General features: G+C 28.0%; 1 protein-coding gene and 1 long non-coding RNA gene across 2 annotated transcripts; both read left to right on the forward strand.

Moving 5' to 3' along the window:
• The first annotated feature begins 18,738 nt into the window (after nucleotides 1–18,738).
• On the forward strand, nucleotides 18,739–66,110 carry LOC105849414 (uncharacterized). The gene is made up of 11 exons (XR_010641786.1): nucleotides 18,739–18,869; nucleotides 31,292–31,328; nucleotides 34,903–35,218; nucleotides 35,363–35,532; nucleotides 43,793–43,912; nucleotides 55,902–56,042; nucleotides 56,227–56,293; nucleotides 57,596–57,752; nucleotides 60,558–60,783; nucleotides 65,762–65,837; nucleotides 65,917–66,110. It is a non-coding gene; the product is annotated as an uncharacterized LOC105849414 (long non-coding RNA).
• A 15,495-nt stretch (nucleotides 66,111–81,605) lies between these two features.
• On the forward strand, nucleotides 81,606–82,025 carry LOC136086862 (protein FAM200C-like). The gene has a single exon (XM_065809356.1). It carries the CDS (start codon nucleotides 81,606–81,608, stop codon nucleotides 82,023–82,025), a length of 420 nt encoding a protein of 139 aa, XP_065665428.1.
• The last annotated feature ends 62,154 nt before the right edge of the window (nucleotides 82,026–144,179 follow it).

Raw genomic sequence — 144,179 nt, forward strand, 5'->3', positions numbered from 1 at the left:
TATAAATGCGATGGGACTAGTCGAAGTTTTGCATTTAAGCATGAATAGTACATTTTGGTAGATATTCATTAGGTAAACATTTAGTGCATTCAAGGTTTTTAGTAAGGGTTCAGCATGGCTGAGATTATCTTTATTGTAAACTAATCTTGATGCGTGTTTTTGACTTATATAAATAGCATTTTGGATATGTATGTACTTGCCCATGTAATATTAGCGTTCGTAAAATAACTTTGGATGTAAGAAAAATAAAACAATTTACATAAACAACATAGGTTTCATAGATTATAAAACGCTAAGAGATCGTCTATAAATTACGCTACGCTAAATTTATTTTTAAAATAGAAGAAGGAGATCTTCAATTCTTTTAGGTGGCAATTTTCATTAAACTTGATTTTGATTTCTATTGAACGACTCTGCGAGAGAAAATTTTTTTGTTTTATTCATTAGTGAAAGTTAGAGTTGCGTAATTTATGGACGATGCCTTATTTAAAAGCTTAGATTAAGGGTCAACCAAAAGGTATATAAAGCCAAAAAATAATGGAGTATAATACTATTTTGATGGTTATCTAAATTCTGTCTTTGTTGCGCACTCGGTTTAGAATGTTTAACGGGGCGTGTTAAAATAGCTGTATAACTCTAAATTTCTTTATTGTATCAATATTAAATAACTTTAGCTTTTGATTGTTTTTAAAACTATTTAATTTAATAAAATGGTTTAATTTAAGTACAAAATTAGAATTTTTTTAATTATGTTCATTATATACGACATACTTTTAAAACCCCCTTACTGTTTTAAAAAGGTTGAGGTTGCCGCGTTGCACGTTCAAATCAACAGCTTGCTTTATTTTTTAATTTTTGTTTTTTAAAATGCAAAACAAAACAACTTTACAGTTCCATAGATTTTATATTCTATATATAAACATGTTGTATACTCATTTTTTTGGCACAAACTCAACTTAGTTGTAAAAAAACTTGAAATGTAAAACTAAAATAGCATAAGTATCTCAATCATCGCACATACGCAACAAAATTTTTTAAAATGTTTTTAGAATTTTTAGCTTTTTTAAAAACCTTTTTGTTTGTTAAAGTGTATAATATCATTAGATATGTTTGTATATAAATTTCATAAAACTTCACAAGCATTTTGTATTTCAAAAATCTTAAAAAATTAAAAAAAAAAGGTCGCCCGTGGTTGGTCTCGAACCACAGCTTTTTTGTTGAGAAGCTTAGCGCGTTTACCACTTGACCATGCTGGCAAGTTAACGATCGAAATTTTAAAACTATATAAAAATTTTTTCAAGCAAAAATTAATGCTGTAGATCAAAAATTAAGGAGAGGTTGACGCAATGCGATTTTCAAGTGAAAGTAAAACTGTTAAACTTGATATATATTTTAGTATGTTTTAACATTACATAATTTGAGGTTTACGGTTTACGTCCGTTAGATATTAACATACACTTTCGTTCACGTTTTCTTATAAAATAAAGGTGCTGCAACTCTTTCTCACCATTACCCCGGTTGCTATGGCTACCAAGAGTTCTGTGCCAAACAGGCTCGAAAGGGCACTACTATTACTATTAAGTTCAGTATTATTATATAGATAATTTTTATCATTGTTATTGTTATAATTGTTGTTACTATTATTGTCATTAGTGATATTGATTAACGTATTATTATTTTTAATTGTATACTTAAGCTGCACCGTTCTTTTTTGTTTTCGTTTGTCAATGTCAATCTGACCTAGCATTGTGGACGGATTTTTAAGAAGCACAACGCTACTGGATTTCTATAATAGAAAATCCTGATCAAAATGTTGAAGACAAAAATTAAAAAAAAACCCAAAAAGTTACAAACTCCAAAATAAGGTGCTGCCCTTTTTTTTTTTTTTTTTTTATGCATTATCCTTTAAAATTAAAGCTGACTTAAATTTTAAGCATGTTTCAATTCTTCTGCTTTTTTCTAAGAAACATTTTATTTTGTTACAACTGCCAATACCATCACATGTCAATATTGAATGCAAGTATTAAGACAGACAATATTGTGGATCTTTTTAGCCTTAGAGTGTTTTCATCATGTTTGCTGCACTATCGTACACAGTATATTACCTCATATCTCTGCAACGCTTCTGAAAAAATAAAACTATGACAATTTTCACCAAATGAAAATTGACATAGTTTTATTTTATGTTAGCTTTTAAAAAACATTTATTAAAAGAAACATAAAGTAGTAAACATTTTTTTATCCAGAGAAAATGTTTCATACATTTCATCAACAATTTATGAAGGAATTGTCTTCTTAATTGCAAAAAAGTTCTGAATTCCACTGGTAGCAAAATTGCCAGTGCTAAATAATTTTCACCGATTGTTGACTCATCAACTGACACTGCACATTGTGACCAACTTGCAATAATCATTCGATATGTAAGCGAGGAAGCTCTTGTTAAAGAAAGATTTATTGGATTTCAATCTTCACGTGCACAGAGCGGAAAGGCGATGGCAGATGCTGTCAAGAAAAAATTAGATGAGCTTGGCTTAAGCATTAACGATGCTTGTGGTCAGTCAAACGACAATGCATCTAACATGTGAGGAAAATACAAAGTATATATTTCTGACATTTTAGATGCATTGTCGTTTTTTGCTTGCAAGCATTACAGAAAAATGAGAACCCATAAATTAAATTAATTCCTGGTGCAGGACATTTTCTACATTAACTTGGCGTAAATGCTATTGACAGCTGTGAGACTGCATCCAATATCTCTGGGTTTCTCCAATGCCTGTATAATTTCTGTGCTTCTTCAACTCACAGATGGAAGATAGTTTGTTTTGGTCTTGTAAGTGGTGCTAGAAAGGACAGGAAAGTTGCCATTAAAAGCCTGAGTGGGACAAGGTGGTCAGCCAGAGCCATTTCTACTTAGGTTTTATATTCAAATTACAATTATATTCTTGTGACATTAGAATCAATTATTCTGGATAAAGATGAAAAACGTCAGATACAAAACGAAGCCACTTTACTTTAAAAAAAAAATGAAAACTTTGGATGTTGCTTTAATGACGGAGCTTTGGAACAGAATAATGTTACGATTTGATGCTACTAGTATGAAACTTCAGGATAAAACTGCAGAATTGGCTCTTGGTATTCGATAACTTAAATCTCTTTTGGAATATGTGACATCAGTTTTTGAAAATTTTCTCGACATGCAAGAAAGTGCTAGAAAGTTCTCAAGCATCATTCCTAATCAGTACAAGCAAGAAAGTATAGAAAGAAGACGCGCAAATTAGGGTTTAGTAAAAATAGCGAGAATGAAGTGGTAATTAGTGGCAGTGACGAATTTAAACTAATTTTTTTTTGCCAATCATAGACAAGTTGAAAAAGTGCTTGAAAGAAAGACTTTTTGCTTACAAGTCTGCAGAGAAAAAGTTTGGTTTTCTAACTAGTTTACAGACCATGACCGTTTCTGTCATTGTTGCTGCTGCCAAATCCTTATGTACTCTTTATCCTTTAGACTTAGATACACAATTCCCTGACAAAATTATCCAGTTTTTGGAATTCATGGCAAATTAGATGAATATATCAGCACTTGAATATTTACGAACAATTCGTAAGAATAAGTTAGAATCGTTATAATGCTCTTTGTTTAATAACAATTGAGAGAACATCTTTAAAAAATTATCAAAATGTCGTAATTGATTTTGCAAATGTAAAAGCAAGAAAAGTTTCTCTGAAAACAAAAAAGTAATCTTATGTTTTTTGCATTCATTTTTAAATAAATTTTTTTTAGAAATGGGGCCCCTAATATTTTTTGGCTCCCGGCCTTGATAACATTTAACAACGAAAATATTAATCTAGATTACCAACTTTAGTTTAAGAAGAAAATTTAGTTTCAGTAAAAAGTTTTCCAATTTGACTTAATTAATATCATGGTCAGAAGATAGCTTTCAATACTAAATTTCTTAATTAGTTCAACGTCTAATCCTTTAACCTTTCCGTTCATTTTTAGATTTAAAAAAAACGAGCTGTGATCTTTTGTAATGGCATAACCAGATTTCGATTTGTTTACAATAAGTCCCATTTATATTTTTAACATTTGCTTAATCTCTTCCAAACGTTGTTTGACACGATATTTATCAACGTCGTTTCTAGTTTGTTCATTTTTTATTTCTATATGGTAGCTAATTCGTTGCAAGCGTTCAAAGGTTCGGATCCAAGCATGCAAGGTTCACTAGCCAAAGTTTCACTTTTTTTATCAACAATATCTTTTAGATTACCATTCTTTATTTTGAGAATAACACTATATATATAACACTTTTGTGTAGAACGCATGTTAGTTAAAGGATTGCATAATTTTTCGTCTGTCAACGTTAATAACAGGTGATATTTCAAAATTAATTTAGGTTCATCAACTGAACACAGTGTTAAAAAAGTTCAAACGTTTTTTTCAAAAATTTGCTAGTTTCTATTGCAATCAACACCTGTGTTTCCTTAGAAAATATGAATTTAATTGATTGGCAATTGAGTGTTTTTAATGACCATAGATAATGCAAAATATTATTATAAGTCACCACTTAATCTCAAATGAGCAATTGCAAATACAAACAGAAACTCATCATTATCATTGGAGTTTTTAAATCTTTGTTTAAAGGTCCTGTGGCAAAAACCGTCAAATCCCTATTTGCTTTTTATTGTATGTGACAAATTAGTATTTAAAAAAATGACTTTGTGTTTCAAATAAACGTTCAATTGATTTAATAAATATGAATTAAAATTTAATTTTAGCATTTTTGACACAGAAATAAAGTCTTATTGGGTGTAACATAACCTTTTAGATTTACATAAGTAATGGTAAGACAGAAATACTTCATATCCTCCTTTTCATGACTACGTTCTTGTTTGTTTATAGAAAAAAATAGTACACTTGAACTCTATACCCAGGAAAAAAAGTTCTATAGAATTTCTATAAACTTTTGAAACATATGGTCTATAGAAATTCTATAGAATTCTATAAAATTTCTATAGAATGTATATTAATTTCTATAGAAATTGCCATAAAACTTTATTTTCTATAAAATAAAAAGTAGAAACAAAAGTTCTATTGGAATTTCTATAGAAATTAACAGAGGTTCTGTAGAAATTTTATAGAATTCTATAGAATTTCTATAGACCATATGTTCCAAAAGTTTATAGAAATTCTATAAAACTTTTTTTCCTGGGAATAAAGAGCTAATACCTTATCACTACTCAACTCTCTGCCACCACAAATTGCATTTATATTTTTTTCGTTCTTGTGTTTTTCTATACTTTGTCTAATAGAATTAAAGGCGTTCCTTTAACTTGAAAAAACATATGCGGTTTTGACAGCTGTGGTTAATTCCTGCCCTTCACAATTGCATTATGTCTACAATTCTATGTATTTTGATTTTTAATTAAAACCTCTGAAAAATTTTTTTGGACCAACCTTGAAGCTGACAACCTTTATGTGTTGTGATATATGCAAACTTATCTGAATTATAAATTATTGCCTTCTAACTAATTTTTATTTTTATATAAAAAGTTGTCTTTCTATTAATTGTAGTTTACTTCTCTTTGAATTAAGGAGATATGCTGGCGATTTTTAATTGTACTTTTTTGTGAATTACTTGTAAAATTATCTTAACTAAGCTTTTTAAGAATATAGTAAAACAGTAGATTAATTAGTTCTTTTTTCTCATGCTTTTGTCATTCTTTGAGATAATTCCAATTTTGCAAAAGTGTTCCTGTGGTCTGATGAAAAAATAAAAAAAATAAAAGTTTAACGGGAATATCCGGTAGCAAAATTACGGGGGTAGCAAGACTTTTATATCTGAACAACTAATGGTTATGGTGCGGATAAAAAAATATTTGCGAACCCAAAGACCTTTTCCTCTAAAGTAAAACCAATCACAGTAACAAAAAGGTTCTAAGCATAAAATTTTTACCAATAATACTACAAGCACTGTAAATTTATATTTACAATTTTTTTATAAACGAAATTTAATGCAAACATCACTTTAATTGCTTATGACTTATTACTCTGGAATATTTATTACTACTGATTGCTCTGGAATAATTAACACCACAAGTTGTTACCAGGACTTGTTGAATTGAAAATGTCATCATTTAGTCGATTTCTTATAATGACTTTGGTCCATCTAGCATGTATAAAGCGGTTCAGTGTGAAACGAGGAGATTTTCTATGAAGCAGTAAATGTATGCAGATATATGCCTAATTTACAAAAATAATTATTAATCAAATACCTATAACTATAGATCTCTGTAGCAGCACTTTCTTTTTTCTCAAAAATTTATAACGCGTAATTTATTATAGTAGGGTAGACTATAATTAGGTGCAGATTATATATTAGCTAATTTTTTTATTATCAAATAGTTTGTTAAATTTTCTGATAATAATTTATTAAGTTGATAATATGTTTTGAAAGTAAAAATCAAACTTCAGGAAATTTTGTTTTTTTTTATGGATTTTAAATAGTGTTGTGACCAAAACTAAAAATTGTAACTAACTTAACTAAAAAAACCGTAACTAAAATTACCCAACTAACTTTTTAGTCTAACTAAAATTAGTCGACTAACTTTTTAGTCTTACTGAATTTAGTCGACTAACTTTTTAGTCTAACTGAATTTAGTCGACTAACTTTTTAGCGTAACTAAAATTAGTCGACTAACTTTTTAGGGTAAATAAATTAGGGTCATTTCGGATAAACCGAGCCATCGGATAAAGCGAGCCGGTCGCCTAAATATTGCAATTTTACGAAATCAAGTTATGCTTTCGATTTGTAACAATTTATTTAATATTAGTTATTCATTTTAAAGTCTAATGAATATTTTAAAAACAGTTGCTAAGCAATTATTTTCGCGGTGGTATAATTATAATCATTCGAGTAGTAACAAAACGTTTTTTCGCTTTAAGACCTTATATTTTGTTTAGCTTCAATTAAGAAAAGTGAGTATTTCATATTTGACACTATTTATAGTACATATGATTGTAATATTAGTAATATGAGAAACTATTTCAAAAAATACAGTGTTGATATGTATTTGAGCGATGATAAAGTTTTTTAATCGAATTTTCAACCTGGCTCGGTTTTGCATAACTGTTAGATAAACCGAGCAAAGGGCATTCAGGTAAACCGAGCCATTGGCTCACTTTTCCAAAAATTGCAATAATAAATAAATGTAAAAAATATTATAAATTTTTTTGTTTTTTGACCCACATGAATTGTTAATTTATTGGAATTTTTTATGATATTTTTACAGAATGGTACGTTATCAACCGATCACGGCCCGAAGAAGTCAAAAATCTCAAGGAAAACAAAAATTGTCCGAGCAGGTACCGGCAATTCGAGGACAACATCGAAGTCCAAAAAAACTGCCGAGGCCTCAAAGTCATGCAGGCACAAAACTAAATTTATGGCAAAAAGGAAATATGGCTGGTGCTATGGAAGAATACAGAAAACAAGAAGAAAACCCTTCAACTGAACGGTTGTCAATACGGCTGATAGCGAGAGCGTGGAATGTGCCATATGAAACTTTGAGGAGGAGATTGTCAGGAAAAGTGAGCAAAGTGGAAAGTGCTTCTTATGAATTGACATCAGAAGAAAATGTAGCATTTATTCAAGAAAGAACCAAACCAATAACAAAAAAAGCAGCTAAAGAAAAAGAGACCAGCAAAGAAAAGAAACAGAAGAAAACTGTTAAACAGAAGGTTATAAAGAAAAAGAAAGAATCCAAAAAAGAAAAGAAACAAAAAGAAGAGGACATTTGCAAATATTGTGGGTTCGCATATGGTGAAGCAACTGATCCTCTCATTGATGATGAATGGATTGAGTGTGACGCGTGCCGTGATTGGTTACATGAGAGCTGTATCGAAATAACCGTGCGTGGACAACTATGTGCTGATTGTGTTCAAACAACAATTAAGTAAATTAACTCTAGTTAAGACTTGATATTTTCCATTTTGTACTGCATCATTTATCTGCAGCTTTAGCAGTATTATTTTATTAGACTAGTCGCTGACATTTTTATATTGCTTTTGTTCTTTAAATATTTTGCATTGTATGCATTTGAGGTTAATGTTTGCAAACTTTTAATACCAGTTTACTATATCGTAGGTAATAAAGTTAATATTAATATAGTAAATATTATTTGTAATAATACTTCCAATTTTGTAAATTTTTGTCTGAAATAAAAGCTAAATGGCTCACTTTAGAATAATCATATAAGCTATTGGCTCGCTTTACCAATAATGGTAGCTCACTTTATAAATTTGTTAATATAAAGCGAGCCTTTCCTATGTATCATATATAGTTTACTTGGCTCACTTTATATTAGTGTGGCTCACTTTACATTATATCATAGTTTAGGTATCTGTTATAGAGTTTTCTAGTACAAGAAGTATTAAGATATCTCACATAGTTATTAATACACACTGATTTTAGTTTTATTGGCTCGCTTTATCCGAAATGACCCTAGCCGACTAACTTTTTAGCGTAACTAAATTTAGTCGACTAACTTTTTAGTCTAACTAAATTTAGTCGACTAACTTTTTAGCGTAACTAAAATTAGTCGAATAAAACAATCTTCAGTACTAAAAACTGAATAACCTATGAAGCTATGAAATTTTCACACACGATGGCACATTATTGTGGCGGTTGAATGTCCCAAATATGGTTCATAGGGGCACGTCAAATCAAATTCGTAACGTATTAAATCAACTTTGATTATTAGAATTTTGTCCCAGCTTTGAGACTACTACCAATGCGGTTGTTGCAACTGTTTATAAACACCCAATGGGCACGGAATCTAAAAAAGGCACCCTTTGAACGTTTAATTAACATTCTGCAGTTTAATTTAACGTCTAATTCGGGGTTGGGAAAGCCAACTTGTTGGGGGTATTTTTGTTCTCACGCTCCAATAACCGCAATTTTTTTGAGAAACATTTTCATTTGACTTAACAACATTCTTGAGTTATGAGTTCGCACGATGCTTAAAAGTGTCATATCTGAAACATCAAAAAAATCCTGCCCACGCCGCTGGTAAAGCAATATACGATTAATAAAATTTTCGCAAGAATCACAAGCGAAAAGAAACTTGCTAATCGATTCATTTCAAAAGAAGATTTTTGAAACCTACCGAAAGGACTCAGTTAAAAAATAATATCAGTTTTTTACTTCATAAAAATTTGCATGCGCGATAATTGACACTTATGAGTAATGAGCATTTAATTACTTAGTTCACTGAACGGATTTTTTTAAATGGAACATTTCAATCTTGTTTTTATGACGAATTTCAAGTTTTCTTCCGTAAGTGACCGTTCTTCAAGTGGATTTATCGAAAATTTTTCTTTCGAAATAAATTTTTTGATCATTATTTGAAAAAACAAACTAGTAAAAATTTAATATGTTGCTATACTGAAGATAAAGTTTCATTACAAACAGTTTGATATATACAGATATTTTATTTTCACATTTCTTGCAGTTAGGCGAATAAACTTCCTTTATAGATTTCGAAACGTAGTTATTAAAAGCGCTCATTTCTCAAGTGCTACTTCCGAAAGTGAAACTTTTGGAAGTTTTGGAAGAGCATTATTTGAAATAGCAACTTGCGAAAGTCTGATTTTCAGAAGTATTATTTGCGAAAGTTACTTTGACAAATTTTAATGCTTCTATATATTCGTTACGAATAAAAATAAATACTAATTGTATATACCCTTTTGAAAGATTTTTTTACAGAAATCTTTGAAACCTTTCGGTTAACAACCCTATTTCAAAGGCTTAAAATAGCAACATAGGAAAAATTATCCCAGATAAGTAACATTCCTAAAATTGGATTTTATTATACATTGCCTATAAATTTTCATTTTCATATTAGTGATATATAGTATTGGAGCCAGCGAGAAGGGAAGGTGGTGTTGGGGGTATGACACTCACTATCTGTTACCATGGAACTATAAGAGATGGACGTGCAACCTATTGTTTTACATCAAAGAGGCCGCAGAAATCAGCGAGCCATGCGAGTTTCCGACAAACTCTAAATTTTCACCCGTCAACAAAAAAATCTATTAAAATGGCTGCCCTTAGTTTTTAAACAGAAACTCTGATCACGTGGTATTAGTTTAAATTTTATAGCATTTGTTTAATAAGACTGTTCAGGATAAGTAACTACTTCACGTGTTGACAAATTACTTAACAAATTGCACTAAGGAAAAGGAAATCAGTTGTCGGCACGAACAGATTTTCATCATTTTTCCAAGATAAACATTTGTAAATTTGGGAACTTTTTTCGTGTAAACAAAGTTCCATCAATAATAAAATAGATCTGTAAAAATAATTTTAAAATGACTAAAAAAAGTAAAGCTAAAAGTAAAAATGCTTAAATAAAATTTTGAGTCAAGGTCTGGTTACATGCAACTCCTTGGTCCTTCATTCACCAGCCTTAGTTTTGTGTATTTTTTGAGTTTTATTTCCGATATGTCGCCATTTTTTGCCTTGACTACTCTATAAGCTCCATAATATATATTCCACTGAGCATTGTTTTTTAGTAGGTGTATTTTCTAATGGGCTTTTTTATAACTCGTTTGATAATGCAAAACCTTTTATAAAGTTATTCAAGTTTATAATCATCTTGCAAAATGTAGTCAGATATTTCATGTTTTCGTATTTCATATTTCATATACTATTTCATTTGTCATAAAAGGCACATAATAACCCATTTGTTTTTGTCAAAAAGAATTAGTTTATATATAGCTGGTAAATCATGCTATGTTAATATTAAATACTTAGTTATTCTTGCGGTTTGCCATAAATTGGCTTTGCTAAATTCTTTAAAACTGTGACAAATTATTTTTTTCTTTATTGTATTTATATTCATTTTATGTATGAGTTATTTATCCTTAACTGTATATATTTCTGTTGTTAAACATAAAAATAAAAAATTCTATAATATTCATAAACAATAAGTCTACAGCAATATAGTAGATGGTGTAGTTCCCTGGACATGAAACCAATATTCTCTAAGTAGCTACAAAACTAGTTGATATTTTGTATTATTTGTTATATCTCTAGTTATACATGTACTAAAGTAGTTAAGTAAATGATCTCAATTTCTATATTATTATCAGTGTTATTTCTTAAAATATAAGGAATATCTAGCTATATAAAATTAAACTTAAAATCTGATTCTTTTGTAGCCATTCTTGACGATTTTTTTATTATTCAAATAAACATATGTAACTTATATCATTGTATAGAGCTTGACTTGACTTAAAAAATGAGGGGTCATTCGGCCTTTGAAGTTAAGCGGATCTAAAGTTATTGAATTTTCTGTAGTGCAATAATTGATGATTTTTTGACGAAGGTATAGGGCTTGAGTATGGAAAATTTGCATTGTTATGGCACCGAAAATTTGCATTATGTCACGCAAAATCAAAACAAAAAACGTCATAAAATATGCGAAGGAAGATAGTTATATATATATACATAATTTCAATATACAAATCCTTAGAACCTATTTTTCAAGAAAACATAAATAAATACTTGTTATAAAAAGAGGAAAGAGTAAACTTGCAATTTCCACCTGGACACTTTTAAAAAACAATTTTTTTTTCTATAAAAATAAACCTTGAAGTTTTGAAACGCTAAGAACTAAAAATTAATGTATAAAAAGTGTGCACATTCCTTTTGATTCGTCATCCCTTTTTTAATGTATACGGAAAGTTTTATAAAAATTGGATGTGTTTTGGTACTAAGGAATCCTAACCTCTAAAAGCTTTGTTTTAAAAAAATGTTCCCGCTTCGAGCTTTTTTCTTAAAAGTGGTCTTAAGATATGGATAAAATTTAAATGAAGCCATATAAACCATAGTACTTTCTATATATGACTGAAAAGAGGTTGAGTAACACTAATTGATGCTAAAAACCTTAAGGTGTTTGCTTAAGCATACAAAAAGATATAAGAGAGTAAAGTTCATAAAAGTTACGTGTTTTTTTTCAAACGTCAAATGTTTTTCGTTGAGCCGTAGAATCGCTATCTATTGCTGTTATCTTGAATAACTAAAAGGAAGTTGATGTAACTGGTTAGACGAGACCAAAAGTTTTCGAAGAATCCGACAGACTTTATAATTTAATTTCTATTGTTTAAAACAAAAGATTTTTAACAATGCGCAATGAGCATGGTTTGCATGTCTTAGTCTCTAAATATTTAATTTCATATAAGCGATAAGAAGTACCAATTTATTAACGCTAACTTCCATTTTTCTCAACAAGCTTGACATTTAATGCGAAAGCTTATATATGCAACGTTATCATTACATTCATAATTAAAACTTTATTATTTTCTCATTTTTTCAACTTACGGACAAATAAGCACGGAATTGCGCTTAAATTGGTTGGCGTATTTAGGTTATGTTTGTTACAATTTAAGTACATTTAAGCTTCGGCAATTTATTTATTCTAAAATGCATACCAAATGTTAAACGTATTAATAGAGTTTTTAAAATGCAAAACATTTAATAGCATTTACCGAGAGGCTCATCGTCCGCATTTAAAAATGCAACCTCCGCAATTAAATTGTGTAAAACTGTAAAATAAGATAAACATTCTGTTAAATGGCAGCGGTCGCTTTATCAAACCAGAAAATTTCTTATCACTTTTTAATTACTTAAAAAATGCAGAATATCTATCATTTTAAAGTACATTTTCACTTTTTGTTAAAAAAAAGTTAAGTTACGATATATTTTTCCCAAAATAATGTTTTTTTTTTGGTATCAAAAATTTTAATTTTTAGTCGTATATAAACTCATTTAATTATATTAAATATGGCTGTATACTAGGCAGCAGCAATTTTTGGCTTTAAATTGCTTCAAGCTGGAGCAGATAGTTTGTTAGAAAATAAGAGTTTTAGCGTGAAAAGTAAGATCTAAAGTTAACTAGAAGCAATCTTATTTAAAAAGTAAGTTTAAAATATCAACTTAAATGAACCGCATTTAAGACGCCATTTTTTGTAGAATTATAAAGAAAAGGTAAGGTTAATGAAATCATTCATTATGAAATATAAACTTGGGTGGGTCATAAGTAATACATGAAAATGTAAAATACATTTACAAATGTAAAAAAACTTAAATTTAAATAATATAGAATCGGGAAGACTTGCTACGTTCATATTTTGCACTTAGTTTTATAGTCTAATTAAGCAATTGGTTTTTCTTAAAAAAAAATTGAAAATCGGATAATGATACTTTGCAAAAAATTGCGATAATTGTAGCCTGGAAACATAAAAGCCCTCAAGTTTCTGGGGTCCCCCCCTGTCCCAAACATGAGAGCAACAACTTTATAAAATCATTTTTTAAACATGTTGCAACCTTGTTTGATTGTTTTTAAAACAAAACAGTTCAAGTTCTAAATTTAAGAGTTTTTATTTAAGAACAATAAAATAAATTCAAAAATAATTATTACAACAAGATTTTTCCGTATTACATTGATTAAATTGCACCAATTTTAAGCCAAATTAAAAAATTCCAAATTTTCTTACAAAAACATCAACATTTGAAAACATTCAGCCGTCATCCTGTTTCGCTTAGCATACAAATTGTTTAATGCATCAAAAAAGGCGCTCACTTGGTGCACTGGTAGCAGGTGCACATAAAATCATCGTTGAAATGCAATACAATATTGGAAAAACATATTGATTTTGATGCCAAAACTCTAAAACATTTTGTTCGTGCACTGACAATCTTATATATTCACTGATTTCTTTTTTTAAATCTAAGGTTACATTTTTGTCACTACCACTTCCGGAATCATCTTCTTCATCCTCAAATGACAACTTAAATTTTTTTGATTCCTTTGTCACCTTTTTAATTGGAATTATTTCACCAACTCTTTTTGAGAGATAAAAATCTGACAAAAATTCTTTCACAATTTTTAAATATTTCTTTTTTTCGTACTTTTCAAAGAATTGAAAACTTTTATAATTTGGATCCAAAAAAGTGGCACACAATAAAAAGGAATTATTCTCTAATTCATATGAATCTTTGTAAGTTTGTGAAGATTCTAACAAATGTGATTTCAATATTACAATTAAAGGAGGAGTTTCACTTTTATTCTTACTCAGCTGCTTCTCAAGGTACTTTATACTTGGAATAATTAAAGAACACGTTGCATACCTATCGCCAGATAGTAAAACACTTACTTGATTAAAGCTTAATAAAGCATTTACCGTTTCTTCTAAGTTAACCATTTCATCTTCATCGAGTAAATATTTTCTCATATCTTTGTATTGTTGTTTCGAATTAAAGATATCTTTTACGTAGGAGTGAAGCTTCGAGTTTTCACATCTTGAATCAAATGAAGTATGTGATTTTTCTCGACACCTTGTCGTGTTTGACTTTCCTCTAATAAATCATAAAGTTGAGAAGAACGATTGAAAGATGTAACAATTTTCCTGCACTTAGTTAATGTTCCTGCAATGAAAAAGAATTTAGACGAACTATCTTTTTCACCTTCTTCAACTAAATCTATGACATTTTTAACAATTAATTGCAAAACATGTCCCATGCATCTTATTGGTTGAATGTTTAAACAAACTTTTAAAGAATTTTGTTTAAACATTCTTTAAAAGTTTGTTTAAACATTCGCCAGTAACGTATGCAACTGTCAAACTTTTTGACAGTTGCTTACGCCAGTAACGTATGCAACTGTCAAAAAGTTTGACAGTTCCATACGTTACTGGCGTTGTCTGATACTATACTCATTATTTTATCATCTACTTTAAACTTTTTTGCGATTTTTAGCAAAGCCTCTTTTAAATTATCTGCATCATGGCGGCGATTAAGGTATGCAAAGCCCAAACAAAAACTGATGGAATTTGTTTTGTCAGAAATGAAATGTGCAGTTGCAGATATATAACTATAGTTTTTACAGGACGTCCATCCGTCAGTAATAATAGATAAAACTTTAATTGATAATAATTTTGGTTTCAAAAGTTCAACTTTTTCTCGATATAAATCAGTTAAAAGAGATCTTAACTTTTTTCGGCAAGGCACTTTATACTTTGGATTTAAACACAAAACAAATTCTTTAAATGCACTACTTTCTACCAACATAAATGGTAGACAACAGGCAATAATGAAAATTAAAAGAGCTCTATCAATCTTATCGCTAACTTCTTTTGACAAGCCACTCATAGTTCGTTTTTTTTTCGGCGTTATTATTTTGTGATCATGTTCAAGATGGTAATCTAATATACTCTTTGATGTTTCACAAGAGTACTTTTTAGGTCTGTTACTATTACATTGATTGCATATCCATTTTGATGTTTCCTCCTCGATTGAGTAATATTCGTATGTAGTTTTAGCTGCTTCTTCAATGGACTGAGCATCAACTTCAATTTCTGTTTGACCGGATGAAAAACTTGAACTTGTTTCGCTATTGTTATGATCTGCAGGGTTTTGTTCATCTATAGTCTTTCTTTTATCCAATCTTTTCTTCGTCAGATTCATCAAATCAGATATTGGAGCAGCATATTTAATTGGAGAAAACGTATTATTTTTCGATATAGTTTAAAAATGGAATTTCTTAAAGTAAATTTAAATATATATTTGAGAATAACGGTTTATCTAATATATAGCGGGAAACCATTTTATTGAGGTGTCAGTTAAGACATTCCTTAAATTAAGTTGTGTTGAGAAATTATATGAACATAATATGAATTAAGAGAAATAAATCAACTTAAAGACATTCATTAAAATTTATTGTTTTTTAGAAATTTAAAATACGTAATATAATTTGAGACAATTAGGTAATAAAAATGTTTTGTTTGTACCTAGTATTGCCCCACATTTTCTTTCATTGAATTAAATAAAAATTGGTTAGTGAGTAGAACAAATCCGCCAAAAACAGCTGATATTTTATACCAAATACATAATTAGTTATTAGCATTTTAATAATAATTAAAAAAAAAATAAAAATTGAGAGTTGAACAAGATATATATTCAATTACACAATATAGAAATAATAAAAAACATTAATTGCGTAACAAATTGTTACGCAATTAATGTTTTTTATTATTTCTATATTGTGTAATTGATACTAACAACTACAATCATATTGTCGTCACTGTAAAAACTGCGTTTTATGAGTGTAGAACAAAATAAATTAGGCATTATTACCTCAAAAAATGATTGCTGGTATTATATAAAAGAAATCCGAAAAAGCTTCTGCATACAACAAATTTCAAAAATATGGCACCATTTTTTTTTCTAATAGTTTATGGTTCATTTTAATTAGAAATTGAAAAAATCCAGATTTAAACCGCTTTTCATTGAAAGTTAAAACAAGTACTTAGTAATAAGGGGGGGGGGGGGGAGTAATTGGATACAGTTTTTTTACTATTACAAAACTCCAAGTGTATATCTCGCAAACTTAAGAAAAAAAAATTTTCTCCAAAAACTTGAAAAACTCTGAAAATCAACTTTGAAAAAGATGCCATGGAGATCTAAATTGTAACTTACAGCAATTTGTTATTAAAAAAATGGCGCTCAAACCACTTCACAACTAACTCATAACAAGATTTAAAAAAAGTATTTTTTGGGTAAAAGTAGCAATATATTTTTCGCAAATTAAAAACTTAGTCGACTAAATTTAGTTAGACTAAAAAGTTAGTCGACTAATTTTAGTTATGCTAAAAAGTTAGTCACTAAATTTAGTTAGATTAAAAAGTAGTCGACTAAATTTAGTTCGACTAAAAAGTTAGTCGACTAAATTTAGTTAGACTAAAAAGTTAGTCGACTAAATTTTGTTAGACTAAAAAGTTAGTCGACTAAATTTAGTTACGCTAAAAAGTTAGTCGACTAAATTTAGTTAGACTAAAAAGTTAGTCGACTAAATTTAGTTAGACGAAAAAGTTAGTCGACTAAACTTAGTTAGACTAAAAAGTTAGTCGACTAAATTTAGTTAGACTAAAAAGTTAGTCGACTAAATTTAGTTAGACTAAAAAGTTAGTCGACTAAATTTTGTTAGACTAAAAAGTTAGTCGACTATATTTAGTTACGCTAAAAAGTTAGTCGACTAAATTTAGTTAGACTAAAAAGTTAGTCGACTAAATTTAGTTAGACTAAAAAATTAGTCGACTAAACTTAGTTAGACTAAAAAGTTAGTCAACTAATTTATTTACGCTAAAATGTTCGTCGACTAATATTAGTTACGCTAAAAAGTTAGTCGACTGAATTTAGTTAGACTAAAAAGTTAGTCGACTAATTTATTGACGCTAAAAAGTTAGTCGACTAAATTTAGTTACGCTAAAAAGTTAGTCGACTAAATTTAGTTAGACGAAAAAGTTAGTCGACTAAACTTAGTTAGACTAAAAAGTTAGTCGACTAAATTTAGTTAGACTAAAAAGTTAGTCGACTAAATTTAGTTAGACTAAAAAGTTAGTCGACTAAATTTTGTTAGACTAAAAAGTTAGTCGACTATATTTAGTTACGCTAAAAAGTTAGTCGACTAAATTTAGTTAGACTAAAAAGTTAGTCGACTAATTTATTGACGCTAAAAAGTTAGTCGACTAAATTTAGTTACGCTAAAAAGTTAGTCGACTAAATTTAGTTAGACGAAAAAGTTAGTCGACTAAACTTAGTTAGACTAAAAAGTTAGTCGACTAAATTTAGTTAGACTAAAAAGTTAGTCGACTAAATTTAGTTAGACTAAAAAGTTAGTCGACTAAATTTTGTTAGACTAAAAAGTTAGTCGACTATATTTAGTTACGCTAAAAAGTTAGTCGACTAAATTTAGTTAGACTAAAAAGTTAGTCGACTAAATTTAGTTAGACTAAAAAATTAGTCGACTAAACTTAGTTAGACTAAAAAGTTAGTCAACTAATTTATTTACGCTAAAATGTTCGTCGACTAATATTAGTTACGCTAAAAAGTTAGTCGACTGAATTTAGTTAGACTAAAAAGTTAGTCGACTAATTTATTGACGCTAAAAAGTTAGTCGACTAAATTTAGTTAGACTAAAAAGTTAGTCAACTAAATTTAGTTACGCTAAAAAGTTAGTCGACTAAGTTTAGTTAGACTAAAAAGTTAGTCAACTAAATTTAGTTACGCTAAAAAGTTAGTCGACTAAATTTAGTTAGACTAAAAAGTTAGTCGACTAAATTTTGTTAGACTAAAAAGTTAGTCGACTAAATTTAGTTACGCTAAAAAGTTAGTCGACTAAATTTAGTTAGACTAAAAAGTTAATCGACTAAATTTTGTTAGACTACAAAGTTAGTCGATTAAATTTAGTTAGACGAAAAAGTTAGTCGACTAAATTTAGTTAGACTAAAAAGTTAGTCGACTAAATTTAGTTAGACTAAAACTAACCTTAACTCCCACCCCTAATTTTAAAGGATTTCATTTTAATAAATATCTGAAGTTCAAACATTTGAAAAAACTTCAAACATCAATTTCAAAAAATTCATTTTGATTTTACTGGTAACTTACACGAAAAATAATAACAAAATAAATTTTGAGATAATACATTGCAATGAAATGTTAAATTTAAATACATAATAAAAAGGATCGCGCAAAATCTTATAAATGAAGCTGAAATATTCAATTAGAATAGACAAAAAAATAAAAATAATTTATCATGTATTCATTGCTTAGCACAAGTTACTACGTTATTAAAAATTGAACTTTACCAAACCTTTTATAATTAAAATGTTTTGTGTACAATATATCAACTATAAATTTTAAATATGAAAACATTTGACTACTTTGTGTGGATTATGTTGAAAATTTAGTTGAATTGAAGAATTATTTGATTTAGACTTTAAAATGAAGATTTTAATGGCATTTATTTCATTGGTAAATATTAATATATATATTTTTTATATATGTAAATTTTTTTTCCCATTAATTTAAGACAAATTTTTTTACTTTTTGATTACATTTGTTCGGTGTTTGATAAGTAAAAAATAAGATATATATAAAATAAAGAAGAATATATATATGTATATATATATATATATATATATATATATATATATATATATATATATAACGTAAACATAAATATTTATATATATATATACATATATATATATATTCTTCTTTATTCTCTCTCTCTCTCTCTCTCTCTCTCTCTCTCTCTCTCTCTCTATATATATATATATATATATATATATATATATATATATATATATATATATATATATATATATATATATATATATATATATATATATATTAGTAGTAGAAAATCACTTAACAAAAATTTTTTCCATTTAACACTGTGTTTCATCAACAAAGATTCATCAGAAATGGATGATCAAATTAATAAAACTTCAATTTATACCAAAAATTAAATTACAGGGAGCTGCAAATGTCTTAACTACTGTAAATTTTCACACATTTGTGGAATTTGCTGACACTATTATAAAAAGAATTCTTTAGAAATGATTACTTATGCTTTTTTTTTTAAATGTTTTTTTTAAAAAGGGTAGTTAATGTAAATATTATTTGAACTCATTTATTTTTATAGTCATTTGGAAATTAATTCCGATCTTTTGTTTAATAAGCATTCTTGATTTGCATGTGTAATTATTTCAAAATTTTCTTGTAGGCATAGTATGCATTTTTTGGAAATATTGTTATATGCAGGCGCTGTTTTAAGGATAGACCAATTCAGTATAAAATCATCAATATTTTTTTCTTTTAATTCCCATATATATTTTGACAGCATGGTGTCTTTTGAATACTTTTTATTCTTGAAAGATTGCTTATGATTGGCAAAACGTTTTTTCCATTCACCCTCTGTTATGCCAATATATTGTTTATCAGGTACATTCTTAGAGGAAACAACACATTTATAAACCACATTTTTTGATAAACAACTTCCACTCATTGGACGATTGATTTTTTGTTTACAATTACAATTTTCTGTAGTTTTTTCATTTAGGATTTCTTTTTTGTTTAACAAAGCCTTATTGTGACCTTTTATAATTCTTTCCATATTTTTTGTGCATTTGTAGCTAACTTTAATTGTATTTCGATTAAAAATTTTATGTAATTTATTAGGTCGCGGGAAATGCTTATCGACCAATTTTAAAAACACTTTTCCTATGTTAGTAGAAACATTTTTGCTATATGGGGGGTTGAACCAAATTACATTTCTAGTTCTATTTCGTTTTTTTGTATTCTTTTTTTCAGGGTCAAATTTTAGTTCAAAATTTTCGAAACCACTTTTTTTAAGGGCATCTTCAAATATTGTGTCATCAGGAATAGCTGTGTGGCTTTTTGCAAATTTAATAGTCTTATCTAAAATATCTGCGGTTATTGAGGGGTAAAAATCATTAATGTCAAATTGAATAAATGTGCAGTCATTTTTATTTTCGATTATGGAGAATTATATGTCCAATCTCATTTTTTGATGAAACCAATAACCTACAAGGAAGTTTGTTTTGAAAATTTGGTTTATGGTCTTTTAGTGTTACGAAGGCTTGGGCAGGGGCAGTTGATTCGATTCTATTATCAAGGTTTATTTTTTTAGCAATACTTTGCGCTTCTAAATTATTTGCCTTTTCCAAATTTTTAGAGGCGTTTTCATAAGAACTAGTAATATTGTCGCGTAAAATTTTTTCATAGTTTTCTGTTGTGAGTTGGTAAATATTATTTGTTTTATCAGCAAAAACCAAAAGATTAGGGTTTGATTTAATTTTTTTAACATCTAACTTTAATTCTGTTTGAAATTCGCTGTTTATAGGGCGAAACTTGATTGTTTTAATTAAATGTAATAGGTCATTTTCAAAATTTTGCAAATCAGGTATAAAAGGTGGGGTATTTTTTGTTTTAAATCCATAAATATCATTATTATTAAATGTATCATCTGTTTTTGTATTTGGATTTAAGAAAAAATGGGCTTTCCAACGAATTCTTTTAATAAAATGCTCAACTTTTTCAATCAAAGAAATACTCTTCTTTATTCTCTCTCTCTCTCTCTCTCTCTCTCTCTCTCTCTCTCTCTCTCTCTCTCTCTCTCTCTCTCTCTCTCTATATATATATATATATATATATATATATATATATATATATATATATATATATATATATATACACACGTATACATAAGTATTTATATATATATATATATGTATATATATTTATATATATAAATATATATACATGGATATATATGGAATGTATATATATGGATATATATATAAATATATATATATATATATATATATATATATCCATATATATACATTCTTTTTTATTCTATATATATATATATATATATATATATATATATATATATATATATATATATATATATATATATATATATATATATATATTAATATTAGTATTAGTAACTTAAGTTACACACAAAAACGTTTCATTATCATTTTTTTTGTAAAGCATCTCATCTGTTGCAGGCAACAACGTTAAACGCCAAAGAATGAGAAAGCTTTAGTAACTTCGGGACTGCATTTTCATTTTGCAGTTTTGTTAGATTATTAAGTTTAATTTTTGTTCAATGTATTTTTCCAAGCTATTTTTAAAAGAGTTTGTGCTTTGCTGCATGACAACATCATCTGGTAGTGTATTCCAAATCGAAGCAACTCTATTGTTAAAGAAATGATACCGTTGAACACAATTGTTTATGATTTCTCTGCGGTATTGTAAACGTTGGTCAGCTCGTGGAGACACCTTCATAGGTTCTTTGTGCCAGACTACTTTTTTTTTAAAATTTTTTAGTTTGTATTTTTAAATAAGTTCTCCTAGTTGACGTCTCTTTTCAAGTGATAATCATTTAATTGCTGAGCAGCGAATAGAGTAATTAAGGTTATGAAGATTGTGTGGTATCTTTGAAGCACGTTTTTGAATTTTCTCTAAAATTTTAATATCTTTTTTTGAATAAGGCGACATAAATGTGGTTGCACAAAATCTTTATAAAGTTTACTCCATATAGTAACATTTCTAAATATAAATGTATTTTTTAGAATTTTAAGCATTCGATTAGCTTTATATGATGCTTTTGTGACTTGATCATGAAATTTAAGATCAGATGACAAAACTATACCTAAATCCTGTTCAGTTGTTGTTACTTCAAGCTTAATTCTCTGGTGTGTGCTAAGGTCATTTATACAATAATCAAATTTTAGTAAATTAGAACTCCCTAAAATATGCATTACTTTACAATTACTTTCGTTGAGTTGCATTTGCCATATTCTTGTCCATTCTGTAATCCAATTAATATCACTCTGCAGTCGTCCACAGTCTTTTTTGCTTTCAATTGTGGCAAGTATCTTTGTGTCATCAGCGTACATTTAACAAACATTGTTTATCTTATCAGGCAGATCATTAACGTATATAATAAACAAAGTAGGTCCTAACACAGAACCCTAAGGAACACCGCTAGTGACAGGAACCCAATAAGATATTGTTTCTCCTAAAACAACACGTTATCGACGATTTGAAAGGAAAGAGTTTATCCCAGAAGAAAGTTTACCCACAATTCCGTATTTTTCCAGTTTAAATAATAAAGGTTTATGTGATACTTTATCGAAAGCTTTAGCATAATCAAGGAATACAACTTATGTCGATTTTTTACTTGATTTTGGAAAGGTTATAAAATCCATAGTTTCCAAAAGATTTGTGACACTTGATTTGTTTGTGACAAATCCGTGTTGACAGGTAGGTATAAGACTATTATGAGATAAATGTTCTGTGATTTTATCTCTAATTATTTTCTCAAGAATTTTACAAGTAACAGAAGTGAGGGAAACTGGTCGATAATTTGCTGGATCTGTTTTGCAGCCTTTCTTATATAATGGAGTAACATTGGCTTCTAACCAGGACTCGGATAATTCAGAATGATCAATTGAATGTTGAAATATAAGCGATAATGGTTTGACTAATGATTTTGCACACTTTTGTAGAACTGATATGGAACTTTCCACTTTGTATTTCTATTTTTGTACCATAGTTGTTTTTTTGTTTTACTCAACTTAATAATGTCAATTGTGATCCAAGGTTGATGCTTTTTTTGTGTGTGTTTTGATATAGGAGATATGAATTTAGCACATAGTTTATGATATATATCTGTCCATTTTTTGTAGGAATCATTGATACTTAAATTTTTAAACATAGCAATCCAATCATAACTATTAAAAGCTTCATTTAGTTTTGCATAGTTACCTTTTTTATAACATAATTTTGAGAAAATAAATGGGGTTGAGTAATTTGATTTTTCAATGATGAGATTCCATTTGAGCAGTAAGTGACCTTGTGTTCCACATCCAAGAGGCGGATCAAAGGCTATTTTATTTATTTTATCTAGAGAGTCCGTTATAACAAGATCCAATGTGTTAATGCATTTATCTTTCTTAAGTACAAATGTTGATGAGTGTTTGCATTGATACAAAAATGAGCTATTGGATGTGTTGATAAAACTTGCTTCAATTGGTTTGCATGGTCCTTTGAAGTTTGTTGAATAGTCATCATTCCAAACAATGATAGGATAATTAAAATTGCCTGTGAGTAATAGTCCCGAAAAACGATTACCATCAATAGATTTTTTAGCTAAAGTTATACAATTGTTAATTTCTTTAGCAGTTTTCTCCATCATTTTTGGTGGGCGGTATATACAACCAATCAGCAACTTGTTACTTTTACTGATTCGGAGTGAGAGCCATAGTTATTCAGAACGTTTAAAAGTAAAACAAGAATGAATTTGAGAAAAGCTTAATTCAATTACGTTTAGGCAAGTTCTTGAATAAATAGCAACTCCTCCTTCATGACCATTTCTGTCATGTCTGAAAAGATCATAATTTTTTATACTCGGAGATGATATTTCATTAAACCATTTTTCGATAATAAATATAATGTCTATAGATATTGAGAGAGTAATATCAAATAGTTCAAGTAATTTTCTTTGTTTAAAGATGTAGAATTGGTATAAAGATATTTAAGCTTGAGCGAGTGATTATCATTTAGGAAGTTATTATTATTATTGATAGAATTTATAAAAGGTTGCTTTTTATTGTTTACTGAAGAATTTTTGGTAAAAGTTTTGTAGTTGTTGAGATTTTCGAGCATTAGCTGCTGTTTTGGTATCAATGAATGGATGTTTTTTTTTTCCGTTAAATAAACGGGTCTGTGAGTCATCAACGCAGCGGACCTGGTCACCGCGGATGGCAAATCTAAAGGGCTGATCAAGAATATCATTTTTGCGTAGATCTTCATTAGCCTCCTGTCTTTCTTTGAATAACTTAACAAACTCAGCTTGTTCAGCTATAGTTCTTTCAGGTCGAATGTGGATGTTTTTATATATACCTTTACAAAGGTATTTAGCAGCTGCAATTACATGGTTGCGTGCATCGTTATTTTCAAATTCATCTATAACTGTTGGTTGCGGCTGTGTTTTTACGTTTATTTTTCGGTTTGAACTAAATACTTTGACATTGGCATTGAGACTTAGTGAATGCAAAATATCTTAAACTGTCTTAGTTTCTTTTTCTTTTTTTTTCAATTAGATTAATTTTGTTTGATGAGATGCCAATAAATATAGCTTTTTTGGACTTATTTTCGCCAAGTTTAGAGTTTTCTGATACTGCTTTTATAATTGCAAGATTTTGGGGGAATCAGGTTTAGTAAATGATGAGGCAACATCCAGATATGAAGGTTGTGTAGATTGAGTGGTACATTTTGCTGTTAAACCTTTTAGTTTATCATTTAGTTTGCTTATAACATTATCCTTCTTTGCATTTTCATTACGAAGACATTCAACTTCAGATTTAAGTTCAACCACACATTGTTTTAATTCGAACAACCATTTATACAAAAGTTTGATGGAAACATTTTCCATGTTCCTAGCTGGATCAACTGATGGACCATTAACCATTTTTAGATCCACCAGGATGCTTTATTTATATAATTTATATATCTTATTACTTATTATATCTTGATTTTTACTTATTAGATCGTTATCAGATGTAAAGTAATGTTATCATAAAACTGTTAAAGGATAAATTGTGATAAAACCGTTAAAAAAATTATTTAATGAATTTCTTAATAAAAGACCTTTCAGACGCAATTTTATTACCAAAAAATAAGTCATTGTGTAGCAAAACTTTTTCAAATCTTTTGACTGTACTTTCAAATCTTTTGACTGTAAATAAGGTTAGGTGTCACTCATATAGTTAAAAACTAGTCAATGGAGTGCCACCTAAAAAACAAACAAAAAAAAACAAATAAAGCACAGAAAGAATTATAAATAAAAAAAAAAATTTAGAAGAAAAAAAACAAAAAAAAAAAAAGAGAAAGAAAGGAAAATAAAGCACTAATAAATAAAGATGATATTAATAATTGCAATAATGACATAATAAAAATAATAATATTAATATTATTGTGAATAATTAAAACAAATAGTAACTATATAACTTTACTAAAAAATGTAACTAATGATAAAAACAATGGTAAAAATAATTTTAGTAAAGTTTATAACTACGTCAGAAATTAATAAAATAAACATAACAATTGCAAAAATTAGGACAATAACCATAAAAACTATTACTAAAATTGAATCACTATCACTATCATTATAAATAATATTAATAAGATTTAAAAAACAAAGATAAATTAATGAAAATAGTAATATTAGTAGAGTTAAAAAAGGCAGTATAAAATAAAAGTAATAATAGTTTTGAAAATACAGTAATATAAAAAAAGCAATAATAATAAAAGATAAAACTAATACTCATTAAATATATTCTCAAATATAAAAAGATTTCAAAATTTTTGTTAAACTTAGAAATAATAAAAAAATTAAGTCACAAATGCGTATCACCAGATCAAAAAATACAAGTAAATTGAAAATAATTATTGATGAGGCTAATTCTATTTGTTACCGCAAGTATCAAGTATTATACATTTAATGATTCTATCAAATGTACCACAATTTAATTATGCCATATTATAATCCAGGCCCGCAGGAACAAAAATTATATTGGGGGAAGGGAGACAGTACTTCCCCAAAATAGTTTTAAGGACCTTTTTTATTTTTAGTCATTTTTTTAGTCACTTTTTTCAAAACTATTTTTTTTGAAAAATTATTGGGAGGGAGGGGGACAAATGCCCCTGCTGCCCCCCCCCCCCGGTTGCTACGGGCCTCTAATCTAAAAAGTTGTTGTTTGTAACAATAATTATATATGTGTGGATACCAAATATACACCGCCCAAAATTGCTAAAAGCTTTACAAAGTATTGGATTAGAACATAGTGAGTCTAATTCTATTTTCTCCACTGTATACCTAAGCATTGATTAAAGAAAAATTGCCTTAACTCGAATTAACATCTTCTGTTTTTTCAAACGTTCGTTAAGTCGAACCATTTTCCTTGGTCCCTTGGAGGTTATACATGTATGTATATAAATATATATATATATATATATATATATATATTACCATTTTTAACATTTTTTTGTTACAAGAATATTTTCAACTAGTATTGGTCCACCTCTGAGCTCTTCTAATCTTAACCATATTCACTCAACTCTGACTTGGAACAATAATATCAGCACATATACTCATAAAACTAAAACGCTAACCAAAAGATCGAATTATAGAGGAGATAATTACATAAAAATCACTCAATCTTGATTTAATCAACTGGTCAAATTTTTACAAAGATCTTAAAATTGAGCAAATGGACTTAAGTTTTGCCATACTTACTTAAATCTGATTAAATTATGCATTCCTATGTTCAAAAAACAAACAAAGATCGAACGTAAATGGTTTACCAACGAGTTGAGAAATTTAACTAAACTTAAAAACAAGCTCTGGTTTGAAACGTTCAGCTCTGATAAATCCAATGCTATTATCAAATTTAAACGAATCTCGAACTAAGTTAAAAAGATAATCTAATTATCAGTAAGAAACTGCGAAAAAGATCTCCTATCCAAATGCAAGTCTAATCTTAAACTTTTGTACTCATACTTAAATTCTCAAAATAAAACAAAATCTAAAATCGAATCAATAAAACTCAAACCTAGCGAAGTTACTTTCAACAGAAAACTACAAAACAGCTAAACAAACACTTTTATTCAGTTTTCGATGAAAGTTGTTCAATATCATTCATCCACTCCCAATTTTTAAATCAAAAACATATAACATCAGCTTATTCAAGCAATCTTCTCTCTTGATTTCAATAATTGATGCGCAGCTACAAAATCTCGACTCACACAGGACTCCTGGTGGCAACAACATCCACCCTCAACCACTACACGAGTATCATTCCAGTTTCTCTGAAGCTCTTCTTCCGATCTTTATTTATACCATTCAAAATGTTACTTTTCACATCTCTTGAAAATCAGCCAACGTCACTCCGATTATCAAAAAAAAGAGATAAGCAAATAGCATCAAATTATCAACCAATCTCCCTCACATCTATACCTTGCAAGGTTATGGAGCACATAATTAAAGCAGTAATGATGAAACACCTTATCGATAACAATTTTCTCAATTTTGCACAGCACGACTTTGTTCCCAAAATCATGCTTAACGAATGTAATAGAATAAATAGACATTATCTATCGAGCGCTAAATGAAGTTAATTTAGCAGATGTTATATTCTTAGATTTTGACAAAGCCTTTGATCTTGTCCATAACGAGTCTCTTCTACTTAAACTCAGTGTGTATCGTTTTAAAGATCACTCGCTTGCTTGGCTAAAATCTTTCTTGACAGGTCGAAGACAGAGAGTAGTCATTGGTTCAAACTTCTCAGAATGGAAAGAGGTAAAAAGTAGTATCCCTCTGTTTTGGGTCCGATGCTTTTTATTATATTTATCAATGATCTTCTCGATTCATTGACACTTTATGTCACAACTCTTTGCAGACAATCGTAAACTAATAGGAATTATCAAAAGTTTGAACGATCGAATGACGCTACAAAAAGATTTGAGTAAAACTGTTGATTGGTAGAAAAAATGGAAAATAAAGATGAATTATGCGAAAAGCAAATCGATGGTAATCAGGAAATCATCAGCGATACCGATACAGCGATAAAAGTTCTTATATATGATTATACAATACTTAACGACAATGGCTCTCTTTATTTGCTTGAAAAAACTGTTTCTGAACGAGATCTTGGTGTGCAAATTACAAATACCCTGAATAGGAAATATCACTCAAAACTTGTTTCAACCAGAGCAAATTTTGTGCTTGGGTCTCTAAGACGGTCATTTAAAACATGGAATATAGAAACAATTTTAATACTTTAATGTTCCTTTGTCCGTCTAAATCTAGAGTGTGCATCCTCATTTTTGGAATCCTTACCACCAATTAAAAATCAAACCAATTAAAAAGGTCTAAAGACGAGCTACGAAGCTTGTTCCTAAACTAAAGGACTTTCTTCTAATGTTGGCTAAACAACATTAGAAGAAAGGCGTAAAAGAGGTGATGCAATTCAATATTTTAAAATGATAAATAGTTTCAACATTATCTCAAAATATTACCCAAACACAATAACAAGCTCAATCGGTATAGAAGTACTAGATGGTGGAGTAAGGAGTTACCCTCATCAAATTTATTTTCAAATAGAATTGTGCCTATCTGGAATCAATTACCGATAAAAGTCGGCAACGCCTTGTCAGTTAACTGCTTCAAGAACCTTTACGACAAGCACTAAAAAGTGCAACGGCTACTGTTACCATGCGAACTGGTTTACTAGGACCTACTTCTAGTACATTCTAAACTTTATTATTATTATGTATAATATATATATATATATATATATATATATATATATATATATATATATATATATATATATATATATATATATGTATATATATAAATATATGTATATATATATATAAATATAATATATATACTATATATAAATAATATATATATTTATATTTATATATATAATTGTTATATAGTTTAAATAAATTATATATACATTTTTATATATAATAATTGTATTATATATATATATATATATATATATATATATATATATATATATATATATATATATATATATATATATATATATATATATATATATATAAATATAACATATATATATATACATGCTATATATAAATAATAACCATAAGCGAGACTAGGTTTTTTCAAACCGAGACGAGACTGAGACGAGAAGTTAGTACTTCTCGTGAGACCGAGAACGAGACAAAACGAGAAATTAAACAATTTTTGAAAACAAATTTATTAAATCCAAGTAAAAAAAAAAAATGTAAACATGGTTTTGACAAATAGACACAAATGACATTTGTCAAATGTAAACAACTTTTTCAAATATTAATTCAGAATTTTTTTGCCAAACTTTTCCAACAAGACAATGTTTTCTCTGATTAAGATAATTTCTTCTACTTTTTCTGGGTGTAAGTTGTGTCTGGATGATCGGACGACATTTCCACCTGAGCTAAAAACTCTCTCTGATTTAGTTGAACTTGCTGGAATAGCTAAAAAATGTCTAGCAAATGAAGAGAGTTCTGGCAATGTATTTGAATGCAATTTCCACCAATCAAGAATCGGAAAGTCTTTTTTGGCATCAGGGAGATATTCATTCTGACACATTTCGCTCAAAATAGGATTCAGTTCAGATGTTGGCTCTTGTGTTTCAAGTCTGACATTTAACTTGCGCTTCAGTTTTGAATTAGGGGACAAATCTGCTGGAAGGACTCTGGCAACAGGTTGGCACTCAACATTATCCTAAACCTGTGAGGCTAACCATTCTTTTGTTGTTTGAAATTTTTTGAAGAGCTTCAAGTGAAGTCCCTTTAAAGCAGGATTTAAGTAGCTTGCTGCAGCTCTCAATAAGTTTCCAGTGTGACAAAGAGGAAATCTTTTCTCAATGCAGCTTTTCAAGTTTTTTGCATACAAGACACCGTAGTCATTTTTTCCATCCGTCTCAAAAAATTGATCAAATTTGTCATGGATTAAATAAAGAGAATCGGCGACAGTGTTAATTGTTGGAATAGACTCAGCCGACCACGTTTCTGTAGCTTCTTTAAGTGGTGCCAAAATTTCTACTGCTCCCTCGAATAATTTCCACTGTGATGCAACTATAGTCTTTGAAGAAAAAATATCTTCATTTGCACATAAGCTGATAATTGCACTCTTTAGATGTAGGACAGCAGCCATGCAATCCAGTTCACTATTCCATCTTGTGTCATCAGATTGGCGTAACTGTCTAAAATAGATTCCTTGAGCGTCTGATTCTGATTCAAGCAACTCAGCTGCAACTGTTGACTGGTGAGTAAAAGAAGCTAAATCTTTGCATGTTTGCAACGCATCATCCATTCCAGCAGTCATTCCAAATGAGTCTCGAACTGCACATTGCAAAATATGATTATTGCACAAGTATTAGTCAAGGCGCTTTGACAATTTGACTGCAAGTTTCATGTTTCTTGCCTGGTCGTTCACACAGTACATTGGCAAATCAGCAGGCAAATTTAGTTAAATTTGCCTGCTGATTTGCCAATGTACTGCGTGAACGACCAGGCAAGAAACATGAAACTTGCAGTCAATTTTGCCAATGTACTGCGTGTAAAGGTAAATTTAGAAAGAATCCAGCTTTCCTTCAATTAAGATACCTGTGTGTCTGCCAGGAAACTGTTGGACATGGGTGTCCAATGATGTAGTCTCCAATTATCGTCAATAGCATGAAAAGTCCAAGAGATGTAGCTGTCCTGAGCTCTAGAAGTCCAAAGATCAGAAGTAAATGCAGCACTTTTTAGATTTGGCGCAATCTCCGTTATTATGCTCTTCATTCCAGCTTAAACTTCTCTTAACCGAATTGAAAGCTTTCTTGAATATCTTGTTCTGTGATGAAGGCTCAGTTTAGGGTCTGCAATGTCAAACATTTTCTTGAAACCTCTTTCTTCGACTGCTGAAAAGGATGCCAGATCAGTGCAAAAGTAATCCAGCATTGCAGAGTCAAACTCTTTTTGAATGGAATTGTCTTTGTCATATTTGGACTTTGTTTCAAGCATTTCGACCATGGTTCGTTGTTTCTTCTTAGGAGGAGAATTATAATTTTCATATATATATATATATATATATATATATATATATATATATATATATATATATATATATATATATATATATATATATATATATATATATATATATATATATATATACATTATAATTTTTAACATTTTTTAGTTGATTTAAGTATTAGTAACTTTACTTATGAAAAATTTATTTTTGTAACAAATTATACAAATATGCTTTTGTTTTTATTTTACAGATAAATCGAACAAGATTTTTCTTATTTGCAACTGACTGTAAGTATTGCTATATATTTGCTCAATACAGCAGTTAATATTATTATATTTTATAAAATAAGGTAGTAAATTATTTTAATTTAGTATTTTATGCAAAGTTTAGATTCATCCAAAAGTTATATATATATATCATGTAATAATCGTTTTGGTGTCTTAGAGTTATAATTTTGTAAAATTTACTACCCCCTCATTATGGGAGGGGTGAAATTTCATATAGTCATAACTTCCAAACACTAAAAGATTATAAAATAAAGCTTAAAACCTGTCGTTAAGTTTAATTTTCTATATTACGTAGACTGTATTAAAATATTATATTCATTTGTATTTGGTATATTTGTGTTCTCAGACTCCAATCACTGCCAGTTTTGCAAAACATTCTTACTTGACAAACTTATGCAAACTTAAGTTTTGAGTGTAAACAATACCCAAAAACATAAACTCATAAATTCCTGATAAATATAAAAAATCTATACAATTAATTCAAGATGACAGGAATTAATAAGTCAGTCATAGAGCACCACAAAAGAGCATTAAACTAAAAATTTCATGAGTGTCGTTTTCTGATGTCTCAAATCTGGCCAGAGCGAGCATTAAACCTTGGGCCTCTTAATTCTGAAGTAATGATTTTGCACAACTGCTTAACCATTAAGATAGGAGCATTAGAAAAAATAAAAATAATATATAACTATTCAAGTGACGTTAAAGGTATAAACATTAAATCTATTATTTTATATTATTACTTAGAATTCAATATTATTATCTATAGCTTGGACGCATATTTTCAAAGTTTGAATATATTTAAGTGTGCTATTTAATTATGTATAAAATTAAAAAACTGTGAAACGGTTTGAAACTTTTTACATGATATGCTTACATAAATGAGGCTAAGAATACTTAAATGTAATAATGTTAGTTTTTAAAAATGAAAAATTACAAAGACATGTTGATGAACATACGAAACAGCTACAAAAAGTAAAGATGAATATACAGTTTTTCAAAGAAGTTGATTTTCCTAAACAATTTATTTTTCTTATAAAAGTTTTTTTCTTTTCTTTTGAAAGAAGTTGATAAATATGTTATTGAAACACAATGTAGTTATATAATTATGTCATTACATTGTGCATTAGTAAAAATGAAAGAAATGTTTTATTTTTGTTACAGACATCCACTGATAACGACCTGATATAGTAAATTGAGGATTTCACAAAGCCATCTTTTTATCTTGCTAGTTGAGTAAGCGCGACCATTTTTTTGAAGTACTTAATTTCTAAATTGCTAAACAATATTTTATTAGGCCCGAGACTTCTAGAACTAAACCTTCTTTAAAATATTTACCAATGACTAAATTGTTTTGCAGTTTCTTTTGTGGAACTAAACTATTTTCAACAGAAGAAAATGCAATTTTCAAATTAATATTGAACCTTAAATCTTTTTATCTTTGTTACTATCTTGAGTAACATTGAAATAAGAGTAAAGGCAGTTTTCATTTTTATTGTAATTTTTTGTTGCTTCATATATTTTCTAGTGCTGTTACGGCTTAATAATAATTCAAATGTCGACGAACTCAACTAATGCTTTTTTTTAAAGTTGACTAAAATGGATTAATGCATTTTTGAAAACGACTAAGTCGACTAAAAGTCAATTTAGTCAAAGTACGCGAATGATTTATTTACTTGAAATAAATTGTAATAAAAATAATAAAGTAACTTATGTTTGCTTTCTATTTTTAATATCATATCACATAAATAATAATGTAAAAGAGAAGAGCCACTGACTGGAGAGAAGGGATAAGAAGAAAGAAAAAAAGAAAGAAGGGCCACTGATTGTATAGATTAATTAAATTTAGATTTTGGAGCTTCACAACATAATTTTGGCCCCAGTAGTCAGAGCCAGCCCGGAGCGGCCCTGTATGAAGTATTTATGAATCATTATGAATATGAAATTTATAAATCATTATAAATATGAAAATCACAAGCATTGAGTGAACAAAAGAAAAAAAAAATGAAATAAAAAATGGTATAAATAATGCTAACATGCTATGATTTAGATAAAACTTTAGGAAAGTAAACGAAAAACTAGATATGGAGTTGTCCGTAACTTGCTGACGACCCCTAACAGTTATAATAGTACATTCTATTGTAACTAAAGTAACAACCAAAAATTAAAGATTGAAAAGTTAAATCGAATGAAAAGATATAAGGAATTTTAAGTTTTTATTCGACCAAATTGACTTTAAGTCGATTAACCGGAAGTTCTTAATCGATTAAATTGAATATTCGATTTTTCAAGGTCGAATAATTTCGATTTTTAGTCGATAACAACACTAATATTTTCTCATTGTTATTGAAATCAATGTATATATATATATATATATATATATATATATATATATATATATATATATATATATATATATATATATATATATATATATATATATATATATATATATATAATAATCATAATAACAATAATAATAATAATAATACAGTGTGTCATTATTTAACCTAGTTAGTGCATATCCCAATCGTGGACGGTTTTTACGCTTTAGGGTTTACCAGCGCAATAATGTGATACCGAAGGTGTGTAAACTCTTGGCAGATCAATGATACTTGCGGTGCTACAATTCTACTCAGAATTGTGAAAAAAACTACAATATATGAAAAATACCAACCACTAATAGTACAGAGAATTGGTGTATAAATAATATTACCCCACCAAAACCTGTCATTAAAACCCCAAAATTTTTGCATTAGGTACTACTAAAAAAAAAAAAAGGTCCCTTCATTTGCAAAAGTGCGCCTAAATTTGGAAATGGACCCCTAAATTTGCTAGACCTTCCTCCACCACATACAATATGCATGCAATGATTTTCATTGATATACATATTGAGCCATATACGAAACCCTAACTCTAACCCTGACATGATTTCAGAAGCATTTTTGTAGTTTATCAAAAGAATGGTGACGTTATTTGTTAAAAATAAAATAAATCGATTTTTACAACTCAAGTAAGTATTTATCGTTTTAAAACAAATATCATTAAAGATCTTAGTTCTGAATTTTCTCTAAAATAAATTTTGTTTTTTTGTAAAACTCAATATATAGATAAAAAGTCTTAATAAAACTATTTGGAAGCAAATCCTAAAAACTAATTAGATGATCAAAATTTGCTTACATGAAGCTTTCTTCTACTTTAATACAAAAAATAAATAAATAAATTAAAAAAAATATATAGTAAAGAAATGTGCTGTAGTATAAAAACTCAAAAATAATACCAAATTTTGTAAACATAAAAAATTTTAAAAACTGCTTCTTTTTTGATAAAAATAATCTCTAAAGTTTAGAAAACATAAACAAAATTAATTAATAAAAACCATTATCTGACGAATCTTTTTGTGAATAGATATATGTATAAAATTAATATGGTTTGTTGTTTTACAGGTTAGACCAATGTATTACCCTTTAAAATAGTTAAATCTTGAAATAGTTTGTTTATGTTTAAATTCTCGAGAGATATGAAGGAAAATATTTTACGATACACACGTAGCTATTAACAGTTTGTTTGTCTTTAGATTCCCGGGGGATGTACAGCGAAGTTTTTTACGATGCTTACGCAACTATAGATGATTTGAAAAGTAAATTAGTGTATCCTCGTTTATCTAATTATGATGAAATAATCAGTATAATGGAAACATATAAATGTGCCTGGTATTGGAACTGTGGTGTTAGGGTCCGTGGTTGGATCATACCACCTCAGAGTGGAAATCACATATTTTACACCTCGTGCGATGATTTCTGTTTACTCTACCTAAGCGATAATAATGACCCCTCAAATGCTCGCCTCATAGTTTCTCAAAGCACGTTTACAGACCCCAATGACTGGTTTCGGTATTCATCTTCTTATTTACTGTATAAATTTATTTTTGTTTTTGTTATTCGTATTGGTAAAAAAAAAGAAGCTAAAGATAAGTTTTTTTGAAAACTGAAATTTTCGTTCAAGAATATTTTTGTTTTAAATAAACATGTGTTTAGTTATCCGTCCATGCAAACATCCAACTTAACGTATTTGAAAGAAAATTGTAGTTATTATATAGAAGCAGTAAATTTTAATTTAAATGGTCTCGGTTTTTTGTCTATGGCCGTAAAAATGCCGAATAATACTATGAATGGACCATTATCTAATGGCATGATGAGCTTTATGAGTAAGTTATGAAAAAATATTACACAACTGTTTTAAAATTAGATACGCTTAATATTTAATACAAATTTGAAAATATTCTATAAATTTAACAATACGAGTGTATACCAGAACGCACTAAGTTCATTGTTTTGAGATAATGGCAGTTTAATGAAGTTTTTTATTTTCATGCAATGGTGTATATTCCCATTGTGTATTTGAGAATGATCAATAACTTGGTATTATATAGAATGCAAGGTCTGGTGCGTTTTGGAAGTGATAAAGCATATAATAATGCGTGTTTATGTTGACTTAACTCAAAACCAACAAAAAATGACTTAGTTCATTCTGGCAGTATACCCTCGAATAAAATGTTAATAATCATATAAAAATATCAATAAAACAATAAAAACAGCTTGAAATACTAGAAACAAGTTTAAAAAAAGTGCTGTACTTGCTTTCGATACATATAAGACTTAATATTAATATAATAATTACAACATTTAAATAATACACAATAATTAAAATACAATAATTACAATACAATAATACAATAATTACAATACACTCAACATATTTTCTTATAGTACACCGACATAATGCATATATTTGGGTGACTCGTAAAACAAGACTTTAAAAAAAATATTTGCTCGTAACTCATAAATATGTCCTTTGTAATAAAAATTAAAAAGGAATTCTTTGCAAAATTTATTTTTAGAGATAACTCAAAAACCATTGATGGGGGTATCAATATTATGAAACTTTTTCTTTAAGTATGAAAATCTGGGTCTCAAAAAAAGCAAAACTTGAAAAACTTAATAAATGATGATTTATAAAAAACAATGAATAGATTAAACATTTATAGTATGTTAAGAAAATAGTTATTATGCAATAATAATTTATTTTAATAAAAAAAACAACATTTTTTTATATTCAAAATTTTTTTGATATTATCGAGACCCTCCAATGTTTAAAGTTCTTGAGTTATTCCTAAATAATAAATTCTAAAATAATATTATTTATAAAAAAAGTTTTTATCTTAAACACTTTTACACAATTTTGCTTCATTAAGACCAAGGTTGACTTTTAAAGGAAACTTTTTATTCTATGCTTAAGGATCTTGAACCCCTTTAAAAAAGGTTTTTTAAAGAAGTATGTGAAACTTTTCATTACTTAATTTATTATAAAAAATACGTTAACGTAAAGAAGCAAATAATTCTATAAAATGCTGTATATTACACACAAATACACGCACACGCACGTGCACACACACATGCATATATTTAAATATATATGCATTATTAGTAGTATTAGTAATTGCTGAAACTGTTGTAAGCCAGTGAGTGTGGTATTAACACGCAAATTAATACCTGCTTTAAAACTATTACCTGATTATGCGATAACCAACTCGCTTGGTAAGGTGTTCCATAAAATGATTGATCTGATAAATAAAAAATTTTCACGACACGCTTGCTGAGTGATTTCTCAGACATATTTTAAGCGGTTGTCACTCTTCGTTCTCTCGTTTGAGCTTGTTGAAAACTAGCTTTTTTATTGTTTTCAAATTGTTAAAACCGTTCAAGAATTTAAAAAGTTAAATCATGTCTAATTTTTGTCTCTTTTGTGTAAAAGTAGTCAAGTCGAGAGCTTTAAGACCATTCTCATACTTGATTTTCTTGAATTATAGTTTTAATCGAGTTGCACGATGTTGAATACTTTCTAATAAATCAGTTTCACTCTTTCGAATAGGTGATCAAACTGTTACAGAAAAGTCTTATAGTGGTCACACAAAAGAAAAAAAAAGTATTCTCAAGAGTCTAATATCTAACCAAATAAAGCATTTTCTAACCTGACCAACATTTGGCATTTTAATACACTCTTTTTTAGTTTCAGATTGCTTGAGAAGATTTATCAAAGATCACTTTCATATTCTGTTATATTTAACTTTTGTTCATTGATTTAAAAGGGTGATTTTTTATAATTCCGGCCAAAGTATGTACTTTACACCATATACGACTATTACATCATATATGACCAATACGACCATAAAACGACATTTTAAAATATTAAATTTCACAAGCCAGTCTTGAGTCCACTTAAAAGCTAAATTGAGATCTGATTTTAAGGAAAAGAGTTGATGCAAAGAAAAGCATTTCATTCAAAGTTTTAGTGTCACCTGCATACTGCTTGGTTACGTTTCTTAGAATTTCAGGCAAATAGTTAATAAATAGCACAAAAAAGAGTGGTCTAATACTGACCGATGGCACCTGCTAGTAATTTCTTTAATTATCTGTTAACTAATTACCTGTGGTACACTGCTGGTAATTTCTGTCCAAGGGAATACATTTTTGCCTATCACAAGTCTTTGTTTTCTTTCTTTTAAAAAGACTTAAATCTATTGTATTCAGAGATATTCCATAAGGTATTAGTTTAAGTAACAATCTTTCATGCGGAACAATAACAAAACCCTAGCAAAATCAAAAAAAACAACAAAACAACGTCAACAGATTTACCATTCCCTAAGGCGGTTGAAATAAAATGAAGTGTTTTAAGTACATTTGTTGAGCATGAAATAATTGACTATTTGTTTGAAATTATATAGAAAAGTTTCAAGTTTACATCTGATTATGCCTTCCATTATTTTACATGCAATTGAGGTGAGTGATACCGGTAGGTAGTATCACCTTTTGTGTACAGTGATATTTGTTGATCTGTTGTTGCACTGGCAGTATGCTGGTTTCAAACAATTCTTTTAAAGTGTACGCAAGTAAAATGGCAAAGACTAATGCATAATTCTTTAAAATAGATAAATGTAAATTATCCATATACACACACACACTATCTTGTTGAAAAATTTATTCTCTATCACCAAACCGCTCCATGGCTTGAGAAACTAGACAATTTTCTAGCACTTTGATGTATTGTCCTCTTAATTATGTGTATTCGACTTGTGCCGTACACAGTTATGGCTTCCCAAATTATGATCTTTGTTGGAAATTTCACAGTCTTCTTCAAGCAGTCAGTTTTAAACTCTTCTCCTGAATTTCTTCAAATTGTCAGGACTCTGTCATCTAAGAATACAATTGTGGACTCATCAGAAAAGACCATCTGAAAGAAAAGTGACTCAAAACAAAAATAGAATATTCGTCACTTGTGATATTCTCATGTTTAAAATCTTACTGAGTATAATTTTACATTTAAGTCAAAACATGCCAGTAAATTATTAATAAGAGTGTCTATATCCTTATATTGCTTAAATCTTCTTTTATCCAGGTTTCATGCTCCTAGATTCACTGATATTGCTGAGTCTTTATTCGATTTGTCAAACTGGATTTTTCTCTCGATCGATATGCCCTCTTCCCAACTTCTAAAAGGCGGTTATATACTGTCTGACGGCTTAAAAGTATACCTTCATCAGCTACCCATCAGTATTTCGTCACAATTTTCTTGTGGGGGGTTCTTCTATTCTTTATGGCCCTATTATGTATCTTTCAATCAAGTATTGGTGTAATAAAACGCTTTTGACCACACTTTCAAACTTTTGAAGGCCTAAAGTTTTTTCTTCATCAAACTTACAGTTTGTACAAACAATTTTCCAGCAATTTGCTAAAGTCCACTGTTTTCATGCAAAATCCTTATTTGGTTTTTTTTCCTTGGACTCAATCCTTTTACCTATGTTCAATTCGTCTCTAATAAAAAAGGTAAGCTCTGTAAATTTTCAACAAAACCTATATCTCTTTGTTTGAAACGAAAGTAGAACAGATTGGATACCATGCCAACTCACTGACTTGAAAACTAATTGAAAAGTCCGTTGCCATCTTAAAATGTCTTTCCATCGCATGTTGCCCTTTTGGGGACTTATCATTTTAGAAACCATTAACGACCTTAAAGTTGAAGGACAGGCTTTGTATAATTAATTCACAGGATCAATAATATAAAGTATATGCACATGATTTTTAAAATCACTCTTCAAACTTTTTTTATTTAACACTATGTTTCATGAGTTAAAATACATAAAAAGAAAACACAAAAACAAACACACACACACACATATATATTTATATACATTACATGAAGTCGAAAATGTCTTAACTACTGTAAATCTTCACACATTTGTGGAACTTGCTGATACTATTATAAAAAGAATTCTTTGGAAATGATTACTTATGTAATAATATAATTTATAAATATATTTGATATCTTTAATAGTTGTCAGGTCAAGTTTTAGCGTGCTCTGAATGGATTTAACATGTGGCAGGTTTAAAATACCACACTTTGTTACTCGTTGCAATGATATTTCCACGAATATTTCGTCTGAGTTTAAAGCTAATTTATAATTCACTATATAACATCCTTTGAGGTATAAAAATTGCCAGTGTTGAGACAGCTTTGAAATTTTGAAATTTGTCTACTTTTAGTTGAATCGTTTTTTAAGGTTTATTTGCATCACAGTGAACAGAGCTTTTAATGATTGATAATGAGCTATAGATTTACACATTCTTTAGACTTTATCTGAAACACTATGGATTGTGTCCACTTTTTGAACACAACTGTGGTCTAGTCTAGTTATGTATTCCTTCACATAACTTTTGTCAATTATCAGAAATTTCAATAAAGCTGTGCTCATTAAACGATTATTATTTTATGGAACACAAGCATCTGTCCACAATGTTATGCTAGTAGTTTTTGTCCTATCTTGAACTATTTTATAAAGTATAGCTAGGAGGGAGCTAGTAATTTCATTCTACCTTCTACCTGCCACTGCTAAATTTTAAAGCTTGAAATAATCTTATTTTTGGCCAACCGCTGGTTGGCCACATCTGGTTAAGTTAAACACTGCAAATTTACGCTTCAATTGAAATATAGACGTAGCAGATTAAGGGAAAGTTAATGGAAATTGAAGATCAAAAACTAATAGTTATTTTGAGTCACTGCCATTTACGCTGTTTTTGTCTAACTACTTTGGGACTCGACAAAATTGTTGTCTTCTAAATAAACACGGTGATGCTCTTCCTGTTTTTCTGTGATTACATTTCCTGACTGTTTAAATTCCTAAAGGTGAGTTTCCACTCATTTATTTTTTTACGGAAGGGGAAAGGGAGGGGAAAAATAATTTCGTGGGCATGCGTAGTATAAGTTTTAATTTGTCAGAAGGAAAACTACGCATGCTCACGTGATTGTTTTTCCCTTTCCTATCCCGTTGCCGTAGAATAATGGTTGAGAGGAAACTCACCTCAACATTTGTCATATAAGCCCTTTTTAGGTTTATGATATCTATTCCTTTACTCTTTATGGAATATATCTCCATACAGACATTGATTCTCTGTTTTAACCAACTTACTGTTAAGTGACCATTTTGTTAGAAGAATACTTTTGCGACACCCTCTTACTTTTATTTTTGCCCATAAGGAAATAAAAAACCTAAAAACTCAAAGTATATTTTATTTATTTGAGGTAAAAGAGTTTGTGAATACAACCATAGTTCGTTCAAAAGACAAATAACATAGACCACGTTGATTAAGTGGGCCGAGTCCGGACTTATTTTTCATGAGTACACTAAACTTGTCTGATCAATGCAATAGGTCGAGCTTATCTCGGGCTAGAATGGTTTAGTTTATTTGCAAAAACAGCTTTAACCAAGCTTATGAAGCTTTGTCAATTTTGCTGTTCAACAGACCTTAAGCTGTACAGCTTACGCTAGAAAATATTTGCATTTTAAAGCAATGTTGTTTTGCAATTGTTGTACTTCCAAAGTTGTTTTGTTATTGTTGTACTTCCAATGTTGTTTGCAGTTGTTGTCATTCCTTCAACTATTTGAAGCTTAAGACTAAATGTTTATTAAAAAAAGAACTTTTTATAATCAAAACACAAAGCTCAGAAAACAAATACAAAGACGAAATTAGAAATGTCTCAACGAAAATAAAAATCTAACCTTAGTTGCAGATATAAGAAGCAGGATAAGAAGCAGGATAAACATATTTATAAAAAGCTTCATATAATATATTGATAACATGTTCATTGGTTTCCATAAGCAAATGTGTTGTAAACGCATCTTGCTAATATTTCATACCAATTTTTTATTAACGTTTTGTACATACCATTATTGCTATTTTTAATTCAGATTTGATGCTTAGAATTTTCTTAAATATCTCAATAAACATCAAAAAAACATAAAATTTACAATAGAAAATAAACAAGAGAACTTAATTTCATTTTTAGATCTAGATTTTAATCTTATTGAAAAGTTTAATTTACTATTTACATCAGTTTATCACACAAAAAACCTATATGAGTTTTTTACAAATTTATTTTATTTTAGTGCCCCTCCTTTTATGAAATTGATCCTGTACGTTCTTTTGATTGATCGAACATATGAAGTTAACAATAACTGGCTTAGATTTGATAAAGACATTAAAATTCTATAGTTTAAAAAAAAAAATCAGTTTTTACAAAAAGTTATTGGAACCGAAATCAAAATAAATGTTGATAAAAAAATTATCTTAATAGTTATAAGCTTTGTTGATAATTCTAACATAAAATGTTTTAAACTCTTTTCATTGGACTTTACACAAATTTCACGTGTGTGAAATTTGTGTACAATCCGAAAGCTAAAATTAATAAAATTCTTTAAAAAATATCAAGTAAAAAGTATTGTCAAATCATTAAACTTATATTCACAACTAATAAATTACGAAACAGTTTTTACACAAAAGATCAACTTTTAAGCTGCTCAAATCTAATGTTGTCTAAAATTTCATAGTAATGCCTATAATGCCACTTACATAGGAGAAACCTCGAGACATTTGACAGCAAGAATAAATGAACAACTTATAACTAAAAAACAATCACATGTTTTTATGCATTAAAATTTATACGTTCATTGTAAACATAACTACGATGGTTTTAAGATTTTGGAAACTACTGAAAACAAGTTCAAAACAAAAGTGCTCTATATAATATAATAAAAATCTTTCTTTAAAAAAAAAACAACAATTCATTATATTCAATGCCGCGGCTAGAGGGTCGTCATTAGGGCTCCATTTTCTTGAAAATTTACTCAAAAAAAAAAAAAAAATGAAGAGCTAACTTTAGCTTATTTAGGGATCTTTTATTTTCCAAAAGGCCTTCTAAATTAGCTGGGTCCCCAATTGGGGGTATGGGGTAGCTTAGCCACGTATCTGATTATAATACAAATATATCAACCTAGTTTTCTTAATTATGATTACTATCAATTATTTTTGTTATTTATTTGTTTTTTACAGCCATAACTTGTATTATATTTTATTGTTTTCTAACAAGTTTTCGCCTGTTAATATTTCTCTGTTATATCATCAATTTTAAACTTTTTATATCAGAATTTTAATTTTAAATTAAATTTTTTTAAAATGTAGTAACTACGTAACATGTCAAGAGAATAAAATGTTCCTTTAATGCACTGGGTTGCTGAGCAACAACCAATTTAAAGTTATTGTTTTTAAAGAACGTGCATTTGAAAAAAAAAAAAATATTTTTTGAATACAAATCAAAAAACATTAGTTAAACCAAAACTTATTGTTTTTTTAAATGCGCGTTTTTTAAAAACAATAATTTTCAATTGTTGCTCTGCACAATAATTCGATGAAAAAGATATAAGCACAATAGTTCTATGAAAATTTCTTATGAAATAGTTACACATTTTTTGCTAATGTAACGTTCGAGGAGTGAATGTTCTCCAAACTTCCTCAATAAACTTTTCGAAGCACTAATCAAGTTTTATTAAATCAGAGTTTGCGCAATAATCAGACTATGGGGTTTAAGCCCAGAGTGTCATCATATTTCCTCCTCCCTTAAACAATGCGATAAACAAGTTTTAAAAATGTTTTGAAAAGTTTATTATTGTCATTATAAAAATACTAACGCTAAAAACTTTTTTATTTTTTAACTTTTCTATTAGTGAATTATTTCTTTTTGACTTATTCTAAATTTTTTTATAGCAATTAAATCAGTTCTCGTGCTTTACTCTTATTTTATACTAAATTTAACTTGCTGCAATATCTCATTGTACATATTATGCCACATTAAAACAAGTTTATTTACTAAAATATATAAAATAATTAAAGTATAAAATAACAAAAAATACGTTTTGTTAAACAATTTAATCTACTATAAACTCTCATTATAGAAAAAATGCTTGTAGTCTTATGTGTTTATTTTAAATATATATTAATGAATTGCATTTTAACCACCATTTTTTATTAATACCTTCTTGGTTTTATTTCATTTTAAACTTAGTTTAATAACTTTAGAGAAGTGTTATTCAACATCTTGCAATTCAACTACCATGGAAATGTGTACATTTGTTGATACTCAATATTCTATTTGCACATGTCAAAATGGTTTTCACATTATAAATGACCACTGTGAAGGTATTGTCCATTTATTTATAGTTTTGTTTTTTATGTAGCTTAAATTAATTTCTATGCTATTGTTATTTGGTTAAAAATGAGATCTATTAATTTTGTCGCAATGATAAATCAATTTTTTTTAAATATTAAACTTTTAAAAGTTTCTGTTTTAATCATATTAAATAATTTCGACATTTATGGTTAACAATTTTCTCTAGTTAAGGAGTAAAGGTTTCATGCTCCTAATTACATTCAGAACTAAAATTACATGCTCCATTTTACCCATGCGGACACCCATATCCCAAAATAAGTTGATCTTTGACTCTTTGACTCTTTTTTTCCACCTCCTTACCTTACTCGCAATAGTTCCTTTAGTACAATACTCTTACCCCTTACAGTACTCTCATCCCTTTAGTACAGTACTCGTATCCCTTAAGCGTTCACATAACTTACAGTATATAATTACAAAAAATTACTTAAAAATTTTTATTTTGAAATTTATCTTTACAAGAATCTTTTAACAACATAAACAACAACATATAACATTTTATCTTTAAACAACATAGGGCAAAAATTAAAAAATAACAGCAATAACCAAGTTTGCTCTAGTGTAATTTTATGTATGTATATATATATATATACATACATAAAATTACATTAGAGCAAATTTGGTCATTGCTGTTATATTTAAATATGTGAGTGGTGTTTTCCACTACTGTAAATTTAATTTATTCCTAAAATATATTACTAATTTTTCCAATTTACTTTTGCTTGCTTGTCCAATCGCACTTTTTTATGAAACTAATAACCTTCATTAAAAAATATATATTTTAAAGGAGATTTGTTTTTTTTGGGGTAATTTATTATAAATAGCTTTTGAAAAGGAAATCATAAATTTCTTAACAGGAAGTTATAAATGTCCTAACTACAGTAATGTTTCATTTATTTGTACAAATAAATGAAATATTTCTGTAGTTAAGACATTTATGACCTCCTGTAATTTAATTTTTGGTATAAATTGAATTTTTTTTGTACCTATACCAAATTTAAACCAAAAATTAAATCAGTCTAGTTTAATTTTTTGGAATAAATTTGTATAAACTTGATTATTCATTTAATAATGAGTCTTTCTTTATGAACCACTGTGTAAAACTAAAAAAAAATTGATAAATGATGTTCTCTTAATTTATTATTGCTCTGTTTTTACAAGAACATTCTAATTCAGCTCTCTAATTTAAAGAATATATTAAAAACTATTCGTAAATAGGCGCATGTTGAAATGAGTTAAGAGTGTTGAGCACTCTTAACTCATTTCAACATGCCGAATATAAATGAAAACTAATAGTTTCATTTACTCGTTGAGAAATATCCCTATGCTAGATGAAAAAACTATTTGTTTGATTTAAATAGTTGAACATTTAAAAAAAAAAATTTATTGGAAAGCACATTGTTTTCTTAAAAGCAAAAACAAAAACAGATGATGTAATTTGTATGTAAAAACCAATATGATGATAATTATGTAGTTAAAACAAAAAATTTATTTCAATGTTTGTTCAACATTGGAGGGAATTTCATTTTTGGAAGGTGCAATTTTTACCTTCTTTTTATTTTGAATCAAATTCTTAAAATCTAACAATTGAAAACGGCATAGTTCCTGGACATCATCAACAAACGAATGTTGAAACAAAGGCGTTCCAGCTGTAAACAGATAATGTCTGCAGTTGATCTATTTTTCAGAAAACGAAGGAACAAGTTTAATTTATTTTGTCTAATACTTTCCGAAATTTCCTGGATTCCAAATAGAGAACCCGCATAGTTCCTACTGTGTTTTGAAACATCCAAAAACAACTTTAGCGCACTTCTTACAATATTATCTAGCTTTTCATCAAGGCAGAATTATTTCCACATAGCTCCATACCATAAGTTAAAGTAGGGACTGCCAATGATTTTTATATATAGGAAATAGAATATTGAGTTTTGTTTTGATTTGAATATGTTTTTAATGGTTTTAAATAAATAACAGTGCGGTATTTGTTTAATTGCGCTTTCAATTTATTATACATAACGGTAAACATTGAACTTTTCAAACATATTTAAGTTAGTAAACGCTAATTTTGAATTTTTTTGGGTATGTACTATAACGGTAACATAGCCACACCAAAAGACCTTGGTGTAACTATGGACTCTTTTTAAAATTACAAAAATTATTTTTCAAATGCTGAACATGCAGCAAACATCCGAGCATATTTAATAATTAAGTATTTTAAAAGTTATGACCGACGTATTTTCGTGAAAGCTTTTATTACTTACATATGACCTTTTTTAGAATATTACTCTCCGGTCCGGTCACGACCCGTTTCACTAACAAACTAGCCAACTTAAATAAATTTTCATATTTTAACAGACGTTCGATACTTTTGAACTCCTCGAAAATTCGTTGTCTAAACCAAGAATTTTTTTTTACAAAATTCTGAACAACTTACACAGCAATCAAAAAAAAAAATCTTTTAGTTGTCTTAAAGTCGTCTTTCAAGATTAAAAAAAGCGTGATATGCAAAATATATGACTTACTTAAGGTTGCTTAAAATATTTTACTCTAGACAGATTAAAAACGTCTTATTTAAACGCCCTTAAGACGTTTTATTCAAAATATCTTTTAATCTTATTTTAGACGGGTTTTAGGTATTTTGTTTAGACAAAAATTAGCGTCTTAAAGACGTCTAAAAATGGTACCCTTTGTCCGTCGAAAAGACGTTTTACAGAATGCTGCTTCAATACGTCTTACTCAAGACAGCTTAAAGATTTATTAATTTATACTTTAAGAAAACTGTACATCATTAAATAATGATATAATTAAGTTGTTACTACCAATATTGACAGCATTAAAAACAACATAAAAATAACATAAACATGAATGAATATAAGCATAAAAATAACGTAAAGCGAACTCACAAACTAATGTTGCATTTTGTAGAAACATAATCAAAAAGAAATTTCTATATAACAATTTATACAACATTTGAAACTATATATACAATATAATCAATAAAAAATAATAATTTTAGGGTTGTCTTTTTCCGCGATGGAGCATTTTTACAAAACCGTCATATTTGCTGATTAATATCAGCATTTGAAACCTTTTAAAATCTTCTTTTTACAACTTCTAAAAATAAAATAAAATATACAAATACTTGTCAAACAATAGAATGTAACTTGCGAAATATTTTTCTTGAACAAAAATCTTGAAAATAATTTTAATTCAACATAGATTTTTAATTAGATATTAAAAAGTAATAATATATTAAACCTATTTTTTATTACCCTCTATTACATCATATAGTTTGGTTGATGATAAACCAATCTTTACACCAGAACTTTTTGAGTTAAACTGTTTCAATAGGGTATTTTTTTTTTTCAACTTTAATTTTGTTTTGTACAGTACAATGATCACACAGCAAGGTTAATAAAATACGTCATTTTATTGAGTTTATTCATTTTTTAAAAGACGCCAAAGCATTACATTTTTTTGAATTAAGTAGCCCGGTTTTTGACATTCATATTAAAACGTTGCATTTAGTTATTAATCTAAATTTAAATTTTAATTTGTTATTTGTCCGATGGTTTTAATAAATTTCAAACAAGTATTTTAGTTTTTAAAACCCCTTTAAATTAATTTTACAAAAATTTCAATGTAATAGTTATTTTAATGTTTTATAGAAGCCAGGAGGAGAGAGTTGCCTTAATTGGAACACTTTAGGAATACTTATTAACCAAGGATGGCTTAACCATGAAAACATTTATGATTTGATTAATGCAAACAGACAGCTATACTATACTTTTAACAATAATTTGACTTTAACCATAATTGACAGTTGGTTGCACTGTTATTGGAAATAAATTTGTTTTTGCAAAGCTACCATTTTGTTCCAATCAAGGCAACTGGTTAAATTGTAACACTTTGATTCCTTAATCAAAACAGGTTGTTCTTTTTAAAAAAAAACACCAGTAAAATCAACAAAAATTGATTTAAAATGATTTTTATCTTTACAGTGAAAATTTAAACAGTTTATTCAAAACTTATAATAGGATTAATATTACCCTGACAAACTGAATTTCTACAAACAAAAAATTGTATGAAAATGTCATGACTTTCTCTTATTTTATTGATTAAAAATCACAAAATAAAGTATTATTTTAAAGGTTTATGATTGTTATTAAGTATTATTAAATTGCGCTTGAACTATTTCTACAACCCTTTGATTTTATTACTGATTAGGTAAGGAAAAATATATAGATTCAATCAAGAAAACTTTGGACTATTTTGTTATATCACTGCAGTATCATGCTTGCAGCAACTTATAAGATAAGTTTGTATTGTTATTTTGCATTTTAAATCCCATCGAATTAAACACAAAAAACCGTATAACCTATAGCAGTATAGTTTACCATGTGCAATCAATATAGCGTGAACACAAAATTAGATCACCAAAAAAAAAAAAAAAAATGACGCAAAAAAACTTTAAATCAATGGTGCACATGCATTTTTTGAGGAATAAATTTTAAAATGTGTCAAAATGAAGAGAATAAGGCGTTTTACTAAAAAAATGCAATATATAGCCATAATTCATTTTTTCCCCAAAAATAAATGCAAATGTTCCAATTAAGGCGCTGTTCCAATTATGGCAACTCTCCCCTACTTTTTATTACACTATTAAATTTCAGTAGTTAAGTAATGTTTTTTTTTTTGCGCTATAAATTTTTGCTATTAAAATAATATAAAATTCAAAATTAATCCTAGGAAAAGTTTGCAAAATTTATAAAAAAAATACATATTCATGTAAATCTAATTACGTATAATATTTTTTGATAATTTAAATAAAATGGGTATATTGTAAACATTTTAAGTAATCTGTTGTTTTAAGTAATCTGTTGTTTTAAGTAATCTGTTGTTTTATTTAAAAAAGTAATAAGTAAACTTAATGATTTATATATTTAATATATTTACATAGTAATTTATGTACTTAATAATTTTGTATTTTTATTATACATTTTTATTACATATTTAATTAGGTATTTAATAACTTCATAATTTATGTATTTAATATATTTACGTAATAATTTACAAAGCATTTCGCATAGTAAAGTAATTTTTAAAAAACGTGATATAGATAAACTTTCTTTCTCAAACTTTCGTTTTCGTTTTTTTAAAGCTTAGGTTTTTTTTTTTTAAAGATTTTTTTTTTGATAGATAACACAGGTCAGCAGCATTTTTGGGGCCAAAGATATTTCAACGAATTTATGGTAACTTTTGGGTGCTGATTCTGAATATGTCATCAGTTTTGCCAGATTGGCTCAAGTTTTTGAGATTTTTTGTGAAATGTGTAAAAAAAAGACGTAATTTGCTACACGCGCATTAACTTTATTGATATTGTCATGAATACAATAAATTTAACAAAGTAAATGTTGATTTTAATTTATTTTAACTAGTTTTAGAAAGTAATCTTCAAAAATGAACAAGACATGAAAGATAGGAGACATTTAATCGCTGGAAAAGTTCTTTTTATATGATTTTCTTCTATGTGAGCTATTAGGGCAGTCACGCTGTAGATTCCAGCAGTAATCAGCCATCATATGTCTGTCCCATCTGCCTTGGTACCTTTCCTCCATCACCATAATATCCTGATGAAATCTCTCCCCTTGTTCTTCGCTAAAATCTCCAAGGTTTTTTGGAAATCTGTCCAAGTGACTGTGAAGATAATGCAATTTAATGCTCATGTGTACACCCAGATTTCTAAATCTCAACAGTATGTTTTGTACCAGTTCTTCATAATTGTCTGCCTTTTTATTTCCCAAGAAGTTCTTCACTACCAACACAAAACTACACCATGCAGCAGCTTCAATGTCATTCATTTCCTTAGGAAAATTTGAATCTTTAATGAGTTTCCGAGTTTGAGGACCATCAAAGATTCCTGCCTTCAATTTTTCGCTTCTAAGACCAGGGAAAAATTTGCAGATGTACATGAAGCAATTACCATCTTTGTCTAATGCCTTTACGAACTGCTTCATTAATCCTAACTTTATGTGAAGTGGTAGTAGAATGATTTTTCCCTGTCCACCAAAGGTTCGTTCACTATGTTTGATGCTCCTACTACCAAGGTGTCCCTTAGAGGCCAATTCAGTTTCTACCAGTGCTGATGTTTTGCTCTACTATCCCACATGCAGATGAAGCAAGGATACTTTGTGTATCCACTTTGCTGTCCAAGTAAAAAGTTGATCATTTTTAAATCAACACATATCAGCCACGAATGTTCATGGTAGCACAGTTTCTCCAAGACCATTTTGACATTTTTGTATTGTCCTGCAAGTTTAGTTGAGTAAGCTACTGGAAGAGATGCACACTGATTGCCACTGTTCAACAAAACAAATTTCAAACTCCTTTTAGAACTATCTATGAAAAGCCTCCAGTCTTCAGGACGATATACTTGTAAACCCATTTGCAGCATCAGGCCAGGAATATCCTTACAATATACAAGTAGGTCATCTTTGCAGAAAAATTGAAGCAGTGCTTCTTCTCTGGTCCTGTAGGATGTAATATTAGTTCCAGGCGTCAGACAATTTTTTTCACTTAGCCTTGAAGCTAAAAGTTCAGATGCACTTTTTGAGAGGTTGAGGTCTCTTATTAGATCGTTGAGCTCTCCTTGGGTAAACTGTGTAGGTGTTCTGAAACTTCCTTAATATTCTGGTTCACTTCCAGAACTAATGCTTAGCTCCATACCTTGCATTTCATCATCATCAGGTGGAAAAGGTCAGGTAACATGGCAAACACAGGTACAGGCACATCTTCACAATGAGGGACAGGCCTTCTTGCAGATTCCATGTTAGGATACTCCCATTTTTGTTTCTTATGTTTATTGAATCCTTGCACTTGCACTGCACAGAAATAACAGTCATCATGATGATTTTTTTGCTCTCTCCACACCATTGGAACACCAAACTTAAAGCTTTTTCTTTGTCCTTTGCTCCATTTTCGAAATAATTCGATACATGCTTTGCACACTATGTGTGGTGCCCAAGACTTGTCTTGGTTCCCAAGCATAACCCCAAAATAGGCCAAATACACTTTTTTTATGAAGTCTTTTATGTTTCTTCTATGTTTTTGCAGTGTATATTCACCACAAATGTAACAGAATGAGTCTGGATTGTTAAGACAACTTCTTCTTGATGAGTTCATGCTTTTCACTGGAAAACAGACAACAACATAAAGTTAGTGCAAAAATCAAGCTATGAACAAACTTTTAGAACACTAATCAACAAAAAACTATATTGAGAACTGCTCAGTTCAAGTACTAATCCCAAGAAATTAATGAGATAATGCGTCACATTTACCAACAAGTGCTATAAATAAGATACCAAAAATATCAAAAACTTGAGCCAATCTGGCAAAACTGATAGCATATTCAGAATCAGCACCCCAAAAATACCCCAAATTCATTAAAATATTTTGGACACCAGTAATTTTTTTTTTTTTGTTGACCTGTGTAATTTATCTTACAAATTTCCTTTTTATTTTCAGCGCATTTTGAAACGCCTAGAGTTGTCAAAACAAACTGCGTGATCTAGTTGTAAAAACAAAATATTTTATGCGTGGTCAGGAATGATATTTGATTGCACTTCTTTAATTTTTATTGGACATGTCCGGTGAAGCATTAGATTTTTACTCATGCTTTTTTTTATTCCCAAGTAAAATTCTCATATTAAAGTTTTACTCCTATGATGAGATTTTTACTCCCATAAAATACTTTGCGGCAAAATGTATTTTACAAATTTGATGTATTTTGACAATATTTTTTAACGTTTTAAAGGTTGTGGCTTATGAAAAGCAGTAAAGAAGTGATTCTATTTAATATGAACATTATTTAATATTTTTTGACAAAACCAATTGACAAAATGTTTGGCATTATTAATAAACAAAATATCTCTGTTGGACGACTTAATCTAACTTTTTGTTAAAACAAACTCATTGTTAAAACCCAGAGAACTTATATATATATATAAACATATATGAATCTATATATAAATAAACATATATGAAAAAACTATATAAACTGCTTCTTCAGGCCAGTCTATTTTATCAAACTGGCAATGAAGATGAACACAAGTCAGTTTTTTCTAAAATTCTCTAACCTCATGCACAACGAGATACACGAGGAAATTATTAGGCATTTAAATATTGCATAAATATTTATTTATTAAGATGCATGATAATTTGTGATAGTAAATTGCTTGAAGATGCAACCAGAGGCGTCCCGAGGAGGGTTTTGGGATGTATAGCCCCCATTCTAAATTTACAAGTCGGCATATTGGACACTGGGATCGGCATAATTGGATTTATAGTTGGCAGTCGGCAAATGTCAGAGGACCTTTTTTTTTGTTTTTTTTAGATCTTATTTTGCAAAAGAGTTTTTCTCGGCCTTAGTCGGCAAAAAATAGATACAACACCCCCTCCTTTCCTTTTAAAATTTCTTCGGGACGGCCGTGGATGCGACATAGGGAACTGACGAGGATATAACAAGGTGTGATTTATTTATAGAGGGTAGATAACCATATATATAGAGCGAGTTAATATGGAGCAAAAAAAAAAAATTGAAATTAAACAAAAAAATTTAAAATTCGTAAAATAAGTAAATGCACTAGATTTTCAACTGTTAATCACAGCATCAAAGTGGATTCCAGTTGAGTTGTCTAGAAATATAGAATAATCATTTTATTAAGCCGTAAACTGCACGAGTAGGCCATCCATTTTGTTTTCGCTCCATATTTGATATATACTTGGATATCTACCTCCATAAATGAAGCGTATCCAATTATCTCAATCATCTTCAAGCATTTTAGTTTTACAAATATGTGTTTGAACTGGCATACTCAATTATCCAGTTATTTCATCCGATAGTTTGTTACACATATGTTTAACAACTTTGTTTCTGATTGGCTAATGTTCATCTTCATTTCTAGTTATGATAAAAGAAACTGCTCTAAAAAAGCAGTTTCCATCTCCTTTAATTCTATGGATTCCCCTAGGACAAAGAGTCAGTTTAATATTTTCCACGGCAATATTGTGTTTTCTAACAATTCCAAACTTTTCTGTAATTTATTTTCTCTATCAAAAGTTCCACGTTTTGCTATTCTTTCATTTGAAACACTTACACTGCTTTCATGTTGAGTATTATCGTGCGTGTTGCTTGATATGACATCTTTGTTAACTGGTCTAGTACTGACATTATCGTCATTTGATAATTTTAAAAATACATATGCTACTACATTATTAGATTATAAAGGTTTCAATTTTTTTTGTTTAAAAACTCGCTTTTCAAGAAACCGTAATAATTAAAACGTTTAAAAGTATTCACAAAATATAACGTAGTTTGATTGCAAATATACATTTTGCCGCAAAATATTTTATGGGAGTAAAAATCTAATAACCGGAGTAAAAATTTAATAAGAGATTTTTACTTGGGAGTAAAAATTTCACAAGCGATTTAAATTGGGAAGTAAAAATTTAGTATGAGATTTTTACTGGGGTGTAAAAAAAAAATGCGGAAGTAAAAATCTCATTCTACACCGGCAAACTTGAGTCTTTATCGGACAAATTGTCCGGTAGAAAAAAGTTCGTTATTCCAAGCCCTGATTATAGTATAAACTTACACTAAATAGTAATAAAAATTCTTTAATAGAATCATTTAGAAAATCATCTAAGCAGTTCAGTTTACAATCTCTACAGAAAAGAGAAATTATAAAATTATAGTTCTCTATTAGACCAAGTATTAGCCTTAATTGAAGATTAGAAGATTTAAAAAGGGGCAGCCCATCAAAATTAACAGTAATAGATAACTTAGTATATCTATTACTATCTTTTTTTGCATCCAAAAAATAATTCAAGTCATTAGCAATCGTAAAATATGCTTAAGTTCTGCCAAACTTCCTATCTACTAGATGTGAGCAGTAGATTATCTATTGTAAAAACTTTAGAGGGTTTTAAAAGGGTTCTTCCATCTTTTGGCAACTCTGAATGAAGTTTTAATTACTTTGAGAAAATTTTGCTTTTTGACAACCACCTTTCCAAACATTCTGATATTGTTTGTATTGTCAATAGTGTTGGTGCATTAAAACATTCAAAACTACAACTGGAAGATGAATTGTTTGCTCAACATTCTTTAAAAATTTTGTAAGCAGCTTTACAAAGTGATTCAGCTTCATAAGAAGCATTAAGTTCAGGATTCAAATCAGTACTATAATTTATAACATCATTTTGTGTCATTATAAAATCCAACATTTATTCAGGCGACGACGCTTCATTCGATTTTCAGTTACGATGTTATCTATTTAAATCCTTTTGCAAGCATAATGTTAAAAATAAATAAATATAAGTTTAGAAAACAAACATTAGTCGAAGAAATCTTATAAACTTTATGAGAAAACTTATTAACTTTATATATTTACTCGCCAATACAGTTTTTTTTAAGGATGTCTTTAAGATGTTTTAAAGGGGGTATTTAAAATATAATAACTAAGTAAAAAAAGACATAAAAAGACGCCATACAAAGACACGAAATATTTTACTGTCTTTATAAAGACGTCTTGAAGACGTCATCCGAAGACAGCACCATTTAAAGACCTAAATAAGATGGTCTTGAAAACGTCTTGCGTTTGCTGGGACGGACTGAAGAGTTTATGGAAGACAGTTTACAAAATATTCACCACTTGACATATTTAAAACTTAGCAATTTAAAAACAAATAAGTTATTTTGTCATCAAAAATAAATAAAAATTTTCCCCAGGTATAAACTTATTGATATCTGATGACTTATACGTTAAGTAAATAAAGTAGCTTTAGTAGCAACTGTTTTAAAATATGGGAGCGATCGTCACAAACCTTCAGGACCCACGTCAATGATGCAGCACTTTTTCGTACATCAAAATTGTTTGTTTATGAAATTTAATCTCCGCGACAGGAAAATTTTTTTTTTTGTTTTACATCATCAACTGCTTTTGGCTTGTATTTCTGAAATTAAGACATGCACAATGCTGTGCCAATATTTAAGTAATTGGATATCAATAAGTTTGTAATTGCAATTGCAAACTGATACTACTACAACCAATTAATTGTAATAGTATAATAACCAGATAATACAAACTTTGAATAGCATAGTTATGAAAAACTAAAGATTGTAAAAAATATTAATTTTATCTTGTTTGTGTTTTTGATTTGATGAAATCAAAAACACAAACAAGATGTTTAAAAAAAAAATCTTTTTTCTTAGTATGAGTAAGTAAAACAGTATTTTTTTTCATTTTACATGATTTAAAAATTATTTGGGAGGGCAGAAATATATTCTTAAAAAGCTTGATTGGGTTAGTTAAACCACAACCAATTTAATTTAACAAACCTATGTGCATAAATAATTTTTTTCTAAAATTAGTGTTGCCGTAGAAAAACAGTGGTCGTTGAAATTCATATTTCATATGAAAACTAATACAGCTATTAGCCAGCACTATTTTCAATATATATAGTATTTATTAGCTCAACGTGAAAACTAAGATCATTTTTGACAATTTTTTTTTAAATTGATCTTGTAAATCAGTTCTTAACATAAATGTGTCTTTACCACGCACAAAGTTGTTATTTTAAACTTTTATATCATTTAAAATCATACAATTTATTGTTGTAATTATTAGGAAAAACATATAAAAATAACTTTATTACCAATGACACTATATAAAATAATATGAAATTTTTTTTAGCTAAATAGAATAATTACTTTATCCCTTTATGAAATTGCTCTTATATTTTAAATTGCATTTTGCATTTTTTACCTCATTTTATGATAAAATATTGTAAACCTTTATCACGTCTATAGTTTTCTTTTTTTAAATATAAATGAGCGCATTATTTTCGAACTTTAAAAATATTTTAAAACTGTTTTTTTAAGTCTATAGTTTCCTTTTTTTATAGATATAAATGAGTGCATTGATGGAACTCATGATTGTAGTTTAACCGAAATGTATTGTATCAACCTACAAGGTGGTTATAACTGCTCTTGTATGGATACATGTTTTGATTTAGTTTCTAATTCTCAAGGGAAAAAGTGTAAGAGTAAGTTTTTATAATACTTCCAACGACTTTTTTTGGCATAACAAAACGAGTAACGAAAGTTTATAAAAGTTTTCCAAGCTTTAAGATGTTTTACATTTGTTGTGCATTTTTTTATTAAGCTAATAATGTCTGTTAACTGAGAACTCTGTCATTCAAAATGAATGTTTTTTTTTTAAATATATAGAAAAAATTTCCTCAGACGACCTCTGCGTGCCAAATTTCACTATGAACTTCACTGGATCTAGAGAAGGGTAAATATAAAGTTATATAATTCAATTATAAAGTCATACTATTCATTTGATCCAAAGAAGGGTAATTATATAGTCGAAGTAAATAAAAAATTTATTTATTTCGACTATACGTCGAAGTAAATAAATAAAGATAAAATCAAACAAATTAAATAATTAAAAAAATAGCAATAATATAAGAAAAATTATATTTAGAACTTTTTGTGTAAATTTTAGTTTAATTTACAAATAATTTTAAAACATCAAATTATTAACCAGCAATACATATTTTTTGTGCAAAGTTTTAAAAAATAAGAAAATAAGTAATAACTCAAAACTTAATTTCTTAGAATTATATATATATATTTTTTTCTCCATTTTTTTGCCGTATAAAAATATAAATACAACAAATATTTCCAATATAAAGATTGCCGGGGCAAGAAGAAGACACAATTTGTCTTATCGCCAAGCTCCGAGATTAATTTCGTAAAAAATAAATAATTTCGTATAGAGTATATAGATGTTACCAATATATAAAAAAAATAAGACTTTAATTTTAAAAAGATAAAACAAAAACAAAAAGTTACACGGTCATACAGAATTTAAAAAAAAAAAAAAAAAAAAAAATTTCTTTTAGAGTAATAAAATAATCAATAAAAAGTAAAATAACAAATCTTAGAAATAAATATTAAATAAATAAGTATATAAAGATTAATATAAATTTGCACAAAGTAAAACTTGCAATAAAAAAAAAATAATAAAAAAAAAAAGGTTTTTAACAACTTTTTTTTTTTTTTTTTAAATTAATTAAGATGAAATACTAAAGTTATTAATAAAACACAGAATTGAGAAGAAATTGAACCTTTCCAATTAAAAAAAATATGTACTTTTATATGTATTTAAGCATGCTTCAACCAATATCCATAAAAAGGTTGACAAAGATAAACTTTAAACTAAATCGAAAAAACTTATCTGTGTCACCCGAAAAAGTCAAACACTCTCATCACTAACTAGGAGCATTTGCTTATACTTTACTTTAAATTCGTCAAGAGTTTCAAGAGTTTTAAGTTTATTAAATAGGATTTTATTCCATACTTTTGGTCCTCTAATGGATAATGAAAACTCATTTGTGGCATAAAAACTTTTGGGCTGAATATAGGTGTTGTCTTTGGAGTGAGTAAAACGGCCTACATTAGATATTATTCTCATTGCATATTTTTGTTTATTAAAAAGTTTTTTAATTTTGTTTTGTTTTGTGCTACACCAAGCAATGTTTGCGTAATTCAATATATTGTCTTATATTTGATATATTTTTGTAATATTTAGAGTATCATTATCATTGATATTGGAAATATTCTACTTTACTAATTATACAACGGATGCTCATAATTTTACAATTGAATACTTTTTACCTCAATTTGTATTTTTGTCGTCTGAAAGTTTTAGTCCTGGATTTTCATGGATCGAAAAGATGAAATACATTGTACGTTTTAGTTAAGCATTTGTTTATTATGAAAGTATTCCAGCGGGCACAGAACGTTAAAAGGACGTCCTAACGTGTTGCTTCTATTTGTAGACGTTGTACAGACTGTGCGCGCTGGGAATATACTTTTTTTTTTATTAAATGCAAGCGAGATGTAAAAATGTAATTCTTTAAAATGATATAAATAGTGCAATCGTGTTTCGACAATACAGATTTCGACAATATGTATATCTATACGTATAATACTATACGCTGCCACTGTCCAACAAAAGTTGAAAATTAAGGGAGTTTGCTTTTGAATAACGATAAGGTTTTTAAACTTCGGTTAGTTATATTTTTAAACGGTTTATTTAATGTTTGTGCAAAATATTTTGGTCGTTTATTTATATTTAAGATTAAATGCAAGTATACAACCTTAAACAAGACCAGTAATATAATTAAAAGTATATATAAAGTGTTCCAAATTATCTCAAATCATAAAGTATTGCAAAATAGTCTCTGCAGGATTTTATAAATAAATCTCTTGCTGCAACTTTTTTCAGGGTTTATAGCCAGAGAGAGAAATGAATGTTTTTAAGACATTCTGTTTCATTGAGACTTTACTACTTTATTTACCCAATCTTACACCTTTTGTCTTTTATGTCTTTATATATCTATCACTTCTAGAATAAACAACTTTATATATTTGATTAAAATATATAATCAAATTTTATATATTTAATTAAATATGTCATTAACTATTACAGTATTCAGTTAGCAAGCAACGTGACTTATTTAAAGTATACTTTGCTAACAGCATAACCAACAAAGCTAAGACAATTTTCTTTAATTTCTGTTTTAGGTGTCTTCAGAAGACTTAATGGTTTTGTCACAGAGCGCCACAAAAGAGCATTTAACTAGAAAGTTCACGCCTACTTTTTTATCAATGGCGAAAAAAAAATCCAAAAGCTCACACCAAACCCTGGACTTCTTGCTTCTAATGCAAGCGCTCTAACCACTGCGTCAACGCTGCTCTTTAATAATCATTTATAAAAAAAAAAAATTTCTTATGACGATGTTTCATACTAGATTAAATTTCTTATGACAATGTTTTTTAGAAGAAAGAAAATTCTTATAACAATGTTTCATAAAAGAATAAAATTCTAAAACAAATGATAATTAGAAGTGAAAGGATGTCTCTAGCAATTAACCAACGGATGAATGTTTGGCTATCATATATTTTACAACTTAGACTGATAATAGTTCATTTTTATTAAAGTAAAGCCAAAATAAACTTTGCTATAAGATTATTTCTAAAAGGTTTGTTTTGTAGGACTACTAACTTCAACCGGAGGATTGGTAATCATATAGTATGGGTTTGGTTGTCAGATTTCTCGACAGGTTTGGATTATAACCAGTTAATGTTAATTTAATTAAAACTCGAGGACTCGAGTTTCAAAATAATTAAAATAGAAGATTGTGTTATATCATAAAAATACTAATTATTATTTTGATATTTGTTTTGTGATTTTTTGTTTTTAAAGCAAAACACAACTTAAAATATAACAAGTGTTTTTAAAAGTTTTTTTTTAGTTAAAGTAGCTTGAAGAACTTAATTCACAATTAAACTTTAGTAAGCGAGGTGCTTATTCTTTAGAATCTTGTTTTTTTTTACAAATCTGTGTAGATTTGCTGTTAGCAAAGAGATCGAAACAGGAGTTTTATATGCATTCAGATAAAGATGAGCATTCTTTACGCTCAGATAAATATAAAAATGATGATGTAAGCATTTTTTAGAAAGGTTTAACTTTGATGACTCTTTTTTACAGACATATGCAACAGACTTCTGATTCTTATTAGTTTTATTCTAATGAGTTTGTTTGCATTTATTCTTAGAAATAGGATTTTAAAGGCGAGTTAGATAAAATAAAATTATAACACTTTTAGATGGTAACGTTGACCTAATTTAAGCAGTCGCCTATTTCATTCAGTTGATATGACTGAAATATAAAAAACTAATGGAATAATAATAGAGAGGGGAAGGAAAAAGAGGAATGGATATATTTTTAATTGAATTAAATTAATCTTTTTTGTGTATTTACCTAGTAAACTTTTTAATGAATGAGTTCTTAAAACCTTTTATTTACTTTAAATTATTGGGAAAAGAGTCAATTTTAGAAAAAAAAGATGGTTTAATAGGGAAATGCTTGTTGCAGCAAAGGCACGCAAAATGTTGTTGGAATTTACAGCCTTTGAAAGAAGTTTTTTTCTATCATGCAATTAATTGCATTGTCATCTTCAGAATTTACTGCCGATTCTCATCTAGGGAAAATATTTTAAAAAAGAAAATTTATTATATAAAAAAAAAAAAGATGATGACTTTTTATTAGCATTTGTGCATACCAGAGTTATACGTATTGAACATTTTTTATAACTCTAAGCTGGAAAACAAGCTCTTTTACTTTTGTAGGAACCAAGAGTAATTTTTTTCTCCTTGAACAAATTGGTCACCAGTACTTTTTCTACCGTGTCTGGGATTTTAAGATAATTATATTTATGATATTATATATTTTTATATGTTATGATATATTAGCCAAAGCCAACAACAAAGTTGTTATTTATCATATTTTATAGTACACTGGTATTTATATAAGATTAAATCAACTATTATTTTTCTTAAACTTAATTTAATACTTATATATTGTGTCTTAAATTTGATTAAAATGTTATTTACAATACATAATATAGCTACTTTTGATATAATTGAAATTTTTTGAAATTTTATTTGCCGGTTTACAAATTTTTCAATACTTATTTATTATGTAGCATACAGAACCAATAACGCTTAACAGCAACCTTTACCTCAAGATAAATGCTTCAATTGATTATGATTTGTGTCCATATGAAGAATTTGCGATCGAAATACCAGTTAAAATTACTTATCAAAATCTGTTTGGCAAAACTTGGAGTTTCTTTGAAAAATATATAAACAAAACTAAGATTCAGAAATCTAAACTTCTAAAGATTTTTAAAAGCTCTCAGACTCTTCCAGGTTATTTTAATTCATAGCTATTTTAAACTTTTTATTAAGGGCATATAAATACCTACTATATATATATATATATATATATATATATATATATATATATATATATATATATATATATATATATATATATATATATATATATATATATATATATATATATATATATATATATATATATATATGTAAATTATGTTAGTGTATTTTACAAATAGAGTGCTCAATGTTCTTAAAGAACAGAGCAATAATAAATTAGTAAAAAACACTTATCTAACTTTTATCTTCTACTTTAAGTTTCACCATTGCTGGATCATCAGGAAGAGTAGGATAATCAGGAACTCTTCTTGATGATCCAGCAATGGTGAAACTTAAAGTAGAAGATAAAAGTTAGATAAGTGTTTTTTTACTAATTTATATATATATATATATATATATATATATATATATATATATATATATATATATTTATTTTTTATTTTTTTATTTTCCTAATATAATTTAATACAAGTTTAAAAGTTGTAAGGTATAAACTTAACAACTTATGCATCTGCAATAAATTTATGAGATGCTACTTTGTAGCGCGTTTTTAACATTAGCAGCTGTGCTTTATAATTAATTCAAAAAATGCATGTACAAAAATGTTTTAATTAACGCGTAGAACAAACCCCGATTAAATGTTGAGATTCAAACGTATTTTTGACGTCTATTATAAGATTATTAATCGTAGAAAAAGCATTTAGATTTAGTCTATTAAATGTATATATATTGTCTAAATTTAGTGTAATATATGTTTAGTATGTGTATTTAATATAAATATAAATCGGCTTTATTACTATTTCATCATCAATAACTGGCCATTCAGTTTTTAGTCTTACTTAAAGATGTAACGTAATACAATTTGTGATATTGTAGTTTATCCGCCTCCGGCTAATTGCCACAGAGAGGCCGCATACCAAGGCCCGCGAAGACAGGTTCAGCTCATTAAAAAGTATTATAACCCGCTTCCACGGAACAAGAATAAGTGAGTTTATAATAAACAAAGAATATTTGAGTGATAGACAGAAGTCATTTAGAAAGATTGTATATAGATAGAAACAGTTATTGCACTCAATGTATGTGAATGTACAAATGTACATGTACTAGAATATTTAAGTTATAGAATTAATTAGTTAAAACTAATTAATGTATTTCATCTCCATAGTATTAGAAGTAATGTTTTATTAATGCAAATAACGCAATAAGGTTATACAATTAACTATAAAATCAAATATGGTATCTTTTGCATATTGCTGAATTTTCCTCCTATAAAAATCTGTTTTATATCTCTGTTTTGTCTAATCCCAGTGGGCACAAGAACGTTTTGCGAACGTTTTTTATTCGACCCGTAAAAACGTTTTTTAATGATTTTTTTAAACATCCATTTGAAACGGTGACCGTACGTTTTATTAAAAACGTTTTACGAAAGTTTTTTAAGGGTCCCACAAAAACGTTTTTTATTAGTTTTTTGAACGTCCATATGAGGCGGTGAAAAGACGTTTTTCTGAAAACGTTATTTACTAACTTTTATTAAGTCTAAATGAAATGTTATATCGTTTTTACCATTTCCCTAAAAACCTTTTTTAAGTTCTGTATAACATAAGTTATTTAAGTAAATAACTTATGTTATACAGAATAAAAAACCTTTTCACGAATGAAAACTTCGGCCTAGCAGCCTAGATCCGGATAATTAACTAAAAGTTTAAATATTATGTGTTTATTTACAATTTAAGCATACAAAAACATAATAAAGTAATTTTTATGCTATTCTATTAAGAACTCTCTTCAAACGATCGCGTACCAACTTATCAACTAAATTGAATTTTGCAGTAAGTGATATTAATGTTCCAAAAAAAAAAAGAAACCGTAGAAATCTTTCATGCATTTCACTAGCATGTAAGAAATAAGTAATGTAAAATTTTACACAGTATATAAAAGGAACAATATAAACGATAGACACACCACATTTATTAAGAAATTAAATATAACTATTCTATACAAATAAGTTTTTTTTAAAATAATCTATTTCCACAAGTTTCAGCATTCTTAAACAATGCTATAACACATTTTGAAATAATTTCATTTAAAACATTAATAGCAAACGCTGAAAAAGACCTTAAAAATTATAGAATATATTTAGTTCGATCACATTTTGTTTTAAACATAAAACTTTGTATGTAAATGTAAAAACTATACATTTATATATGAAGTTTTATAATACAAAATTATAACAGAATAAAATATTAATGAAAAACTGCTGTAGAAAACTGAAAATTGAAAAACTGAAATATCATAGCACCTTTTGAAAAATGAAAATTTAACATTTATTTTCATATGGTTCCACTTATAGGCTTAAAATTTGATGGCAGTTCATCGCAATAATAAAGTGCAGCAATGCTTCTCTGGAAGTCTTATTTAGCAGCCATGGTGCAGTGGTAGCGCACTTGCCTCAGAAAAAAAGAATCCCTGGTTCAAACCTCATCTCTGGGCGAGTTTTGCGACATCGGTTAAGAAGGAAGCGTGAACTTCCAATTAAATGCTCTGTGATAAGACTGTAAGGACTTCTTGGGGCACCTAAAACAAAAAAACTTGTTGAAGAATTGTTTCATGTTTTATTTACTACCTTGTTAAAAATAAGTACACATTTTTTAACTTTTTGAAAGATAATTATCTGGTTTTATTTAGAATAAAATGTTAAACAAAAACAGATGAACTTACAACTTTTTGCACTGTACTATCAGGGCTTGCTTCTCTAACGTGCAAACAATTGTGATGCGTACCACTTTTCGTTCTAAAATTAATATTAAAAAACAGCACAAAAGATTGAACACTCCAATCTTTTATATAAACTTACGATGAAGTATATAGTTAAGAATATTAGATATAAAATCAATTTTGAAAAACTATGAAAAAGTTTGCATACATGAGCTAAATTTAAAAAAACAATCTGATTCTTAAAGTTTAAAACTTGATATCTCTGAATCTCTTTATGTGTGCATCTCACATTTTTTTAGTTCTTTAGTCAAGATTTAGATTTCACAATATTTATAATTACCATTATTTATAAAGTGAAATTAAATTTTTCAAAAATATTTGCATATATTTGAACTAAATATAAAACAAAAAACCTGTTTCTTGAATCTTGAACTTGAAGACTCTAGAGTTTTGAAACAAACTTTATGCATGTATCACACATTTCTATTGCAGTTTAGTCAAGATATAGTTTTGCCAATATATATTATATTTATTTGCATGACTTATATAGACAAAAAAAAGTATTCTCTCTGTTTTGTATAATTGATATAAAGTTATATATATATATATATATATATATATATATATATATATATATATATATATATATATATATATATATATATATATATATATATATATATATATATATATATATATATATATATATATATATATATGTATATATATATATATATATATATATAAATTATATATATATATATAAATTATATATAAAATATATATATATATATATATATATATATATATATATATATATATATATATATATATATATATATACTTATGAATGTATAATTTAAAAAAAGTTTCTTTACAGTCGTAAAAGTTCGTTCAAAGACTGATAAAACTCCATATTTAAGTAAAGTTGTACATGCGCAGTGCGCCGTTTTTATCTTTAAAAAAACGTTTTTTAAACGTTTTTTTAAGGTCCCGTAAAATATTTAATCAAATGATATATGAATCTCCTTTTAAAACGTTTTTTGAACGTTTTTTGACGTGTTTCTTATACAATTTTCGTATCCCAGTGGGAACAAGTACGTTTTTCAAACGTTTGGTAAACGTTTAATATTTCAGCGTGAATGATATACAATACTATTAATAAAGGGCATTTAAAAAATGAAACTAACGGTTTTCCGTTCCGAAAACCGTTAACTTCAATTTTTGCGTTTTATATAAATAAAAACCTCTCCAAAACCAATATGTTCAAGACTCTTGAAAAATAATTTATGATTTCCTTACCCGATCAACGGAAAGCATACTGGCATTACGTTTTTCTTTGTTAACTAAATAAATTTCGTCTCTAGTATAACTTAAGTTGTTATACATTATTCTATTTTTAATACAACCTATTTGGTTATTATTTATTATATTAGATTGGTTTTTTAACAATCTATTGGCTAATGCTTTTGTTAGAATTTTATAATCCACTTTGTCGGAGATATAGATCTCCAGTTGTTAATTTCTTTTTTATCTTCTGTTTTAAATATACAAGTTATGATAGCTTCCTTTTGAAAAAGTGTCATTTCTCCGCTAATTTAAATGTGGTTAAGTGTTTCTAAAGTCCTTTTGATTAAAAAATTTATAATATTTAAATGAGTACCCATCCGATTCTGTTTATTTGTTATGTCTCATATGGGATATAGTTTTCCTAAAGTCATTTTTAAATATGTTTTTATTCAACAGCACATTTTCTTGTTGAGTCTCTTTTTTAACATTAGTATTGTAGAATAAATAATTTTGAGATTCCTGATTATTTTGCTTGTTTTTGAATAGATTTTTGTAAAAATATTTAAATTTTAACAAAATATCTTCAGAACAAGTTTTTATGCTTTTATTCTGAACTAATTTTTGTTACATGTTTACTATATCGATGATTGTGCCCCTCCACTTCAAAACCCATGTCGTCGGACCTGACTACTACTACTACTACTACTACTACTACTACTACTACTACTACTACTACTACTACTACTACTACTACTACTACTAAAAAAATGAAAAGGTTAAAAATAATTTTTAAAATTAAAGGATGAAAACAAATTAAAAAAAAAAATCTAGGTCAGCCATTAGTTAATTAATAACAGTAATACATTTTTAATTTTTACATTAATAATAGAAATGCATTAATAAGTTTAACATTAATAATAGTAACACATTTTAATTTGATTAGAAAGTTATGGTCGTGGTATATTTTATGATGAAAAAAATTCAGTTGTTTATATCTGCATAAACCAATATGTTGCAAGGTATATTTTTGAAAGCTCTTTTTTTAATTAATAATTTTTAAAAATAAGTTACTTCATTATTATATATTTTGTTTAATAGCACTTCGAAAGCCTGCTACCGATCACACAACTATGGAATGTCATGGGCAGGCTAGGAATTTAATTAAGAAAATTATAATATTATTAAATTAGGAATTAGATTGTATAAAAAATTTTAATGTATTGGTTTAAAAAATTTTGTTTTTAAAGTCAAATTTATTAAATTATTTTTTGAAAAAAAAAAATTTTTTCAAATTGGGATAGTTTTTTATAATTTCTTCTACAACTTTGGATGCTCTTAGCGTTGAAATATATCATTGTTTTGAGAAATGCACACTATTAGTTTATATCCATGTATACCCATATATATATATATATATATATATATATATATATATATATATATATATATATATATATATATATATATATATATATATATATATATATATATATATATATATATATATATATATATATATATATATATATATATATATATATATATATATATATATATAGTAGTAGGAGATCATTTGCATTTTAGCGCGACGGTTTTCATTGAACTCAAAACACTATTTTAAGTTTTGGTGTAATTAAAGACTTTGCGAGGGAAAACTTTTGATATTATTTGTGTTGTCTACTAGATGTAGTTAAATTTAGCGTTACGTATATTATGGACAATTCCTTATATGTTTACATATAAACTAAACCGGGGACGAATATACGTAATTCTCATTAATAAAAGTTTAAAAAAAAAAAGATATATACATTTTGCTGCTTATATAAAAAAAAAAAAAAAAATTAAATAAGATATAAAATCTCCTTCATCTTCAGCTCCAATTTGTCCCAATTAATTAACCCGCAAAAATATACGACTTGTCAATAATTAAAGTTACTATTAGTTAGACCTAAATAAATTATTATAAAACCTCATTTACTAAAAACCTTCAAAGAGTATTTTGTTCAAAGTACATAATTTGTATAAAAATATCAAACAAAATGCATAAACGGATCATAAAAAAATATTTACCAAAATGCTTAAGTATTTTCAGGTCTTTTAATTTTTCTTCTAGAGTACAAAAAAATTTTCTTCTGCTTTTAGTAGCAACGGCACTCTCTCAGGCAAATTATTATTTGGCATATCTTTGATACTCTTTATAAATATGCTTAAAATTAAACTTGATGTATTTTGTAATTCTCCAAGTTGCACTACAATGCTTGCCAATCGTGCAAATAATACCTGCATATCTTTTAGGGATACAAATATATCATGAAAGAATAAAGGTAATAATATTCTTAAGAAACTATACAACAAACTGCATATAACATTTAGAACTTATGAAAGTAAATTCAAAATTCAATAAAAAAGCAGATAGAAGATAGAGGAAAAACTTTAATGATAAAAATATATACTTGCTGATGGATTCATAATATATTTAAGAGCTATGAATTTTGCTAAACAATTCTTGTTAACGTTTGAGATACAGACTGCACAGTAAAACAAAAAAATTCATATCAAAACAATGTTTCTCCAATGTTTGTAAACAATTTTTTTAAAACATTTTTTTTCTGAATATTAATAATAATACAACTTTTAAAAGTAATATTATCTATAAAAGTATAGTATTACCAAAAATTAAACATTTATATATAATGATAATAATGAACCATTGTTAACTGTTAAAACTTTAAAATCATATGTATATTATGTTTTCTTTCCAAAGATTTAACTTCAAATGGATTTCATCTTCGTTATTACGCAATAAAATGTTCAAAAATGAACTGGGACATAAAAAATGAACTGGGACATAAAAAATGAACTGTGGACACATATGTCCGTCGGGCCGGAAAGAGTTAACCCTCTGACTTTTTGACCGTATTATCTGAAAAAGTCTTTAAAAAATTGTAAAAGTTGAAGCTATGAATAAAGACTTCCAATCATCAGACAAAGAGACTTTTGAATTAAAACTTACCATTTAATAAGTTTTGTTCATTCAACTTCTTAGAAGAAACATTAAACTTCTGCAAAGAGTTTGGAGTAACAGGTAAATCCCAAGGTTTATTAATACTTTTTGTATTATCATATGAAATTGAGGATAAATCTCACTAAAAATAATCTGAAGAATCATCTAAACAAAGATAAACACAATGTTTTGTCTCCTCAATCTTTATTTTGGCTGATCATTTTGTTGTCTTCCTTTTTTGTCCCCAGAGCAGAAGTTTAGCCTTCTGCTAAGTTCAATCTTGCATTGCTATAAAAATCTGCAAATCAATTCTTTAATAATTAAGTTATAAGTAAAGTTAATGTATAAGCATAAAGTTGTTAACTGTTGTACGCAAACTCAATATGAATGATACCCAATAAAACTAATTTCAAAACTAATAAAACCAATAATAATGATCCTCTGCCTCATAAATATGGGCTATATACAGGGTTGTTTTAATTTAAATCGATTGATTTAAACCAGTTGATTTAAATAGATTTAAATTATGACTTAAATTGGACGAATAAAAATCATGATTTAAACTGAATTTTTTTAATGATTATTTATTGATTTATCCCCAAGTTCGAGTAAATCTCATAACTTAACCAATTATTACAGAATAGTCATTGGTTATTACAGTCTAGTTTTATAATAAAATGTCTTGCAGTATTAGAAAGCTCTACATAAGTAGAATTAGATTCTTGTAACATTACTCTTTCTACACTGTGTTAATATGTTAGTAGATAGGGTTTCACAATCAAACACAGAAAAAATCAAACAAAAAAAGCATATTCAAAATGTAAAACATCAGCGTTTAATAACTATAATGCTACTGTTGAAGTCTTATACAAAATTTGGTATCTAATGAAACTAGTGATGTACAATTTGCAGGTATTAATAATACCTTTATGATCTAGAAATTTAGCTATAATAAATAAATTAATATATATATATATATATATATATATATATATATATATATATATATATATATATATTTAATAATCATTACTGTATGACATATTAAATGTTTGATTTATTTAATTAAGATGACATTTTAAATGCCACATAGTAAAAATTTTGTAGGTGTGACAGCTTTTGTACAACATCTTACAGTAATAATCAGTAAGATCTTACACAAAATTAATTTGAATATTGTCTTTATTATTACATAAATAATAAACATTGTAGGAAAGCACATTTTTTAAATCCTAGTTTATGTTTCATTATTCAAAAAAAAAAATTAAATCTAAATTCACGAGGACCTCTTGAAGTTGACTTTTAATGAGGTAAACTTCTAAGTTTTTCAGGCGAATAATAAATATAGCCTATTTTGTTTATTTTTGTAATTTAAAAAATGGAAAGATAATATCAAAACCTTTCTTTATTTTGTAAAATAATACTAGTTTTTAAAAATGTTATGCAAAAAGTTTTAAAAATATACCGAAATATGATCTGCAATTACTTTAGCCGATTATTGGCTCAACAGAGCTACGACTTTTCCAGCCAGCAAAAAGTAATTGCGCCAATATTGGTCAAATGCATTAACTTACATTGGCACAATGTTGGCATAATGCATTGGGCCAACACCGAAATAATCATTGGCGCATGATCTGATCAATGCTCATTGGCCAATACTAAAAACAACGCTTACCCAATGTTGTTATAATACGTTTATCCGATGCTTAAAATACATTAATCCAATATCCAAAAAAACCCAATCAACATTAAAATTAATTAATCAAATAAAGTAAATTGGATCATTACTTTATTAACCTGTTATTATAAAAATTAAGAAAAATGTCTTTGGTTAAAAAAAGTTTTTCAATATTTCATATGAACAAACAGATGAACTATATTAATTTTACAATTAATTATAAAAATTGATTGCCATTACAACCTTGGATTTTTTTTTGACGTGATTGCTTACTTTCTTGTTTGGGATCATTTTTACCTCCTTCACGTTCACAGGACTGTCTAAGCTAAATCCTTAAAAGTTGTTTAACACATGACAAGATTACGTCCCTTTACGTACTTGTTCTTTTTAAAATCATTTAAGAAAAAAAAGTAAAATTAAATCCTTATTAGTACTTTTCTAATTACTGCTACAAGTTATCTGTTTACTAAATATACTTAATCCATTTATTATTTGATTAGAATAATTCTAAAAGAAATTATATTTAATCTATTTCCTATTAAAAAAATATATTATAATCTCATTTTTCTGAGTGTATTTCTTGATTATATATTAATAATATTTTGACCGCAACATAAAAATTAAGTTATAGATAAAATAATTTTGATTACAGAGGTGTGAAAATTATTAGACTCAACTAGGTCTTTTTCAATAAAAAGAGTTTTATATTCTAAAAAGAATTTATTGAACAATTTAATGTTATATTATTACTTTGTATGCATGCCTTTAGCCTTATGTAACATTTCTATACGCTTTGGCATGCTTTCTACAAGAACTGGACATTTATTTTTTATTTCCTCATCATGGTACCATATTTTGATAAGTTGTTCAATCAATTGAACTTTTGTGGTAATGCTGGTTTTCTTCAGCCTTTTCTTAACAACCACCCATAAATTCTTTATGGGGTTCTTATCTGGGCTGTTTCCTGGCCATGGCAATGTTTGTACATGGTTTTCTGTCAAAAACTTTGTCACTGACTTTGTCACATGCTTTATGGCATGGTGCATCATCATGCATGAAAACACAGTCTCCATCAGGAAACCAGTCTCTCAATTGGGGCAGCAGTCTTGTTTCCAAAACATACTTATACTGATGCTGATTTATTGTGCCTTTAACAACATATAAACGCCCTGTGTCTTTGGCTGAGATGATGATTCACACCATAACTGTGGTAGGATGCTTCACAGTCTTAGCAACACAATTCTCAGAAAATTCTTCGTTTGAAGATCTCATCACATATTGGCTGCTTTCATCACATATTGAAAACATGGATTCATCAGAGAAGCAGACCTGTAATCAGACCTGTAATCAGTGCGGCCGTGGCGAAGTGGTTAGAGCGCTTTTATATAAGCAGGAGATCCAGGTTCGAAACGAGCTCTGGACAAATTTTCGCGTCACGGTAAGGAAGGAGGCGTGAACTTCCTGGTTAAATGCACTTCCGCGGTGCTCTGTGACAAGACCGTTAGGACTTCTTGGGGCACCTAAAATAAAAATTGAAAAAAAAAAAAAAAAAAAAAAGATAATATAACAGACTGCAATAACACAGCTAAGTATTGACCGGAATTGGCAGATGAGTAATGAAAAGATTTTAAAAATTGACGGTTAAGTGTGAAAGAAAAAGGAACATGGGTTGGTTGGTGTAAGAGTAGAAATTTTTGTTTAAAGAAGCATGTGTAAGAAAAACTTTAAATGTTAAAGTTATTCACCTTACTCCAATCACTTCCAAAGCGAGATTTAACCTCATGGGCTCAGTTAACCCTTTTTTTAGCCATTGCCCTTGTTATTTTGGCTTTCTTTCTTGGCCGACGTGCTGGAAGTGCATTAATAAGTCTTCTCCTAATCGTAGAACTGCAAATATCAACACCATACTTCTCCAAGGACTTTTTTAAGTCTTTACTAGTGGCTCTTCTATTCACTTTAGCCTTATGGATAAGTTTGCGTTGGGTTCTTGGGCTCACTTTGGACTTGCCACAATAGCCTGGCTGATACGGCTTACAGATTTCTGTGAAATTTTTTCACTTTTTTCGGCTTTCATATTTCTATGAAATTTGTAGTCTTGAAGCTATTTCTCGTTGTGAATACGTTTTTTCTTCAAGCAATGTTTTAGTAACAGCAACTTTTCTAGGTGAAAGATCTTTGGTTCTCCCATAACCTCAAAATCTGTTGAAAAAACCGAAACAATTTGTAATCAGACTTTTTATACATTTTAAAATGTAAATTATAGCAAATAAATATAATTATGTTAATGGTTAACCATAATGATTTAACTAAACTCACCTTCAGCTTTTATTTTGATGAATGTACATTGATGATTGTATTTACAGTAAAAATTCTCCTTACAACAGCTAATTGACCAACTTTATGTTTATAGCAGTGTTGACAACCCACCAAGCTTATGCGTGGTTACCAAGTTACTAAAGGCTAAAGGCATGCATTCAAAGTATTAATGTAACTTTAAATTGTTCAATAACTTCTTTTTGAATATAAAAACTATTTTTATTGAAAAAAACCTAGTTGAGTCTAATTACTTCCACACCTCTGTAGTTACCAGGATTAATATTTTGTCAAATACCGACATTATTTTCTTGGTTATATATTTAGATATAATAGTTTTTTTTATGAACAAAAAAATACTTATAGTTGATAAATACCAAGTTAAGTTGAATTATGATTGCGAATTACTTACTGACAAAAAGAAAGATCATTTTTAAGTTGCAGATTTCAACCTTTCCACTCCTCCCGGCAAATTTTATTTGCAAAGATCAGTCTTTCTGAGAAATGTTTTTCAATAACCTGCGTATTGTATCTATAATATTCGTTCCTCCAATTTGAGCACGATAATAAACCTTGATTAACATCATTTAATACATTTAATATGATTAAACTTAATTTCTATATTGATTGTTTTTTTTTTTAATTATTGCTAGCTTTATTGCAAAACAATTAAGATATAAAAATTAGACTTTTTAATAGTCAAAAACAAAATATTTCAAAACTATGTTTGATTGCTAATTAAACATTATATTTTTCAATCTTCAAAAATATAACAACATTCAATAAAGACAACATTAAAAAAATTTTGAGATTTTCACATTGCCATTTCTAATAGTTAATATTATAGACTAAAATAAATATTTTACAATGAGATGCTATTCCTGCCGTTAACTGGTGTTATATCTTTATATGATTCATTTTGTAATATAAAATGAAATAACAAACAAGCAAACTATTATTTTTTCTTTAAAACTTGTAACTAAGATAATTTGTAGAAAAAAACTTTCAGATTGGCTGTTGACAATAATGAATTTGTCATACGTGGGGAACGTATAAAATAAAACTTGTCAAAGGTTAATTGATCATAGAATGTATTGTAATCATAGACTAAATTGTGAAATCATCACTATTTTCTTCATCAAGTATGGTGAACTAACATTGTCTTAAATTTAGAGTAGTTATCACACAACCTACTAAAAGTAAATCAATTAAAAGATATGCTCATTATCAAAATTAAAAAAAATTCTTGGGGCCTTTTCGGGCCTTAAAATAAAAAAAAATTTGCGCCAACTTACCCCACCACGGGGTAAGTTGGCGCAAACTTTAAAAATGATTATTAATGCACTATTAAGTGCAAAATTAATAGAAATGTTTTACTATTAATTTTTGTAACAATTTAATCCCAAAATTTAATATTACTTTTAGCTGGTACCAAATATTAGTCCGTATAAAAGCAAAACAGTGGCCCACTTTTTATCCGTGAAAAAAATAACCAAAAAAAATTTTTTTTTAATTTTTTTGTAAGAACAAATTTTTTCAATATTGTTAAAAATTTAAAAAAAAAAAAAAAAATATATATATATATATTTTTTCTATAGTAAATGCTATGAGCCAACTTACCCCGTGAAAAATTTGTCAATTTACCACGAAAGCTTTTTTTTTAATAAACAGTCTATAGATCCTGAAAAACGGCAGCTTTAAAAAAAAAGTCTGACTGGATATAGTAAACCAATTGTGACTGGAACTTTTACAATAATTTTTTTTTCATACGACTAACTATTTTCTTTGTAAAGTAAAAAGGAAACGATGTTCTAAAAATTACGTTTTTGTCCAAAAAACGCATAAATCTCAAAATCTCCCATGCGCATGCGCAAATTCTGACAATACTACAGTGAATGATGAAATGGTCAATAAGGAAGTTTCTGTGTAATTTTTATCACTTTCTGATGAAAGGCTCTGAAGATAAACGCAGTTCGTCAACTTACCCCTGCGGCCAACTAGCCCCGGTCTCCCCTATGTCTAATCACATCATTTTGAGATAATGAACAAATAAGTTGTTGCGTAATAGTTAAAATTATAACTTTTTTAGTAATAGTTGAAATAAAAATTCATAACAACTCATTAATAATCGATTTATAAAGTTTGTGTGGTATATCAAACGATAGAGAATTTAAAGTAATAATTAGTGGTACAAATAACTCCATACATCTAAAAATGGATTTAGCGCATTTCCTAGTATTATAAACTATAATATGGTTTTTGTTTATATGCATTATATTATAAATTTATTTTATAATAAAAATTTATAAACAGCCATTATAACATACTTGCAGAGGTACAGGTGAACACTACAAGCTATTTACATCCTTAACAATTCAAAGCTGTTAAAATTAAATATTAGAACTATAAAAAATCATAAGTATCAATAATAAACAAAGCAACATAATATAATGCATAACAAAACAAATTAATAAAAATATAATATTTAAAACAGATGTAATTGTAATTTTTATTAAATGATTACCAGTAACTGAAAAATAATCACGAAAAATTTATTCTTAGGAAAAAATATATTACAAAATTTGTTGTTATTATTATTACCTGATTATTTCATTGTTTTACTCTCACTTCAAGAGAAAATTTTATTATTAAAAACATATTACAGCATAAAAAAGGAGATGAAAATAAAATTGATAAAAAAACTTGTAAATTTTACAAGAAAAATATTTAAGAATTTAAAAAATATGAGTCTTTAAGATAAAGCATCTTTTAATCTTGTTAAAGAAGAGAAAGTTTGAACTTACTTAAAATTGTTTTGGATACTGTCACCTGTAGTAATTCAGCCATACTTTTGGTATTTGTAAGCCTGGGATAAAATGTAAGCTTGTTTAGTAGAAAAATGATTAAATTTAAGAGTTTGTAAGTCCTGGGGGCATATAAGCATTGTGTAATTGTCTTTATTATGTTCTTTATTGTATGATGAATAACTCTCTCTGCGCTTTTTTGATAATTTTTGATTTTTTATCATGATCTTTGTTAAGATTTGAGGTGTCTCCTTTTGTTTTAAATTTTGACAACCTTTTCACGATTTACTAACAAAAGTTAAAAATAAAACACTGTGTAGATTTTTCTCTCAGAAATAATTAAAAATTCTCCCATGAAAAAGTTATTTTAAATAAAAATATATTAACACTAAAACAACTCAGCAATAACTTTTATAATTAAATTGTTAATTTAAATGTAATTTTAAAGCAGATATCAGCAATCAAAGCTTGAACTTTAGAAATTACCATTAATATTTTGTATTACCATTTTTGGAATTTTCTCTTTAGAAACTACAAACTTTTAGAAATTACTCTTTTCTACAAATGTAATGTTCTAGCAAATGTAGATGTTCCTAAGATGTTTTAAGCTCTTCTTTTCTTTTTTTTTAAATAGAACTTTTTAATCCACTGACACAATAAGGAAGCCAGTAGACATTTCAAATGTGTAAGTTAAATAAATAGAATATTTAAAATTTTAATTTTTCTATACTTTAATGTTTTAACATTGAAATTATGTAAGCTTCCTGTCTAGGCTTGTATGATTTACTTTGTACGTTTCATTTTTATTGATTGACAGTTTAACGAAAGATTTGTTAATTGTCTTATTTTATGGAAGAGAGAAAAACTTGTTTTTTCATAATTTATTAGCTATAAACCATTGCTTAAAGTTTTTAATTCAGTGTTTATTGTTTCTAACAATACTTTCACATCAGAGTTGTTGTAGAATAAATTTGAATCGTCTGCATACATAATTGACGAATATTTTATGAGAAGCTCTATTCATATCAATAATGTATACTAAAAATAATAAAGATCCCAAAGTTAATCCTTGTAGGGCTCCCATACAATATCAAGGGCTCCTGACTCCAACGGTCGCTCTAGGCAAAGCGTTGACGTCGGGAAAATTAGCTTTGCGAGGCCCCTTTAATGTAAAAAAAACTAATAAAAACAAACTTTGATTTGGCCGAATCTCCGGGCTTGAATTTTTATTGAGCACTATGTTTTATTGAAAATTATAAACACAAGTCAGAGCTGTTATTGTTAATTATTTTAAACATATTTCTTTTACATTTAATTTTGATATAGGTACTCACACTTATTTGTTCTTAAAATTTAAATATCAGGTTTCATTATACGTTTAAAGATTTTGATTGAAATATTTAGGAAGAGCATAAAATTTTTATTGTTAATTATGATATGAATTAATAGCAATAATTACACAAAGAAACACAAATTAAAAAAGACGAAGTTTTCGGCTTTTAGCATCGCTGAATCTTTTTAAAATTGTATCATAACTAACACCCGCTGGAATTTCAACTTCAATAGAAAAAATGGATAAAGCAGATCTTTCTTGGCTCATTGTGCCTCTTAAGTAGGTCTTAATCAGTTTTAACTTTAAAAAGCTTCTCTCAGCAGAAGCTGTACTTACTGGAATTGTGAGCATGATTCTGATTCTTATGCAAAGATTTGGATATATTTCTTCGAAATTATTTTCTAAAATATACTGTATAAGTTGCTTTGCATCATTTATATTTCTAGTAAAGTGGATTTTGATATTTGCAGTTCCTCATAAAGTTCAAAAGGATCTATGTTTCTGTTTTCACTATCCCAAAGTATTGTACCCAAATTATTTCAATTCTTAAGCGAGTCCTTTCTAGGTAAAACTTTAAATAATTGATATCGTAAGTAAAACCAAAACGGTCAAAAAATTCATTAGGCGCTTTAAATCGACATTCAGTGTCGATTATTACTGCGTTTATCATGTTTATGTGTTAAAAATATTTATTCTGTACTGTGTTTCAGCAGATTGTATAGGTCAGTGGTCGGCGAAGTGCGGCTCTTTGGATCCTTAAGTGCGGCTCCGGCACAAATATCCACGGAAAGCGTAATAATATTTTCATTAAAAAAAAAACTTGTTAAGAAAAAAATTACATCTTATTTTGATGAATTAAAATTCTTCTTTAAATTGAGGACATTATATTGTTGTAAAAATACGTAACGAACATCAAGTTTAATTTTATTAGTTTTTGTAAACGTAAATACAAACCACGTACGAGCTACCGGCTAAAATTGTTCCTATGTTTTCGGCGTACTCCTGTGTGATATGAAGTTAACTCTAGCAGACCAGCAGTTGCAGTGTGAACAGTTTTGTCGTCTTTACCGAGTCTGCCGTTGTTCTTTCTTATTAAAAAGTTGTTGTATTTTTTAATCTAGCTGTACATCTTACAGGTATTTCATACGATTTTATTACAACTGCTATATACAGGGCTCTTTTATTTTCAAGTATACTTAGGTTTTGATAGGCGCGTACAATTGCCCAATGTATACTTTTAAAATAAAAAACGTCAATAAATTAGTTAAAAGGGATAGAGATAGTATATCACCCGGTGAAAAAGCGCACATGGGATACGCGTGGATTTTTTCCATATTTACCCATGTGGGGATTATTATTTTGTCCCAATTGAGTTTCATATGGTAAATCCCACATGGATTCCATATGGTAAATCCCATATGGGATACGCGTGGATTTCTTTCCATATGTAACCCATGTGGGGATTATTTTTTTGTCCCAATTGGGTTTCATATGGTAAATCCCACATGGATTCCATATGGTAAATCCGTTATGGGATACGCGTGGGTTTTTACCATATGTAACCCATATGGGGATTATTATTTTGTTCCATGTGGGTTTCGTATGTTGAATCCCACATGGGTTTTATGTGGTAAATCCTACATGGGATATAGGTGGAAAATACTACATGTTATAGATCTTAAACGCCACATATATTTTTATCCAAATGGGATAAAAGTAGTCAATACCAGATAAATAAAAGTCCGAATGTTTCTATGATAACTTTTAAAAATCCTTTAATTTAAAAATTACTTAAATAGTAATTTAAAGTTAATCATCTAAGCTTTCAGAGAGGCTTAATTTAATCTGGTATTTGCTACTTTATCCCATTTGCGATTCAAAATGATAGCATTTTTAATCTTTTACATGTGATGTAAATTTTATAAAATTAAAAAACGTGTTGCAAAATAAATTTATTTTAAAATAAATGGTATTAATAAATACTTTCTGTAACTTCCCGTTAACCAAAAAAAATATAGTAATTTAATTTTTTTATAATAATTTATAACTTCCTGTAAAAAATTTTTTTCTATAAATTGAATTTCTTTTGAGATTTAGTAACTCTTCTTGGTGATCCAGCAATGGTGAAACTTCAAGTTGAAGAAATAGTTAGATAAGTGTTTTTTACTTTTATATATATGTATATATATATATATATATATATATATATATATATATATATATATATATATATATATATATATATATATAAATATATATATATATATATATATATATATATATATTTATTTATATATATATATATATATATATATATATATATATATATATTTATTTATATATATATATATATATATATATATATATATATATATATATATATATATATATATATATATATATATATATATAGAGAGAGAGAGAGAGAGAGAGAGAGAGAGAGAGAAAGAGAGAGAGAGAGCGATATATATATATATATATATATATATATTTATTTATATATATATATATATATATATATATATATATATATATATATATATATAGAGAGAGAGAGAGAGAGAGAGAGAGAGAGAGAGAGAGAGAGAGAGAGAGAAAGAGAGAGAGAGCGAGAGAGAGAGAGAGCGAGAGAGAGAGAGAGTGAGAGAGAGAGAGTGAACAATTTTGATAAGGAACCTTATTAGTCAAGCAATTTTAGTTATTTGCCAGGTTGAAGTCATTAATGACTACAATATTTCACAAATAATTATTTCCTAATTTATTACTTACAATGACTAACGTATTATGGGTAATTGAACCCATATTATGGGTAATGAGCTTGAACTCATGAAGAGAAACCTAAAAAAAAGTAATCAATTAGGATAAGTTGTTAAACAAAAAAAAAAAAAAAATGATAACAAAAATGTAAGAACTTACTTTAAAAGGATGTTGACATTGGGTGCAATAAGCACTGGATGCAAAAGTATCTTTTCTTTTTCGTCACACATAGTATCATATTCTGAAACTAATAAACAAACATCTAAATTTCTATAAGTAAGTTTATTCTTTGATCATTGTCTTCATATCCTATCTTATTTTCATATCATAATCTATTAAGGTATTATTTATATAACACATCACAACACTAACTATTATAAAATTTGAGATGTATAAATATATATATATATATATATATATATATATATATATATATATATATATATATATATATATATATATATATATATATATATATATATATATATATATATATATATATATATATGTATATATATACATAACATTAAAACAATAAAATTGATACAAAATTTCACTTTAAAACGAATACTAATAACATTGTGATGACAATAGCGTTAGGAAACTAGTATTTTTGTATTATTATTATACTATAAACAAATAGTTTTTTAATTCATTTTATAAAATAGAGTCTTACAACTGATAATTAATGGAAATAAATACAATGTATAAAAATCATGTAAGCTTTTATTATTTCTAAACACTATATTAATGTTAGTCTACAAAGTTAAACTCAATTTAGAGCATCGTTATTAGTTCTTTTGCAATTCGCACTTCTACAACTGTCTCTAAAATTTATACAATAGGTGGTCAAAGCTTGCTCAATAGATAGGTTCTTAGCATTACAATGCTTTTTTCTTACACTTTCTAAAGAGAAATATGACAAACTGATTAGTTTTTTTACCTATATTATAGGGACATCTACGCATAATGATGTCAGATGATGACCCAGTTTATTGAACACCATCCCCCTTTATCAAACTTGGTCAATTTTTTGCCATCTCCCATTGAAAATGATGTCAGTTTTTGTTATGATATGATGATATATGATATATGATGATATATGATATATGATATATGATATATGATATGTGATGTGATGACATATGATATATGACATATGATATATGACATATGATATATGACATATGATATATGACATATGATATATGATATATGATGATGATGATATATGATATATGATGATATATGAATTGTTAATATAATATTAAAAATGCAAATACCATCAATTTTTTTCTGGTTTAATTATACATTTATTCTCAACAATTATCAATTGAAGTAAAAAAAACAACACATGAATTGTTCTTTCTAATAAACAAGCTTATTTCTGAATTTAAATTGTTTTTCCGATGACCTGGTACAGTTTTAAGCAACAAAAGCAAGTTTTTATACCACATTGTTGGTGTATGTACCTCTAAAACCAGCTCATAGATATCATAAATTATTTTAGTTTTTTTTAAATAAAATGTTTTTCCTTTTTTTTTTAATTCAATTTTTTATTTGATATTGTTTTGGTCTCAACATCCCCTCCCCATTGTCAATTATAGTTAAACTTTTCAGCTCACACTGCCCCCTCTCCCTATCTACTGGCATTGTTTATGGATGACCCCATAGCCTAATTATTATATATAAATATATATATATATATATATATTTTATTTTTACTTTATTTATAACACCTTTTGATATAAAACAAAACCTTACAAAGCTTACAATAATTCAGTTAAGATTTAATCTGAGTTATTGAAACGTAATAAATTTAACATCAATAAAAAGTAAAGCTGTCGTCATTTAAAATGTTGAAAATAAAATTAAGTTACTTATAAAATCACGTTCAACAATGATAAGCATACTTACTGTAGTAAGAATTTTTACTTAAACAAATTTGAACAAATGAACAAATAAATATAAAATAGTGAAAAAACAATAAACAAATAGGAACTATAACTTGAACTTTAACTAAATCTTGAATTTGAATTAATTGGTACTAATTTGTTCAAGCATAACCTTAAAAAATAAGTTTACATAATAAATTCTATGTATAACTAGTTATGCATATAGATAACTATCAGGAGTTATATGTATAACTATATGCATTTTAAAGCATATTATTTTATTTATATATTACTTTAGATCATATTACTTTTAAAACTGGACCCAGAGACTTTATTCCCAATAACACTGTGATACTCCAGATTAAAAATTAAAAAGTTCCTGTGTATATTTCTTGTCTTTGTGCAAAAAACAGAAGACGAAAACCGCGACTTTAAAATTGAGTAGACCGAGAATTTTGCGTTTATTCAAAACTTTAATGGCCTTCCGATACGTCTTATTTGCAAGAAGAAATTCGCGCATAACAAGAAGTGAAATTTATAGAGACACTTTACAAGAAAGCACAGGTCATTCAGCACTAAATATCCAACCTGTGATGCAAGGAAGAAAGCAATTGAGGAACTTCAGAAGAGTGAAAAGTTGTCAACTTCTGTGTTTAATAACTGAATGAAATCTTCCAAAAATATTAATATGGTAAGTTTTGTTTTTAGCCATGAGATTTCTAAGAGAGGGAAACCGTATACATACGGAGAATACATAAAAAATTGTTTTATAAATGCATTTATAGATCTATTTTGGGATTTTAAGAACAAAGCAGATATTCTGAAAAGAATTTAAGAGGTACTATTGTCTGCCAAAACCATTAAAGATAGAACAATTAAAATGTGTTCGAACTTAACAAACCGGCATATCGAAGATCTGTAATTGATTTCGACTTTATCAGTTGCAGTTGACGAGTCTTGTGACATAAATTACACAGCGCAAGTTTCACTTTTTGTAAGATTTATGTCTCATTTGGGTCCCAAAGAAGAACTTTTAGGATTATTGCCAGTCAAGGGTCAGACGCGTGGAGAAGAAATTGCAAATGCTGTAATTAAGTATATGGATAAACATCATATTCCCCTCGTTAAAATTGTGTCAATTTTGACAGATGGGGCCAAAAGTATGACCAGCGTGAGAAAAGGGTTTGTTGCTATTTTAAAAGAAAAAATAAACCACAAGGTACATGTTTACCATTGTATAATTCACCAAGAAGCGCTTTGTGCGCAAACATTTCCGGATGAAGTATGTAAAGTTATGGAGTTAGTGATTACAATTATCAACTCCATTTTAGCCAAAGCTCTCAATCATCGCCAATTCAGAGAATTTTTTTTTGAAATGGAAAGTGAATACGCCAATCTTCTGCTTCATAACAAGGTACGTTAGTTATCAAGAGAGAGTTGTTTTAAAACTTTTCGCGTCTTTTTTTCTGGAAATTAAAGCATTTCTTCTTGAGAAGGGCATTCACTATCTAGAACTAACAGACAAACAGTGGATCCAAAACTATTATTATTTATTTCATGGTAGACGTTACGTCTAATATAAATCAGCTTAATTATAAACTACAAGGAAAAGAAAATTTAATTCTTTCGATGTTAGAAGAGGCAATAACATTTGAAAACAAATTATTCATTTTTGCCCAGGATTTTGAAAGGGTAACATTGTTTAACTTTCCAAGCCTGCTGAAGCATTGTCAAGAAAATAATTCCACTATTGATAAACACCGTTTTAAAAACAATAATTTTAAATATGAGGAAGTATTTTTCAGCAGGTTTCAGGAATTTTAAAACAGCATACCAACTTTACCATTTGTCAAAAATCCTCTTAATGCTACAATAACCGAATTGAAATTTACCCCTTTGGAAATTGAAATTGGTAGCTTTGATATACAATTGCTTTGAATTGGTAGCTTTGAAATACAATTGGATTTAAAAAACAAGAAGATATGGCGCTCTAAATTCAAACGTCTTTGTGTTGAATTGGAAATATTGGAGAAGAAAAAATGTGATTTTAGTTCACAACACAAATGGTCTGCTTTAAATGACCTTAAGAACGGAGACATGATCATTTTCAACGTTTGGAATAATATTCCTGACTCTTACGATCAGCTGAAAAAGCTCGCGTTTGTTGTTCTTTCCTTTTTTGGTTGTACATATCGCGAGGTTAGAATTATTTTGTTCTAACTCCATGTTTTTCCGAACTGAGAAAATCAAATTCAAAGTTTTAAAAGGACCTGTAGACCACTTAAACATAAAAGACGTAAACAAATTAGATTCATATTAATTTCCCATACTTGCTACCACAGTTTAAAAGTAAATACTTCAAAAGATATAATGTGCAGGTATCTGAATTACCACACCCTGATTTGGAGATAGAACAGTATAATCCACACTTATTTTATAAAATACAATATTATTTTGTTCTATCTCCATTTTTTATATAAAAATATTATACAAATTAGTATTTTGTATATATATTGTATATATTTTAGCAAGGTAAAGAACTGTTTGGCATGTTTTATTGGAATAAAATCTTACTTTAACTAGTAAAAAAACTTTATAAATGCAATATTTATAAAGTTTAATTATCTAAAGTATGTACCAAGATTTTTACAAAAAAATGAAACTTTGGTTGAAATAAGCTCCAAGAACATATTATCCAAAATACATTTCACAGTGAAATGAATTTCAAAGATTAAATTCAGCAAGGTAAGCACATCTGGTTAATTCATTAAAAACAACAATTTCAATAAGAAGCCCATTTAAAACCATAGCATAAACATAAAAAATAAATATTTTGACATTAAAATAAATTATTTTAAAATACTATTGTAAAATGTTATGTCTACAGCAGGCATATACTTAAACATACTTTGAAGGTCCTTAGCTTTATCATTAGAAATTTGAGCACACTGGTTTAAGACAGAAGCCATTGGTACAACTGCAAGAGGTCTTGCCACAGCTAATGAAGTTCGTGGATTGTTAGGAAGACGCTTAATTCGTACTTCTGAACAAACATCAGTAAATGACTTTTTGTAGTATATATGATCTGAAATCTCTGCTCTGTAAACCAGATGCTTTATTTGAGTATAGGAAACAAGGTTATAATTAAAATAGCCTGCAATAGCTGAAAAATGCTTAAAATCCAATCTTTTCATTTGGTAGACAGAAAAAGGATTTCTCTTTTGAATATTAGCAATTGCTCTGATTAAACCAAGTGGACTAAATATTTCAAGAGGAGCTAGTGCTCTATCAATTTGACTATGTATATTGTCAACCTCTTGTATACTAGAATGTCCTGATTCACATAACTTTTGCTCTATTATCCTGATTTTTGGGTAACGCATCAAAAACTCACGTAAGGCAATGGACATGTGACTATTTCTATTTTGAGGCACGCAGGAATCAAACCATAGTATGAGTTTATTAACATCTGGGTGGTCAGCAACTATCTTCTCTAGCAAGCATGTTACACTACTTGCAAGGTCATTTCCTGCACGACCTGAAGTGCCTTCATGCCAAAACATACAATAACCTTTTTTATTTAGGGAGCAATGCCCTGTTAAAATATAAGCTGAAAGTTTACGTTTGTAAAAAAATGCTCCTATGTTTGATTTTGGTAAACTTATTACATTTTCAAGGTCAATGCATACTACAGCTACATTTTTATCCTTAAGTTTGCGGTCTTTTTCACGTTCTGATCGATTTTCATTCTTCAACATTACATGTTTGGAAAATTTTTGAGTTTTCTCCTCAGTTGGATTTACTACATTATGGTATTTATAACATGTATCACATAAATCAGTTTTTGACTTTTGAAATTCGATGTTAAAGTCATGCTTAAATATGTATATATTGTTAAGAAGCATATACATATGCTTCTTAACAGGGACAATATTCTTTTCTTTGCAATAGGTAGAGTAAAGTTCATACATTTTATTAAGATTTAAAAAAGCTTCAAAATATTCTTTTTTTGTTCTTTTACGACAGTAGTGTTATGGTACACGCGGAAATTCATTGATATGATCTTTAACACTTTGTTTTGATCTTTGATCAACAACCTTTTTGGTGTGTTTCCCCCATTTTGAAAAGGCTGGGCTTCCAGTAGCATCATTCTTGTTTTCATGATGATAATAAACTCTTCTACTACTTATATTTAAAGTAGTGAGGTAAAGTTCTTTACAAACTCGAGTTTGCAAATCACCAACAAAAAAGCTGTAATAAAATGAATATGTTTTTCGCGAATTTTCATTGATGGTTCGATGACGTTTCTTCTGGAATCGTTCAGTAGTTCTACTGTAGAAATGCTTTTTTTGGGTATCATCCATAGACCAAAAATCAGAAAATATATGTGCTCGTTCTTCATCACTGATATGTTGTCTACATTTAAATTTTAAAAAATTTAAACAGTCTTTTCTTGTGGTTACAGACTTGCATGGAACATTTTCTCCTTTTCTATTTTTATAAGCTTGACCAGATTGTCTCAACTGCTTTCTCACATTCTGTATCCAAGTTTTAGGTGCTGACTTTCGTTTCCTAGCTTGGCCTCCATGTGGGGGCAGACAACTAGCTGATGCTATTGCAAGTGCACCATTAGGATATCCAAGAACAGTCAGATCAGTTTCTAAAAAAAAAAAAATATATGCATAATAATAAACAAATAACAATAATACCCAAACTATGAACAATATATATATAAGAAAGTTCAAATGTTATAACTATGATCTATGAAAAAAAAACATAACGACTTTCATATATAAAACAGATAAAACGGAGAAAGCACATTATAATTTTAATTTATAAACTGCATTAAGGAGGTGGAACAAAATGCAACATCAGGTATATTAAGAAATAATTTGTTTTTTACTGATTTGGTAGTAAAAAATAAATATTTCAACTATAAAAAGAAAAAAAATTTATCTAACTCAAATTTTTTGATTTGTGGAGATAGAACAAAATAATTCTAACCTCGCGATATATATGCGAACAATCTTTTACAAGCATGAACATTATCAAGAGTAAACTGAGAAATCGTCTTATTGGTGAGAACTTGGAATCATGCCTAAAGTTAAAAAGAACAACATACAAACCTGACTTACTCAAACTTTTCAAGGAAATGCAAGCACATTGTTCGCATTAATAAATATTTTTAAATATGAAATTTATCTAATAAAAGTGTGTAATAAAAGTTTACTTAACAATCAGACTTGGCTCCCTTTTTTTTAAAATTTTTGTAATGCTCATATTTGGCTCTTTTGCCAAAACGTTTGACGACCACTGGTATAGGTTCATCCATGTGTTCATAACCAAATATTTCGTTTTTTTCGTGCTGATCTTTTTTCTTTAAATTGTGACTCATTTTTGCAAGCGCTTTTTTCCACAAACAGTTGCGCCTCTGCGACGCTTTTCTCAAATCCAGTATCACGGAATTCTTGAATCCAAATACTAAATGAACGTAAAGTATCAACAGCGACTTTTATATTTACTGGAATCGATTGCCATAGTTTCCTTACATTATTTACATGTAATAAAATCTCATACCACACGCGTATAGCAACAATAAACTTGAAAGTTAACATTTCTTTCAAAACTGCTTTGCAGTCGCTTATAGTTTCCGAATCGTCCGTTTTGTTTTTCAAGTCATTTACAAATTTAATAACAAATTGAAACAGTATAACTTTTACTGCTCCTATTATACTATCCCACCGTGTCTCTGAAAGAGGTTTTAGTGTCAGTTTCAATTTAGTTTTATAAAGTTCCCAACTCTTGCTTGACTTCGAAGAGAGTATATAGATTTTAACAATAAAGCCAAAAAATGTTTTAGCTGCTGTAGAAGAATTAGCTGCATCTATTAAAAGTTAACTCTAGCTATGACATCCGCACTATGCTATTAATGCTTTTAGATTAATGTTAAGTATTCTTGTTCTATCACTTTTATTAATGCCGACCATGTTGGTGCTATTTGATATCCTTGTCCTTGACAATTTTGTATATCCAGACCATTTTTCTCTAGTTCTTGTAATATGGAGTTTGCTAAATACTATCATGTAGTTTCCGTAACGGAAATAAAACCAACAAAATGTTCCTCTGTCGCTCCAGTTGAGGAGTTGCAAAATCTTAATATTATTGTTAATTTTTTTTCAATTTCAGTTGTATTGAACAAATGTATATTAAATCGACATCTGTTCAATACGACTTGCATCTCTGGTAGAATCGAGCAAACAGACATAGTATTTGCTTGTTTCATTTAAGGTATAATTTCATCAATAAATGTTTCAGACATCAATGTTAATAGTTAATTCTAAATATTGTGGCTCATATAATTTTAAGCAATTTGCTTTTCATTAATTTGTTGCAAGTGCTCCTTTAGCGTCATATCATATTTGGATAACAACTTAAATAATTTTATAAAGTTACGGTTGTTTCTGCTATTGTCTAGGTTAAGCGATTCGCAATAACTAACTTAAAAAGTTTATTATATCAATCAATCTTTCAAACAAACTATACCAATATTTTTAAGATTTTCTAATTAGTCCCTCATTTTCCTCATCTATTATTTTTCCGTTTTTGATTCTTCTATAAAATTCCATCCATTTAACCATGCACTCCATGTGTCCTTGATTTTTTTCATTTCTATGCAAAATCAGGCTAAGATCTTTCCAGTCACAAAATCCTTCTTTCACCATCTGAGTTTGTGTATGCGAAAAAAATCTATAAGGAAAGCAATAAACTTTATCTTTTGACAAGGAGTAAACTAACAATCTGCGTTGTTGCGCCGTTAATCAGTTTTTGCGTAAAATTAAATTTAGAAAAATGTCTCTTATTAGCGTCTTTTGGGTAACTTTCAACAGATTTCTTTTATCATTCAGAATTTTATATATTTTGATGGGGAGTGTTTTGAATTAAGTCATAACACTGAGAGTCGATTATTGGAAATGTTCATTTTTTCGCATCTAAGTTTGTAAATGAATCCCTCAAATGAATTGCTTGCTCTTGATTTACTGAGTTACAAATTTTATCAATTTCCAAATCGTTATTACGTTCAAACTCTTTGGTCACAGCTGGTACATTCGACTCTGAAGCTGGTTCTATTGTAAAAACCAAAGAAACTTAGCCAAGAGAATTATCAGAGGATTCTGGAGAAGTAACAGTTTAAAGGGTTTCTTAAGCAATTTCATCATACTGGAACTCATAACTTGGTTTGATTTCTCTGTTTCAGGCTTTCTTTTTCTTTTTGATGCATCAGATTCCCATATTCTTTTCATATCTCTGTCTCTCGTTGGTTTTCCAGGCAGTATTTTGGACTTATATTTGGATTAATAAAAAAAATTGTAAGGTACTGATTTGTTGATTTTAATTATTATTTTGTGGTATTAACTTTGAGTCAAGATAGTCATAAAAAAAGCAGAACATTTTTAGTTAACTTTTTAAATTTACGTGTAATTAATTAAATAAAGAGTTAGATTTTATTTATAATAGTTTGTAATATTTACTTACTTCGTTATTATTTCTATAACAGATTGTAATTGGAAATTTAATTTAAATTTAAATTCATTTTCATTTCTCAGGTTTTATAATTGTTTCACTAATAATTTGACGCGTGTCACATGCATCGAATAAAAATGGAATAGAATGAAACAATCAAATTTTTTATAAATCTTGAATCGAATATTAACATTCCTTGTTAATTATATAGTTAACAATATGCTACACCAGACATGTTAAACTCAATTTGGTATAGGGCCACTTTAGCCTAAGGAAATGTTGTGAGGGCCGCTCAAGCTAATACTTATTTTTCTGATGAATGAAGTGTAATTCTGCAACCCAAACTGTCCTTTTGCTAAAGTTTGATGTGAAGTAAACAAGATTATAAGTGTAGTTAAAATCAATCGAATCACTGCAATATTATTTAAAAAAAGTGCAGAAGTTTAATTTTGCTTTATTTATTTCATACTATAAGAACACAATAAAAATAAACAAGGAGTATTTTGTAATAATAATAACAAACATTATAAAATTTTTGATTTTCCAGAAATTTAACAGCTTTTATTTGCTGAAAGCTAAATAAAATCTGTTTTTTTGTCTTGGCTAGCTACCACTTTCTTTATGGAAGACAAATGTTGATCAGTAAGCCTGGGCCTCTCATGGGCTTTATTTCGTGTCATGTGTGAAAATAGTTGCTCACAAAGATAAGTACTGCCAAACATTGCACATATTTGACAAATAAATTGAATCATCTTGAGAACTTGATGTGGTGGTAAAAATGAATAAAACTTGGATACATCAACATCAGTAACTTGTTGTTTGAGAACTGAATCACACTAAATAAATTCTATTTGCAGATCTTCTTCTACTTTTTCAATATCAAAGTTGAACGGTGAGGTGAACAAAGCAAACTTTAATTTATTTTTTTTGCAGTCTTGAAATCTTACATCAAAATCTTGTTTTATATTTTTAATATTTTTTGAGTAGCTGCTAAACATAAAATTAGGGTCTTGCAGCATCATAGACTTGCACGTCTCGAAAGGTGCCAAATTTTCTTCTTCAATTTGGCGTTTCCAGAGCAAAAGCTTGGTTTGATAAGCTATAGTATTATCAAAGATTGTGGTGACCAATTTTTTCTTTCTTTGCAAAATAATGTTCAGATCATTCAGGTGTTTTGTGATATCAACTAGAAAAGCTAAATCTTGAAGAAACTTGGTATTTTTATATATAAAATTTCTTTCCCTTTTGTTTCAGAAAATTGAAATATTTCAGCTTTCAGATGATTGCATGCTTTGAGTACTTTGTGACATGTTAACCTCGAACGTCAATGTAATGTGGTAAAACCTCATATTCACTGTCATTTGAATTCAATAATGAAGCAAACTGACGATGATTTAGTTCTCTTGCTCTTATAAAGTTGACAATACATGCTGTTCTTTTAATCACATAATTCAGATCAATTGTTTTTCCGCTTAATACTTCTTGGCGAATCATACAATGAAAATTGTTTTTCTTTTTGCCAATTTTCTCATTTAATTTACCAACAAGACCCTTCAAATCAATCATAGTGGGTGGTCCGTCAGTAACTATAGACACAAGTTTAGTAATTGGAAGTTTATACCTGTCCAGTACTTTTTCATCCTCCAAAAAAATGTCTGCACCTGTTGTTGTACCATGCATTGGAATCAACTTCAGAAGTTCTTCTGTAATTTCATACTTGAAATTGCAACCTCTGATAAATACAGACAACTGAGCAACATAATTGACATCTGTACTTTCATCAACAGCAATTGAAAAGGCCTGAACATCCTTGCAGATTTTTGTTAACTGACTTCTAAAATCTGTTGCTATGTCATTTACATGCTGTATTTCTTGAAAGGCTTATGTTGTTATAATCTTTTATTTTTTCAGGGCAAAGAATCTTTGCAGTTTCAATCAGTCAGTTTTTGATAAATTCACCTTCAGTGAATTTGGAATGAGATGCAATTAAATGTGCCCGATTATAAATTGCTTTGACTACGAGTTCATTTGATTTTTTCACGGAATGAAAAATATTTAGTTGCTTTTTTAGTTTGGCTTTAAGTTCATTTTATTTGTTTGTCCTTTTATCTTTTTGATAAATTTCAAACTTTTTCTGATAAGTTTTATAGTGCCTCTTGATATTGAATTCTTTCGGCACACTAACTTTTTGTTGACAAATCAGACAAATAATACTTTCATTAATGCTTGTAATAAAGTATAGCACTTCCTATTTTGATTGAAGAACTCTTTTTTCATCTTTAATTTTACGTTTTCTGCTTGCACTAGGTTTTGAGTGAAACATTTTGATTTTAGTGACAATAACAAAAAACTTAAATAGCTCAATGTTAAAAATAACAACAACAACGACTAATCTATCAGGCCAGGTGAATAAAAAAAAGCAATTGATTTTCCTCAGCGTTTTTGGAGTAATTGTTCAGCTTTACGATAAGAAAAATTTGATCAATTTTGATCAAATTTTTGTTCACGTAAAGCTGAGCAATTACTCAGGGTTTTTGGAGTAAATTGCTCAGCTTTACGTTAACAAAAATTTGAGAGATTTTGACGTCCAGTTAAGCAAAATAAGATATGTAAAAATATCAATAATTATAATCAAGATGAAATATTTAATTTTTTTTGTATATTTTTACGAGGCTCCTTCAAGCGCGAAGCTAAGTATTTGTTGATAAATCAGACAAATACTACTTTCATTAAAAACTTGTAAAAAAGTATAGCACTTCTTATTTTGATTGAAAAGTTCTTTTTTCATCTTTAATTTTACGTTTTCTGTATATTTTTACAAGGCTCCAACGTCGCCGATGCATAACGCCGCCACTGCCTGACTCCTTTAGGAGAACATATAGTTTTCTATTAAAAAGATAATTTTTAACCCTTTAAAAACTTATATAATAGTAGTGCTTTAACTTTGAAAGTAAAGTTTTGTGATCAACAGTATAAAATGCCTTAGAGATATCGACATTGATATTTTATTGGCAAATTTAATAATATCATATTCTGTAGAGCAATATTTTCGAAATCTAAATTGATTTTTGTAAAAGCGTATTTGACTCGGTATTAAATTCGTATAAAAACTTAAAACTAGATGCACATTTTTCTGTTACCAGCAGCGGTATGTAATTCGTGATCAGTTCTCTGGTTATTTACAATACCAGATGTACCAGCTGGGTTTATACCCATGTTGAATTAATTTTTTTTTTTTTTGTAAAATAAAGCGGCAATTAACTTTTCGAAGACAAAATTACCAACCTTAAAAATTTTTTATTTATAACTTATTACTTATTCCATGTTTTAAACATTACTTCCCATGAATAAAAAACTACTCTTTCTACAATTTCAAAAAAAAAAACACAAAAAAAAAAAACAAACAAAAACTCGACTAAACTTTTTCAAAATAGTTATTTATATAAAATGTATAAAATACATTTTTTATCGTAGCCTTGAAATCTGATCAACAAATTTGTTTATTGATTTGTAAAAATTTATTTAACATCTTGTTTCTTCAGTTTTAATCAGCTTAATTATATATTTTCAAGGTACCTAAACAATATTATAGGATAGTGGATTATTTAATAATTATAATCTTTAATTACTAATTATAATCCTAATAGTTTTTATAAGTTTATTTTATTATTAAGCATAATAACTGAAACAACAAAAGTTTGATGTTATCAGTAAAAACCAGTTTTTTAAAAAAGTTTTTACTTTAAACTCTAGTTTTAGAGATATTACTGAAAATAAAAACCTTAAAAACATAACTTTTTAAAAACATATCTTTTCTTTTTCATAACACCTTATAAACATAACTTTTTCTGGTTGCTTTTAATTTATTTTCACGTCTATAACAAACACACAGAATCTGCGTGCTTATTTATAGACTATATTTGCTATATTTATGTTTTTTCTATATTTATTTATTAAACTTCAAAAACACACGTTTTTACTGACTTATTTTAATATCGTTTGCTAAAAATTAGAAGATTCTACGTCGCAGAAGCTTAATAACATGTTCTTTTAAAGTTTTTTCTAAGCTCTTATTTTAGGGAAATTTTATGCGTAATAAAAAGAAATAAAAATTCTGCACTAAGAAAAGTTAACTTTCCGTTTGTTTGTTTTTTTAATTTATTTTAGCATATTCTTTTTTAATAGGCTAAAGATGCTATTACTACATTTTATTTTGTTAAAAAGGGTCGATTTTTATTGCCGAATATAAATTAATTTATAAAGATATTTTGCCAAAAATTTTTACATCTTTAAACGGCTATGTTGATAATATAATATAAATGTTGAACATATAAATGCTGATAATATAAAAATATTTATAAAAAAATGTAAAAAAGGTAAAAAATTTATAAGCTATACAATTCTAAAACCAATAGCGGCTATGGATCTTTGGTCTTGTCAACTTTTTTCATTTTTTATCTTTTCTTAGGGCTTGTCAACGTGTTTTTAATTTTTTCAGCATAGTTTGTTCATGCCGCCTAATATAAACTTTAATATAGCATAACAAACGGAAAGGAAAGAAATTTTAAAAACACTTAAAATTTCTAAAAACATCAAAACACTGGGAGAAACTTTTTATGCATGTATAATGAAACAAATACTTATGTTATTAATGTGCTCAGGTAATTATATTATAATAGGTCCTAATACGCTGCGGACTGTGCGGAAAAAAACTTTGGTCTAAAACTTAATATAAAAAAAATTTAATAAGACAATCCTGCTACTTCAGACTATGCTAAAATAGATAAAAAAATTAAATATAAAAGTCCGTAGCCAGCAAAATTTTAAGTTTTATTTTAACAATTAAAAATATTTTTTACTATATTTATTTTTTTGTTTTAAATATATACAAACAGATTAAAAAAGTTTAAAACTTATTGAATTATTGGAGTTGAACCCTCGCAAATCTGCATCAATGACAGCGCATTAAACCACTGAGCTATCAAAGTTATGCATGCAAAAGAAAAAAACAATTTGGTAGTTTTTTCAGCGCATTGCACGTAATCAATACTTTTCAAGCAGGTTCCCTAAACAAGCGCTTATTTAAGGAACTTAAATAGGCACTTTTTTATATATTATTTATATATAAGCGCGCGCTTTTATATAAACAATGTAGGGGAAAGTATGATCCTAAAAATGATCCTAAAAATATATCAGACCAATTTATTGTATATATATTTTCACTTCGATCTCTAAAGCAACAGTACATGATAGAAAATTTTATACCTTATTATAATTTAACCATTTTTTCACCAGAATATCTTAAGTAGATTTTAAATCATAAAAACTAGAAACACTCAACTGGAATCAAGGGTACATACCAGTATGCTCCCTTAATCCTACCAACATGCACCGTTGATCCTATGCATGTATACTTTATCCGAGGTCAAATTTATACCAAGACTGTGTAAGAATTATTTTTAAATCATCAAAACAATTAAAAATCTTCTTTTTATTGTCATGAAAATCTTATTTTGCATTTGAATGTTCCAAATTCCAAATTAGTTCATTTGGAAGTGGATTATCTGTGAGTGTTCGGTTGCGCTGACGCTTATGTCCTTTAACGGGTCTCCTTGATCCAGATTTTGAAAATGGCTCAATATATTCTAGACTTGCTTGATGAGATACTCTACAAGCTGACCCTGATGAGGGCTTGACGTCAATGATTGATTTAAAGCTGGTGTATGAACAATAGCAGAAACTTGAACAACAACACTTAGAAATGGGTTAGCAGTAATAACGGACGGTCTGTTACATATGAAGCCAAAAGCTTATCTCAGAAAATATATTAGATTAAAGGGTTTAATTCCTGCCACAGCAACTCCTGCAGAAATGTGAAAAAACAACTGAAGCTATATCATATATTGTCATTGATCTTGGATTAAATACAACTCAATCATCACAGACTGCATTGTAATAATATTTCAAAGGCCCAAAACTGACCAATCTAATGGCTGTAGCTTGTGACTATAATGTGGTGGAATGAACAACATTTTTATAACATTTTTTTTAGTTAAACCTAAACACACAATTGAAACATGGCTTTTATGGTTGTCATGAAGTAAAAGCACTAAACTAGTTAGAAAAACAGATCACATTTTAAACAAAAATGTTTTATCTATTCTAAAAACGCTGCAACGTTATTCCAAACAGATGGGTTTGCAACCCAACACATCCAGGAAGACCAACATTTATCATACCATATTTAAAATGAACTCTTGGAAAAATAATAAATGGAGGGATTGACTGCACAACAAGTTGTTACCATTACCTATATATCTGCTAAATTTTTCCTTCCAACTTATTTATACACTTTTCCAGCAATTACGTTATCTTTTTTTGAAGAGTTGTGAGACCTGTCTTATTAACATTATAAATGTTTTGTGGCAGAAACATTTGTCGCAGACGAACATACTTTAGATTGGTAAAAAATTCACCAACTGTATAACGATTGAAAGCAGTTGCTCGTGCCATACTATGTGCTTCTGGGTTTCGTACAGATAACTCACTCCTACGAAACATAAAACCACAAACCTACTGTTACCCAGTGGTTTGTGAAATTTCCACGATTTAGGAATGCGCATTGAAAGAGTCATTTCAACTTCGTAAAAAAGTTTTCGTGTTGTTTTGGTTGACAATCCATAGTGAAGTTTATTTTTTATAGTATGATAAAGATGTTTCATTTTGTTGGTAAAAAATTTCATGGTAATAAAATTAGACTTGTAGACTGAATTTAGATTTTTATTTTCGAACAAATTTAATGATATTTAATGACATTTAGGGGAAAGTAATTTAACGACACTTTAGAGGTATGTAAGGGAATTAACATTTCGTTAAATATCTCAAAAGTGTCATTAAATTTATTACCTTCTCCTCAGATAAACGATAAACTGTACTACCATTAAGAACTGCATTAGCAGCTGCTCGCATGTCGTTTTCATGAATTTTACCTCTAGGTGGTCTATTGAATTTTCATTTTTTATGATACAACATGTTTAACTGTAAAAAAATGAAACATCTTTATATTATTTTACTGTATCGTTAACTTTTGGATGAACATTTATAAAGATCTTTACTTATAAGGATCTTATTTATTAACATACACACACGCATTAGGATCTAGGATGCTAACCCGCTCCATTTCTACAAAAGTTCTTTTTTTGTCATATTAGATGCTTATATAGCTCACCAAAAGTGACTTTACAAGACGTATGAGGCTAGTTGTGTTACAAAATGACATAAGTAAAATTACTCGACTCTAAAAATTATTAACGATGTGAGGTTCCAAGTAAAAGTAAAAAAATAACTTTATGTCATTAAAATCAAGCTTTTAAGAAAAAAATTATCGTGCTCTATTCTCTAATCAAAATACAATTAAATTAGAAGATACAATATTTATAACACGATGATTATCAAATTTTTAAAAAGTTATTTAAGTTTGGAGATAACGCTATAGGATCAAAAATGCATACGGATCAAGGGTGCAAGTTTTCCCCTATATTTAAAAAAATACCATATATGCAAAAGTAATAAATTCACTTATATAACTTTTCAAACAGGTTCGTGTGTGAAAAAAAAAAAAATTTTCAAATAATTACAAGTCATTTTTTGCTTAAACTGATATGTTTTGAATTTTTGTATTTATGATATCGTATTTTAAAAAATTGACAAGATTAAAAAACGTGAAACATATTGTCTAATCTAACTAGAAAATTTAAAAGTTTATTTTAGATTTGACTTTAGATGACTCTCGCCTCTCTTTATAATTTCATAAAGAAAAAACATTTTTTAAATTTTTATCTTTAAATAAAGGCAACATATGACCCTCTGAACTCGTATCTAAAATATTACGAATTGTCTTTTGAAGAGTTAGAAAGCGCTTTTAAATTTTTTAAGTCAAATAAAACAGTTGGTCCTGACAATGTCAATGGGAATAATATTATAAGCTGTTTTGGCGTTTTAAAAAACTGAAATTTTAAAAATAGCAAAATTTATTGCTATATTTAAAAAAGAAGAAAAAAGCGCAAAACACTATTCTTCAATTTCCATCCTTTCTGTTTTTTCTAAAACTTTAGAAAAAAATTTGTACAACAGAACAATTACCTTTTAGCAAACAAACTGTTATATAACATGCAATATGGATTCAAAACAATAATACAACATAGGATGCTATTATTCAGCCTACAAGAAGTATACCAGACTCATTTAACAAATTTAATTTCACATTGGGAATATTTATTGATTCAGCAAACGCGTTTTATACAGTTGATCATAAAATTCTTGCTAAAAAAATTAAAAATTATGGTATAACAGGCAATGTTTTAAAACGGTTGAAAAGTTATTTAACTAATTGTGAACAAATAGTTTACGCCGATGAAACATTTTTATTTGGAATTCCTTAAGGATCCATATTAGGACCTCTTCTTTTCCTTATTTATAATACTGATTTATACAAAGACTTTGATTTAATAATAATTATGTTTCCTAATGACACTAATTTATTTATGTCACAAAGGCGTTCCTTCTCTATTTCAGTACGTGAACATTGAGTTAATTAAAATATCTGACTGATTTAAGACCAAGAAATTTTCTCTTAGCATTTATAAAACTAAATGAATTCTTTTCCATCCTCTTATCAAAAAACATAAACTGCCATTTTACATGATAATATACAAATTAAAATAGTAACAGTAGCCACATTTATAGGTGTTTGTATAGATAAAAATCTTATATGGAAAAATTACATTTAAGACTTATCAAGTAAAATTTCAAAAAGTATAGGAATATTGAATAAAGCAAGAAATAGTTTAAATAAACGTACTTTGGTAGAATTATATCAATCATTTATTCATTGTCACATAAGCTATGCAAACATTGTTTGGGGTATTGCAAATAAAAACAAACTTAAAACTTTTTATTGTCAGTAGAAGCATGTAGTACGTCTTATATACTTTAAAGACCGTTATACTCATGCCAAGTTCCTCTTATTTGAAATAAAAGTTTTTAGTGTATATGAGCTTATAATGTAAAACCAATTCATCCCCGATTTCTTTCTATAATTTATCAAAAGATTAAAATAAATACATTTTACGCAATGACAATTTTATTAGGCAGTCCATTTTTCAAACAAATCTTTTTAAATTTTGTATTGATTTACGCGTACCATTTTTATTGAATAAATTAGTTACAAAAAATTTTATTTATTAAAGTAACCACTTTTTTTAAAAAGAAAACTTAAAGAACTCATTTTTACATTCGAAGATTATATGCTTCTGATATTTTTTATTGATTTAGTGTTCTTTTTTTCTCTTCTATTTCAAAACGAATTTATAAAAAATTTATATGTATCACTAACAACTGTAATCTACATATATAATAGATAAAACAAATCTTGTATTTATAAGGGAATATTTCAAGTTTCTTACTTCGTTAACTTTTTTTTTAATCTGATAAATATCTTATAAATTTTAACACAAACATTTCTTAGCGCCACTCGACGAAAAGACCATATGGTCTTCTACGAGTCCCCGCGTCCTTTTATGTTTTAATAACTATCATAAGCACTAAGTTTTAAAAACTCTTATAAGCAGAAAATGGTTCCCAAAACATTTTTTTTTGCTTTAAAAAACATTTTTTAGAATGAGTTAATTTACTAAAAAAATTGAAGTGTATATATAGTTATAACGAACAATTATAGAAATGACCGGTGTGGAATTGGTAAGTATATAAATAGTTGATTTGATATATAAACAGGGCCTTCCCGAAGAGGTCTCTCATGAGGGTGTGGTATGTATTTTTTGCCAAATAGAGCCACACAAAAATAAAAAAAATAAAAAAATAAAAAACAAAAAAGGTCCTCGAAACCTGACATTTGCCAACTCTACTTCAAAACTTGCCCACTGAAATGCCTTATGCACTAACTCAAATGCATATAAAACAGCTTTGGGGGAAGGGAGGTAGATAGGACACCCCCAACATCACCGTTCGGTACGGCCCTGTATATATATATATATATATACATATATATATATATATATATACATATATATATATATATATATATATACATATATATATATATATATATATATATATATATATATATATATATATATATATATATATATATATATATATATATATATATATATATATATATATATATGTATATGTATATGTTTTTTTTTTAAACAACTTCGGTTCCAACAAGGCTGCAGCAGCCACTAATTAAAGTTGGAAGTTACTGAAAAAGAAAAAATGAAGATCGTAGAGCAAGATAACGATTGACGGACGACTAAAAGGATTGCAAATTATGGACTTAAAGGATATGCAAATTATAAAATATGTATATATATATATATATATATATTTAGTATATATACATATATATATATATATATATATATATATATATATATATATATATATATATATATATATATATATATATAAGTATTGAAAAATATTATAAAATATGTATATATATATATATATATATATATATATATATATATATATATATATATATATATATATATATATATATATATATATATATATATATATATATAAGTATTGAAAATGTCGTGTGAAACAGACATCTGTCTGTTTCACACTGTCAGCAAGTTTAATGTAATATCCGTTGAAAAAATTATATTCTTTAACGTGTTTTTTAAAATCGGATTAGGGATTGACAAATTATTACTAGGATAAAAGTTTTTTTTCAATGGCCAGGCGATAACTTTCCATCATGCTAATAGTGGCTAGTCATCGGTTAATCTATGTTAACGGCTGCCACTTATGGTCTACTAAGTAAACTATGAGCAAAACTACAGCTGACCACTCAAAACGCCTATATTAGTCCACGGAAATTCCGCTATAGAATGCATGCTGGTTATTTGTCTTTCTGTTTATTCCGTCCGCATTACTTACTTTATTTCTCTTTCTATACTTGCAACAAAGCATTTGGAAATAGTGTGTAGATTTTAAATAACGAATAAAGAAAATTGTGGTAAAAAGACTCCAATCAGCTAGTTTACTTCCTGAATGAGTAAAATATTTACTAAATTCTTTTTCTATTTTATTCGGTTTACTTAAATTGTTACTTTAATCATTTTAATTATTATAAGTTTTCAAATTTCTTTGTAATAAAAGGACCATTTAAAGTTTTCGGTTTTATAAATTTTTCAATAACAAAAAAACTTGCATTGTACAACGAGAAAAATTCACTTAAGTGTTCATTATAGATTACATTTATATTATCATTAAAGTTTTTATGCTTTTTAATAATGATAATTATTATTTATACATTTCAATATTCTTTTTGATAAAAATACGTTTTTTCTGATTATATGACAACTTAGAATAAATTTATGCTAGTATTAGTTAAAAAAAAGCTAATGAAAAAAATAATTATTTGTTTTAAAAATTAATGAATATTTATTCAATAAATTTTTTTTTTACAAGTATAATATTAATTTGGAATAATTTAGTATTTAACTTGTCATAACTTTTTCTTAAAGAACATATTTTTTTTGAATGTTTAAACTTCGCAATATTGCCACAAACTTATTTTAGGTGTAGACATCACAGTTGGATCAATTATTGGCAATCATATGTTAAGGAACGAGTTGTATGCTGTGCATCGCAACCAAAAAATGTACTTGGTTTTTCATGGTTACTATAAAAAATGGCTTGCAATATCTAATACAGATTTTCTCAAGCAGTCAAAAGACATTAACTATAAAAGTTGGAAAAGCTTAGAAGATGATATTATTGAAGAGTTTACGCTGGGTTCAAAACAATGGATGGGTAATTACTTTTTACAAAAAAACTGTTTATGATAGTAAGTGATTTCAATTATTTCAATCTCAAGGTCTTTAGTTTAAATCGTTTTACAAAATACTTTAGACATTATATAACTGAACAAACTGAGCTTTCAAATTTTTCTTTATTTGGATAATTACTAAACTAATTTAAGCTTTGAGCGTCAAATATGCTACAAAAAAAAATTGGACAAAATATACTATGTTGTAATGTTTAAGAATTAGGGTAGAGCAGGACATATCGGGAAAGTTATGCCTTAAGTCTTATATCTCAGCTGATAACTGTTTTTTTTTTTTTCTAAAATATTTTTTGATAAAACATTTAAATTATTGCGTTTTCACTATTGTAAATAAAAATTATTTTAGTAATACCAAAACGCATTAAAAGTACCAAAATGCATCAGTAAGTAGGCGAAAAACAAAGTTTACGTATTTTCTTTAGCAATACAACAACAAAAGGTTTTTCTAAAAAAAAAAAAAAAAAAAAAAAAAAAAAAATGGTAAGAGACTTTATAAGAAAAGCCAATCGTCCGAAAAATGGAATGAAAATTCTGCTGTGACCTAAAAAGTACTCAGTATAAGAAAGGCTGCCGATACATATGGCGTATTTAAGTCTGCTTTACATCGACATATTGCCAGTAAATTAGCTGATTTAGATGAATATGTAGATCATCAATGAATAGTAGATCATCAAATTTTTGCTTAAAGGTAGAAGAATAATGAAAACTGAAACTACTTCTATTGCAGCTGTAGTCTTTAAAAATGCAGGTATTTGGCCTTTAAAGATTAGTATTATTTCTGAGAGTGAACTTATCAAATGAAACAATGAACTATTTATGTGGTCAAATTCATGATTAGGAAGTCATAGTAATGTTGCCCTTGATAATAGCTGTGTTCCTGGATGCAATATTACAGTAAAAAATACCATAGCTCCAAATGATATTGTTTCCATACCCAAGTGAAAACCAACAAAAAGGAACAGCTAAGAGCCTGAAGACATCACAAGTTTTCCTTATAAGAAAAGAAATCCCTTAAAAAAGTTGTTCAAAAAAGTAACCTAAAACTTAGTAAAAAGAAGTTGCCTCCTAAAAAACAAAAAAGTAGCAATTAAAAGGCCCCTCATATTCGATGAGAATGTTTTATCATAAAATAGTGAATGTTACGTATGTGTTTTGTGGTGGAATCATGCAAGAATAAAGATGATTGGTTCAGATGTAATATCTGTAGATTTTGGATTCATCAAAATTGTTGCCAATTAATATCAGGATTTTATGTAACCTATAATTATACTTTTTACATGTTGTATTTTTTGTTAAATTTTAAGTTTATTATTATTGACGAGTTAGTATTATATACCAGTTTTTTCCTACTTTGTTTTTAGGTCTTAAGTTTATTTCTTTGTAATAACATTTTATAATAAAACACCAAAAATTTCTTATTTATATTTTTTATTGTTTTTTGGGCTGTATGGGCCTGTGGGCGTGTAGTTTATATAGGTATGTTATTTTATCTAAAAAAATAATGTCAAAACTGGTTTATATTATAAAAACTTGTATTTTTGCTTTTTTAAAGCTTTACAACCGACGAATAACTGTTGCTTTAAAACTGTCCCGTTTTGTCCCACCTATTTGCAAAATATGAAAATTTTTCTGCACTAGAGTTTCGTTTATTTGGTTGGTTTCGTAGCTTAGTTTTTTTTTTGTTTTTGTTTTCTTATATCAATGAATTTAGAGAACTTTTTAAAAAACAGTGTTAACTATGAATAGTTTATCCGCAACTAGCATTAGTTCCTTAAGTTTCCTTATATGCTCTGCCCAGCCCTACATTCTTTACCAAAATTTTTAGAATGTAGATTTTTGCATAATGTAAAATTTTTTTGTTTAGAGCGCATAATTTTCAATTTTCAGAATGTAAAGTTTTTTTTAAAATGTATAATTTTTTATTTATTTTTCCAAGATTCTTAGCTTCAACTATGTAAAGGACCATTGTTTCTTTTTAAGAAAAATGAAAACCTTTTTTAAACTATATAAAGACATAATAACTTTTCCGACATATAGACACTCTCTGCTAAGCGCACCAAAAAGTCTAGTCTTAATCATCAGTGACAAGCCGCATCGTATTGTCGACATCAAGGAGGAAATACCATTAAAGGCTACAGCACAAGGACAGACACACAGCTTAATTTTGAGCATTTCTTAATCAAATAAGTACGCGGACACGCTATTTATAGAAGAAAGCAGAGTACAAGTAAATATCAAAATACATAGAATTGCTTGACACGAAAACTCTATTTAATGGCCTCTCAAAGTTACCATGTTTTTTACAAAAGAGAGAATAGGCTTGCTAGTTTTAAGTACCAACTATAAACACTCTCTCTGTCGAAGATGCCAACCCATGGGTAACACAGGTAGTTAAAGAGGCAATAAATAAAAAAAGAACCATGTGGGTTTCTTTTTTTTTATATTGCCTCTTAAACTATCACGTTCTCACAAAATTTGTAATAAAAAGCATAACGAATCATGCAAAAAGGTCGCGAAAGAAGTTTAAAAAACAGTTCTTAATTACAATTCAACAATTGTAGAAGGCTTAAAGAATAACCAAAAATTGGTTCACGCCTTTATTGACAAAATGCAAAATGATAAACACCGAATACGAGTTTTTGAGAAAAGTACAGGTAATAGCACAGTTGATGAGGAGGAAATATTTGTAGAATTTTAAATGTCTACATTCAATCGGTTTTCGTAATTGAGCCGAAAGGTCCGATGCAAAATTTCGAACCAAGGATGGAAGTGACATGTATGACGCAGTTTATTGCAAGTGATGAAGTACAAAAAAGACTTGAAAACCTAGACGGTAATAAGATAATGGGCATCAACGGCGTCCATCATAGGCTACTCAAAATGTGACTATTGGCGTTTTCCGTTCCACTTACCCTTTTTTTTGACATTAAATTTCTAAAGGTGAGGGGCCAAACAAATGGAAGCTCTCAAATATAACACTAATATTCAAAAAAGGTTCCAAACTAAAAACACATAATTACAGACCAGTATCACTCACAAGTATTCCTTGAAGAGTTATGGAGCGTTTTGTTCAAGACCAGATTCTAGATCATTTTGCTATTAATGGTCTTATATCAAAACACCATAACGCTTCGTTTTCAAAAACAAGTGTTTGATAAACCTTCTGGAAACATTTGATCTTCTAACAGAAGCTATTTACCCGGGATACGCTACAGAGGTAATCTTCACGGATCTGACAAAACCCTTCGACAGAGTTTCACACAATATACTTTTCCACAAAATTTAAAAGTACGGAATCAAAGAGGAGCTTCACGCACGGATTAAAGCTAGACTCTCAGGTAGGCAGCAGAGAGTCGTTATCAGAGAGCGTCATTAGATTGGAAAAACGTTATTAGCAACGCACCGCAAGGTTCGGTCTTAGTTCCATACCTGTTTATTTTGTACATTAGTGATCTTGCAGGCAAATTGGAACGTCAGATAAAACTCTTCGCTGATGACCGCAATATTATTGGCGTCATAAAATGTGACCGGTACGCGGAGAGTCCGCACACTTAGACAAAGTCATAAGACTTCATGCAGACTTAGACAAAACCATTGATTGGTCACATTACTGGCTCAAGAAATTTAGTACTGAAAAGTATAAAGTCATGCATACTAGCCTAGGAAAATGAGGATCAAAACTAGAGTATTTCATGCCAGGACCAGATGACCTGCCATTTGCAATTGAAGTTACTCATTTAGAGATCTAGGAGTTTTTATCTCAGATGATCTTAAACTTAATGCTCAAGTTTCAGCAGCTAAGAAAAATGTAACCGCTCCTTAGGGATGCTGAAAAAAACTTCTCGAAGCCGTAGTTTTTCACTGTGGAAAGAACTGTATACGCTAAATGTTTTTCCTCACCTTATCCTATGTATTCTATGCAAGCGTCACCGTACCAACGTGCAAAAATAGAAGCGCTAGAAAAAGTTCAAAACCGTGCTAAAAAAAAACATTCTCTGAGATTAGGCATTGCACCGCCAAACAGTCAAGAGTCAAGTTAGGTCTTAAGACAATTTAAGAAAGAAGAATAAAAGGTGATTTAATTCTGATGTTAAATCAGTTAAATAATACCATTCAATCGTCGTTCGTCGTCAAAGTATATTATGCGCGGTCAAAATCAAAGACTTACACAGCAAAGAGTACTCGATTGCATGCCAAGAGTGAAATTCTTCACGAACCTTGTTGTTTTGCAGTGGAATACCATCCGCAAATAGTATTATGTTCAAAAATTGACTAGATGTACATTTAAATCAGTTAAAAGATAATTTTCAAAGATAACTGGAAATAAACTCACTTTATATATGTTTCCAGTAATCTATTATGTTCTAAAAGTAAGGTACTTGTGTCGTAGATGTGCAGGAGTATCTTAAGACTGTTAGTAAAGAGGTGCCTAATACAGCACATCTTCGTCGGTAATTTAAATACAGCGAACATTTATGATTTTTTAAAAGTCTATAAATATTTTACGTATTGTTGTAAATATTTTAAATTATTGATCACTAAACTAAACTAAACTATATTATTTACTGATGGATAAGATGAATTGCATATTGTTTATCATTATTTCTTGAGTGCAAAAAGATGAAAAGAGTGATTTAAAGCGGCATCAAACAAATAGAAGTTGATGTATCAGATGAAGTTTTCATTTTCTTTATTTTGCCTATAAACTGTAAAATTTATATAATTTCCTCAATTCTAATTTTCATTTGAGTAAAACAAACTTAACTGATGATTCTTAAAATATCAATAACAAAAAAACAAACCCGAGGGTATACTAAGGATGAAATGCAAGAAGAAAACATTAATGAAGTTCGACTTAAACTTTAAAGTCTGACTTTGCAATGTTTGATTTCATTCGACAGAAGCTATTTTAGCTATAAAGGTTTAAATATTTGCAGTAGAACGATAGGATCAAAATCTGTTTAAGTCAGGAGCATATCAAGCATTTTTTGGTCTTTGTTTTGAAACTAAAACATTTATATATTTATACTTCATTTGAAAAGGGTGCTTATCAAAAAATATTCCTTCAACTTAAGCTGACTTATATGATCCAAGTTACAATATTAATATTACTAAATGCTATTTTACAATTCCAATGTTATATATGCGCAGTGATAGCGCACTTGCCTCAGAAACAAATAATCCCTGGTTCAAACCCCATCTCAAGGTATGTTAACGATATCAGTTAGGAAGAAGGCATGAACTTCCTATTAAATGCTTATTCGCGATGCACTGTGATTAGACCGTGCGGACTTCTTGGGGCACCAAAATAGATAAATAAAAAATATTACTATGTTTAATCTATTATTATATTTAATGACCAAATGATTCACTAACTGAAGTTCATATTTGAAGTGAAGTCTTCTGATATTATCAGAAAACGTAAAAAGCAAGGAAAACTAAAAAAATAATATGGCATTTAAATGAAAATTTATGAAAAAAGTGATGACAATGTTACATACTAATACACCGATTTTAATAAATACAGTTTTATAAACTAACTTACTAAAGCGTTTCTATGTTTTTGAATGTTATTTTTATTTCACAAAATATATTACTTTTTTTTCAGATTGAGTTTTTTATTTACTTTATCAATAAAAAAGATTGTTTTAGTTAATACTGTTCGATTATTTATTATTATATTTATAAAAAGAATTGTATCACTATTTTAACTTATTTTTTTTTCCTGTACAAAACCTCTCGTAGATGCTTCGGAACCATTTTCCTCAATTTAAATTTACACTTCATATACCGAAAGATCATTTTGTTGAAAGGCAGTGCTGTAAAGCAAAACAAAATATAATAATGTCTATTAAGTTTTGTAAAAATAAATTTTTTGGAAGTTGCAATAATGTCTATAAAATTAGTAAACTGGTTTTGCAAACAAATCTTTTTTTAAAAGTTCAAAATAACATTCCACTGTCGCCCTTGTGCTGATAATATGGGATAATGTTCACTATAACATGGACGTGCTAATCAATTTCTAAAACAAGTTGGTTAAAACTCACGATCCTGGAACACATACAGCCCATGGAATACAACCAGACAAAGTTTCTTTTGAAAGACGCTTAGTTACCTGGAAGTTCACAGAAAAAAATCCTTTTTTGTTTTAATACAAAAAAGTATATAGATCTATATATATATATATATATATATATATATATATATATATATATATATATATATATATGTATATATATATATATATATATATATGTATATATATATATATATATATATATATATATATATATATATATATATATATATATATATATATATATATATATATATATATATATATATACATACCTAAATATACATACAAGTATTTATAACCGTAAGTATTTATAACCGTGATTGGACGTGGCTATATTATATATTGAATTGGCAAAAAAAACTAAATTGTATGTTAAACTCTGTAATTGCAATATTTCTAAAGTCGATTTTTAATACAAACAGTAAAAAACAATATCAAATATAAAAATATACAACTTATATAAAATAAATAATTTATAGATATATATGAAAATATAAATATTTTTTTAAGGATTTTTGTGCATGTGAGTGTTTGTATATATAATTATAGAATATACAAAAATACAATTTACAGGATATTGTATAGATAGGCCAGAATATCATTGAGATTCAGAATCTAAATCAAAAAATAAAACTTCTATCATGAGTAGACTGAAAGCAAATGTAAAAAAAAAATGTAATTGAATTAGTATGATTATTATTAAATTTAAAAAGTAAAAATATTATGTATATATATATATATATATATATTATATATATACATATATATATATATATATATATATATATATATATATATATATATATATATATATATATATATATATATATATATATATATCAAATCAAACTTACCATGGCATGTTTTGAAATGTTCAGTTGCAACCGAACTGGACCATTTTTTTTTAAAGCTGTTTTTCTGGTGTTCAATACATCTCGATTTCACCTTCTTTTTAGTTTCACAAATGTATATCGAACCGCATGAACATTTTAGCTGGTATACGCCAGGGTCTGTGTTTAGTGGTAGTTTAGTTTTATTGCTGCAAAAAATATTTTTTAAATTGGGAGTTGATGTAAAAATAACCTTTATGTTTTGTTTTCGAAATTCTTTACGAAGTTTTGGACCAACAATTGATATCCAAAGTAGTTTTATAAAGGGTTGGGTATCTAATTGTTGACATGTGGTGTTTTTTGAACCGTTTTTTAAATAGTCTATAGTAATATTATTTAGAATGTTCTTGTCGTGGCCATTTTCAACCAATATGTCTATTAGAAAATCAGTTTCTTTTTGAAGTTGTTTTTGAGAGCAAATTCTTTTTGCACGACAAAAAAATCCTTTGAAAACGCCAATAATAATGTTAGGGTTAATGTTCGAGTTAGGTTTAAGTTGAACATTTGTAGTAGCTTCTTTTCGATGTATTTGAAATTCATAAGCTCCAGAGCTTGTGTTTGTAATAATAATATCTAGGAAATTGAGTTGTTTGAGGTCGTTTTCAAGTTCCACTGTGTATTTTATATAAAAAACAGCAAAGTTATTGATTATGATCTAACATCCACATTGACTACTAAAATTCAAAGACAATTGTGCAAATTAAGAAAAGAAGGTAAGCTAGACAAAAATACATACTTTAAAATGTATCCATCAGATTGTAACTCACAAAGGATTTACGGAATGATTAAAGCTCACAAATCAGAAAAAGATTACCCATTGCGCCCCGTTGTATCAACAATTAACACACCACCTTATGGAACATCTGATTATCTTGTTAAAATTACTTGACCGACTCTGAACAAAAATAAAAGTAGACTTATGAATTCTAATAGTTTTGTAAATGAAGCTAAGCAATGGATAATAGATCCTAACGAAGTTCAAGTTTCATTTGATATAGTCAATTTATATCGATCCATACCCATTGACGAAGCAACTCCGGTTATTATTGATATATTGAACGCTGATATTGATGACTTAAAAACTCAAACTATACTTACTCTTGCAGACATTCACCATTTAATTGAACTTTCATTAAGTATATGCTATTTTTTATATGAAAACAATATCCGAGTAATACCTAATTCAGGTCCTATAGGTTTATCTTTCATGGTTGTTATGGCGGAAGCATTTTTACAAAATATAGAAAGGCCCTTAACATAGCAATTGTTTATACATCCAAACCAAAAACTTCCAAGAAATATGTAGATGATTGTCACGCTCGCTTCGCATCAATAAAACAACAACAAATGTTCCTGAACATCTTTAATGAACAACATCCTGCCATAAAATACACAGTGGAACTTGAAAACAACCTCAAACAACTCAATTTCCTAGATATTATTATTACAAACACAAGCTCTGGAGCTTTTGAATTTCAAATACATCGAAAAGAAGCTACTACAAATGTTTAACTTAAACCTAACTTGAACATTAATCCTAACATTATTATTGGCGTTTTCAAAGGATTTTTTTGTCGTGCAAAAAGAATTTGCTCTAAAAAACAACTTCAAAAAGAAACTGATTTTCTCATAGACATATTTGTTGAAAATGGCCACGACAAGAACATTCTAAATAATATTACTATAGACTATTTAAAAAACGGTTCAAAAAACACCACATGTCAACAATTAGATACCCAACCCTTTATAAAACTACCTTGGATACCAATTGTTGGTCCAAGACGTCGTAAAGAATTTCAAAAACAAAACATAAAGGTTATTTTTACATCAACTCCCAATTTAAAAAATATTTTTTGCAGCAATAAAACTAAACTACCACTAAACACAGACCCTGGCGTATACCAGCTAAAATGTTCATGCGGTTCGATATACATTTGTGAAACTAAAAAGAAGGTAATATCGAGATGTATTGAACACCAGAAAAACAACTTAAAAAAATAATGGTTTATTTAATTATTATGGTTATTATGGTTATTTTAATGGTAATTTCTTGGAAGTTTTATATATATATATATATATATATATATATATATATATATATATATATATATATATATATATATATATATATATATATATATATATATATATATATATATATATAAATATATATATATAAAAGTAAGATGAAAAAAAACAACTTTTAATGGTACTTAAAGTTTCATACCGTTTGTGGCACTCATCAAATATATATTTAAATCAAGAAAAATCCGTTCTAAAATACAATTAAAAAACCGTTACAAAATTCAAAAAAACAACAATTGAATTAACTATGACGTCAATTATTAATATTAATAATAACAATAATAGTAATAATAACAATAACAATAAAAGTAATAACAATAATAACAATAATAATAATAACAATAACAATAAAAATAATAATAAAATAGAAAAAAAATCTTTTTCAATCGCCAGTGTCAAAATGGGAAAGAAAGAATCTGTTTCTATGTATATATATATACTTTCTCCATCAGTAGGTTAATCAGGAAGCATCAGGAAGCTTCCTGATGAATCTACTAATGTAGAAACAAGATGTGGAAGAATAAAGTTAAAAGTGTTTTTACTAATTTATATATACATACACTTATATATAAATATATATATATATATATATATATATATATATATATATATATATATATATATATATATATATATACATATATATATACATGTATATATATGTATATATATGTATATATATACATATATACATGTGTATATATATGCATATATACTTGTATATATTTATACATGTATATATATGTATATGTATATATATATATATATATATATATATATATATATATATATATAGCTATATATATATATATATATATATATATATATATATATATATATATATATATATATATATATATATATATATATATATATATATATATATATATATATATATACATATATATATATATTTATATATATACCCAGAAAATATGTCAACGTTGAATCAACGTTGAAAACCGGTCGCAAAAGATGTTGCGGAAACGTTGACAAAATAAATGATTTTGCAAAGATATGTACCGTTTACATAAGATCGTTTCATGCATTACACTTTAGTCAGACTTTAGAATTAAAGTATAGCTTGAAGTTTCAAGTTTGCTTTATGGATTTGGAAAAAACTTCTTCTAATTTAAGTCTAAGTTCAAAACCGCCGATTTTCAAGAATAGCTTGAGTTCAAGTTCGTTTTTTGCATTTGCTTTCAAGTTTCAGATTTAAAGTATGGCTTTAAGTTTCAATTTGGCTTCTTGCATTTGAGTTGAAAGTTCTACAAAAGCCGCTGTAAATAAAATCTTTAGTGCAAATGTTGTTGAAAATACGTGTCTATTTTATGGTAGAAATATGTCTTGCATATGTTAAATACAAAGCTACTTATAATCCACTTGGACTTAACATAGATTTTGTTTTTATACTTTTAGGTAACAATCAATCAATCAATCAATTCATATATATTCTGAAATAGTTGTTACATTCACGGAAGTTTACAAATAGTACATGTACTAATCTTAAGTAAAAACCTTGTAAATAAATGCTACTAAATATATTGTTAATGTTAATAGTAATAATCGTCCACAGCTGTAACAAAGCAAACATTAAAAGTTAAAGGAGTAAAATACTAATAATGATAATAATAAGAGTGGTAGTAGTAACAATACTAACAATACAATGATAAGAGTATAATGATAATAATAAAAATAAAATGACAACAATAAAAATAATTACAATAATCATAAAAAGAATAATAGTCATTTAGTATTAGTCACACACATACACCTTTTATTAATGTGATTTATATTATTATCATATTTTATTAATGTGATTTATACTATACTGTGATTTACAAACTCAAATAGATAATCAAATATATTAATAAAGTTGGTTATATAAAAACCTTACACGACAGTAATTATGAAAATATTAGAATATAAAATTATGTTCATACACACATTATGTTACATACACACATATATAGACACATATATATATACACACACACACAAACACATATACATATACACACATACACATACACACATATATACACACACACACATATATACATGCATATATATATACATACATACATATATATATATATATATACATATACACATATATATATATATATACATACATATACATACACATACACACACACAAATATATATATATAAATATATATACTTACATACACACGCACACATATATATACACATATAAATATATACAAACATATACATACACACATACACATCCATGTATACATATACACTTACATACATATACACTCACACTTATTCACATGAGCTTATCACAAACACTTATACATATATACGCATATCATTGGATTTATAAACTGTATTTGATTAGGAAGGAATGGAATAGGTTACTCTTAAAAACATAAATTGAATGAAGAGCTTTTAGGTCATAGGGAAGGTTATTCCAAGATTTTATACTTTGGTTTTTTATGGACTTATATCCATAAGTAACAGAACGATGATTTAAGACTGCAAGATTGAGATTATCAGTTGATCGAAGATAGTATCGGTTATTTGCATTTTTTGGGAAGAAATTGTTGAAGGTAAGAGGTAGGTTTTTGTGTTGGTGGTTCCAGACAAACTGGCAATTCAAGAATTGAACAAGGTCACATAGTTTAAGGATCTTAGAAGTAAGATAAAGCACATTAGGATTGGATTTGTAATTCTGAAAATGTATTATTTTTAAAGCTTTGTTTTGAAGATGAGATATCCTTAAAACTTCTTGCTGTTGAGATTGTCCCCATATTTGACAAGCATATCGTATATACGAGCCAAAAATGGCATGATATATGTTTAGCAATGCTTTCAGATTGACATAATGGCGAACTTTAGCCAGCATTCCATTTGATCTGCTCAATTTTAAGGCTAAGTCTTTGAGGTGGGATACAAACGATAGGTTGGAATCAATTATAATTCCAAGATATTTGATTGAGTTTACAGGAATGATTTTCTGGCCACTTAATCTGAAGTTTAAATTTTTATTGACTTTTGTTTTTTTAGATTTGAATATGACCAGTTCAGTTTTGTTACAGTTGAGGGAAAGCTTATTTGAGCGAAGCCACTGAATTAAATTGGCAAGATCATGATTAATGTATTTGTTAATTTTTTTTAAAGATTTGTTGATAATGAGCAAGTTAGTATCATCAGCAAAGTGGTAAGGAGTTGCATACTTAATTGAGTTATTGAGGTCATTAATATAGAGAAGAAAAAGTAGTGGTCCTAATACTGAGCCTTGAGGAACACCGTTGGAACATTTTATTTGAGTAGATTTTGAGTCACCGACTGAGACAAACTGAGATCTGTTGTGAAGATAGGAGGTAAACCATTTAAGAGGTATTCCTCTGATTCCATAATATTCTAATTTTTTGAGTAGGATAGAATGATCTACTGTATCAAAAGCTTTTTGTAGATCTACAAAGACACCGCATGCAAAGTTTTTATTATCAAGAGCTTTTCTAATTGACTCAGTTATTTTTATAAGTGAGTGAGTCGTGGAATGATTAGCACGAAACCCATACTGGTGTTTGTAAAGGCATTTAAATTTATTCAAAAATGCATAGAGCCTCTTATGCATAGCTTTTTCGAAGAGTTTGCTTAGGTTTGAAAGAAGAGAGATAGGTCGGTAGTTAGACATATCCATTATAGAACCTTTCTTAAATATTGGAATGACTTTAGCAACTTTGAAAGCATCTGGGAATAAACCTTTTTGAAATGAGTTATTTATAATAATACTGAGAGGTTTAGAAATTATGTCTGGAATAAGTTTAAGAAGGAATGTAGGAAGGCTATTAGGACCAAAGCTTTTTCCAGTTTTAAGAGTGGTTTTAATAAGACCAGAGATTTCATTCTCTGTGACAGGATCAATAAAGAACGTATTAGAATTTGGAGAGTTGAAATAGTCAGTAAATTTGGATGTTGAAGGTATGTTTTTGTTTTGAAGTTTGTTTTGGATAGTAACAAAAAAGTTGTTTAATATATTTGATACAGTAGTTGGATCTGTTATAATATTTTCTTTCAATTTAAGTTTGAGAGTTGAACTATAGTAGGAAGGTTTTATGTTAATGATTTCTTTTATCCCTTTCCAAGTATTCTTAATATTGTTTAAGTTTTTACTAAAATAGGTTGTGTAATAAGATTTTTTACTACTTTTTAGTAGATTGCTGATTCTGTTTCTATAAAACTTAAATTTAGAAAACAGCTCATTTTTAGTACTAATATCTTTACATTTTGTGTGTTTTTTATGTAGTTTGTTTTTAATAGAAATAGATTTAAGTATGCCATTGGTGATCCATGGTTTTGATTTAAGTTTAATTTGCTGCTTAGTTAGTTTTTTGTATGGAGCATGTTGGTCTAATATTTTTTCAAATGTCTTTAAAAGAAAACTGATAGATTGATTTACATCATCATCTTTTTTAATATAAAGGGCCCAGTTAATGTTGGAAACATCTTCAATAAATATATTTTTGTTAAAGTTCTTGAAGCATCGCCTGTAGAATTTACTTTTTTTAGGGTGATTAGTTTTTCTTGGAATGCAGATAAATTGAGCCATATGATCAGATATTGAGATAGTAAGATTGCCAGAGATTTGGTCAGGTGAATTAAAGTTTATAAAGATGTTATCAATAAGTGTTTGTGATTTAGCTGTTATGCGTGTCGGTAGAGTAATAACAGGATGTAGTGAAAAAGAAATAAGCGAGTCAAGGTAGCTAGATATAGGATTTGATTCATTATATTTTAGTATATCCATATTAAAATCCCCCATAAGTAAAATACTTTTTTTTTCAATATTTAGCTTATCTAATAGTGGAGTTAAATAATTATTAGTGAAATCGTCTTGATTCATAGATGGATGTCGATACATGCAGCCAATTATTATATTTTTTAAGTGAGGCTTTATAATTTCAACAAAAATGGATTCAAGATATTTGAAAGAGTAGATCTTTAGGTCGTTGCGGACTATGTAGTTTAAATTAGAGTTTAGATATAGAAGAGCACCCCCTTTTTTAGCCTCAGTGGGACAATGCTCAATGTTAAAACCATTTATAGATATGCTTGTTATATTTGAATCATTTACATATAAATTTGACTCAGTAATACCTATTGCCAAAGGTAATGTATTAAGAGTGCTAATAAAGCTGCAGAGATCATCAATGTGATATGGTAAAGAAGCTATGTTGAGATGAATATAAAGATCTGAATTAGGATTAACTTTTTTATTGAAATCTATGGTGTCATAGTATTTACAATTAATTGAATCTTGAGGATTATTTAGATCTGAAGTTGAATTTTGTGGACTTGATGTAGTGTCAAGAGAATATTGTAAATTAGTATTCTTGTGTGATAATGTTTGGTCAAGCTTAAGGTCAGAACAAGATCCAAATTGAATAGTCTTAGATGGCATAGCGAGGTATTATGATTTTAAAACAATTTGGTTATATTTAGTAATTTACGATCTTAGAAAAAAATGGAGTTTGTTAGATGAAATATAGCTTGTAAACAGTAATGAAAAATTATAAACTCAAGGAGATGAGAGATAATAATACAGTAGCTATAATACATAACATAAAACATTAGCAACTACGTACAAATACAGCAAAATAGTAATACAACAATACAACAAAGCAAGTAATACAAGTAATACAACAAATACAACAAAAAGTACTAAATACAACAACAATTATAATAAAAAGTACCAAAAAGCAATAACTATAATAAAAAATAGCAATAAACAGTACTTTAAAAAAGAAAAACGAGTAATTTTAGCATATAAGCAACAACATCATGCCAATATACATATCAAGATATCATGGAAGTAGTATGATAAATGAATATAAAGGTAGTACACTAAATATAAATACACTTATAATAATCCAGAACAATAAGTAATTAAGTAGTTAAAAAGTTAAAAATAAATGAAAATTGAAATAAAAAATTAGTAAACAAGCTAACACTTCCAAAAAACAAATGGTCTCAAATAACAAATACTCAGAGATAGCAAGAAAAAAAAAAAAAAAAAAAAAAAAAAAAAAGAAAAAGAATCTTCTTGATATTATCTTGATACTTTAGTTTCTCTACTAGTTCATGCTTCTTTTCTGCTTATCTGATTAGATCTTTTCATTCAATAAATTGGATTTATCACCCAAGTAGTCTTCTCTAGTTTCCAACTTTTAAATGTTTGAATTCCAAGTTTTAAAGTTCAGAATTTCAAGTTTTGAAGTTGTGAATTTCAAGTTTTGATGAAAATAAAATCCGACTTTTGAATGAATGGATTTTAAGCTTCCAAATTATAAAAATTCTTTATTTCAAATATTATTATATCAATGATTAAAACTTTACAAACACGTCTGCCATTTTTAATTCCGCAATTCGGAACCAAATGGATTGTTTTATCGAAGTAATACCTCTGACAAATTCGGAACGTAAATGGATTGTTTTATCGAAGTAATACCTCTGACAAATGGTTTGAACTAGTAAAGTGGTCCAAATTATTATCAAAATATAATTAATTGCAAAATATATTATCCAAATACGCTACAAAAAGATTAAGCAAAATAACATTTATTTATATTTTAATTATTTTAATTTCAATTTTTTGCACTTTGTTTTGAAATTTATTGATATAAACTTTATCAAAACTTGTGTTTCGTTTTTACAATAGAAAATTTTTTTTTTGTCGCTGATGCGAAAATAAAAAATTATTTATTCGCAACTTTTAAGAAATAACTGTTTTCTTTTCAGTAAATTATACGATACGATATTATACTTTATTTAATTAAATTAACAATGTAAATGAATCAATATTGTATGATGTTTTTCTTTTTCTATATAATATTCTGAGTGTTACCCAGTAAGAGCCAAAGAAAAAAAAAAATTTTATGATGTTTACAAATTTTAAAAAAGTAATTTATATTAACTCGCCCAAATATTTAAGATAAGAAATGTTTATCTGAACGTTTTAAGTGATGCTTTGTGAAACATCTTTTTTCAAACCGTTTTTGATGCGTTTTTAAAGCAATATGGAAAATCAAAACAGCATCAAAACACAACAGTATCAAATCAGTTCACAAAGTTCAAATTTTAACACCTTTAAATTGAGCAATAGTAATTAGATTTTATTAATTTTCGTAGGTTTTTTCGGGTGTGTGGCCGAATAAAAACACTTTTTGTATGTTTTTTCGGGCGAGTGGCCGAATAAAATTGAGTAGCCTTAAAAATGTCTGTAAAAATGTCTTGGAGGAAAATCATCAAACAAAAGTTTGCTGAGGTTAAAAGTAACCATTTTAAAACATTAAATCACGCTCAACTTAGCAGATATAACTTAAAGACTAGGAACAAATGCACCTTTCCGCATCTAACGTTGTTTTTTATACCTATTAACTGAACGGTTTTTAATAAAACCCACTACATTGAATTGATATTATACCATGTTACTACAGAGGTAACAAGAATATTATTTCACTTCTAAAAAGTCTTCTTGTCGTAGAAAATTTAAAATAAGTAAAAGACTGGCTACCTCTGTAGTAACATGATCTAATCAATCAATCTTTACGGACACACAAAAGCAATAATCCAAAAATATTTTTTTCTTTTCTTGGTTTTTAACTTAAAAAAATGTATCATTCATTTGATAATATGCAAAAAAATTTGAAAATTATCGTATTTGATATAAAGATTCAGTGAAAACCCTGGTTTTTTCACCCCTGAAAACCTCGCACTTAAAAAAGCAAGTTTAAAAAAATTTGAAATAAACATTTTTTAATTAACTAATAATTGTTTTGGAATTATAATAACTTTCGTAATAATACTTAATATTAGGGGAGAGTGGGGTAATGGCGAACGCGGGGTAACTCCGAACATGGTCAAAACAGCATTGTAAAAAAATTAATTCGACAATTTTTTTTTACCTGCTGAGAAGGGATCCTATGCTCAGTTCCAGACGTGCAGTAGTGTAATGAAGCTGCGGATGTTGTTCACTATAATTTGATTTTAAATTTTTCTGATAATTTTATGCAACTTTTTTCTTGAGTAACACTCTGTTGTAGCTTCTATGGAAATAAAGTCACTCCTTTTTTTTGTTTTTGTTGCATAATATAGTTTTTAGACTTAGTTATTACAATTAGCTTTTTATTCGCTATTACACAACAGTGCTTGTGATTGCCCCCCAATGTGTTCGGAATTACCCCACGTAGGCAGGGTAATTCCGAACACCAATGGTTTTATTTCTGGCATAAATTTTTATTTTATAATAAGATTTTTAAAAATTTCTTTTGAGGGTTTGTGACTGAGTAGTTAAACTAATTGATAAGCAATAAATATGATCAATTTTGTATAACTGGTGTCTTTAATTTGCATTCCCGCTTAGGTGTTCGCCAATACCCCACTCTCCCCTACTTAATAATAATTTTCGTAATAATAATAACCTAATAACTTGTGTTGTTTATAAAATTTTTAAATATAAAAATTGAAATTTCTTTCAGAAAAGTAAGAAAAGTTCTATTTCCGCTTCGCATCGCAAAGTGCGCTGTTACACCGTTACGCTGTTGCACTGTTATGTTGGCCAAGACAAAAAAAGATGTCATAAGAATGAGTCAAGGCTATTGAAAATCACTTTTACAATCACCTCCCGGTATTGTATTTTTTCAGCATTAACAATACTCTCTAAATATTACATTAGTTGTTCTACAAACCCTGCGCCAAATACAGTTGGAATGTGAATTGTACTTAAACGCTACTTTTAATTTTAAACTCAATTTTTTTATTTGGGTTTACTATGGACTTTAATGTACCAAATGTAACAGTGCCAAATTTTCAAACACTTTTTCCAAACAAGCATGAAAAAAAGCATTGTCTGCTACAACAACCATATCCTCAAAACAATTTCTGGATGTAACCCATTGATAAAAAATAGTAAACATCCACTTGCTACAAGAACCGCATTAAACAATCCTCTGCAAATTTCTTTTATGAAAAAATTTGTGGTTAATACAGCTGAAATCAATTATATCTTTGAAGCTATTGAGTTAAATATTTTTATTGAAGTTCATTTTCTTTTTCTGTCGCGACCATACGTTTTTCTACAAAAAGCTCAAAATTTGTTTCATTCCACCAAACTTTCTGACGATCATTTGTGATATGTTATCTAATGTTCGTGACATATTAGGCTTTTGTTTATACTTTTTTATTGCCATTTATTTAAGAAAGATCTTTGCTAAATTTTATTCAATAAAAATAACCTGCTTTTAACATGGTTACCATTTATTTGCGGGCACTAATATTAAATTGTCATAATAATTTTCTTTGATGGTCTCCAATGTCAGTTGAAAAACACTTTCAGTCAGTGAAACGTTTCTTTGATTGATCTTTGGTCAATCTGTTTTGCTTAAAACTACCTTTCCCGATAAAATTTTAATTTCCGCTGCAAACTCAGTAATATGCTTTTTTATATTTGACACCTATAGTGTGCCCAAAAGTCACCCAATCAGCGCATTCAACCACTATTCTTCATTTGCTGAAGATAAAACGTCGTGTTTCCTTTCAACTTGTTTAGTTTCATGTACTTAAAGCCGAAAAATTGTACTATTTAGATCTGGTTGTTTGAGAAGAATGTAAAAGAATTTGATAAAAAAATTGTTGAAATAGATTTATTTTAATAGCTGAAAAATGGGTCATAGCGTATTAATATATTACTCGAAAATCTTTCAATTCCATTATCTTCACTGGTGCATATAAAAGCTGAACTTAATATTAGTACCTTAATTAAATTCATGTCAAAGAAGGACTCTCTTAACAGTTATATTGTGCATACCCAATTCCAATTTATGTATTTAATTACAAAATACAATTTCTACATAACAAGTTTTGTTTCTCATTGACGTATCACGATTTTTAAGTAACAAGTTTTGTTTCTTTGTTCCATATTATTATTTCTAAATATGGTTATTATTTGTAAATATATGACTTTTATGTTGGGTTTCTCAATTACATATTACAATATAATTACAATGTTTATTTCTCAATATTATTTCTAAAAAGTGTTGACATGAATTTAGATAAACATCAATAGTATTAATGGATATGAAAGATCTTTGAAAAATTAAAAAAGCCATGTCCAACTTGTGAAAAAACATTAGATTTGATCTTCATCAAATAACACAAAACAAATAATAAGATAACATATCATAAAAGGTCGTCACCCAATAGGCACACGGACGTCCATAATTCGTCTAAAGACGTCCAAAATGGACTAATCGGACGTCCATTGGACGTAGCAAATGAAACAACTTTTGTACACCAATTTTAGACCTCTAAAGTACGTCCAAGCACGCCCAAACAGTCCGTTCGGAGGTGCACAATAGACGCAATTGGAAGTCTAACGGACGTCTAAATTTTTTCCATTCATTTAACTTTTAATTTTATTTAGCTTGTTCTAATATCGACTCCATTTCTAACCACTAATAAAAACGGAGTCTTGATATAAGAAATGAAGTCTTTTTCCCACAACTTCTAAATTTAATATAGACGTGTTTAGGGTTTTAACACGCATTGTTGTTTCCCTAAAAATTAATGAACGGAAAAAATTTAAAAGTCGTGATCCACTTGTTATCGTAAAAGCCTACACTATCTATATAAGACCGATCTTAGAATATCGCTCTCCGGTTTAGTCGTCATACCGCACTGAAATGAACAAAACAGTGGAAAGAGTGCATAGACATTGAGTGCATAGCAATTCTCTTTCAAAAGAATTGCTAACCTAAATAATTTTTCATGTTTACTAAGAATTACTTAAAATGTAGACTTAGAATTCTTGGTTTGGAACTACTAGAAATTCGTCGACTTAAGCAAAACATGATTACATGTTACAAAATTCTGTTAAAAATTTAGTTTGCCTAAATAAATCAAGTTTCTTTTTAATTAACAACTATATTTACACTCGAGGTTATAACTTCTAATTACGCAAACTAAAATGTAAACTCAATGTCCGTAAATACTCTTTCTCACTCAGGGTTGTTAATATGTGAAGTAACATGCCGTCTGACGTCGTTAATGCCAAAAATATCAAGAGCTTCAAAATTTAAATTAACTTTATCGATTTGATAAAATCTGAAAACGCTGTTCCGGCTAACTCATTTTTATTCTATAACAGTGGTCTTATATATAATTGTAGTATAAATATATTTTGTAAATTATCTAGAATATGTAGTATGTGATTGTAGGGCACCTTGCCAGTGTCCTTCATATTTTATGGAACTGCGTGTCATTTAGAACATTTATCACTGTTCTAATAAAATTTAATCTAATCAAATCTAACACGTGTGGCAATCCTCATTAGGATAATAATACTCTTAATGCATAAATAATTAAATCACAGATTGAACCAAGTCATTATAAAAAAATAAAAAGAATAATATTTTTGACGATATTAATATAAAAATACTATTTAGCAAAAACATTACTTTTTGGCTCGTTTTAATAAGTGGCCAACGGCACACTCGTTGATGGTTGCATCATAACCAATTTTGCCGCCAATAGTATCTAAAGAAATTATATTTATCACAAAATTGTTTGTCAATCATAGAGCATGTTTTAGAAAATCAAAAACAAACAATTAAATTCAAAAGCAAGGTAAAGAAATTATGCTTTTGAATTTGATTTCCGAAAAGTCAACAAACCAAAAGACATCCACAATAAAGATTTATAGTAAAATATTTGTTATTAGCTTGGGAAAGTCATATATAAAAAAACTAAATCAAAATAAAAAATGACCGCAACTATATATGCAAATAAAGAATAGGAGAAAATGTGCAATGTGCTACTGTTTTACGTTCTGCTATTTACTGTTTACAAAAACATTTCACCTTAAAATTATTAAAATAAATTAAATCCATGATTTAATATTGAAACAAATTTAAATACCATATAAAGTCATAATATATTATGAACAAAGGTTGTGTCACAGGTGTTGTATCACGGGTTGTGATACAACATCAGGAAATCACAATTTCGGAAAGACTTGAAAGCCTAAGATATATGCGACACAAGAAATATTTTTTACCACAATGATAAATTGCCTGATGAGATTGGAAATGCATCAATTCGTTTATTTCAGCAGCTACATTCCTCAACATCAAATCTACTACAAATACGAAACCGAAAGTACTGTAATCGGGCTCACATAGACCATTCTGTTCTTGTACCTTCTTCTAGAGCTGCTTACTACCACAGATTAAGAGTATACGATCAAATGCGTATTTGGAGATGTCTAAGTGACAATGAACTTGACTTCCTTAATGGGGGATAGCAATTAAATGGCTTTATGTATTCACCAATAGCAACAGATAAAAGCGCAGGTCTAGAGGATATCCTAAAGGTTGTTCAATGTGGATGTAAAAACTCGTGTTCAAGTCGATGTTTCTGCAGAAAGATGGAACTTCACTGCACTATATCGTGTTTTACCTGTCACTGGGTTAACTGTGTAAATGTGGAAAAAATTGAACAAGCCGATATCCGTTACTTCTTAGATGTTTCTACATAAATTCAAGTTTAATTCACTTTTGTGCAATTTTAAGAGTTTCCAAGATAAACTTCTTTGTAAATATGTTTTAACATTATCTTGGTGACTTAGCCGAATAATCACATTTAACAGTAACAATATAAATAAAGAAATATTTGTTTTGTACACACATCTTTACATCAAATTTTCCAAAATTGTGATAAATTAGAGTCCCCCTCTGCCCTTATATCATAATTTTAGTTATTATTTAGCATTCAGTTCATTAAACCAACTACTAATATTTAGGAGGAATAAATATGAAAGATATATTACATTTACTTGCTTAATATAATGATATTTTCTGGCCAAAAACGTCAATTTTGGTGCTTTTCTGCTGCTCTATGTGACGTCACTACTTTTTTTCCTCTAAATAAAAAAAAATACCAATTTCTCATTTTAAAGAGAAATTTTAAGCTTTTTAACGATATACAACAAGTCTTTATAATAATTTATTCTAGGTTGAGACTAAATTTTACAGGACTATAAGTCGCCTTTTTTTTTTAAGTGTTTCTAATTACTAATTTATATATATATTTATATATATATATATATATATATATATATATATATATATATATATATATATATATATATATATATATATATATATATATCTATATCTATATATATATATATATATATATATATATATATATATATATATATATATATATATATATATATATATATATATATAGATATAGATATATATATAGATATAGATATAAATATACAGTATCGGACAAAACGAGTGCAACCAAATAATGCTAATTTAGTGTCTTTATATAAAAGTGCTGCATTTTTTCAATTTAGAGAAATAACTATGTAACTGTTTAGAGACAAAGTTATTCAAGTTTTATTCATCACAAAGTTCATTATTTGTACACGAAAATTAATAAATTCATCAAAAGTATTAAAAAAAGTTGATTTCCTTCTGGACAAAACAAGTGCGATTCGACAAAATGTTGACCAAGCTGTATTTCGCTATCAAGATTTTGTGGCGAATCCTTTGTTGTAGATCACAGCCTTGCATCTTCGAGGCATAGATTCGATCAGGTGATTAATGAAACTTTGTGGAATCGCTGCCCAGGCCTTTTGGATTTGTTCAAACAGTTGATCCTTATTACGACTACCTTCACGATTAATTCTGCGGTTGACGATCTCCCACAGGTTCTCGAAAGGGTTGAGATCCGGAGATTGGGGCGGCCAATCCATCACCGATAGATGGTTGTCTTGAAACCACTGCTTGACTGCTTTTGCAGTGTGTTTCGGATCGTTGTCTTGCTAAAAAACCCATTTTATTGGCATACTCCATTCAGCATGAGGTAGCATAACATCTTTCAGGATATTTTTATACATGAAACGGTCCATTATTCCATCGTTTCGATGTATTGGACCTAGACCGTTAGCATAAAAACACCCCCAGACCATTACATTGCCTCCACCATGCCTCACGGTCTTATGGCAGTAACGTAAATCGAGGCGTTATCCGGCCGATTGACGTACACGGCAAATGCCATCGCTCCCAATGATGTTGAACTTCGATTCATCACTGAACAAGACAGTTTGCTATTTCTGCACATTCCATTCAATATGAGATGTAGCAAACAGGAGTCTTTTCTTCTGGTTTTTTAGTGAAATTAGCGGTTTCTTTCCAGGGCGTCAAGAAAACAATCCAGCTTCAACAGGACATCGTCTGATTGTTCGGTCCGATACAGGCAGTTCTAATTGCTTTTGTATCTCGATTGATGATATCCAGGGAACCTTCTTGACGGATCTGACAATCATAGAATCCTCTCTTGAAGTGGTGGAACGCGGTCTTTCACGTTTGTTATCTGCTGTCAACTTCCCCGTAGAACGATACTTGGAACATAGTCTTAATGTGGTCCATTATTTCACGCGATATTTATCACAAATCCTTTTTTGTGACTTTCCACTTACGTAATAGCCAATAATTTTCTTTCTTAGTTCCAATACAAGACTATCTGGAGCCATTTTTGCACTTGAAGTCATAAAAATAATAAAAATAAATAATCACGCTTCTCAAGGCTTACCGTGTTACATTTACTTTGTGATGATACAATAATGCTCTGTGGAACCATAGTCATAAAAAGAATAGTCTGGAAACACGGCCTGTGAACAATAGGTTTTGCCGTTGATGTTAGGTTCTTATCCGCGTTAGTACCCAGCCTACTTTAAGGTGCAAAACAAACAAAATTTCTTTAAAGATTTCAAGTAAATTGGAGCAAATTGTTCAGTGTATGGCTGCCATACCTCTCGTTATTCACATGGAATAGCTATATTCAGTCTTCCTAAAGGTCAGGATGACTTTACCGTTCAATAGAGAAGAAAATTGACAGAGGTTATAACTAAAGACCGTTTAATTGATTCAGCTTTAAGGAAGCAAATCGCCAGTGAATCGATGCATATTTGTGAGAAACACTTTAAAGAACACGAAGTTAATAGAAGTAAGCTAAACTATTCGTTATGTGCGCCTATATATATATATATATATATATATATATATATATATATATATATATATATATATATATATATATATATATATATATATATATATATATATATATATATATATATATATATATATATATATATATATATATATATATATATATATAGATTCAACTAGACCAAGACTTATACCAGGATCTCTACCTTCAGAAAATTTACCAATTAAGAGTGTTCAAACATCCAGGTAAAAAAATTTCCAAAGCAATATTTAATTTTTGTCTTTATTTTTTATCTTTATTTTTTGTATTTTTTTTTAGTCTATTAAAAAAGACAAGACTTTCAACACTAATTATTACATCAAAGAAAGATTGCAATGAATCAGACAAAGTTCAAAATCATGTACATTTTTTTTATAAATCATTTCAAGAGTTTGTTGATCGTGTCAGCATACTTAAATTAGAATCATGGGAACTTGTTATATCAAAAGATTTAGTCAAAGTTTTTAAAGTAGACAATATTCACCTACAACCCAAATATAAAGTATATGTTCAACCTAGCCTTATATTTACAATACGATCTTTTGCTTGGAACTTACCAAATACACATGATATATATTTGAATTATAAACAATTAGTTAAAAACATTACTTTATCAAGTATTATTGCTCTTTTATCAAGTTACTCATTGTGTCAAGGTGTTGCATCTGGTTCAAACTGTTTTAAAAAACATATTCTTACAAAATTGTACAATCCAAGTGTTCCATCAATCACTACATTTGAGAGTGAATTTAATAGGTCAACTTTGTGTTTTTTATTGATATCTGGTGATATTTGTAATGAATGTAAAGCTTTGGAATTGTCACAAAAACTTAAAACTGAAACGCTGACAAAACCTGCTCATGTAAATGCCCCTATCTCCATAACTTCACCTGATAGAATTAAACTTACCTTGCAAAACTATCGATCTGAAAATGCCATTTTGAAACAGGAAATGAAAAATATGCAAGATGAGATTCAAAAAAGTTCATTACGAGTAACATCTAATTTTGATAATGATATAAAAAACCTAATGTCAAATGCTTTTGATAATGTTTCACCATTTATTAAATTTTTTTGGACTGAGCAACAAAAATACCTACTGTCAAATCCAACATCTGTGCGATATCATCCAATGATTATACGGTATTGCCTTAGCCTTTGTGCAAAGTCTCCTAGTGCATACGAGTATATTCGTTTTGATAAAAAGTCTGGTACTGGTTTTCTTGTATTACCAAGCCGTCGTCGTCTTCGTGACTACAAGAATTATATTCATCCTCAGCGTGGTTTTAATCCAGATATTGTTAAAGAGTTAAAATCAAAAGTAAACGATTTTAGTGATATAGAAAAATATATTGTATTATTGTTTGATGAAATAAAAATTCAAGAAAATCTTGTATGGGATAAACACACAGGAGAAATTATAGGATTCGTTGACCTTGGCGATATCGATTTAAACTACGCAACTTTACAAAAAACTGTTGCAGTAGCCACTCATATTCTTGTGTTTATGATTCGCAGTATAGTTAACCCTTTTAAGTTTACACTAGCTAATTTTGCAACACTTGGAATATCATCAGCTCAAATTTTTCCATTATTTTGGAAAGCTGTCGGTATATGTGAACTGGAATGCAAGTTAAAAGTTATGGCAACAACGTGTGATGGTGCTTCTCCGAACAGAAATTTTTTAAAAATGCATTCACGTTTATCTAATTCAAATGTTAAAAAGGATGCAGTTGTCACATATAAAACTATAAATTTATATTGTCCTGAAAGATATATTTACTTTATAGCTGACCCTCCACATCTTCTTAAAACAACAAGAAACTGTATTTACAGCTCTGGATCTGGTAAATGTACTAGATACATGTGGAATGATGGTTTATACATTCTATGGAGTCACATCTCATATTTTTAAGAAGATCAAACATGTGGTTTACATCTACTCCCAAAATTATCATATGACCATATTAAATTGTCATCTTATTCTGTTATGAATGTCAAATTGGCAGCACAAGTTCTAAGCACTACTGTAAGTAAAGTCCTTCTTAACTATGGATCTCCAGATCTTTTTTTGCAACAGCTAACTTTTGTTCAATGATTGACAGTTTTTTTGATATTATGAACATTAGTAATCCTTATGAATCAATTCAGAAGTCAAAACCATTTCTTGTTCCATTTTCTTCTCTTGATGACAATCGTTTGAACTGGCTTAAATCAGAATTTTTGCCATATTTCGGAAAAACTGGTTAAGTTCTATCAATACCCGTCAAGGTAAGTTTACTTTAAATGATAAAAGTAAAATGTTTATATCGTGGCAAACCTATGAAGGAATTAAAATTACAGTGAATTCTGCTTTTGAATTGATAACATTTTTACTTTCTAATGGCGTGTCTTATGTATTGACAGAAAGATTTTGTCAAGATCCCCTTGAAAATTATTTTGGACATCAACGCCAAATCGGTTCCCGCAAGGATAATCCATCTGTCCGTGATTTTGGCTACAACGATAATACTATTCGAAATCAAAAGGTATTCAGACCAATAAAAGATGGCAATTCCCATGAAGGTGTTCACTTTGAGATCAATGAAGAACCAGTACCATGCAGAAAGCGAGTAATATAATAGGACACCAATTAAAAATGGCTATTTTCATAGCCACAAATTATTAAAACACATTATTGGCAAAGTGAAAAGGTGGGGTGCGTACATTTACATGTAAATGCAACATGTGGATTTTTTAAGTCTTTTTTCATAAAAATTTTTGGGAGCCCATAATTTGTCACTATGCTACTATATCAAATCCTAATCTTTACTGCAACCTGCTTTTACATGATATATTAAATATTATATAGAAATTAAGTCTTCTGGAAAAATAAGTTTATATAAAAATAAAAACTGATTATACTACAGTGTTTATCGCATTTTAAAAACATTATGTGGGTGCAGAGCAAATAGTGTTAATTGTATCTGTAACTAGCGGTCATTAAAAGCTTAAAGGTGCGTACAAGGGGGGTGGGGGGTCTTAAATAAGTGGTTTTACTTCGTTTATACTTTATGGATGCCCCCTAATGTTATTTTATAATTAGTGTTGTTATGGACTTCGACTAAATCGACTAGTCGAAATTAGTCGACTATGAAAAATGTAATAGTCGATTTAACCGACTTTGGATTTTCTACTAATCGACTAAAAGTCGATTTAGTCGGGTAACTATTATAGTACTAATAAATTTATTTCTAATATCTTTTTATTTGATTAAATCTCTAATTTTAGTTCTTAGCTTAATAACAACTGCAAGTATAACTATTATATACTGCCTAGTTTTTTCAGTGGACCCGCCAAAAGGAGGCCCATCCGTTTTCTTCAGGGTCAGAAATTTCTCACGGTAGACCTGCAAATATAATCATTACATATTTCAATAATAGTTATACTTAATTTTTCCCCTAAGGGGCTGTCCATTAATTATGTCAACAGTTTTGGGGTAATTTTTACCTTTTTTCTCCCTCTTGTCAACAACTTTTCCAACTTACCCCCTATAAATTACATCAAATTTGATTACCTTCTCCCCTCATCTCTAAATACAAACACTACTCTACAAACAACTAGAAACGCTGCCTAATTTTCATTTTTTTAAGTAATTGAATTTATTAAAACAAGAAGGCTAGCTTTTTCTTATTATGCTTTAGGATCAATCTACTTAAATAAAAATTATTGTTTTCAAATAGATTTTTTCCAGTTTCCAAGTCCAGTTTACAATTGATTCCCCCTTTTAATTGACAGCAAAGTATTAATTTTGAAATTTTCTTAAAAGAAAATGGCACGAGAATAAAAAACAAAACAATAAAATTTAAATAAAATAAAGAGTTTTTTTAGGACTAGAAAGACATAAAAACAATAAATATTCTATTGAAAAACTATTATTAACATTCTGATGCCATAAAATGTTTTTAGCCATTTGTAGCTATGAAAATAGCTGTTTAAAAAATTGAGATAATAAGATCAGATAAGTGTATCTAATTGTCAAATGTGCAATTAATCTTATATATAACCTATACTTGACTACTCTTTTTTAGTGAAGTTCGTAGTGACTTGGACTTAAGTTGTTTGACTTTAACTTTATAAGCTTGTAGGTTATCCTTGACGTATGAAAATGTTCTTGCTCTCACATACAAATTCAAGATGTCCTCAAGTACATTTGAACAAACCTCTTTGTTAACAACAACATCAGTTTCATTTTTGATCTTTGAAAAATTTGATAAAATATTTGTCTTTGAGAAGTGATAGTACAATTTCTTTACTGTCAATTTGATTGATAGACTTACTAACCATATTTTTAAAGGTTGATTCAGCAGTAATAAAAATGCATATTGCCTCAATTTTCATTTTCCATAAGCCTGATCTGTTACGTGTGTTCACAAGTTTATGCTCAGGCAAATCATCACTTCCTTGATATTGGGCAGCAAGTAAAATAGACATACTGTTGGTAGTATTCTTCCTTATAAATACCTGAAAACCTGATGCGACGATATAATGTGCTAAAAACATACCCACTTAGATAGGCAATAACAGATTGATCTCTATTTGAAAGTACACAAGCTTTTTCAGATAAAATTGCATCACTTAGAACTGATTGACCAGAAAGATGCGACAATACATGGTTACATACTTCAAATCCAAGTAATGTAGAACACTGTGTATTTAATCCTATAAAAATAGAATCAATGTTGTCAGATACATTTGTAGAAATCTGGATAAAAATTTTCAGCATTTCCTCGAAATAAAGATAAAACTGGTTTAATGAACTAATATGCTGTGTTAGCTATATCGAAATGAATCGCATAGTTTTTAAAAAGATTTTGTACAGATTCAAAGCAGTTATCCGATGAAAGCTTTGCAACACTTCTTTCTAAATATATTTCAAAATTTTTGAGATCAAGTATTTCTTCTGGTATTTTAAATTTTTCTGTATCTTTTAAAACTTCTGAATGAGCTAATAAAGCATCTGAATGTTTGCTATTAGAGTGACGAGTGAGACCCCTAGAGCTCAAACATATTTTATTACAAAATCGACACAAAAATGTTGTTGGTGGTGTATGCGAATCATGTTGTTTTTCAACATCACGTAACAAATCCTGGTCAATAACTGCAAAGATAGCATCAAGCTCATCTTGATTTAACTCGACAATGTGCTCGATATGAATTAAATCTTCTGAACTTTCGGCCATCATTAAATTTATTTTGCACCTTATTCCTGCGGATCACCCGATTTTCAACTTGAACAATAAAAACTGTTAGAAACGGCCTGCGTTTCCAGACTATTCTTTTTATGACTATGGTGGAACACAACGTCTTGGTTTGATGTGGACTGTATTGATGTAATGAAACACTTGTTGTATTTCACTTCTTGTATTGATGTTCTTCGATAAAACACTTTGATAAAACTCACTTCGATAAACTGTCTTGATAATACTGACTGATTGACTTCCATATACTGACTGAATTACATGTCGATTTACATGTCTCTTATATAGTAAAATGAACCTGTGTGAACCTGTTCTGGAAGATTCTAGATGCTTCTTTTCGATGCTTCTGGAAGCTTCTGGATGCGTTTGGATGTTTCTGAATGTTTTTGGGTACTTCTGGATGCTACTGGATGCTTCCAGATGCTTCTTCTAGAAACTTCTGGAAGCTTCTGCATGCTTCTGGAAACTTCTGAAAACTTCTGGATACTTCCTTTAATTATTAAAAACCTCCGTGACGTTGACACGGACCAGACTTAAGAAAATAAAACAAACCAAAAAAGTTGCACTTGTTTTGTCCGCTGCAAAATGGCACTTGTCAACGAATTTCTGCCTGTGTGTTGTCACCTGTCAGCTGATTGCTCATGTCATGGCATGCTATGACTCCAGACTCCTGAACTGTTTGCTGTGGTCCAATACTGTATATATATATATATATATATATATATATATATATATATATATATATATATATATATATATATATAATATATATATATATATATATATATATATATATATATATATATATATATATATATATATCATTGTATTAATACTACAGAAATGTTTAATGTCTAATGTCGTTTTATTAGTTATGCTTTGAAAGAACGCGTTCTTTAAGTGCACGCGGTCATCGGAGAAAGATCTCTTAAGCGGGTTGAAACTTTTTTCCTTATGAAATTTAATTATTAGTTTAGTTATATTACATAAAGAATCATGCTAAGATAAATAATCATCGTTAAGATCATATTATAATTGAAGTAAGTATATAGAATAGTTGTATACACATTTTTATTAGATAAAAGTAAAAGGATTTGAATTTTTATTTGATGAAGTAGCAAGGATTTTAAAAAGAAAGGATTTTAATTTGTTAAATCGTTTATATTTTGTTTGTTTTAGCTTTTTTTTTAGCAGTTTTATTATTTTATTTTTTAGAAGGAAAATGTTATTTAAAGTTATACTAATGCTATTTTATTAAAACGGTTATTACTACTTTTAAATTTCTGTGATGCTATTAACTATTTTTGTTCTTTTTGAGAAATTTAGAAAAATTAAATTAAAATTTTGTGCCAACACTGACATCTTATTACATGTAAAGGTTAAATTTTGTCATGAGGATTACAGTTCTTATAAAAAAAAAGGTAAGGAGTATTGTTTGTAAATATATATTTTGTTTATTTTGAATCTTTTTAAATTTTATCGCGTCATTTTTAAAATTTTTGTTTGTACACTTTTATAGTATGCATTTATGCTTTTTTAATATGTATGTGTATGTAGTAGTAAGTGCTTTATAGTTGTTTTTATCAATGTATTTTTATAATAATGTAAAGTGTTTTTTATTATTTGTGTATGTGTCAATATGTGTTATATAATTGTTTTTAAAAATGTGTTTAAATATGTATATATTTAACCTTATATACATATTTAAGCACATTTATTATGTTTAAAGTTGGAACATATGTTTATATTATGTTGTTTCAAAGTGCTGTGACTTTGTAACGTGTAGAGTAAGATTTGTCAACTTTGCCAGCCAAGTGATGTACTTATAACAGAGGGTTACACAATAGTCTTTAGTGTCAAAAAATACATAATAATGTATTTTAATAACATTTTGCTTAATGTTGTTACTTATGTTTTGTTAAATATGAACGTTATCTTACTTATTGTTATAAACATATTATATTAACTTATGGTGTGTGCCATTGTTGTTTGTTGTTGATGTGATGTTTTTTTGTTATCTTTTAAGTTGATAGACATTTGGCTTATCTTCATGTTGGTGTCTATGGTTAAAAATGGTAAATAGGTAATTTTATTATAAATCACTGCTTTTAATTATTCACTAAAGGCCAATACAAATTAATTTGCCATATATACAATTTGTTTTATCTCAATTTAATTTTTTGTCTTTAGCGCTGTTTACTACATGATTTTGCTATAAATATTTTGAAATCATGATGTTCCAGCATAAATTATTTTGTGAAAGCTAACATAATATAATAATATTTTACAACTACTACTCTGGTAAATCACAACAGCTTTTCTCTATAAGGTGCATTGATTTTCATTTTTTGTATGTAATGTTTTTCATATTTATTTACTTATTCATTACATTTTTTATTTTAGATTTACTATATAATGTATTAATGTGGTATAGAAGAACAAAATATTGTAAAGTTTTGTAAATTTTTGAAAAAAACGTTTACTAATAATTTTTTGAAGACATAATTTTTAAGTTTGCAACAAAGCTTTACAACGTTTTTTTTTAACTTTCTTTGTTAGCAGTATGTTTATTATTAGAATTGCATGTTTTTAATAATTTTTTTTATTATTAATTTCTAAGCTAATTTTTTTTCAAACATCTTCTAGCTGATATATATTTATATAATTATATATATATATATATATATATATATATATATATATATATATATATATATATATATATATATATATATATATATATATATATATATATATAAATATTAATATAATTTTAACCTATATAGTGTTAACACTATAAGTGTTAAACTAAGTGTTAAAATATAAGTGTTAAAAAAACTTAATACTATATAGTGTTAAATATATTTTGTACTAATTTCTTACAAACCTTTAAAGAAATATATAAAAAAAATTTTTTTGAAGTTGAGATTTTGTTTGACATACATTTTTCATTGTATATATATATATATATATATATATATGTATATATATATATATATATATATATATATATATATATATATATATATATATATATATATTTATATATATATATATTAAACTCATGAGATTACTGTATAATTTATTTTAAATGACAGTCTGTTATAAATAAAAGTTATTTGAATGTGCTATTTAGAGTAGAAAAAAATTATATAGGAAAGATCGCAATCTTTTTTTTTTTAAATTTATATTTTAGGTGCACCAAGAAGTCCTAGCGGTCTTGTCACAGAGCACCGTGGAAGTGCATTTAACCAGGAAGTTCACGCCTCCTTCCTTACCGTGACGCGAAAATTTGTCCAGAGCTCGTTTCGAACCTGGATCTCCAGCTTATAAAGCAAGCGCTCTAACCATCTTAAACGAATCTTCGGGTTCGTTTAAGATTTTTTGATTAAAAATCCTAAACGAATCTTCGGATTCGATTAAGATTTTTTGTTACTACTTTCATTTAAAATTTCGTTTAAATGGATGATATTAGGTTAGAAGCAGATATTAGTTTAGAAAATGGAAATGTTAATAGGCATGTTGTTTGTGGCACGAATGAAAGAGATAGACTAAGGCGAGATGAAATTAATAATGGACAAAAAGATGCTCGGCAAGCAGCAAATAATTCGAATCCAAACGAGGAAAGCTTGGTTAGGCGAGTTGAAAATAATCGTCGCAGAAATGAAAGAAATAGGCTTAGGCGAGATGAAATTAATAATCGACAAAATGCTAGAAATGCTGCTCGGCAAGCAGCAAATAATTCAAAGTGGTGTGACTTGGCATTATGTTAAGCAAAATTGATAACCTTGCCAGCCAAGCGGTGTACTTATAGTAGAGGTGTGACTTGGCAGTACTTAGTGCCAGGCGGTGTTACTGCTTTAGAGCTAGGTTGTGTTGTCTAGCCTTTTTTTAATTATTCTGGAAACACATAATGTCTGTTAATGTTTAGCGTAATCTATATGAGAGATTATGCTACCTTGATCTTTAAATCTAGGGTGTTTTAATGTCCTAAATTTGAAGTAATTGAATAACTAATATTGAATATAAAAGCAAACATACTTTTATGTATTTATATGTTTAGTAAAAAGATAAATACAGTTAACTTAAAATTGGTTTTCTAATTTTGTCTTTCATATTTTAATTTAGTTTGTTATTACCGCTGGATTTTAGGATCAAGGGGTGTAAATATTCTATTGTTATGTGTTATTGTTGTGATGTTTTGTGTTGATACACTGCTTGGCTTACCTTGGACACGTTGGTGTCTATTGTTAAAAACGAATAGTTGGTAGTTTCATTATTGGAACTTACTGCTTTTATTTATTTACTAAAAGCCGAGACAGCATTTTGCTAAAAATCCAATTTATATCTTAATTTGATTTTTATTTTTTTTTAGTATTGTTAATCCTTTTGTACTTGGAAGCAGATTTTATAGTTACATTTTCGATAAATGTTTATATTAACTGCCATGTCAACATAGGTTACTATAAATAGGTAAATCGATTTTGAGTTTTTATGTGGTTTTTATTTTTATTTTTATTTATTCTTTTGTAATTATGGTATCATAGTTCCATTTTTTTTAGTTCATGTTATAAAAAATATAACAAGAATTTAGCTTTGATCTTTCGTCAATTTAAGGCAATTTAATCATTCGTCAATTTAAGGCACGTCAATTTGACCTTTCGTCAATTTAAGCCAAGTGTTATTATTTTGTGTCAGTAACTAAAAACGTATTGTGTTGAGCTTAGTAATGTCTAGGAAAATGGTTCTGCCATACACTGATATGACCTATGTCAGTTGTATATTACTCTAAAAACGTTAAATAATTGGTAAATTAATTTATTTTAATTTTACAGATGGTTTAATTTTTTAATTTAAAGGCGTTTTTCTTACAGGGTATTAGTTAAGGTTTCGCAACTTTAAATTGTGGAAAACAGCCACTATAAATTAAGTAACAGATCGACCGTAATCCGTATTACGGGTTGCTTTCTGGTAGTATATATAATTATAATTAAAAACAATAAAGAAAAAACTTTTATTATGGAACTTTAAGTTTCATTCCTAACGGCAATCATCAGCCATATATTACAAAATAAAAAATTAAACGTTTAAATTAAAATTAGAATTACGGTGGCGTGAGTCCTAACGACTCCATGGAAACAAAATTTTAAAAGTTTCGAAAGTATAACGTGACGTGAACGTGACGTAAACGTGACGTAAACGTGACGTAAACGTGACGTAAACGTGACGTAAACGTGACGTAAACGTGACGTAAACGTGACGTAAACGTGACGTAAACGTGACGTAAACGTGACGTAAACGTGACGTAAACGTGACGTAAACGTGACGTAAACGTGACGTAAACGTGACGTAAACGTGACGTAAACGTGACGTAAACGTGACGTAAACGTGACGTAAACGTGACGTAAACGTGACGTAAACGTGACGTAAACGTGACGTAAACGTGACGTAAACCAATCAGGATCAATCTTCGGTATCAAAAGAGGAAATAAGGAACTTATTTTTGTGCCTGCACTTTGAGATTATTTCACTCCTTGTATTAAGTAGATTATCTCCTTTATACATCAAAATTTGGAACTTCTCGTTCAAACAAAGGTTCTCTTGATGTTGGGTTGTATGGTTTGCATTTTTTAACAATCTTCTAAAACTCTTGATGTTGGGTTGTATGGTTTGCATTTTTTAACAATCTTCTAAAACTCTTGATGTTGGGTTGTATGGTTTGCATTTTTTAACAACCTTCTAAAACTCTTGATGTTGGGTTGTATGGTTTGCATTTTTTAACAATCTTCCATCTAACAAAACGTGTAAAGTTTTTTTCTTTTAATTTCCATATTTCTTTTGATAGCTCTGTATCATTCTTGTACCTAACTGCATTAAAAGATTTTAAGTGGTTTACATACCGAACTTTCAAAGGTGTTTCGCTAAGTCTAAAATCACTTTTTCTTTATATTCCGGATTGTTTGAATAGATGGTGGCCTGATAAACAATGTTGTTGGATAGGCAATGGTTGTTTATTGGACGTTTGGTTTTGTCAGTGCAATTGCATTCCATTTCATTAGTTTTTGCCTCCTTATGCAAAATGCTTTTATGGTGAGAGTTGATAATGGATTTTATGTTTAGCATGTAGGAATGACTTATTTTGATTGTGTTTCTATTAAATATTTTACGAAGTCTGTGGTCAACTGGAAAGTGGAGGTCAATGAGGTTCAAAAAGCATTTATCAATTTTTGTAACAACATTTGCACTGAAAGGAGGATTATATCAAATTATCTTGCGTTTATGGTTGCCGTTTGTTGATTTTATACTTGGATGGAATGCAAGTTCGCAATTGTAACCCAATTTTCAAGGCTTCTTGATAAGGAGAAATAATTTCTTTAAAAATCAATTAACTTGACGATGCTGCTGATAGTCTTAATTCAATAGTCTTAGGAATACTTTTATTGCACTCGGTTGATGATTAGAACTAATATGTATATAATTCAGAATATTATCTGGTTTGCGATATGGCTGAAAAAAAATCATCTAATTCGCAATTCTCCGCGCCATCAAAGGCCCCCATAGTGACATCGAATAATCCTCCCTCTTTCTTAATCCAAGCAGTTCCATTGCTAAATAATAATGATTTTCTTGCATGGTGTATAAAACTCTTTTGTTCGCTATTTATTGTTAGATGTTGCTCTGCAAAAGTTACTGCATTTTTTAGTAGGTTTTCATTAATCGATGGATAAAAATCATTAATATCACAGACTAAGAACTTACAGAATTGCTTTTCTTTTATGGTTTGAAACCAATGTATAACATTTTGAGTGTTTTGCCATTGGTTCAAAAATAGTTTCTTTCTCAGCTCGGAATTAATGCTGGATACAATAGATTTTGAAATTCTTCCAATCTCATTTTTAGCAGAATTAATAAGTCTAACAGTTGGTTTATCTTGTTAAAACCATCAGCTGATGATTGCCGTTAGGCATGAAACTTAAAGTTCCATAATAAAAGCTTTTTCTTTATCGTTTTTAATAATAATTATACATATATATATATATATATATATATATATATATATATATATATATATATATATATATATTCTATAGTATCACTTTCGGGGACACGTTTTACAAAATAAGAATACTTACAGGGAAATTAGATGAGTCTTTTTTCTTAATTTATTATTGCTCTATTCTTTAAGAACATTGAACACTCTATTTTCATAATTGACTAGCATAATTTATATATATATATATATATATATATATATATATATATATATATATATATATATATATATATATATATATATATATATATACATATATATATATATATATATATATATATATATATATATATATATATATATATATATATATATACATATATATATATATATATATATACTATATATATATATATATATATATATATATATATATATATATATATATATATATATATATATATATCAGGTGCGAATACAGGATTTTTATTAACGGTAGCGAAAATGCCATAAATATTTTTTTTTGTCTCAAAAAAAAAAAAGGTCATCGTTTTCACATTTGCCGACAGAACTAATCGACCAAGTTTGTCGACTGTATTATATGATCTACATATACCAATTTGCTGGTCTAAAAGAGCCAAATTTGCAGACATAATGAACTAAAATTCATTGATAGGGGGTGGGGGAAGAGTATCACACACCATAAGCACCAGCCTTGGATGTGAAACGGCTTATAGTAATATATGAGGTCCCTTAACACTGCTTGTTTCTTCCCTCTGTCTTGAGCGGAAGAACGTTACTTGATTTACGCGATTTTAAAACCATCTAGTTAAACTGAATACTTCTTAACGAAATGATACTTTACTTGTCTTTATGACTTTTAAGTATAATTAAAACCCTGACCGAACCCTTATCCTCAGTTGATGTATTTACATTTAGTTCTTGGTGTTCCTATTGCCAGTCAATGTATTTTTTCCAAATAATACACAAAACATTATTATATAAATTTATCTATATAATTAAATCAACAAAATATTTGTGGTTGTTAAAATGTTTTGGTCTGCAATAAAATTGGTGGTTGATATTTGAAAATGAAAATGACAAATTTAATCTAAATTTGTTAAAAATTCAATTTTGTTACTTAATTAAAATTTGTTTTAAAACACATGCTTTATTTAATGGCTTACTTTATAAAATATCTGAAAATTAAAAACACTGTAACGATTTATATAAATTTATAAAAACAATTTATAAATATTTTCATATTTTTAATAAAAAACTTCATTCCTCCATTACAATAAACTTTTTGTCAAATAATGAAAAAAAGAAACAGGTTTCAAAAAAAAAATAGAACTAAAGTAACTAAACTTTTCAATAAAAATATACTGCTTTAAATAAATAAGGAATGCTTTTAAAATCCCTAAACAGCAAACTTCAGGCATATTACAAATAACAAATCTCAGCAAATAATAAAAACAAAAGAATCAATAAATAAATATCAACCTAACAAGACAAACTTAAGATGGTCTTTCTTTGTTCAAAACAACATAGTTCTTTGTTTGATTTTGGTGTAGAAGGTTTTCAGTGGTTTTTATAAATTAATATAGGAAAGTATATTGTGATGATAACACTCAATTTCAATTAAGTTATGCATCAAAAGCATAAAAGTATTGAATATGGAAGTTAAACAAACTTTATCTTTAATCAAGTTGAAGAAAAGCCATTTAACAGAATTGTCAAAAAGACTTTTTAATCCATCTATTTCAAATGATTTTGGATATTGACCGAAGTTTAAAAAAATTAAAACATTATACTGGTAAAAATTTCATTTTCATTAAGCAAATTATTATTTCAAAATACATGATAATGTAAACAAGAGACTTCTTTGGTTTCAAAGAACAATTAAAAAACATATCTAAAGATACTTTTCTTAAATTTCTAAATTCTGTTTCAAGTAGTTCTGTAACAAATTCTTTTAACATAACATATTTGTAACAAAAGTGTTTCTCTTAATAGTGTTTTAATCAGCTAGACTATTTCTTCACGTGTATAATTTGTGAAATGTCTTGTGACATGATATTTTGCGTTGATATTTTATGCCTAAATTCTGATTTTTTTCATGCATAATGCTTTATTGCAAAAGTCCGAAACAAACTTTCTTTGTTTACCATTTAGATCTCTAAGGAAGCTTTTTGATCATTATTGAACCTAAAATATGCCCACACTTTTTAGATTAAAAGTTTTCCATTACGTGACAGCAAGTTTAATGAAACCACCAGTCTTGTTAACGTTTAAAATAGTAGAATATTTAGGGTGATCAAGAAGAACATTGTAAATAATATCAGGAAAAAAAGTTTTGCTTTCTGAGTCCATTATTTTGTATGTTCTTGAAAACGTGGATAAAAGTCAAACAACAAAAGAGTTCCATCTGTAGTTAACCGGGGTTTTTTATTAAATGTTACTGTTATATTTTTATTACACATAATTGCCTTTGCTTTGATATTATTTTACGGCGTTTTTATAGTGACAATTTACTAATTTTAATATAACTCACGGTGCGTATTTTAGTAGAAATTTATATATTTATAGTAAAGTATGACAAGAAGCATATTTTTAAGAAAAAGATTTTTTTTTTAGGTAACCCACTGGATAAATAAACTAAAATCAGACATGGTTTGATGATTTCAAATAAAATAGTTTTAAAATAGACATCTCACGAGCAAATTTACTATATTCCTAATTATTTTACCTGCTTTTTCGATAAAAAGTAATTGTTACTTAATTGTACGCAGATAGTTAGTAAGAAAAGTTTTCTGATGTTTTTGCAACAAAAATAAAATAAAAGAATTTGTTAATTCGCATTAATGCATTAATCAATATGCCAATAAATTGAACTCTAAACGCCAGAAGGATGTAAACCTTTGCATCATATGAATGCTAAAAATGTTAATACAGTCATATAAACAAATAAATAAAAATATACAAATACAAAGTGAGCAAAACAAATCATCATGCCAACAACAAAATAAAGAACAATTAATATTTGACATAAATTAGCCCATTATATGACTTTAGACATCTATAAGTCACTTATAAAAATAAAATAATTAATGAACTTTTTAATTAATAACTAAAATATAAAGTACTTAAACAAATCAACAATAAAAAACTAAAAAAACTTTATGTATATTGGTTGAATTTAAGTCATTAAAAAAAACAAGCAGAAATAACAGGACACATTGATAGTACAAAAGGCACAGCTTTTATGACAGTCTAAGACAGTAACAACAGGAAAAATCTCTAATTTACCATTCTCAATAGATTTCAGGTAATGTTGCCTTATATCAATATATTTTCATACTATTTAACTTGGATTAATACTGCTACACAAATCTTTTGCATTTCCTCTTACGAAAAGATCACAATCATTTCCATGTATAACTCTATGCACTAACATTAGTGCATCACCTTTACTTAAACTATTAAAGAATGAATCATAAAACGTAACACGCTTCAAATGTGAAAAAAAAATCAGGAAACATCACTTAGAAGCACCCATTATAGTATTCTAACATTAATCATTTGCAGAAAACTGTAACTTTTTGAAAAAGTACCTGAATTAAAACAGCTAGAAATGCGCAAAACCCAGATGTTTTAAACTTTGAAACCAAGATATTTTAGAAAACTGATATAAAAGCAAACTTTGTGCTATATCAATCAAGCTGTCATCATGCCAGCCAGATGGGTTTCTTAAAATATCTAAGGCCTTGTCTTTAGACTGTATTGACAAACTTTAGAGAGAGCTTTAGAAAACTTTTATTTTCGACAGCACCTTTTTACTATAATAATATCATTAACAAACAGCTTTCTTTAAAGCTTTACCATTACCAGTTTAAACTCTGAAATTTTTACTCGTTGATTGGTTTGAGAGAAATAAGCAGACTTTATCAAAAGTGTGCCTAGGATCAAATTTTTTCAATGCCCAAATTCAAGACCCAAGATTTGTTTAAAAATGGTGAAACTGATATGATCATATCTCTATACTAATTACTTTGTATTAGTATAAGTATATTAACTTAAACTATAAAGTACTTGATGGACCTTTATAGAAAGGGTTTTAAAATTAGTGGTCCTAGGTACAAAAAGCTCTATTTGAATTGTACATAGGGTCACTTTCTGAAAACTTATTTTAAATCCATAATAAATTTACAACAAAGATAGACACATAAACTTTATTAAAAGTTTATTTGATCTTAGATTGTTTTCAATAATTTTTTTTAGTGTTATTTAATTGCAACACTTGAATATATAACAAAATTGAAAATTGTTCTGAGTAAAATTCACAAATAAGTCTATGCATAAAATGGTAGTCCCAAAACAAATGTCGATTTTGAGATGCTAAGATATAGTACAAAATTAACGTCAGAAACATACAATAATATAAAATAAACAATAATAATAAACTCTTAATCATAAATTATATACAATTTTTACTTAAATAGTGGATTATATATACTCATACCACAAAGACATTTTTTATCTTAATGATTTATTATTCCATTAGAGACATACTGCTAAACACCTTCATCAAAGTAATTATAGAATGGCATTTTAATTTTATTGCTTTAAAAAATTTAAGAACACGGTTATTTTTGTTTTTTGATTTTATACCTAACGGAAACAAGGTTACTTATTTAACGATCGATTTAACTTACCAAGCAGAAGCTTTACGCTATATCTGCGCATGCGTAACGTTTGCGCAGAACTGATTGTCTATTTTTTTAATCAGCTACTTATTTAACGCAACATCGGGGGTATAGAGTTGTTTCAAAACATGAAAAATTGACTTTAGTTACTGTTGCAATAGTCGATTTGCCATTTTATTTAACTCCCAGTTAAATTTAAGTTGAAACGCTGCGTTTGGAAGAGTAACTCTTCCAAACGTGTGTATGAAGATGCTCTTAAAAAAAGCGGATTTAAAAATTTTGAGCTTAAATTTGAAACAAAAATTGCAAAAAAGCGAAATAGAAATAGAAATATAATTTGGTTCAACCCACCGTACAGAAAAAATGTTTCAACAAACATTGGAAAAGCGTTTTTAAAATTAGTTGACATTACATTTCCCTCCCTTAAATAAATTGCACAAAATTTTAACAGAAACACTATTAAAGTAAGCTATAGCTGTACAAAAAATATTGAAAGAATTATAAAAGGCCATAATTTTGCATTGATTAATAAAAATGAATTTCTCAAAGAAAAAAATACTGAAAATTGTAACTGCAAGCAAAAACTTGACTGCCCTATGAATGGCAAATGCTTATCAAAAAATATTATTTACAAATGCATTGTTTTCTCGCAAAACAACCCTGATAAACATTATATTGGCTTAACCGAGGGCAAATGGAGAAAACGTTATGCCAATCATAAACAATCTTTTTAGCATAAAAAATACTCAAAAGAGACTATGCTGTCTAAATATATTTGGCAACTAAAAGAAAAAAAATATTAAATTTAAATTAAACTGGTCTATCCTAAAAACTGCGCCTTCCTATAACAACATTTCCAAAAAATGTATACTATGTTTACAAGAAAAATGTGAAATTATTACTCATTTAGATCAAGAAAATTTACTGAATAAAAAATCAGAATTAACTTCTAAATGCAGACATAAAAATAAGTTCCTTTTAAAAAATTATAAAAACAAATGACCAGTCCAAATTTATCCTAATTCTAAAGAATTCTTTTCATGATTTTATAATTATCTAATGTAGTTGATGCAACTTCCTGGTTGCAAAATACTACAGTTATTACATAATTAATTATAACAATTCCCAATTTTCTGTGAAATAATTTTTCTATAACTTGAAGATTTTTTTATGTTTGGACATTCTTCCTGATGAACCTACTGATGGTGAAACACAGTGTTTAAGTAATCAAAAGTTAGATAAGTGTTTTTACTAAATTATTATTGCTCTGTTCTTTTAGAACATTGAGCACTCTATTTTTAGAATACACTAACATAGTTTATATATATATATATATATATATATATATATATATATATATATATATATATATATATATATATATATATATATATATATATATATATATATCTTATAGTATCACTTTCGGGGACACGTTTTACAAAATAAGAATACTTACAGGGAAATTAGATGAGTCTTTTTTCATAGTTTATTATTGCTGTATTCTTTAAGAACAGTGAACACTCTATTTCATAATTGACTAGCATAATTTATATATATATATATATATATATATATATATATATATATATATATATATATATATATATATATATATATATATATATATATTATATCAATATATTCTACAAATAGAGTGTCTAATATTTTTAAAGAACAGAGCAATAATAAATTAGTAAAAACAATTATCTGACTTTTATCTTCAACAGCATGTTTCGCCATCAGCAGGCTCATCAGGCAGAATGTCTAAACATCAAAAATTATTTGAGCATAATAATTAGTTTTTGAAGTTTTATGCGCAGGCATAGACGTTCTATAAAATATAAACTTTATTATTTGAAACACAATTATTTAAAATGAGGTTAAATGCAGCTGAACGAGAATCTTTTCGAAAGCAACTAAAAATATTTTTTGTAAATAAACCTAATATAAAAAAAAAAAAAATCGTAAGTCATTTTGAAAAGGAAGGATTTGCTCGAAATACAATATATGATAAACTAAAAAGACTTGAAACTGTTCAATCGTTCTCTGATAGAAAGCACCCTGTTCGTCCGACATCCTGGACTAGAGAAAAGAAAGCCGAATTAACGAGACTTGTCAACAATCGAAAAGGGATCAGTCAGAGAAAAATAGGTATTAAATTCAGTGTAAATCAATCGACAATTGGTCGTCATTTAAAAAAAATGAATATTAAATAAAGAAAACGTGAAATGACTCCAAAATACATCATAGAACAACAAATAAAGGCAAAGAAAAGAAAAAGGAAACTAGTTAACCAACTCTATAACACAAAATCGCTTCTAGTCATCGATGACGAATAATACTTTTGTTTTGCAAGGGACAACATGCCTGGAAATTCTGGATACTACACAAACAACAAAAAGACATATAGGAAAAGAGAAATTTCCAAAAAAATTATTAATGTGGATAGCCATATCTGACCGTGGTATGTCCGAGCCATTGTTTCACTTCCAAGGCTGTAGCGATCAATTCATCAATCTATATTAATGAATGTTTAGAAAAACGACTTCTTCTATTTATTCACAAGTATCATGAAGACTTTAACTATTTATTTTGGCCAGATTTAGCAAGTTCTCATTATTCTAAAGATTCTCTAAATTGGATGGACCAATATATCTATTACGTTGATAAAGAATCCAATCCCCAAATGTGCCTCAAGCACGACCAATTGAAAATTTTTGGGGACATTTGGCACAGAAGGTTTACGAGGGAGATTGGCAAGCTTCAACAGAGCAAGTTTTGATTGATCGCATTAAATTAAAACTACAAGAAATTGATTTAAAATTTTTACAGTCGCATATGAAAGGCGTCAGAGCAAAATTGAGATCAATTGCAGATGGTGGTTTTTTTCATATAAAAATAATATATTTTTATTAGAAGATATTATTTATCAGGGTTGTTTTGCGAGGAAACAATGCATTTGTGAATAATATTTTTTGATAAGCAATTGCCATTTATAGGGCAGTCAATTTTTTGCTTGCAGTTACTGTTTTCAGTATTTTTTTCTTGGGAAATTCATTTTTATTAATCAATG

This window comes from Hydra vulgaris, chromosome 11, assembly GCF_038396675.1.
Source record: "Hydra vulgaris chromosome 11, alternate assembly HydraT2T_AEP".
In the NCBI taxonomy this organism is placed as follows: domain Eukaryota; kingdom Metazoa; phylum Cnidaria; class Hydrozoa; order Anthoathecata; family Hydridae; genus Hydra; species Hydra vulgaris.

Bases quoted from the DNA above. Each gene is read 5' to 3' on its own strand.
- LOC136086862 (XM_065809356.1), top strand. From the start codon at position 81,606: ATGTCTCATTTGGGTCCCAAAGAAGAACTTTTAGGATTATTGCCAGTC.